The following is a 143,545-nucleotide window of genomic DNA, read 5'->3' as shown; positions in this document are numbered from 1 at the left end:
TGATGATGGTTTTTTGTTTTCTTCAGTCATCAATCTTTGCCTGAGAAAGGCTTTGGAGAGAAGCAGCATTTTCTATATTTGCTGGCTCCCCGGTGATAAAGGAGAGAAGGCACAGAGTTCCTGTACTTCCTGTACACCTGGACATCCCAGTGCACCAGAGGACAAAAGACAGCACAGGCTGGATCACCTTCCTGTCTAGCTTTTATTCCCTCTGGCTCACACAGGGATCAGTGCAGAGAGGCAGCTGAATTCAGAGGACACAAGCAGAGCCTCTAAACTAGCGTTTACCTTTTCCTTGGGTTCAGTGCCTGTGATAATCTCTTTGGACATTGATATGGTTATGGATCACTTAGGGGTCCCCAAACTGTTGAAGACACATGAAAACACAAGTTCTCAACACAGTTCCTCAAAATGAGCTCCTTGTTCAGGAGCTAGTTCCTACCTTGGGATTCTTCCTCAACCAGTGCATGTTTTCAGTGGAGACACAGCAATGGTTACATGTGAGGCAGCCTGGCAGAGAAACTAAAAAAGAAAAACTACCCCCAAAAGCAGAGAAGATAAAGCAGAAGATGAAAAGAAATTTGGTTTCAAAGATAAAATCTTTAGAAGGCTTTTGGAAACACAGGTGAGGAGAGGAGACTATTTCGAGCTGACTAGAATATTTTTAGTGAGAAAATTAATTCAATATCCACAATTCTCTGTGTCTCCAACACACTGGGACGTTTCACATTAGCGTTTATGAACAGACATATTTTTTCTCCCTCACTGAAGCATTTTCCCTCTTCTATTTTCAGAGCCCTCTGGAGTGCTCAGATAACCCCCCTCTGTAAGTCAATCCCAGCAGGAGACTCTTTAATAAGACTCTTTTTAAGATAAAATATTTCTACAAAGGTGGAAATAATGCAATACCTACAGTCCTTTTCAAAAGAAGCAGAACAAGAGAATTTCGATGTGGAAAACTCCTTTTTGATCATTCCAGTCCCTTTCTCTTTGCTGCAGCACACAAGAGTGACAGAGGTATGTGATATATGATTATGGCAATAACTGAGACTCATCTGGAGGCCTCTGTTTCATTATTCTGTTCCACGCCATTCCCACTGACCCTGTAGTGTCCTTGGACCTACTCTGACCTGTCTGAGGGTCTTAATTTGGTTGCTAAAAGTCCTCAGGAAGAGCTGGAGCCCGTGCTACAGCTCCTCTGTGTGCCTTCCTGCACTTCTCAAAGGCAATGCCAAGGGGAAGGAACAGAGGAACCTGCTTTGTCTGCTCCAGTTTAACAGAAAATCCCCTCTCTTGGTGTCTCCTCACGTGTTTAAACGTACTCCTCTCTTGAGTGGGCCTGGATGCAATATAAAATCTCATTCTGGTAGGGGCTTTCATTTTATTCTGTGCCATGGAGAATTGTCCTTGTTCATGTAAGGCACTTGTGTCCTTGAGCCATTAATTTATTGGCCATGTTGGTCTTGAGCATGTTCTCTCCAGCCTTCAGAATTTATTTCTTTAAAAGCCAGGAAGAAACATTTTGACACCTTCCCTCAGCAGGTGCCAATTTCTGGCCTTTGAGTGATCTGAGCGCCCGGCTTGTGCTGGTGTGTGCCTGTGGAAACCAGGGATGCTGGGCTCTCCTGGGCCTGGTTCTGCTGCCCCTCTCTCTTCAGCTGTGCCTTACATGGAGCAGAAACCTCAGCCCCCTCCCTCAGATGAGCAATCTGTGTCAGACAGGAAACCTTCAGGCTTTCATGTCACTTCAGGGGCAGGAAAATCAACAGAACGAAAAGTGTTCAAGGTCTCATGTACTGTCCAGCAGCCTGAAGTGCCAGAAAACAGGAACTGGAAGTCTTTTCAGTTTATTCAACCCTGCTCTCTCTGCCCCATGCACCCACAGGATAACAGGGCAGTAGGACATATATTCTATATTGACTGTATATTCCATATTGACTATTCTGACTCTATTTCCAACGATGAAAGTTTTTAAACACAGCCACAACTTCAGAATATACTCGTTGTTTAGAGGAAAAAACAACCCACAAAACGTTGTGATGCTTACAACAAAGCAAAATAACTTTTTACACAACCAAATCATTTTGAGTTGATCTTGATACACTATTTGCATATGTATAAGAAATTTTGTCCTACCAGTGACATTCCTTTTATTGTTAATTCTTCAAAGAGCAGTACATAATGATTATAAAAAATGTAAACTATTCAACTTATCTTTTTTTCTTCCCTGCTGAACTGAACTGACACATTCCCAGGGAAGGTTTTAGTTTTGCAAAATCAGCATGTTCCACAGAATTTTTGCTCCATAGGGAAAAATTTATCTACCTGCATCCGGTAATTGTTCTATTTTTCACCTCAAAAAGACCTCAGTTGGATCAGGTCAGCTTTCCTATTCTGGTTTACATTTATTTCCAACAGGAAGCCATATCTGTCAACAACTGAGCATTCTGCTAGCAATTAGAATCCAATCCAACATGTGACAGCTTTTTCTAGCATGTTGCAAGAATGGAGGAAGGACATTTTGGATGAATTAGAGGTAGTAATATGAATGTGTGTCACACACTAGGAGTTGTTGATTTGCCATGACAATATCTCCATGGAGATGTCTAAAATATCGATTCCTAGTTAGTGTTTCCACTATTGATCAGAGACTCATTCAAGACCCCCAGATTTGGTGTTAATATGTGTGTTTTAGGGGCTCTGGGTTTCAGAGGAAGTACAGCCAGCTTGGATGCAATTTTCATAGATTCACAGAATATCCTGAGCTGGAAGGGACCCACAGGATCATCCAGTCCAGCTCCTGGCTCTGGCACCCCAGCAACCCCACCCTGGGCATCCCTGGCAGCGCTGTCCAAACGCTCCTGGAGCTCTGGCAGCCTCGGGGCCGTGCCCATTCCCTGGGGAGCCTGGGCAGTGCCCAGCACCCTCTGGGGGAAGAACCTTTCCCTGAGATCCAACCTGAGCCTGCCCTGGCACAGCTCCAGCCATTCCCTGGGGTCCTGCCACAGGTCCAGAGAGAAGAGATCCATGCCTTCTCTTCCCCTCAGGAAGAAGCTGTAGGCTGCAAAGAGGTCTCGACCACCCCAGTGTTTCTGTAATCTTTCCTTTCCATTTGTCTCAAATAAATTTTCATTGCGATTCTTTTACATGCTCAGGTGTCATTCTCTTTTTTTTTTCCCCTCTGCCTCTCTGATTTTGCTTTATTGCCAGTAATCCATCCACTCCAGGAGTTCTGCAATTTTGATTGACTCTAAGAAATTGAACGAGTGTCTTTTGTTGCACAATTTAATTCTGTTTGCTTTTGGAAAGGTTTTAGCATTATCTGCCAGCTGATCTTGGCTCGAGCAGAACAAAACACCCTGTGAGCTCCAGGGGGTCAGTGTTATGGCATGGGAAAGCTCCTCTCCAGAGCTCTCCTCCAGTGGGTAAAGTCTTGGGGCTGCACTGTGCTGTGTGCTCTGCACACAATCTGTGCAAGAAAACAATGAGCATTATCACTAATGAATTAATTTCTGTTTTTTCCCTTTCAGCACAGAATATATTTAACAGCTATAAAGCCAAAACAGCTGTAGGAGAATAACAGCAGAGTTCAGAATGGATTCTGGCCCTAAAAATGTCACCCAAAGCCTTCAGATTTGCAAAGCTCCCTGTTCACTCTCCATCAGGGATGGCCTGCAGTGCTACCACAAATTGCTCCAAGTCTCTGCAGCTCGGGATGGACTGAGCTCACTGTGAAATGACTTTCTGGGAAGCCTCTCCCTTGTTTATTGCAATTCCTTGTTTTCTGGAAGAGACTCCGGGATTGTTCTGGCTATTGTGAACGTGACCTCAGATGTCTTAGTTGTTATTTCTCTGCTTGGGAGGATTTAGCAGCATGGTCAAGGGATCACAAAGAATGTTCCCAGTTAGTGTGAAAGGTTCACCTGGCGCCTGTGTCAGTCAGTGAAGTTATTCCTTGAGTCAAAGTGCCCAGATAGAAATGGATAATAAAATTCATGACACAAGAACATAACTCAGAGAGAAAAATTGTCCTGTTGAAATAGTTAAGGTAAATGTATGATGGCTTCAGGCCACCAAAAAAAAAATATCCATAAAGCTCAAGCAAATTTGCAATCAGGAATCAACCCTGTTTCCCAAAAGGAGCTCAGTTTGGAACTTCTAACGATGAATCTCCAGGATTTGCTGAGCTTCTCCTTGCTAGGACAAAGAATTTAAACTATTTCAGGCCTGACTTCAGTCATTTACTACCAGGGCGTGCTTGGCAGGGGCCAGCTGAGGGAATCTTTATGGGATGGACTGAGGAGGAACAGCTCCCCGTTCCAGCCACAGCTGGAATGTTTCACAGCTGCTTTCCCATTTGGTGATATCTCCTTGGACTCTGGAGTCTTTCTGTGCTTCAGGAAGAATTCTTCACAATTATTTGCCCTTGCAGCTTTGCTGACTTGCCTGGTGGAAGGAGCAGGAGAAATGAGTGCCCTGATGTTCTGTGAGTGCCTCTGCAAGAGCACTGCTGCTTCTTCCAAGCATTTTCCCAGGCTGTCGGAGCGAGGCCCTGGTTCTGGGATCATTAATGACAGAGCTCTGCTCTGCTGATCTGCCAGAAACACCCACTGGACGTGGATCAGAAATCAGCTTGGGATGATGTTTCTGGTGAGGTGCTGAGTGCAGAACACAGCATTCACTCCCACTTTCCCTGCCTAGAAGAGGGCAGACAATTTCTGCCAGAGTAAAAATGCTGGAGCAGTAGCTGCAGGAGATGCCTCATTAGGACAGAGACTTCTGGTCCAACATAAACTTATCATTACTTTTTAATACATTCAAATAGGCAAGTTTGCTCACTCTGGATCAGTGCTCTGTGTGATGTGATTCTGTGTCATGACTTTTCTGTGCTGGCACAAGGAGCCCTTAAGCTGGATTTATTGTTTTGTTGAATCATGACCTCAGGGATTTGTGAGAGAAATGAACTTCAGCCAAGTGCTGGAGATTTTAAGGCAATTTACAAGTGGAAGCTCGGTCACACTGAAGTTAACAGCAAATCTCTGTATTCTTTTTTGGAACAAACCCACCTGATTGCTGAAATGTGAACTTTCTGTGGGAACATATGGACCAGGTTTGGTGGGGCTTGAATTTCTGGCCCGAGGCTCCAAGGAGAGGATATTCATTGTCTCAGAATGATGGAGAGGCCATCCCACCCTCACCTGGGAAGGGGGATGGAGCAGGCTCTCACCGGGATCCTGAGCATCCTAAACTTCCCCAGCCCCCTTCTCTGACAAAGCCACTCTGCAGCGTTGCTGCTCCACTGCTGCAGCTGCTGCTCCCACATTTACCCTGGTTCAAGCCCGAGGCAGGAAACACTAAAACGAGCCTTGTTTTGGAAAAGGTTTCTTTAATCCTCCTGTGTCTCCCACTGGTGTCCTTACAGCCAGTGACTAAGTAGTCAGAGCTGGATAAAAGCCACTTCTCCCATCTCTCCCCCGGCTTCTTTTCCAAGACATTTGGAAAGGCCCGAGATCCTTTCTACTGCAGAATGGAATATTTTGGAAGATGAAATATAATGTGGCTTATATAAAACTGCAGGATGCAGAACACAACCCCATTCAGATCCAATCAAACTTTCCCTGAACATTGACATCCCTTGGAAATTTTCCATCACCAAAGTTTCAGAATCACTAAACCAGCTGAGTTACTTTTTAATGTTACTTTGATTAAAATACTAATTTTCTTTCAACCAATAAATGATCTTAGCCAGAAAATAATTTGCATTAGTTGAGCATATGGGTTGACTCAAAGACAAGTTAATTACAGAACACAGTGCAGAGAACCTTTGCCTACTTGAAGGAGACTGCTACAAAAGTGAAAAATAAAGCAGGTGTTATCTCTTTTTCAATTAAATTGCCTGTTACAGGGGATGTACTTTATTCAACATGAAACGGAGTCTAGATGAAATGAGGAAGGAAAAGAGAAAATGAGATTGAGAAGAAAGAAAACCCATACTTAATAAAATTAAAAGGCTGAAGGAGAGAATGAGGGTTTTTTTCCTGTATTTTTCAAAAGGGCCCAGGGGCACTGTGGTAACACTGGGACATGCAAGATGGAAGAGAACAGGACTGAACTGTGCTCCACGCTCTGCTGGGTTAAGGGAATTTCTGCTGCAGTTGCTGCAACTAAGTCAGAGCTGGGCTCTGATTTATATCAAGAAAAGAAAGTTCTTAACTCAAACAATTCCTACCCAGATGCCACAGACTGCCCTGTAATTGTCCTTGGGAGCAGGACAAAGCCAAGGCCACAGCCTGACGGACCAAGCTGAGCCTTGCTTTCAGCTCAGGATGTCTTCATGCACAACATGTCATTTCAAAAGCTGGCTTTAAACACTGAGATGATACAATTCTGCTCTCTGTGATTCCTTCCAGGTTATATATGTGGATATTAATTATGTAAATAAATTTATCATTCATGCATTAACTACACATGGTCATGAATATGAACACTGGAGTCATGCCAGAGGCCAGGCAGTGGCTCTGCTGAATTTCAGAACAAGAACTTCTGGTCCCATGTCAGTCTGACAAGAGGCTCTCTGATAAGAGCAGAGAAGCCTTGCTGCAGATTAGAGCTACATGTTTCAGTTTGTTCCATTCAGAACTGGGAAGCATTTCCAGGCTTGACCTCACAGGTGTGAAAATGGAATTCTCCCAGAGAAGAAAAGATAAAAAATGCAGGATCACTTTTCCACAGCCAGGTGTGCAGTGCATGCTTGCATTGCCCGACCATTTTCAGGGTCATTCTCTTTAATCTCAGTGTACAATCCATCTCAAAAAACCTACAGGCCCTGAAACACTTTGTGTATGAATTCAGATCAATATAACGAATGCCAGGTTGTCATCTGTGTTTCCTGACATTGCTTGTGCAGGATAGAAGACTATAACATCAAAGTTATAATTATGTTATCAAAAGCCTTGGATTTAGTGAGTTAGTTGGGTACCTGCACTTTAATATCTTATTGATCATTCCTCATACAACCTTTTATTTATCCCATATCTGGAAAATGCACAGCACATGAACCAAACACCAGTTCACATTTGATCTCCCTCCAAAAGCTCTGTGTAGTTTGATTGATTTTTGAATATACCTTCAGCTCTAGGTCACACCAACTGTGGCAATGACAGCTCTTTAGAGTCATTTCAGTATTTCTCATAAAAAGGGATTAAGTCCCTGCTTCTTACATCAGTTTTACTGCCTGTGTGAAAGGTTTGGACATGTCAGGTATCAGCCAGCCCTGCTCTAAAGGTTAAAAAAGGAAAGTGTTCCTGTAAATATCTGGAGATTTATGGAGGCCTAGGAGTGCAGTGAATCTTTTTTTATACAGTGATTCAGTACACACTTTATGGTCCAGCCACTACAGACACAGCACTTTTAAAGCCTTTCCAAGGTACAGGCATTCCACGCATTTGGATTGTCCTGTGTTTGGTACCAGAGACGAGCTCCAAGAGGACAACTGCACACTAATTTCCACACGTTTTCATGGCTCTAAAAGATTGATATATAATCCTACAACCCAACTGATGGATGATATCTGTAGGTGCACTTTCCTACTTAAGCTCCACAAATCAGGAATGTCTTCATAATTAATTCTTTAGAAAGAAGAAACTGATGCAAAGATGTCGTTAAGGGCATAATTTAGTGTAATGAACCATCAATACGAGATAAAACCCAGCCTTGATCAGAAATTATTGCCAGTTTGCACCTGAGTCTAGATTTTCCTGGTGTCTGTATCAGCAAGGCAATGTTGGAACGGGTTTGGGGCAATCTGGGGAGATTTCTGTGGGGAAGGGCAGGTTGTGCCCTGCACCAAGGGGGCTCTTAGTCCGAGGGAGCTTTTATTGGCCTCAGGTCTAGTGGTGCTGAGGCACATCAGGTACTTCCAAAAGGACCTGACCTGTCCCACAAGGACAGAGGGAGACTTGAGGTGTGTAAAGCTTGAGGAGCCATGCGAGAAATTTATTACATTTTTTTTTCCAAATTCACCTTGCTCTAAATGAATTCTGAACAATCTAGCCAGCATATAAGGGCTCCGACCTAAAGCAGTGGGGTCCCTCACCCAAACAGTGCTCAGATGTTTGATATCAGAGAGTTGGCTCACTAAAAATCCATCCCAGAGCAGGTGACAAAACAGGGCTTTCCAAGCCAGTCTGGGGTCTAACTGGGATGTGCTGGCCAGGCAGACCCAAAGCCAGTGATGCCTGACTGGTGCCAGTGTCCACAGCAGTGTATAGGATGCTGGGGTGGATAAGATGCCTGCCCTACTTACATGCTCCCTTCACTGAATTGGGGAAGGTCTTGAGCAGCATCGAAGTTAAAGCAGAGCTGAGGAAACAGAGCACTTTAACCCGAATTTGACACATTATTAAATTCAAAAAGGATGGGAGAAAAACATCCTTGTGAAAGGGGACCATGAGAAGCCTTTTTTTTCCCCCACGACTTGCCAACCCTAAATTAGTATTCCATGCTCTCTGAAGGAGGGATGGTTTTTTTGTGCTGTACCACTTCAAAATGGCCCTTCAGAAAGTGCTTCTCAGCATGCAGGGAATAGCTGAAGGTCTTGAAAGAAGTGCATTCAAACCAGCACTTGGCACTTGCAAAGATTTTGGCTTTCTATGACCCCAGTCCTCCCATTCTTCTACAACTACTGTCCAAAAAGAAATATTTTCATCCAGCTGGCCTCCCGTGTAACAAAACAAGCCAGAATCTTTGTGAGAGGAACCGTGTTAATTCACAAACTGGGCGCTCCTCTGGGATTTGGGCACTCCCAGCTCTAATTTATTCCTGCATGTGACATTTATTCCCAGCACAGTGGCATTGGCTGCAGCAGGCCCAGCTCTGGCCAGGGCAATGTAGGCACCTGCCAAGAGAGCCACGAGCTGCTGCCCTGGTGGAAGGGCTCAAATGGTCACGGCAAGGGGCAGGAGGGAGAGAAGTTCTCTGCTACTGCAGCCCCACCATCCTGCTGGCAGTGGAGCCCTTTTCCCCAGGGGTGTCAGCTCAGCTCTTTGTGTAACTCCATCTTTCTTCTGCCCTTTCACCAGACAAGGGACTCCACACACAGACCATACTCACAGAGTGGATACCAGAAACCTTGGGAGGATACAAGTTCCAGCTCATTTCCATTGCTTTGATTTAGCTTGACATCAGGTCTTTAATTCCTCATAAGCTTTAAGTTCTTTTACAAAATTAAATCATTTACTTATCTGTTACTGATTGTTTTCTTATGTTCTTTCCCTGGGAGATTAAGTGAGATAGTATCTGCAAGCACTTTGAAGATGCAGAAGTGCTTATTACTGTGTTTGAAAAGTCAACAGAATCATAAAGTTACAGGGGAAATATATACATTAAAAAAGAATAAATCCCAGACACCACTCCTGACTCATCAACACACCTGGGTGCTGGGTCCTTCTGACCATGGGTCATGTGCTGCTCTTTATCCCACTGTACAAATCCCACTGACTGCCCAGGTGAGGACAAAAGGGGCATGATTTAATTCAGAATCCCAGTCTCATCCTAAAGATATCCTCTGGGATCCAAAGCTTGCTTTTGTCTGAGCAGAAAGGGAATTTTACATCACCAGTTTCTGGCCTTGCATATGTAGGCAGACAGCTCTGGTTTCACAACTTGAACATCCTGGGCTGCAAATTACAGCCTGATTCAGATGCTGCTTCATATGTGGCTCATCTGTGCCTTCTGCCAGCCCATGAATTGCTGGGATTTAGACAGGGCAGGGATCGGAGCTTCAATTTAATCTCTTAGTGCCTGGCAGTCAATGCCCCGAGGGAGTGGAAAGGAGGTGCAAAGTGAAGCCCTTCCAAATTCAGGTCAGGAAGAGTCATAAGGACACAGAGCACTCGACAGATGGATTTCCCTGTTCTCCAGTCCACAGTAATTGAAGAATTATTGTGCAATTAGTGACAAAATAATAGAGAGCAGAAAATGGGTTCAGGGTAGATGTTGACATTGGGGAGGGGATATTGAAGGCAGTGAAAAGGGGCACCACGATGTCCCTTGGTTTATGTCCCTGTATCTCCTGGACATAATCAATCTTGGGAGGAAGGAATAAACTCTGGAACAGGGCTTTTGCCTTCACTCAGCAGTTTTTGCAGCCAGGCCTTTGAGGGCTCCTGTAGTGTGAAACCTCTGTCACCTGCACCCACTGACCTCCCTGTGCATTTTAAAAACTTGTTTTCTTCTCAGTCTCCCTCTTTGCTTCTCCAGAGCTTCTCTTCTGTCTTGCCATCTTGGAAAGACTTCAGTCAAACCCATCAGAGAAAGATTTGGTTTTCATTGCTCACATGGGACGTGTCTTGCTGACCTTTTGGTGCATCTGTTAACCCTGGTCACTGTGACACTTCAATTTCTCCAAACAGAAAGCAGGAATGAAAAACCAAAGGGTTTTATCTGCACAGCTTCCACCTCTGAACTCAATAAAACAACAAACGTTTAAATTGAAGGAGTTAATAATTATCATAACCCTTTTTTAGACCTCAGAGAAGTTCAGAGAATACAGCAAAGGAACAGCAGCGTCTGCAGAACTGTGATTCAGATTTCTTGTCCCTCCTTTACAGAGCTCACAGAGATTTTCTTGGGTATTAGCTCTGTCCCTTGTGCTTTGTGCTTCACTGACACTGAACCAAGCCTGCTCAGCTAATGTTTTTACAACTCAAAAAACCTATTTTATCTGATTATTTTTCAGCCACTTGAAATTAGGGTTTGAAACTGCTCTCACAAAGAGCCATCTGAACTGATGAGAATGTGAAAAAATAGCTCAAGTGCCTATCAGAGAAATATCCTGACTGTCAGCTGCTTCTGGGGAAGATACAACTGCACTGAGCTACAAGAGGAAGCACCAAGAGCTCTTTAACCCCCTTGTTGCTTCTAAACAGGAAATTGTGTGAGCACGGTTTGAGGAACAAAGCGGGGAGAGCTGAGGTGGGAACTCTGCTAAAGCCCAGGGGGGGTGGGAGTGAGTCTGCATTTCAGCAGCTCGGAGGAAAACGCACGGAACGGGCTGTTCATTGATCCCAAACACCAGGACAGAACCAGCAATTCAGCACCTTATCTGTGTGCAACAAAAGGGGAAAGAAGGGGAAAGGTGTTGGCTTTAATTCTCCATCATTGGTAGGAATAAGGAAAAGAGTTCTGTTAATGTGCTATCTCTATGGTAACTCACTCTATTTGCTCACTGCTTCTTGCACTGCACAGCAAACACCTGTACCTTCTGTATGAACTCCAGCATCTGGGGATTTTATGGACTTCGGACACGAAAGACCAGAAGATGTGGGAAAAAAAAAAAAAAAATCGGAATTGTCTCATTTCAGATTTCTGTTTTCGAGCTAGACTGCCAAAAATCCTAAAAACTAACCAGGTTTTTATTGGTGGGAAAACAATGAATGGGAGAGAAATATTCCCTCCAGCGAAAATGCCTTTTGTGGGCAGGGGAAGGATTGTTTTTGTAGTGTGTACTAGAGCTGTGTGTCCTTTCTCTTTCACATGCCCACTGTGTCTCAGGCATGGATCTAAGGAGAAGGTGTAGATTTTCTTTCTCTGAATGATGATTCCTTCCTGGCACTATTCAAAGGCAGAGTGCCTTTGCACCCAGCTTGTCATATTCATATTTGAGTTTTTACTGGATCTTTTTGGAATTCATGGGACTCGTCTGGACTTCTGTAATCTCTAGATCTGGCCCCAAGGAGAAGGTTTTGATCTGGAGATATCTCAGCTCCTCAGCACTTCAGCTCTTTTTCCTGATGCAAGGGTGGTATTTCACACTCATTTCAGAGTGCAGAGGTGGAAGGAGAGGGTGATGCTAAAATCACAGATTAAAGCAATGATACAGATGGACAAAAGTTCTCCTATCCCACACTCAAGGGTGTCTGCCACACTGGCCTTTTGACCATGTTGTGGTTATTTGCTTCAGTATCCATGTCCCTCTCCTCTTTCTCAGTTCCTCTCAGAAACTGTTGCCTATCCCAGGCTGCCTAGGTCATTTCCAGTCTGTGCTAACACAGAAAAAGGGGCTCAGCATAGCATGAATCCTGGCAGATCAGGAGTCTTCTACCTCTAAAAATTTCCCAAGACAGAAACATAAAAGTAACCCAAAGAAAAAAGTGAAAAGAAGCAAAAAATGATTATGGTAAGAAACACTGAGTTCATGGCAGATTAATTTGCAAGGGGGTTTCCTACTTTTCTTTCCACTGAAATACAAGGAAATTAAAAAACCCCTAGTTAATCTGCTTAATTTACTCACACCCTGAAACAATTAATGAAACCATTCAGGAAGCCAGTCAAAAGTGATGTTATAATCTCTCCTTAATTCTCCTAACACCTCTGGAAAATATCACAGTGGGCTCTGCTCTGGGTTCAGGCACTCACAGAGTGGCTGCAGCAACACAGCACAGTAACACCAAATCCTCCCCAAAATCCCAGGAGTGCTTTATTCAAGCTACTGAGCTAACGACTGCAATCATTCTTGTGCTTATCCCAAAGAGTTTTAAGTGTATAATGTCCTTGTTTCAAGGAATTGGTGGCCCCAGTGGCTCCAGCATTTGTAATTCACGTTTTTGCTAGCAACAGAGGGAAGTTAATGCAATTTTAAAAGATTTTAGGTCAAGTTCATCCATGTTTAATGCATTGGGGAATGATCTGGCCCGTTCTGTGCATCTCAATTTGTTTGACTGCTTAAAACAGCAGCTGTGCCTGTGTGAAAGCAAAGAACAGGACTTACATAGTCAAACATATACAATTAGTGGATTTTACTGCACAGTGAAAATGCCACGGCTCCGTGGCTGTGCCCTGGTGTAAACCAGGGGGTTTCACTGTGAATGGCTGCAGCTCACTCTAGCTGGGACACTGAGAGGAGGCAGAGTGGGAAGGTCAGCATGGCTGGGGTGCTGATGACACTGGAATTTTGCCTGTTTCCTCTGGGCAGCAGCTTTGTGCTGTTTCCTGTTCCCAGTCCCAGGCTGTGTCCTTTCTACTCGTGGCTTCATCCTCTACTCATTTCTTTTACCCACTGACACTCCACCTTTCCACTTCCCGCTTTTTCATGCTCTGCTGACACATCCTCTAAGAGCAGCAGCTTTGCTCTTCCTTCCAGCCACCCTCCCACTTCCTGTCCCATCCTTCTTCAAATCTGGGGTTTTGGCCGCTGTTTCCCTTCTGAACCCTTCCTACATTCATTTCTTTGTTTCCCGAAATGTTGGTCCAGCTTTGCTGATTTCCAGCTCTTTCCTGACTGGTGAAGGGAGCCTGTCCAGGAATGTCCCAGGAGCTCAGATCATATGAAAAATGTGATAAATGACAGCTGGTGAAAGAGCCAGATAAAGCCCAAGCACCAGCTGAAGGATGAATAAAATGATTTTGGTAAGAACACAAACCAGATAGGTGACACAACAGGGAAGGGAACCATCTCACACTCAGAGCAGACTGAAATCAAGATGTGGGAGAAAGTCATTTAAATTTAGTTAATGTTGACTCAGCTGATGTCCCCAGGGGGATCCACTAGATCTGCCTTACAGTTTCCTTAGGCTGTTGCCTCATATTTGAGTCTTCATTAAAAAACAACCTTCAACCAACAACAAAAAACCCACCCGCTGCTTTCCCCCTCAAAAAAACTCCAGAGGGTTTATCTGAAGGGGCTCTTCAGTCTGTGCTCTGTATATTGGTGTGTGCTGAGCCTTCCTGGTGTGGTTCCAGGAACCACTGATATGCTTCAGGTACTGGCTGACCAGCTGGAACTGGGAGGAACAAGCTGGAAATGCTCAGCTGAAATCCTCATTACTGAGTGTTTGGCAGAATTATGAGCATTAATTCCTTGAAGCCAGTGATAAATGCCAAGGAAAGCTCAATTTCTAGGACTGCCTATTAAAGTGCCTCCAATGCCCACATCCCAGAGTGTGTATGAATGCCAAAATAGCTGGTTTAATTACTACATCTGATATATATCAACACAAATATTTTTAAATAGATGCTGTAAATTGTAAATGAAATGTACTAAATCCTCTCCCTCTTTACTGCTACCAAGGGCTTTCAAAGTGTACAAACCTCTCACAACGTGCCTCGGATGGGCTGTGTGTCCAGTGAGACACAGCTCACTCAGGTGAAACACAGAAGGCCTTCAGAGTGCACAAAGCAGCAATTGCTTGCTAAGGATATCAGCCCAAGAACAGCATCCATTTGAAACACCAAGGAGAATGTAGGTCAGGAGAACATAATTATCCAAGTTGGAGTTTGTCCAGGTTACCTGGATTACTACTGCTATAAAAAGCACAATGGCACCATCAGTGAGTGATTAGGAGCTGTGTTTAGCAAGGCTTTGGAAGCGCCTAATGTGAATTATTGTTCCATTCCAACCAACTTTTAGTATGAGCTGTGCATCCATTTCATTAAAATCTCCCCTTTATGCCATGGCATTCAGCTGCTGCTTCCTGGCCAGTCACAACAGTAAGTGTGACCTATTTTTTTCTAAAGTTTCAATGCAAAACAATTACACATCATCAAGGTCTTCTGCATTATATAAATTATAAAAAAAAGTACTAAATGTTAAAACACTGGCAGTTTGTCATCTCCTGTGTTTTATTTTCGGGTTCTTTGCGGTCTCAGCCCTGCAAGGAACCTCCAGACTGAACAAGATTAAGGACTCTCCTTCCTATGAGCCCTAAATTGGTATCTCCAGCTGTAAACCTACTAGAAAGGCAATCAGTTCCCCCAAACCTACTGCAAAATGCACCTGTGCAGCACAGTGTATTTCCTGGGCAGAGCTCACCTCTGTGCTGGTGCCAGCTCGGGCAGCCTGACCTGCTCCATCACAATCTGTCACGAGCCAACACCTCTCACTGCCTTCCCTGCACTTCGCTTCCAGAGAAATTAAAAATAAATCTCTCGTTCCCAGAACAATAGTTATTGCCAAAGGAAACAGAGGCAGACTGGGGCATGTTCAAGGTTGAGTAATTCCTGACAGTTTTCTGTTCTGTGCTGGCCTGTCCCTTGCAGACCTATTTGCTGTCTTTGCTGACTCACAAATCCTTCCCTGTGGCAGACTTAAAAGACTTTATTATAAATACACCAATAATCTGAGCTGTCACTACTGTGAGCTGCTAAGCTTCTGCTTGGGGCACGGGTAATAATGAGTTCTTATATTCCTTTATTTTCCATGAGGGAGAACTAAACTGCATGGATTTGTTATCAGAACTTTGCCCTGGGGGATTCTACAGCTACTTATTCCTGCTTCCACGTTCTGGGGAAGGATGGATTCCTTTGGTTATTTTGCTTGTGAGCAGAAAAAAAAAGAGCAGCTAATGCTCCCTCCTTTGTCTGTGTGAATTGTGGTATTCAGCAGGAGCTGCTGCAGTTCTTTATTCTGGAGGGCTCTGGTGCTCCACACAAGGGCTGAGGGAGAACATACCCATGGCTCCACAGCGCACTGAAAAGCAGAGCAGTCACGGACAGGGCTGTACAAGGTTCTGAGAGAGACCACGACTTCAGGAAGGAGGCTGTGACTGGAGCTTTGCCATAAGCAAGGAAAAGGGAAGCCGTGCTAAGCCTCCAGTGAGCACAAGTTCATTACCAGCTGTTCTGTCCACAAGGTTTTGCTGCCCACCCTCAGCATCTCTGTATGCACCTTCCAGCTCCTCAGCCTGGGGCTGCCAGAGTAGAATAGCTCCCCTACTCATATTTTTATTCTGTGATGTTAATCAAATAGGCTAATTATATATGCCAGGGTTGACATTGGCAGGAATCATGGAACTGGAACCACCTCCCACCCCCTCACACTCCCCTTCTGTTCAGAGCCAGCGTATTATTAATCCCCTAACACCAAATCACTTTCATTCTGTTCTTCCAGTCATGGCAACTGCATGTGCCAATTAGACTTTTGCCCCTAATTTGCATGCGTCCCTGAGTTTTGAACAGCATGCCATAGGAAAATGGGTCAAAATTCAATGAAAAAGTATTCTGCCACCACTGCTTCTACAAAACCTCTGCTTTCCTTGAGAAAATGTTGATTTTCATGTGTTGGCATGAAAAAAAACTCCCCCAAACATGAAGCACTTCAATGTAGTTAAATTATTCTGCCTTGGCTTTGTGCCCAGGAAATATTTTTGGGGTTTGTACATAGAGTTCTCTCGTGCATTTCCATTCAGAAGCGATAGGATTGATACTGTAATGATTGCTGGATTGCTGTGCTCTGAGAACATTTGCTGTGTTGTCTGCTGGATACAGAGAGGGGGTAATCACTTGTGAACTATTTCTGTGGGGGAGCCTTCATGCTGCACCAGCCATTTCAGACCCACTGCAGTTTATTCTGTGTCACAACCGTCTCTGGAGAGGCTGCAGCTGCTGCTATCAGACCTGGGATCAAAGCAAACAGGAGCTCTTCCCACAGTGGGCACCAAGGGCACTGCTGAACCAACCTCACTCTTCAACAAATGCACTCATAAAGCTCAATCATGTAAGACTCTGATCAAACACTGCACCTTCTGTCCTTAAAGCTCAGGCAATAATATAACCCCTCACAGTGCTTTTACTTTCTTTTAGCATTTAGCAATTCCTCACATTGCTCCTATTCACTTTTGGCCATGTTCATCTACTACTTCTTAAAAATAAAATTTAAAAAAACCAATACGTCTCTTCATTACATCAAGTAAGAGGCAATTAAAGCCAGATTTGTGTGAGAGCTCACTGAGACATGTTCTTTAGAGAACTGAAAGGGTCTTTTTGGTTCAATTTTCTCTATTTCCCATTTCAGGTGCTGTGATCCAGGAACTCCCCCCAGCCACAGAGCTCATTCCCCTTTCAGCCAAAAGATGCAAGTACAAATGTGTTGCTCTAAGTTGTGCACACCACATTGGTTTGTGTAAAATCTTAGCTGGATTTAGAGGGACTTGTTTCAGCAAATGGTCAGAATAAGTCAAGATAAATCAGAAGAATTTGTGTTCACACCTCTAAAGGTCCTCCAGCTTCTGCTTTCTGATAATCCTGTGGCAAATTCTAGGCAGGGAGCAGGATCATGAACTGCATAACCACAGAGCCACAGATAACATCCAGTGTGACTCAGAGCAAATGAAGAAATTTTTCCTCAGAAGCAGAGAAAATATCAGCTCTGTAGGAGCTCCTGCTCCACCTGGGGCAAGGACATGAAGGTCAGTGGGTGGAGCAGAATTGCTTTGCACATTTCAGTTTGGGAGAGTCAGACGGGCCTGAAATGCATTCAGCATCTAGAGAATGAAATATAATGAGAGATCCCCGGAGCTACTCTGCTTCATTGTGGGCACACCAAGGAATTCCACAGATCCCCTCCTGTTCATCACAAAGTTCATCTGATGGACAGAGCTTTGTGTACACATTATGAGCATAAGTAGGACAAGGACAGAAAAAAATAAAGGTCCCTTTATGCTACTATAAATAGATACCCAAGAAAGACCCAAGCAAGCAGCCAAAGAGACAAAACCAGCCCAAGAAGCAGCCAAATAAATCCCCATCCACAGAAGCTCACAGAGCTCTTCTCAGCTGAGGCTGGAGGTGTGCACGCAGCTAATTAGTACTTGCTTCTGCAACCAAATTAGTGACCTTTCAGAGCAGTACAGGGAATAGATGAGACTCCCCTACACTCCTCCTATAGGATTTAACAGAGCTCTTCTCCCAGGGCCCTGAAATTTTGGCACACAGAAAACGCACCAAAGCTTCTCTGGCTGCAGTAAGGGAGAGTTTTTCCAGGCAGAGCAATGCAAGACCAGCAGTTACAAACCTCACCCCACTGGGGTGTTCTGGAGCTGACAAGAGCCACCAGACCTCGTGGTTTCATTGCAAGGATCCTGCTGATCTGAGTCACTGGAAAACAAACACCTGATATTCCCACTGACTCCAAGAGCAGCTGCGTTTGCTTAGGCTCAGAAATCAGGGAACAAAGGGCTCCCAGTACACAAAGGGTCAATGATAAAGCTCATGCAGGCCCATCTGCTCAGAACTGATTTCTGTGATGGAGAAAATAAGAAAGAGGGAGAGAAAGGGAGAGAAAGGGAGAAAAGCCCTTAAAGCGTGAGCCTTTTGGGGTTTCAGCATGAATCCTTTGCAGTTTGTGACTGAGGTTGCCATAGCAATCCTGAGCCTGTCTGAACAAAGGTAGAGCTGAAGGCACATGCAAGTGGGCAGTGCTTGTGCCCTCTCTGCACACACTGCAATCAGCTCTGCTGGGCTGCCTGGGCACCTCCATCTGCTGAAACATCACTGAGCAAGTGCCTCACCACCAACTTTGGGGAAGGATTAGTACAATTAAAAGGCAAATTTTAATTTAGTATAACTAAAAAGTGTCTTTTGAAAACAAATTCTCGTTTCAAAGCCTGTTCCCAAGACTAAGGTACCTTCTGACTTTGGAGAGAACAGGGGCTGCTGGGCAAAGGCATAGAGTGGTGTCACGGGTTCGGTTTGTAACCAGGCAGAAACACCAATTTAGTGTAGTGGTTTGGTCCAAAATACTCATTACTGTTTATCTTCTGTGAGATAAGAATTAGGAGAAATGCAAAGCAGGCACCAAACTTGAAAGAATATAAAGAAGTTTATTAGCAGACCTAAAAGAAGGGAAAAAAAAATTATACCACACCTTCAGAACTCTCCTCCTCCCCCCACCTTCCTCCCTTCTCCCACTGACAATGTAAAAAGACAACCCTTGAGATGTTCAGTCTGTTACCACTGCCATAATAACCTTGTTCAGTCCATTTAGAAAGAGAAGTCTCTTCTTGCTCATGCTATGAAAACATTATCACAACGAGACAGCCGCCCACTTCCAAATATTGTTCAGTCCATTTAGGAAGAGGAGTCTCTCTGCCTGCGTGTGAGTCCTTTCCCCTGACTTGCAGCTTTTCCCGCAACTGCTTTCGAGGGTCCACTCTTGAAGTTTTTTGGGGTACAATTTTAAGGTTGAGCCATTCAGAAACAAAAACAGAGGCCCTTCTCCTTCCCTGGGAGCAAAGGGTCTTCCTCATCTTCATCGTTAGGACTATCTCTGGGAGCATCTCTAGGGACTGAGGTTTTCTCCTTTCCCGTTTGGAGCAAAAGTCCTCATCTGGTTCATCTCTCCCTGTCCAAACTTCTCATGAAATTACAGCTGCGGCAGCATCTGCCTATCTCGGCGCAGGTGCTTTTGCTTACGAGTTGAACACTCCACCCCCCATATCTTCATGAAATTACAACAGGATACTCTGATATATCACAGCTTCACAACAGACTTTCAGCTTTAAGCATCTCCTCTCTCTCTTCCCTCAGGTTTTCAGCTCTTCGCAGCACTAAAAGGATTAATCTCACCTCGGCCTTGCAGCTTTGCAGCTGGAATGTTGAATTTTTCTTATCGCAGTGGAGAGGGGGGAGAGCCGAGCCGCTCCGGCTGCCCACGGCAAGGCAGTGGGGGGGGTTCCATGGCTGGAACAGGTCCATGGCTCCAGGATGGCCGTGGCCCGGCCCAGCCTGGCCCAAGCAGGGCCTGGCCGGGCCCGCTGGCCCCCACACGGGGCCTGCAGCCACCTGTGCCAGCGCCGGAAACGAGAGAGAGCTTGGAGGGGGAGTTTGTCTATTCTTAAATGTGGATCACAGAGGTGTTCACAACTTTAAGTGGCTTAGAGAATTGTCCATATTCAAACTGGCCAGCTGATAGGTTCTATCAGCTCCCAGAGGAAACCGTAAGCACCCCTCAGCAAGGACATCCCCTCCGGGACTGTGCTTGCTAACCTATGACAAGTGGTCTGGCTGGGGAGATTGAAGGTACAGCAAATCTGGGATCTAGACCCTCACACAGCTAAATCAAGTAGAGTTTGAAGTTACTTTGGACAACAGGACTGAATTGTGGCTGAAGAGGGAAAATACTGAATTTTCCCTCCTTCCCCACAACACACCAAGGTTATTCTGCAAGCAGCTGAGAACCTGCACCCACTTGCTCACTGAAGCACAGCTGGAATCCCAAAGAGGACCTCGAGCTCCAGGGATAGATGTAGGGTGAGCACATAACCCTGCAGGCAGTTGCTGTGGAGTCAAAAGAAAGCCCGCCAAAAGATCCCGTAGCAACTTTTATCCTGCAGCTTTCAAGCAAACTGTTACAGCAGGGAGAAGGAGGGCATGGGAGGTGGGTGTAAAACCCCAGCATGCTACAGCTCCCTCCAGGACATTTGTGTTGTGCTCACATTTCTTGGCTCCTGGTTTCACTGTTATTTGTATGGCAGCTGGAGCCAGCAGTTTTGCCAGCCTTTCTGATCACTGGAGAAGGCACCAGCAGCCACAGTTCCAGCTCAGCACAGAGGAGAAGCAGCTGTCTGTGAAACCATCGGAGAACTTTGCAGTGCAGTGGCTTTTGGAGCATAAATTAGTTTCTGTTAATGGGCCAGGTTGGCAAACGAATTCAATTGTTTCCTTTTAAATAGGGTTTTTTGCATCCAGTTCAGACAGTGTGTTTGAAGTGGGGGTTCTCAACTCAATGCTTTTTGGAGAGGTGTCCAGAGAACACATTCCTGAAGAACACCTGGGAATTTGGTGACATTGTAGTATTTGTAAGATCTTGTGTAACCATAGCTCCAAGAACCAACTACTAAGCGTGATCCAGAACCATCTCTTTTACTGTGCCAGAAGTATCTGTCTGACTGTTTGGACAAGCCAAGTGAAAGAAAGGAACAGGATATATGGGGGAAAAACCACCAAGGAATCTAAAAGCACACCACATTTTTTTACAAAGCAAATTGTCAGCCTAACCAGTTCCACAGTTCAGGAGCTGGATGGTCGATTAGAGAGCTGCATGAGCTGGCATTGCTGCTAAGACAAAAACACATGCCCAGCTCTGCTCTTTGGCAAGTTACTGCATCTTTGACCCATCCCAAGCCATGACAGGCCCCCCAGAGGGTGAAATCCACAGCCCTCCTTCAGGCTTTGGTGCTCAGTTTGTGTAAGAGCAACAGGATCTTCTTGTGGGGTTTAGGTGTTAAAGAGGCAAGTTATGATTGCTGGGAGAACTCAGCGCAGCCCGGAATAGATTTTGTCTCTTTGCTCATCAAGTATTTGGGAAGGTTTTCTCTCAGTGAACATGGCAGGACTTTTCACGATGAGAGAAAGAGGACAGAGTTCACCTCCATTAGCCAAAAAACTCCATCATAATCTTGCTTGACAAGTCAGCACAGAGTGGCCATTCAGGAGAGGCTGCAAGAGAGCAAAGCTGAGTCCTTAAGGGCTGGACCCATGATCCTTGTGGGTCCCTTCCAGCTCAGAATATTCCATGACAATAGGGCTTCTATGGCTTTTGTGGATGGCAGGGTATGTTTTCTTCTATATACTTCCATTTCTATTCTGGTACCTTAGAGTTTACTCACTTTTGACTCAAAAGCCAAATAGTTGCTAAACCTCCACTTACAAGCATAGATTTTTAAGCCAAGATCTGGTTTAATGATGACTCTGGTATCATTATTTTTATAAATTTTTTTTTTTTTTTTGAATAACCCCCAGGATTCAGTTTGCTCTGTGTTGCTGCATCCTCTAGAAGGGCAGTGATCTTACACATTTTAGTGGTTTCTGCATTAAGCATCTGTGAAAAAACAGAAAACTCCAGCTGAGCAAATTGCTGGGTGTTGTTGGGGCTGTGCTCGGGGCTCTGGTCATGTACTTGACTGAAGAAAAAAGAATCCACCTCTCATGCAAGCCTTAACAAGGGACTCCTGTGCATGCCAGCTGTCAGGATGGGGAAAGCAGGGTAATTGGAGCGATTAAAAGCTCACAATGGTTACTGACTTGCTTCTGCATTTAAGGTGGAGTGAAACTGTCGTGTAACAGTGACACGGCTGCTCTGGGAAAGCCTGGGGAATCCTACCTGTCATCTCTGCAGCAGTATTTTAAATTCTGGAACCTTAACCCCACCAGTTGGCACCTACAGAAACACCTTCAAGAGATGCTGGGGAGCAGCAGCACGAAGGGTTGTGCTGACCCCCAAGCTGTGCTAAGGAGCTGTGTTTTAGAAAGGTCCTCCACTTGAATAGATGATGAAATAGTGGCAATTTTAGTGGCTAATGTGAGGTGAACGCAGGAGAGCCCTTATTTATTATTGCAAACAGTGCAGGAGCAGTGGTCAGGGAAGGAGAAATTTCCACATGTATTTGACAGGATTCAGTAAGATCTCAGAGACAAGGATCCAGAATCTCTGTAGAAATCAGGGCCATCTAAAGCAATGACATTACAGTTCATTTGAATTACTGAACCAGTGGGATTTTGCAAATTATTCTGCTGCTTTGCCCCTCAAAGAGTTGACCCAAACAATATCAGCGTGCAGGATATCTGAATATTATCTAAGGTTTCCAGAAAATATACCTTTCCTAAGCATAAAGGAGACCTTGAAGAAAAACGAACAGTGTTGTCCTCTATCTCCACAGGCTTTCTTGCCATGCACATTTCATGCTGGATAAAAATAGCCTTAAACCCTGGGTTAAGTAAGCTTCTTATATTGAAAAACCTGTTTCAAGTGGACAAAGGAGACAGAACTGAGACACCATAAAAAGGCCTTTGGTTTCAGTGTCTGCAACTTGGAACACCATCCTGGTATCATTTTCTGTGTCCAAGAGGGAACTGACCAACACTGACACGCTGATTGCAAAGGGCAGAGTGGAAACAGGGTGTGGGCTGTCTGCTTCCCCTTTCTGCATTTCTCTCTCGAGATCAGCCTAAGTTCCTTTTTGAGCCTAACTGGAAACTGTGTGAAAAATTATTCACAGGGAAAAGACAAAGATCCATCTTTGCCTGCATTTGATTCTGCATCTCTCATCAATACATCAGGAAAAGATGGTAAACTTATAAGCTGGTCAAGATCTTCACTAGAGAAGAATCAACTGCAATCAGGCCACTTCCATAGCCAGTAATTTTGAAACTCCCATTGGTACTAAAATATATCTAGAGACACACATGGTTTATTTCTGTTGTAATTATTTCTGAGTTACAGTTCAAAGGAAAGTTGAAGAAAGTCAGAGAACAGGATATGAGACTTCCTGGTGCATTTTTAAACTGCAGAGCATAAAGCACTAGAGCTCTGTAGATTACTCCAAAGGGAATGAGTAGGGAACTAAGGAAAGCAAGCCCATTGTCTTGCTAAATTTACTAATCAAGTGTCCATAAACAAAAAAAGGTGAAAAAAGAAGAGCTAAGCAAGATATTCAGAGACTTGATTCTATTGCCCAGTTCTGCTGGTCTGTTCCTCCTGGCTACAACATTTCAAGCAAACTTGGTCACTTTGCTGTGCCTCAGCTTCCCCTTAAACACCCCACACTCCCCCAAAATAAGAAGTCAGAAGGTTAATCATCTCTCATAATTAGCCACACTAAGATCACCTTGGAGGATTCTAGCTTGAGTCCTTAAAATTGATCTTGATAGGACTAGAAAGTAAAGCTTATTATTATAATTTCTTATTAATTACTACTATTCCCCTAAGAAGCCTTGCAGTCAAAACCAGAGTTTCTGCGAGACCTCCCGAGGCAGAAGCAGGACAAGTAGCTGGGTGACAGAGGGAGTTCATCAATATCCCACAGCAAGCCATTCCCACATCTGAATCCGTGCCTTTTGTGATGGAGACCAACTTAAAAGTGAAGTTTGTTGGATGTCTCACCACAATAACTTAATTCTAAAGCTCTGGAGGCCACGCTCCACCACCAGCTGTGAATAGTTCAAGGTCTAGAAAGGAGAAGAAAAGTTGGAAATTTTGGCCAGAATTATATCTACATTTTTGTGGTACTAATATACAGAACAAGCAAAAGTAGTTCACATTAGATCTTAAAAAGGAGCAGATATTGTACAGAGACATGAGAATAAGAATTTTGTCTTATTGGATCAAAAAAGAATTTACTTGGTGCAGAAACTGGTGTCAAAGCACTGCAGAAGGGGATCATTGCCCTCATACCAGCAGTTTATCACCTTCCAAGATCCTTCCTTTGAGGGAGCAATTCTGTGTGAGCAGTACCAAAGAAACTCCAAGCTGGATCCATAACCCATTGAGTCCAGCACTCAATGAACATCCCAGTGCCACACCCCAGACTGAGCATTCCTTACCAAACTCAGAGCAAAAGCCATCCCACAATAAATTCACACCATTCACTCCTGAGCAGAGATGCTCCCACACCCCACTCCCAGCATTTGGCATTGCAAATCAGGTCACAGCCCAGAAGAACAAGAAGCTCGATGGGAATAAGGAGGATGAGCATTTTACATGTACTCTCTTCCCAAACAAAAATTGTTTCTTTAAACAGCACTGCACCTTCCTACCAAGCAGCCTTTTCTAGACTGAACTCAGGGCTGTGCTCTCTCTTTGGGTGACTGGCCTCTTGCTCAGCAGTTAGCACAGATTTCAGAAGAGCTGCAAGATTTTTTCCCTGGGCAGGACAGAGAGGCCAGCCAATGTCACAAGCATGACCCTCAGAATGGATTGACATGGTTAAAGACTTCACATCACATCACCAGCTCAGGGTGGTATCACCCTTTTCTTCCTCATAGGTACCCAGGAGGCCACGATGTGAACCTGTCAGGAGCCTGATCTGGCTTTAAATATCAGGTGATTTTTAAGCTGATCAGTTCCCTGATCCACTTTGCTGTATAAGAAATTCCTTTGATAAAACTGAGGGCAGAACTGAAGTGGGGAAAAAACTTACTTGCAGTCTTCATTTATTTCAAAACATAGACATATATTAATCTGGATTACAACAGCTTTCTAGAAGAGATGGGCCATGCTTCTTCCCTACAAAAATCAGCAATGACACCGAGCAAGTGAAGCCATATAGCCAGGGACAAGCTGTACCTTTACATGCCTACAATTACTAAAATACACTTGGGAAAAACCAAGGAGTTTAAGGACATCTGTGTTAAAGGGGAAAATAAAGAGAATTTACAATTGGAGCATGATTATTGGGCTCAATGCAAGAGCTATTATGTGCAACTGTGTGGCTTCTATTGTGGAAAAGGCAGATTAAAGCATTATAATGTACCACTGGCTTCAGAAAATTAACTGTAGGGCAAATAGGAGGATGAAAGGATAAAAAAAGAGCATAAAATAGATTCAGCTGCTGTCACATTCAAGGTAACACAAACAGGTAACACAGGCAGTGTTTGCACACACCCCACCAGTGCTTTCCCAAAAACAGAGCTGTGACTTGTCTCCCTCAGACTAAACAGGAAACAAGAACTGGTTTAGACTGAGCCACATATTCACAGTAAAATGATTATTGGTGAACGTATTTTGTACCGGTTTCAAACCCCAGTATTAGACAGAGATTGCTCATCTAATTTCTTTTCTCACATATTAACAGGACTTTCGTGTAAGACTTTAAACACTGCTTTCTGTGGGGTTTTCACCTTGTAAAGCACACAGCACTGTGCTTTACAAGGAATTAGGATGATGTGTGCACTACAGCAATGAAAATACAGCAAAACAAAAGGAAAGGAAGCAGAAAATTTAGTACAGGAAAATACAGACTGAACACAAAATTCCTAGAAAACACATTCAGTACACCATTATTTAGCATTGAAATCACCAACCTTCCTACTTATTCCTATTGAACTGCATAATGTGAAAAACATTTTGACTTTTGCCTCCCCACTAAAAATTACAGGTGGTGGTTCTCGGCTTTGAAAATTTTAGCTCCGAAGTTGTCACAGACCTGTTCCCTTTTTACACAAGTGTTTTACTAGAGATAGGCAGACGAAGTTGGCTTCCAACCTTTATTTTCACCTTTGCATTTTGAACTGAGCCCATGCCAGGTGTTAGGTAGTTCTAGATGGTCTCCAGTCAGAAACCCTAAATACTGTGGTGTTTCAGAAGCTGCCACACTGGTAATTTATACATCTATTGCTCCTAATTAGTGCAGTTTACCAGCAAATCAGGATTTATTTATTCCAGAAATTATGAATAATTTCTAACAACAAATCCATCTGAGAATTTTGCAGTTTGCCAGCAAACAAAGGAAGTGGCAGAATTTCTCAAATTAATTTTAATGCATTATTTAGCAAAGCTTCTTATACAGTGAGGTAGGGAACAATTCTCCATTGACAGACAGAACTAGAGTAACAATCTAAACAGATATTTTCTTCTTTTGTTTCTACAAAGTAGCAAGGACAAGAAACATTTCATATTTGTATCCTTCATCATCTTTATCAACACTGTAACCCAAAGCAGACTCAGTATGTAACATATAATGAAATATTTACTGACATAGCATCCCATCACTGATCATACTTTTTTCTAATAAAGCTAAAAGTGGCTCTTACAAAATTAAGGATAAATTAAACCAAAACGTGTCTAAAATCTTTAAAAGCCCTTATCAGGGACGAGTTTTCTGGCAGAACATTTCCTTCAGCAGTCTCACCCCAAGGCCCATTCAAAGCCAATCAATCACTCCCCCTCCTCGTTATTTCCTTTTAAGCAATTGCTGGAAATAACCCCATCTGCTTTGAAAATCAAAGAGCAGCAGCTGGTGATCAGCCCTCTTTAGGGCAGCCTGTGGGACTTAAGGATATTGTCCTGAGCAACTCAGTCAAAATTAATTATAACCTGGATGGAATTAATTAGAGGCTATCTTTATTTCATCTCCATTGTTGTGCAGACAATTGTTTTGCTACTCCTCACATGACTTGGTCATTACAGTAAGATGAAACCACTTAAGATGAAATGTCCTGAATGGGTTTTGATTTAGATTTACAAGAGTGTGTTTGCAGAGGTGGGGGGAGAAGAGTGCTGTTTGTTAAATACATAGCAGATCTACACACAAACACACACAAAAGGTTTGTCAGCTCTTATTATGGCTCAGTCAGGGCATCAAAACAGAAAAGTTTTCGTTAATTGAAAAAATTAAAATACTAGCTAGGAACAAGTTATCTCAATCACAGAGAAATTGCGGTGGAATTCTGTTGTAAAATTCAGATTTTAGATTTGGGAAGCCTTCCCCTTGTACTTGAAGGTGTAAGAAGCTTCCTGGGATCTGTTACATATTACCAATAGTTCTATCTTTCACTGTGGGAGGGAGTTTCTAGCACTTTAATTCCAATCCAGATCAAATGGCTCTAATCAGTATTTTCTCAACCTTTTATCAAGGCAGGCAAGGGCCTGCTAGTGATGCAGATGCTTCCCAGATGGATTTCAGCTAAAAGGAAAGGATCTTATCAGGACTGAGAAGAGACAGTGGCAGATTTCTATTTGGTTAATAACCACTGTTCTTCATACTAACATCTTTGATTAGATTACAGGAATAAGATTCCCTGGTTTGATAATATAAAACCCACTTGAGAACAGCAAAAAACCCCCAAACCTTGCATTTAAGAGAAAGGAAACCATCCATCTATTTGTATTCTACTGAAGTAACTTCTCCCTAGATGCATAAAAAAGCTAAATTGTTCTAAAGTAGTGATGTCTGTTGCACATGGGCCTGTGGGAGGCTAGATGGAAGGTGACCCTCCCTTTGGACATGAGTGCTTCATGCTTCCAGGGGTAATAAATCACATATCCCTTGTTGGAGCTGGCCAATGCATGCCTGGCACTCCTGGGAATTAGGCTAAACTGACTCTGTGGCACAAAAGTGAAGGTGGAGCTGAGTGATTAATTTATGTGGTGCCTGCTACAAGGAAGACCCAGAAGCCCTGGGTTATAGGGGCGCTGTTTTTAGAGTGTGAAATCCTACAAAATTACCATGACTTTCACATGGATAATACATGAGGAGGCAGGGAGGCCCAGCCTCAGTCTGCCTCTTCTTACAAGCAGTGGTTCATGAGCGCGTTTTGGCTTCATCAGTCGTGTGACAACCTCAGGGGAAGGAAGGAAACAGCAAAGACAAAATGGTTCTTGATAGCAGCAAACTGTTCTAAAAGTGCTCAGCTTTCTGCTTTCTGAAAAACTCTCACACAGGAGCAACAGTGTTAAAAATCAACACGAAAACCATGAAACATTTTGGGACAGGTAACAGTCACAGGCAGAGGCATTTCAGTGGGAGCCCTCTCAGGCATCCTAGAGCAATCCAAGACTTTTCTGAGGTAATTCCAGTTAAAATGAACGCTCTGCATCCATCTCTGGTTCTATATTAGTGATTTTCACATGGAGGGACAGAGCTATGCCCCGCAGTAGGATTTTGGGTACTAAAATGTTCCAGTTATACAACACACACAAAATGTTCAGAAAATTTTAAACTGAAAAGGTTCACAACTCTCTTGTGGTTGTCACAGATATCCAAGATTAACTAAGTGTAGCAATAAATGAGGTAAAATAAAGATGCATCATTTCCTTAGACCCTAATAATCTGATTTGATTTCCAAACCAATTTTCCCATTTTTTTATCCTCTGGACAACAATTGCTGTTTACCAAGTTGCTTCCCAGAAACACTGCAATAAAATATTAAAACTACTGTGAGCAGGAAAAGGTCATCATGAACATTATGTTCAGTGGAGCACAGAAAACCTCAATTCATCCAAACAAAATGAATGCTATGTGTTTTTATAAAAGTTATGTCTTCCCATTATGTAATTGGTTTAATTAATAGGAATTTTAGTCTAAATCCAAACTGGCCACAAAAGATTCTTCATAAGGGAGCAAAAAAAAAAAAAAAAAAAAAAAAAATCTGTGATTTATTTATGTATGCAAAATCCTAAATATTTCACACACCATTGTTTAAAGGATCTTTCTGTGATACCAGTCTCATTTTAATCTTAACAGCCTAAGAGACTATTTACAGTTCCTCCTGCTCTAGAAGAGGATTTAAAAACCTTGTGTCCCAACCAGCCACACTATAATTTCCCACATTTAATTAGAAAATAGATGAGATCAGTTCATTTGAGCTGGTACTTGAAGTAAGCAATTAAGTGCTTCACTTAATAGGAGTGTGTGCTGTAAATCTGGCCTTTCATTACATGTACAGTTCCCCACACAATAGGTTTCTAGTACCAGACAGAAGCTTGCAGGCATTACTTTAATAAAAACACACTATTTAGGAATATTGTGATGTATTTCCAGTGCCCCTGAGGGACTTAGACTAATACAGCCTATTATCTGTCCTTATTACATAGAACTAAGTATGCAATTAATTGGCAATCTGTAGTGGATTATGGAAACATTCCAGATGGATGGGGGTTTATCACAGCATTTTGCTGCAGCAGATACTGTAATTTCCTAAGTTTGGGCCACTGACTTTACAAGAATTTATTTCTTTGTCAGATAGGTCTTGTGATCAAGAACTTCCATTACCTTTTACAGCAGAGGCAAGAGCTCCAGACGTAGCACAAAGCACCCGTGAGATAACCCAGTATTGCTTCAGCAGACTGTCTGTGCTCAGACACAATGGGATGTGTGGGCTGCACCTCCCTCAAGAAATGAAAATGCAATCAATTGACTTAGTTAATATTTTGCTCTGTGGGAAAAACTCCATCAGACAGTCTGGAGCTCCATTAATCCGTGGCACTGCATGAGCTGTGGCAGCCTAAGCAGGAGAAAGCCCTTTGTGGTTTGCCTGCCCTCCTCAGCAATTTGGGGGTGAGGGGTAGTTGTTAACCTTTCCAGCATTGCCTTCCACTGCCACTGGGGATGGATAATGCAGGAGAAACCTGGGATGAGGTATCTGGAGCTGTCACAGATGGCTCCACTGTCACGGGGGCTGCAGCTGTTGGGAAGGAGAGCTCACCTGGAAGCTGAATCCAGACAACATCCAGAGGAGAGCAGCAGACTCAGCAATGCAGCACAGACCAGGCAGGGGTTTGGAACACGCCACTCTCCCAGGAAGTGTTCTTTAAGATATTCAAATGCGATGCTATTGTGCACAAACCTCGTCAGTGTGTTATTGACAAAAAGGAAATGTATGGAGAGCTTCTGCCCTTGATTCTTTCAGCTGCTTTGAAACCAGCAGAACATGAGCTCCTGTTCTGCTGCAGCAAACAGAGGTAGAGGCCATAGGAAAAAGCCCTCTCATTGTATCCCACTTTGGGGCAAATTCACACATTTCCCTTTCTGCAGTGCCAATAAGTATTGTTGTTCATTAGGCTACCTAGGCCTGTGTTGATAAAAAAGTCACCTTCAGATAGCACTCATGTTATACAGCAGCTCTTATTCCCTGTCTCACCACTTCTGTTTTCTCCCCTCAGCATAAGTGCCCAAGAAAGCTACTACAATGCATGGATGAGAATTATATTCTTGTTTGTCTGGGTATCAGTTCCTAAAAGTGAACAGCTCACTGCTTTTCCTATGCACTCAGCAATATCAAAATTCTTGTGAAGGTTTATAAATGCATATTTGCATAGACCACAGCTCAGCCAAGTAACCCAATCCTCATGTGAACTACATGCCCTGCTGTAGGAATTTTCACTTTAATGTGACTTAAGATATAAATCTGACTGTAAAATAAAATACATTTTAGTTCTTCCAGTTATACCTAAGCCTCCTGATTCCCCCTCCTCTTTGGCACTTGCCACTCTCATTTATTTTCAGACTGATAATTGCCCCCTTTACATTTCCACCAACAGACCCCCACACATCCAGTGAATCTCCAGATTGCTTTTGCCATGTGTTAGGATTAATAATTAATGAAGCCAACTGATTGTTCCAAGTGACCCATTATCATGTCAGGGCAGAGATGAACTAGAGAGAAGACAGGATTCATGTCTGAACCTCCAATTTCAATATCAAAGTTCAAAATCAAAACACCACCAGCAACATAAATCTATTTCTCTCAAGAGATCTTCTTTTTCAGAGGTGGCCAGAACAGCCCCCTAGCCTGGAAAGCAGATATTCCCATACTCAGGGCTTTTTAAACATAAACTACTTTTTCTCCAGTAAGTGGCATTTCTCAGGGCTTTTCTGACATTTAGGTATCATCCAGGTATTTAATGATAATCAAGAAGAGAAAAAGAGTAGGAAAAGGAAATGTACATTAGCGTGAAAGATTAAGGGGAATGAATATGTATAGCACACACACAAGAATAAAAAGCTGGTATACAATGGGATGCTGCAGAGCAGAGTGGGAGGGCTTCTGTTCATGAAGTGTTGATACAGTGGATTTAAATAAAATTGAATAAAATCCAATTTAAATGCTAGGATAAAAAGCCCTGAATGATCAGGCAGGGGACAGGATGGATTTCTGTCCCTCAGAGGTCAGATCAATGCCTGACCAACAGCAGCTGCAGATGGTCGACAGCAGAAGCCTGCAAAAATAAAAGATTAGATCAGGTCTGCTGATTCTTTTTAATCCCATTCTTTGCTGCTCCTGTAACACAATATTTATCTCTAGTAAAAAAAAAGTACTAATCACAGGTATCTTAACAGAGTTGGTATCTTATTAATTTTTATCATGTCTCAAACCATGTTAGCCTCTACATGCATAATACTAAAACAGTACTATTCAATTCTACAAGAATAATTGATACTTCAGCAAGAAGACAGCAAATTCACCTGCTGAGAAAAAGCAAACAAGCAAATAAATGACAGCTCATCAATTTATTTGAAGTCATGAGCAAAGCTTCACTGGAGATAGCACTGCACAGCTTATTAGCAGCCTGCTGCTAATGTAGGGCTCCCTGTTTTGAGATTATTTAAGGATGACTAACTCATGTTACATTTATTTCCTCTAAACTTGCTCTGGGCTACATGAAAAGCAGGAATCAATTATTTATTTGCATGACCATTCAGACAGCGCTACAAACAAAACTTGGGATTTCAATACAACACTTTTGTGGGGTGCAGTACCACATGAAGTAGTACCACAAGAAATGAAGACAAACCCAGAAAGGTAAAAAATAATTTTCCACTGCCCTGGGTTATAAAACCACTGAAGCGTTTTAAGCTTGAGAGCAATCTAGAGATGGAAATGTTGATATCTGAAAGGTTTAAAGTGCTGATGGAATTGCATAGGTTTCACTGCTTTCAGTCATGTCTGCTTTCTACACCACTGTTATAATTAGTATTTACAGAATTCAAGAGCTTTCTTAAGAGCCATCCTGCTGCCTGAGGATCAGTATTTTTTCAGCAGATGACTCACATTTTAATCCCCTGCATGTCACGGTAGGGCACAGAAAACGAGGGTGCTTATATTGCCTCTAGCTGGCTGCACAGCTGAAATGGTGCTGCTGTGACTTCATTGTCCCCAAGGGACTCGCTGTTTCAGCAGCATGGGGCAGCATGTTTTAGTCATGACAGAAGGCAAAACCTGTGCGTGGTTATTTAAGGCAATCACTGAATCACTTTTGTGTTGTGCCTGGTGTTGATTCACTCTTAACTGCTCTTGGCTTTCAGCAATAATCTCACTTTACCCTGAGATGTGTCACGGACTGCACAGGTGGGGACAGCGGAGTCACAGAGTAGCCTCTAACATAAATTACAGGCAGGTTACAATAGAGAGGATAAAACATCCTAAATGAGATACTCCTGCCTTCTGTCTTAATGGAGAACACACTTGGATTTCTGCTTCAAATAGGGGCTGGAATCTCCAGCATTTGGATTAAACACTGGGAGCAATCCCACGCCAGTTGAAGGAATGGGTAGATGATTTATCAAGCTGCTGCCAGCTCAAATGCAAATGAGATTATAATGCCATAATACAATACCTTAAACTCTGTGGCCTTTTACCCACATAAATTAAGAAAACTCTGCAGTAAGTAAAAGAGAGAGGTTTCATCTGAAACCTGGACAGCGCATTTGAAGGTACTTATTACACAAAAGGATGTAGGCACATTGTGCTTCTTCTCTGCAGGGAGAAGGAACCAGGGATTTTCTGAGGAGTTCGCAAAAAACGACTTTTTATCATTTTAGAAAAGCAATTACTAAACCACTTAAGCAATGGAGTATCAGCAGCTGTCTATCTTAATTTTTCCTGAAAATGTTAAAAGTGGAAAATCCACTAGGAAGCTCCTTGCAGAGCAGCTGTGGAGTATTTACAGTGCCTTTACTACCCATGGTCTCAAATGCACCGTTCCACATTGAAGGAATATGCTTTACCCATGAATGATCTGTGAAACAGACAGTCTTAGCAGTTCAGTACTGAAAATGGGATGTCTTGAGGGGAAAAAAATAGAGCTAGTGAGAGTGTATTTCAAATAATAAAGTGCATTCAGTACTAATTAATCTGTAAAGTGTCAATATGAACAGACTGGCTGGATCCTCTTTGTCTGGTTATTTTGCTGTGTGCCAACACAGAGCTATTCAGGGATACTAGAGCAGTTTGTTAAGTACATGACAGGGTGGTATGTGACTAAAATTTCCTGGAATTACATATGCACTTGACTTTTCACGTACAAAAATCTGACTCAAGCCCGTGCTAGGTTAGCAGTGCATTCTTCTTGTGCATTTCTCACTCGTGTTTCAAAAAACTGGCTGAAGTTTCTGGTTTCAGGTCTATAGATTTTCCTCCAGGACAACCATTTTGTTTGCCCATTGCACTGTTACTGGAAGGGGACAGCAACTCTTCCCCACCCAAGATGAAGTAAGGGGAAGAAATAGCCTCAAAAATCAGACCTGTTGTCATGGAAACCAGAACAAGGATTTTTTTTCGAGGCCAAAATGGATGCATTTGTAAATCAGAGTCAAGGGAAATCCTACCCTTTTATAAAAATATGTTAAGTGGAAAACGTCTCTATCATAGGAAGTCAGATATTTACTAGCTCAACAAATGCTGCAGTGTAAAGCAGTATGTGAGTAATTATTTTGTCTATAATACAACATGATCTCATCAGCACCAGTGGTTCATGCATTTGAGAGAAAGGCAGTAGTAGCCATAGAAACAGCCTGCTCTTCCTGAGTGGCAGAAGGTATCGTGTGACATCCACTTTTGGTGGTGGCCTCACACTCTGCCAGAATTGTGGCTGCTTTTGAGTGTGAGGGGGTTTTTGATGCACCTCAAGCCACTGGAACCAGTTTTATTCTGTGCAGCTCCACTGCTTGGCATCAGCTCTGAGAGGAGGTACCTAAAAGAGAGAGATCCTTTCTGCAGGATGGGAATAAAAGGTGGCTCCAGGCAGGGGTGCTTGTAAAAACAATGCTGTTACTTTTCTTCCCTGTGTTGTTAGAAAGCATGCTGCTACAGCACTGGAGTAAAACCAGGGCCATTGGACCCTGTACTCTTTCAATATTTGTGTGGAGAGATGTACGAGTGAACAACAAATCTGCCTGAGGCCACAGAGCAAGACAAGGACAGACCTTGGGGAAAAAAAAAAAAAAAAGTTTTTTTTTTCATTTTTCAATCCCAACCATTCACACTGAGCATTTCACCACTTCACCTTCTTTTCCCCAGCACCTTGAATCTCCCCTTCCCCACATCAGCTGCCAGCACAGAGCCCTACCTAAAGGCAAAGCTTGGCTTGGACTGATCTCCTGTGACATATTTTCTGTTTACTGCTGGAAATCGCTGCTTTAAACTGCAACTTGAGCCTTGTCTGGGGACACATGCTCTGAGTCACCTCCAGTAGCAGATGATTTACAGGCAGCCCTTCAAAGCTGTCCCAGCTCACTGTAATTATCTTGATCTCACTGGTACCTTAGTATAAAAGCACAGGTTGTCCTCTTTGTTTGCAGTGCCTAATTGGGCCCAAGCTGTAACGAGCCAGAGTGACCTTTAACAGCTCTTTGTACCGGGGAGAAGAGCTGGATTTGCAGTTTAAGACTGCTTGTTGTTAATGATGGTTTCACTCTCCTGTGATAAAGTACAACTTGAAAACAGAAAACGCAGAGAAAGCTGCTGTGTTCTGCTCTGGAGAGCATCTGTGGGAGACACAGCTGCCACACATGTTTTATGAAGGTACTGGACTACCTGCACATGGAATAAACACTGAGATGGAAGCAGTTTATTGCCCTAACTTCCTCCCAACAGCTCATGGCTCCAGCAGGTAGAACAGCTGGATCACACAGGAAACTGCTCCAGAACCAGGCTTTTATAGCCCAAATTGTATAAAGAAACCCCAACCGGTAACAGATTGGAGTAATTTGGCAATGCTGAGATGTACAAGGACATGACTGCATACTATATACAGTATATACACACATACACCCCTGGGAAAGGCATGAGGCAGGAACAGCTTCCTCTCTCACAATTTAATCTGGTGTTTCACCTTTTCCTGGATGTGGGAGCAGAGATCCCAGCACTGAGAAGTCAGTAACAACTGAGTGCTCCCACAACCTGCTCTGGTTTTGCTTTGGGCGATAACCATCCCTTTGTGGGCACTTGGTTACTCAGTCAAAGGTAAGCCAAAGACTTTGGACTCTGAGAGGCACACTCCACACCTGGACAGAAATACGGGAAGCAGTCAAAAGGATGAGCTACGATGGAAAATAAATTGTACTGCACAAAAAAAGAATGAATAGATCAAATCCAGCCCAGGTGGAAGGGAAGAAGCTGTGTGGGAAAAGGAGCAGCACGTTACAAAGCAGTGCAATGCCACTTGCACAAACCCCTGAAACTCCAAGCAATTTATTAGTTTACTCAATGGCTCTTGACATTACAAGCCATGATCATGTTCCCATCACTTATTTTCAAAACTTAAGAGTTTTCCATACAACAGAGGACAAAACACTGGTTTCTTGTTACATGGTGGGCGTCAATACTGCACACTGCCAAGAAACACAGCTGCCCTGCTGAAAAAGACTTCCTTCACCACTAACTACAAATCTAAGATGTTTCAAGGGGTTTTCTCCCACTGCTTGGAGGAGGAAGAGTCTGCATGCATAAAAGAGGTGAACAAGGGTGAAAATGAGTTCAGGAATGTTACCAGGATTTTCCCATCCCTTACTCAAACACGTTTTTGTTTGCCAGACAGAGTGCTCTAAAATTGTTTTATGTTTGTCACTGTGTTTCCACCTTATTGTTTCTGATGGCGGTAGTACTTCCAGGGTTTGGGGTTGTTAGACCAAACATTCTGACCCCAAGGATACAATTGTGATAACACCCGGCAAGGTGATCCAGGCTCACAAACAGTTCAAAAAGTCTGGGCCACAGTGCTACTGTGTGTAGGGTTGCCCACATAACAATTGAGACAGATGGAATTAGGCTGTGTTCTGAGGAAATGAGACCTTCTGTTTCCATCTGGAGCAAAAGGATCCTCTGCTTTCCATCCTGCAGTACTATATTTGGAAACAGCTACAGTTACGTATTTTCAGACTCTATGCAAAACTTCCTTATTAGAACAAATTCTAAAATTCCTTCATAGAAAGAAGCCTTTAAATGAAACAACACAAAATTAAACCAACCAACCAAACAAAAAAAGAAGCAAAACCAAAGACTGTTGATATTCAGTGAGAGACAGAATTCTGCCATTTGACTCCTTTACTGAGTTACAGGCTTGCCACTACAGTTTTCACTAAATACAGATTACAAACCTTTGCAAACAAAACAGACGATTTGGGTAATGCAGTAAGTAATCTGGAATTTAATTCAAAGTAAGCCTGGGCTAAGCAGAAAATAAACAAAAGGGGCTGTGTAGGGTTTCTCAGCATCAGAGGTTGCATATTTGGTGGAAAAGGTTCTTTTGTTAAGGATTGTTTGCCTTGTTAAATTGGCTCTGGTTTGTATGAATATTATAGCAGATGGTTTCTTAAAGTAAAAGATCTCTTAACTCCAACCTGGGCCATAAGCCTTGTTATGAAAGAAGTGTATATCAAACTACACCAAAGAATGTTAAAAATGGCCAACATGAGCATCCCCCAACTGGGAAATGCCAGAGCTCAGGACAGTTTGTCATCCAGTCTATCCCTGACTGAACCAGGAACTCTCTCTCTCAGTTTCAGCAAGTACAGAGCAGCACAAACCTGACATCTGGGGCACCCCCACAACACAACCTGCAGAAGTGGAGGGGACCTCAGCCCCGCACCCTGGCTAAACTCCCTCTGCCAAGTGAATCCCCTTCAGTCAGAAGTAGATGGATATTCCAGTTTGATGCACAATCCTATTTGGCAGTGGCAGGAACAATCACAGCTGTAAGTCCAGCAGGAGAGCTGTGCTGCTCACGCTGTGTCTTGTGAACATCTGACCCAATCGATGTCTTTTCATATTTCAGCTGCCCAGCACCTCCTACGTTCTTTAGCTGAAAGACAGCTGACTTGGAAAAGACACTGGAATAAGCTTTTTCTTTATGTAAATTCCTCCTAAGAACAAAGTAAGTCCTAGTTCCTCATTTTTGCTTGTGAAATTACATATGGAGTTAGTCTAGCCGGTAATTCGCAGTCTTTTCATAAAGACAATCTCAACAACAAAAGATTAATGTCTTCCTCTAATTCACCCAAAGTGGAAGCAAGAAAATTATCTCTTCTCACTCCAGACAGCTTGTTTTTAATTTCTTTGAGTTTTGTGGCATCCAGAAGTCAGCATGGTTAACACCTCATATCTTCATTAGTGCTCCAAACATGAGCTCTAGAATATTTTTCTACATAAATTACCCCACATTTTGCCTATTGATTTAATAATTCCTCATAGTTCTTCCCATGAAAAAACACTGAATCAGAATCAAAGGATCAAACAGATCCCTGGATCCAACCCCCACTCAAAATGCTACAGTATTTCAAGGAAGGTGAGGCCAGGGCAGTCTAGGAGAGTTTCATATTTATATTCTCCCTTCACTGTGGGTCATACATTTTTTGCAGTCACCTAGATCTAGTCCAGAGCACACATTAATGTTTATGATCTATATATACAAGACATGCTACAATTTAATTTAGTAAAGTCAGGCATTGCAGTTTTGCTGTAGATATGGTGGCTGCATCTTGGCAACAACATATTTCCTCTCAGTTAACAGGCTATGACAGGAGGCTTTTATCCCACCTGTAAGTACATTTTCTAAGATAACCGCATATTCTAATCTCTACCCATAATCACAGAATCAGAGAATGGTTTGGAGGTGACCTTAAACATCATCTAGTTCCAACCCCCAATAATCAGAGTCATCTGTTCACTGCACCCTTTCTTTCTCCTTTTATAGAAGAGTTGGTTACCAGCAGGCAGAGGGGTCTGTAAAGGGAAGTACAAAGACTTGCAAAACCCAGAACTTCCTTTGTGACTACCTAAGGACTCAGTTCGGGTGAGAATCACTCTTTCTTTTACCCTTATAAGGCAATCCCACAGAAACCCGAAGGCAAATCAGGTGAGAAGCTGTGAAAGTACAGCTCCTACAACAGCCAGTTACAGGCAGAGCTGAACAACACGGATATAAAAGGGCATCAGGGGGTAGCTTTGGACTCTACCTTTTAAAGTCAAAGGAACTTCGTGCTGAGGTCACCCTACAGATGACCAGTGGGCTGAGCCTACAACTAGGTTCATCAAATAACATTATTGCAGGATTTCACTGTGATTGCAGATGGCTTGTGAAACTTCATGTCTCCATCAAAACAGGAAACACAGAGCCTAATGGCATTAAAAAGAGGTGAAATTACTTTTGTGTTCACTAGACCCTAGAACATGGATGAGGGTCTTTTATAATTTAACTCTTTTAACTCAAATGTGACCTCTTTTGCAAGGGCCAGAGCTGTGCAATATAATGCAACTGAAATGCTGAGCAATAACTGGGAAGTGAAAAGCATCAGACGTGTTTCCTCCATGTGACTTAGAGCAGTGCTTATCTACACTCCAGGCTGCAAGAGGGGTGAAACCTAATGGCTTATTTTGAACTAGAGTCCCAATCTCCCCTTCCCAGAAGGTGAATATACCCCCAAAATATCCTGCTGAAAAGTGCATCCGGTGTGATATCATCATTTTTGGAGTTCTCAGATGCCTGTGGCTGAGAGGGCTGGTGTTCTGCTCATTGCATGTGTGAATGCAGCTAATTATAAGCTCTTTGGAACAGAAATCCTGTCTCTGTCTGCACAGTCTGGCACAGCAGGGTCCCTTTCTCAGCTGGCCTCCAGTAAGAACTCAGTTCGAGGTATGAATCATATCAAAGGTGAATCAGAGAGTTTCTGAGTCACTGACACCAGAGGGTAACAACCTTAACACATGTATACAAGACTAATGAGCTGCAAAATTTCTCTGTTCCAGCTCAAGAGAGGAGAAAAAATAATTTTAAAGAAACTAAAAGATAACTGAGTTAAAACAGATGTACTTGATATAAACACACAGATGTTTAGCTCATCATTGACATTCTATTTTGTTATCTTGAAATAATTTATTTTAACTGAAGGAGACTTACCTGAATGGAGAGACTTGAACTGAAATGAGGATTATCTGGAATTAAGATCATCTAGATTTTCTGTGGTCTCGGTAAACTAATAAAACCAAACATACTCCATTTTATTCAAGTCTAAGGTATATAGTCTTTTAAATAAAATAGTTTGGGGGTTTGTGGTTTCGTTTTTTTTCACTCTGCAGTCAAACACACGTCTATCGCCAGTTCACAAAATTAGCCACAATTGTTTATAGAACCTTCTTGTGTTTTCTTCCTCTCTTTTATACACCAGTATATTCTTGAATGTCCTTAAAAGGCATCTTAGTGTATTCTCTCATTCTTACTGGCAGAAACAAAGCAGTGGAGACACTTAACCAGCTCTGCTGAGTATCTGAAAATACACATGAGGAAGTGACGACTCATTTAAGGAGAGCTGTGAATTGCTGCCCTTTTGCACCAGGTTTCTAGCTTGACTTTTTACACTCTGGGTGCAAAAGAAAAGGCGTTGAAAGGGTGTTTAGCCTCTGACCTGGAAATTCCCCTACAGCAGGAGCGTAATCTGTGTGATTTAGTGTGAGTACCTTGAGGCTTTAAGAGCTGGTTACCCTACAGTTCACAGCCCAATGTCACAGGCAAGTGACAAAACGCCATCCAGGAGCAGGAAGCTCGGGTTAGATTGATGGGCAGGGCAAATAAACCCACAGTCCACAGTCACCTCTGTCACAAACGGGCAAGAAATGAACAAAAGAGAATAAATTCGAGCTAAGCCAGGCCAGGTACCTTGCAGTAGCTTTTGGCTGATTCTGAGCTCAGTAGTTGGAGAAAAGAGGTCATGAAATCATCATTTGTTTGTGAAGATGATACTGGTCAATCAGACTTAGCTGCCAGTCTTAGTGCAAGGTCAGTTAGACTAGAATCTCTAGTCTTGTATTTCCAGACTGAACAGAGATCCTACAGAAAGAGATAAAATATGAAACACAACCCATAAAACAAACAAATTTAAAAATCCAATTGCATGTGAAGCAATACATCACCAGAAACACTAACCTTTACAAATAAATTAAAGAAGAAAAAGTTAGCTTGAATGAAAGCACTTTGTTTTTCTCATTCTGTATGTTTTTCTTTTTTCCTTAGGCATCAACAGGAAATTTATTAACGCTGATGGAAATCAAACAAACACACAGTAGACTTTTTCCAGGACCTGCTCATGTAGCCCAGGGAGGGACCTCCACCGAGAACCGAGTTTTGTCCTCACGGCCATTGCGCAGAGTTAATGGGAAAGGGATGAATTAATTTGTACACAAGCTTTTACCTCTAACACACAGCGTGCAAACGGGGGAATCCAAACGCGCTGTGAGCGGTGTTGAAGCCCGCAGTGTGGGCTCCGCAGCGAACTTCCTAAACGTGCGATGCCATCGTGTGGGCAAAGACGCCTCCAGCAGTTTCCAGAGGAACCTCGATGAATTTCATTGAATCCTACAATGTTTTGAGTTGTTTTGAGTGAAAATGGTCATCTCGACCCTGCTACGGGCAGGGACACCTTCCACTAGCCCAGGCTGTGTTCACGTCACACGAACACCACATTAATTCCTTCATTTTTACTTGCTATGTCCTGACCCGCTGATACGAGCTGGGTAACTCCTGTGCCTCTAGCGGTGACCAGAGCGAATCTGAAACAGTATCCACCCTGGAATTCGGGTCAGTGTGTTTTTTTCAATCTGAGCTGGCAATAAGAAGAATATTCTACAGGTTTTTATGAAATTTTGCACCCATGAAGGTAAAAAAAAAAACAACAAAAAACCACCCCACAATTAAAACGCGTGCTTTAACTTTATCAAGATTTTCACTAATTCCTGCAAAAGAGCAAAACCTGTGCCATGGTTAGTACAGACAGAATTACAGAATCACAGAAGGGTTGGGTTAGAAGGGACCATAAAGATCATCTCATTCCAGCCCCTGCCACGGGCAGGGACACCTTTCACCATCCCAGGCTGCTCCAAGCCCCATCCATACTGGCCTTGAAAACTTCCAGGGATGAGGGCATTAATAACTTCTCTGAGCAACTTATTTATTTTTTTCCTAAATTCTCCTTCTTTCGTACATTTCTGCTTTTTGTTGAAAACACACTGATCAGACTATTAATAAAAGTAAAATGCCAAAGCTGCTAACCTGTTCCATGGTACCTGGGTGCAGGAACACTCACAACATCAGGTTTGTGGGAATTTGTCCATCTCTCCCCATCTGGAAGGAGGAGGAGGCTTCACACCGAGCTTGGAGTGCAAGAAAATCAACCAGAGTGAGACAAAGCACGGACAAACAAGGTGTCACTGCTATGAAGGCAAAGGCCTTAGTGTGTTACAAGAACCCAACCCTGTGCCTGAAAGAACAAGGGGAGTAATGTAAATGAGATGGAAAGTTGTCAACCTGAAAAAATGTGAGTTCTGGGAACAGAGTTTTGCAACCACTGAGATTAAAATTTTTCTCCCAAGTATTCACATGTCTGACTGAAGGCATGGCCAGTCCCTGTGACTTTGCACTTGTCCCTCAGCCCGTGTACAGCCTTTTTACCTCTCAGCCTCAAACCAGCCTGATTTTGCCAGTCACGAGATAGAAACGGAACCTTTTCATTGAGAAATTGTTGCGCTTTCCCTCCACTCCCCACTGCCATTGAAATTCACCAGAGCCTGAGTGTTTACCCTGAGAGTGACCTCTGTGTGTGTGTATTTATCACACACGCACACACAGCTTTTTCCTTCCCAAAGGCCACAACCTGCTTCCAGCACAGATCAGGGCCAGCAACACCTCCTCTCACAGACCTTCCCAGGACGCTTTTGGGGATGCTTTTTAAAATGCTTCAGCAAGGGGCACCCGGCAGCTCAGCCCTGACAGGGGCTGCTGGGGGTGGTCGCTGTGTCCCAGCTATAGCTCTGAATTTTTACTCTTTTTGAAACACGTTTTAGGGCCAGGGAGGCTGACGGAAAAGGGATGCCTAAGGAAGAAGGGTCTCCTCAGGGAGGAGGGTTCCCTAAAGGAGAGTCTCTCTAGGAAGAAGGGTCTCCCTGGGGTCTCCTCAGGGAGGACGGTCCCCTCAAAAAGGAGACTTTCCTCAGGGCGCAGGGTTCCCTCAAAAAGGAGAGAAGGGCTCGCTCAAAAATGGGGCTTTCCTCAGGGAGGAGGGTTCCCTCGAAAGGAGGGTTTCCTCAGGGAGAAGGGTTCCTTTAGGGAGACCGATCTACTCAAAGCTGAGGAACCTCTCCGGGAGGGGGATGGCCGCGCTCTCGCAGGTCTCCGGAGCTCTCAAGCTGCCTCCCCACCGCCTTCCACTGCGGGCTGCGGCACCGCCCGCCTCTCCCCTTCGGATCGCGGCGGCAACACTGCCGGCCCTCGCCTTCCCGGCTTCCCTCCATCCCCTCCCTTGCCTCCCTCCCTCCGCCCGTCCCTCCCCGCGGCCGAGGGCCGGCCCCGCGCTCCGCCCCGGCCGGGCGGGCGGAGGTGCCGGATGGCGCCGGCCGGGCCCGGGCTGGTGGCACAGCGCGGGGCCCATCGGGGGCGGAGAGGGGCCGGGCCCGCCCTGCCGGTAAGCGAGGGGCGGGCGGGGGGCTCGCCTCAGCCTCAGCCTCGGCCTGAGCCTCGTCACCGGCTGCGGAGCGATGGGCTGGGCTGAGCTGGGCTGAGCTGAGCTGGGCACACCGGGAATAAACCGTCCAAGGACCCCCTTTCTCCAGCGTTTCGCTGCTTAAATTAACAATATCTCCACGGTCTGTCTTCTAGGTTACAGTGGTTTCCATTCACCCCTCGGTGTTTTCTCGACGACCGACATCTTCCTCAGGCAGACAAGGCTTTAGGCCTGAAGGTGAAGCAGCCACAACTCGGCCTCTTATTTACGGTAAACAAAGTTACCGACAGAAGCACTGCATTAGGCTCAGCAGTACGCCCTTCGGAGGAGGCGGCTGAAGGGCTGCGTGATGGGCTCGTCTGCAAAAGAGAGGTGTCAGGAAGGACATGGAATTCGCAGAAAAAAACCCTACAAAACAATCTTTTTATTGCTCATCTCATCTTTTTCTTATTGTCACCCCAGCCTTGCGTTTCCCCCAGACATATGGGAATGCTGATGGTAGTGGTGGCTGTCACTGTGGTCATGGTGGAATTTGGGATTTCAGGCCTTGTTAGGTCTGCGCTGTGCTGCTCCAGGGAGAAAACCAGAGCCCAGACAACACTAAAAATCAAATCTGTGTAATGCAGGTGACTCCTGGGACATTGAGAGAAATAGTTGTACCACTAAATGTATAAAACAGAGAAACCCCAAACCAACCCCCCTATCGCCAACCTTAATTCTGTGGGTACCAACTCCCAATGATTGATTTATTGGTTTCATATGAATCTGTGTGTTTTAATGGGTCTTGAGTTGTGTTCCTAAATGTTTTTGTGACTTTGTTTCAAATGATTTTAGTATTATGTCCTTAGAAAAAAACACTCTCATGTAATTTTCAGAGACTTTGCAGTGATGTGTTTTAGTGCCACATCATATTGGCAAACTTAGCTGTAGTCCATTAATGCACCAGAAAGATGCAGCATAGTCTGTCATAACTAATCCATTATCAGGCTTTTCCCTTCATGTTAGGGATGTATTTCAGCTGTCAAACTCATGGTCACTTTGTATAAACTAATTTAACCATTAGGTCATATTGGTTTTTCCATTTGATAGAGACGTGACAGGTTTGCATTGGTGGCCAGGGTGGTTTTAGCAAAGAGCTGTCAGACTGTTAGCTTTTAAAGCACAGTTACTGTTCAGATGTTCTCCAAGTTTGTGAAATCTGGGTGAATACAGAGACAAAACAGTAGTTTTAATAGTTTCCTGTAAGGCTATTAATTTGCTCTTCTTGTAAAGCTTGCACTGGTATGTTAGTCTGTTTGATGTGTCTTTCATGGCCCTTGTGATATCTTTCTGTGTTTAATGTTTCTTTTGATTCTTTTTTCTTTGCTTCAGGTTGAAAAGATGGGGAATGCAGAAAGCAATGCTTATCAGAATCACCTTTCCAGATTTCTTCCTGAGGAGCAGTCTGACATTGATGGACTATTCAATACCTTATCAGGACTGAGTAGCTCAGCTGGAGCAAAAAATGCCAAAGCTGCAAAGAAAACTGTGACTCTGGCAACACTACAGGCAAGGCAATCTGTTATTCATGATATATCTGGGATGTAGTGTGTTGAACAGAATTCCAGAAAGAAGCTATAAAGATGTGGCAATAGTTATTTTTCAAGGATTGCTCATCTCAATTTAATTTTTCATAATTTGGGGCAGGATGGATATTTAACTTTTGCTTGCTGTTTAACATGAGTACTGACTTTCAGGTTTGCATTAATTTCTTAAATTGCATTTTTGGGTCCATTTGCAGCTTTCCTGATTCTGAAGTAAGTTGGGGTGTATGGAAATATTTTTACAGAGACCTGAAAAATGGAAAGAATATTTTTCCCCCTGGAGTCTGTAGTGGGGGATCATTTACAGATTGTCTTGAGAAGCTGTCACAAAGTCAGTTTTTATTTGGTTATGCCTGTCTCCCTCAACACATCACTGTCTCTAATCTCTTCATTTGTACTAAAAGCAGAGAATTCAATTTGACTTGATTAAGCTGTGGCTCCCTGTTTTAGCTAATTAACATGCATTATGCTTCTGATTAACTTTGCATTCATTTTCTAATCAAGAGAAAAATGATTCATTGGAATCCTTAATACCTTCTGCTAGTCAGGAACTAAGTGGCCCAATGAATGTAGTGGTAAAGTGCAGTTTGATATGTATTACACAAATAATGGAGTCAAATTAAAACTCATTGAAAGCAGCAGGTTATTTTAAGGTGTTCAGCAATGCCTGTGCATACAGACCAGCTTCAGCCTTCCTGCAGCCTGGCTGTTCATGAGCTGTCACCAGTTTTTGGAGCACCAATTTTGGAAATGATGCTCCCGCTGCCTGGTTTTTCAGCATTAATTCATCCAATGTCCTTGGTGCCTGTTATTTGTTTGGGACCTGGAAGAAGTTCTCTTTCTAGCTTTGCCCTAGATCACTGTGATCTCTGATGAACATTTGCCTTTTCCCTTCCTGGCTTTTTGTTTACCAGCTTAAATTAAAATCTTTTTGAAGACTTCCTGTAGGTGCAGGGAGAGTGGCAATGCCATTTCTGCCTTGTAGGTAACAGTGCTCATGCCTGGGCTGGACGGAGATGTGACAGATTTGATCCAGCAGCAGTCTGGTAACACTGGTGAGGCCCCAAGCATCACCTCCTGTGCTCAGCTTAGGTTACACATCTTCTGGGCCAGGGCAGGCTGCACTGCATAACTTGGGAAGCAGCTGGAGCAGGAACCTCCAGATTATTTCTTGAAGCCATTTAAAACAAGAGTTCTGAACTATCAGAGATGTGAGTTAGAGGGTTATTAAAGATTCCTTTTTTACACACCTCCTTTTTTTGCACCCCGGGTCCACTCTTTGGAATAGCTAGAAGCACAATGGAACAGCGCAGTGAAGTGGTGGGATTAGGTAGGTAATTCAGCAGTGTGATGTAAAAAAAACCTTGAGTATAATCTTTTAGTAGTGTTCCCTCCTGCCTCTCCCACTTTAGGCTCATGTAGGATTTTTAGAAAGCCTCTCAAAGTCAGCTGTACCCCCTGTGACCGTCCCTCCCTCCCTGTGGAGCACTCTGATGTGAAAGGCTGTGGCTGCTGTTTCTGCTCCTGCTGGAATCAATGGGAGTTGTACCACTGACGTCAGTGAAAGCAGCACAGAGCTCGGGATATTGGATCTCTTGTGCCCAGCAACAGCCATTAACAGCAAATAGGAGCAGCCCAGGTGGCTTCCACAGGAGTGGCATTGAGCCAGGGAATCAGTAATAGCAGCTCCCCTGAGTGGAGCAGGGCTTTTAGGCATGTGGGGCTCCACTGATTTCAGCACAGTCCCCACTGAGCTACACCCCGTGTGCAAGAGTCAGGTCAGGTCTTCAGCACGTTGTGCACAGTGCTGTGCACAGTGAGGACACTGGGTAATCATGTCCTCCTGCATGCATGTATTTGAGATGATTTATTTTTAAACAGTGTAATTATCTTGAACACTCTGAAAGTTGAATCCAAAGTCAGATCTTTCCCACAGAGCTGTGATGAATGATGATGTATTCCAGCTAGATTTCAATTCAAAGGGCCAAGCATGCAATTCAGATGAATAAGTGCTGATTTTGACTCTCTCCTAACATCAGGGATGCTTTTTAAAAATCAGGTGATCTGTGCTTCAATTAGTTGCTATGCAGAGAGAAATTTCCCAGGATTGTTTCTACATGTGCATGTAGGGTTAAACACTGCCTTGAGGCCAAAACTGAGATATGGAAAACACTACTTTCCTTTTAAGTGACCTCCACTATCAAAAGCAGAGTTAAAACACAATTTGGAATGTTGTACTGGCAGAGTTGGCAACCTTTGCACCAGAGTTATCACCTAGAAACCCTTTGCTTATACGCTATTAAGACTTTACAGTATTGCTTTTCTGAAGTCCATGGCGTTTCTAGAAAAACAGTATCAACCTAAATCACTAAAAAAATCACTATAAAAACAGAGATTTTTAGTTTTTCTCTTGGCAAAGCAGCTCTTTGACAAAAGTTTATTGCTCATACTATATTCTGTATGTCAGCACAGATTACCTGAAATACATCAGTTATTCTTCATTTGTAAAATGTGCTGTTTGCTGTTTCTCTCACTGCAGGCACACACCCGGGAGCCCCTGCCAGAGCCAATGACTCTTCGTTTGTACAATGGAATGAAAAGCATTGACCTGCCTGGCAAATCATCTGGGCTGAGTGAACAGATTTCGAAGGAGCAGTTTGTAATTTTTATGTCCAACCTCTTAAAAGGGAATGCAGATGAGAAGATTAGCATAATAATGAGAATGATCTCCGGGACAGGAGGGCCTCTGAAGGGCAAACAAATCCAAGAGGTAAATGAGCAGTTAAATGTGTGTTGGGGGGACAGTAAGAGAGCAGGGCAATAGTTAAGAGCCAGCAAGGGCTGTGGTGTGACTGGTGCTTCTGAGAACTGAGCAAAATGCTTTCTAGAGCTTTAGTTACAGGATCAGCTATGTAGCTTGCAAGGTGACAGAGTGAGATATCACAGAACAGTAATTCACCAGCAGCTCCTACACTGCAAAACGTGACCCTCCCCTCCCTCTTTCATTCCCTATTTTATGGAGGTGCTTTGTGAAGTAACATGTATCAAACGTCTTGAAAAAGGATCCTTTTCAAGACCTATGACACTGAAATAGCATTTCTGTAGTTCCTGACTTGTCATGGCAAGAGATGTTTCTGCCTTTGGGATTACAGCGTCAGTACTGTTTGACTTTATCTTCAGACAGTCGTTTGAAGCTCTTGGAAATTTCATTTAAGAAATACCAAAATGGTGATGTTTTAAAGTTCACAGAGGATCTGATCACATCTGTAGTCCACGTACTGAGCTACAGGAAGGAGCTGAAAGGTTGGAGTTTGGAGAATACGAGGGATTCTTCAAGTGGAGTTAAAGCTTTGGCTTCTGAGCTGCTCTCGGAATTGAAGCTTCCAGGTAAGCAGCCCTGATTCAGCATATCCCAGAGCTTGTGTAATCAGTGATCTCATGAGAATTTCTCTCTTTAGGTCACATCTTTGAATTCAAAGGGTGAGACCAAAATTTCGAGCCTAGTGCTTAGAAAATGACATGGGAATTTTATTTATTTTACCTTACCATCTTTCTCCCCTAAATTCAGGTGAGATTTGGTTTGAAGTCCCAGTTTGTTGTGGAACATGTCTATTTTACAAATACCTGACTTGCAAGTGACAGGCATGGGCATCTAAATATCTTTTATTTAAATAAAATTTTTCATATATTTATGGCTATGTCCTTTTATAAAGCATAAGTCTATCTTTGTACTGCTGTAATAACAGATTTTGGTGTCTTGCAAAGAACATTTCATGAGTTGTAGCTTGGAGTCCATGCTTCTAAATCATGACAGCCCAGCCAAAGAATGCCACAGGTAAATGGTTGTCAGTTTTATTGTTGCATTTGCTTAATGTAGTTGACACTTTACTGTTGCTGGCTCCTTTCATGTGTGGTTTTCTGTTCATTACAACAATGGAATATTGTGTTTACACTTAAAAATCACCTGATTATTTTCGAGACCGTGACACTTACTGCTGTCCCTGTGTGTCTTGTTCTTTAGATGGGACAAAACCTGTGGGTTCTCAGCTGCTGGAGACAAATTTTGATCAAAGTGTCATTGAGGACTGGGTGTACCGAGTTCCCCAGATCTCAGTTTTCCTCAGTGTTGTCATCAGGCAAGGCCTCCACGTCCTGCACTCCCTCCCAGACCAAACCAACGACATCCTCAACCTGGTTCCCCACTGCAAAGGCATCAAAGGAAGAGGAGTTGCCAGTCTCTTTGACATCCCAGCCATCATCTACATCAACTCCCACCTGCCTGCAGAGCTGCAGCACAAGTGGCAGCTTTTATTTTCCTCCAGGCTGCATGGGGAAAGCTTCTCACAGTTGTGTGCCCATATAGTGAACAAAGGCCCTTGCATAGTGATCCTAAGGGACGTGGATGGTTTCCTCTTTGGTGGGTTTGCATCTCACTCCTGGGAGGTGAAGCCACAGTTTCAAGGTAATACTCACTTTTCTTTTTTTAGTATCTCTGGTAAACATTCCCTGGTTTTTGTACAGGCACAAGAATCCTGTCCCCTTCGTGGATACTGTCTTTTTAATGAGCAACAGTGTTTTTTACACTTCCAAGTGAGTTTTTCTGTGGCAAAAATAACACTAATTTTCAAAGAATATAAAACACACGCAAAGTTACTCTTAGCATGGCAGTCAGGCGAGTTGCTGATTAATATTTATAGTTTGTTATTTGATAAGGCTTTTAAAATTGCAGGACTTATTGATCACAGAACAAGTTTTCAGGGAAATCTATCAAGCCCTGTAGCTACTTAGATGGAAAATTAAACGAAAATGAAGGAAATAGAGCACAGATGATGAATTAGTGTCTAAATAAATTTGCCCACAGGATGGCAGTCCTCCATCAGGAACACCTGAGCCTCCTCTTGCCATTTGTGCAGTGTCTTTGTTCCCCTTCTGAAATCCAGCAGCCAGAGGATTCTTTGGACAAGCTAAACTTCTTGTTCCCTTAAAACTTAGGTGAGGAGAGAGAGGGTTTTTTAAGGACTCTTTGTAAAGAATGTTTGTGATGGATTTGTGAAGAAAAAAAAGCGGGCTTTGGGTATTTGATGTTGCTGGGAATCCTCACTTTGGCTACATTAGAAACTCAACTCATGTCCTGAACGAGTATTTGAAAATGACCACTTCAGACAGTATAATGTTATTTTACACTGACTACACATCCCTTTCCTTGTATTCTTCCCTGATAGAGAAACATGTAAAGCATACAGGGCAAGCACAGCTCAGGTGCCTCTGAATACCAAACTGGGCATGGTGAAAATTGCTCTAAATCATCAACTCTAAACTGATTTATGTATCAGTGTAGTCAGAACTGGGGGTGTCTGCACTCACACCAATTTGTACAGATCTGTCAGTTGGCCAGTTTTAGGTGATATAGTGCAATCTGGGCTAGGTGACACAGTGACATAATGTCCTGGTGATGCCTCTGACTCTGCCCTTGATCACAGCCTGTAATTGCATTGATTCCTGTGGCTACACAGAGTTCATTGAGAATAAAAACCAGATCTAAATCTTGATGGGAGATCTACTGGCTTTCTGAGATGGTAGCTGCTTTCTTTGAATTATTCAGCTTCAATTATGTTTTCTATTCTATTTGTAGACAAGTTCTTGCTTGCCCACTTGTCTGACCTGAGGTGCTTCTCTGTTTGCAGGTGACAACAGATGCTTTCTGTTTTCAGTTTGTTTTCTATTCTATTTGTAGGCAAGTTCTTGCTTGCCCACTTGTCTGACCTGAGGTGCTTCTCTGTTTGCAGGTGACAACAGATGCTTTCTGTTTTCAGTTTTCCCCACTCTGGCTGTATACACGTACACAGGGTACAATGACCACTACATGTATTTAAACCATGGCCAACAGACTATGCCAAATGGACTTGTAAGTATTCAGAAATGATGATTTGGAAATTGGATTTGTGGCTGGTGTTTGGAAGGGTTTTGTGGTTTTTTGGGGTTTTTTTTGGAGAGCAGATTTGTTTCACTTGTTATTCTCTGAGGAAATTTGCATCCCTGAAGCAGCACAAAACAGTGATCTGTGTAACTGAGGATTCTTCCACTGGCTGCTCTCCCTGCCATGCCAGCTGCTTTTGGAATTATGGAGGAGAAGGCCCAGCAGAATTAGAGTGCAGACATTGCAAGTAGCTGCTGCTGCTGCTGTGTGATGACAGGGGCAGGAGCTCCTCTTACTCAAGTTCACAGATGAGCTCTCCAGATGCAGAGGAGTTTCTATAGAGCTACAACACACCACCTGTCTTGAAAATGCTTTACAGTTTTGGAGCATTATGTGCCCATAACTTTGGGAATTGCAGCAGGCTGGAATTAATTTGCTCTAGAGAAAGTGAACAACATCAAATGACATTACTGGTTTCTGTAGATACTTTCCTAAATGGAAAAGAGGCAGCAAACCCAAGCACTGCCCCTCTGTTTGGAATGGAACTGTTAGTCAATAAACAGAAGCCAGGAGCTAAATTTCTGGCACAGCTCACAGATATTTGTATTCTGTAAAGCTTAGAGGTAGGCCAGTATCACTCAGGTAAATTCTTACTTGTATTCAGGAATAACAGATGTGGGTGCAGAGGCCCAGCTTCACTCAGAATCCCCTTCTTTCACCTACTCACAGAAGTGTGGCATAAATACTGAGCACAGCAGCTTGTTCTTAGGTTTCCTAACTTTCCCAGTCTGTTTTCCCTGTGCAGGATGTGTTTGATCTGCTGGTTTTCTTCCCAGGGTATGGGTGGACAGCGTGGCTACTTCGGGCTCTGGATAGACAGTGACTATGGGAAGGGCCACAGCAAAGCCAAACCTCGGTGCACCACCTACAACAGCCCCCAGCTGTCAGCTAAAGAGGATTTTACACTGGATGCCATGGAAGTTTGGGCAGTGGGAGATGCCCCTGAGAGTGCAGGGGTAGGTGAAATTGTGAATTGAACCTGTGAAATTGTGTCCTGGTTGGAACAGAAGATGTGAATGCAAAGCTCACAGTTGTTGTTTTCTGTTTAAACACTGTCTCTCCATGGTAGTGAATAACATTTTCTTTAACTGGCCCTGTGGTGCCATGAGTTTTGTAGCAAGCAGATAGCAAATCAGTAGTGGAATTATTGAGGGTGCCAACAAGAAGGAGTATCAGGAGCCATGAGGTGATCAAGTCAGAGTAGCACTACTTTTTTCTGAATTTCAAAAGGCCTTTTTGATATTGAGGAATGGTCTCTGGGAGGAACCTCCTTGGAGGGGCTCAGTAAAACCCAGTGTTTCTAAAACAGACGGCACTGGAAACTCTCAAGGAAAGTTTAATCTGTAATTCGTGAAGAGACCCAAAAGATTTCTTTATCAGTAACTTTAAATTTACTATTGTTTTACAATAAATTTGTGTGAATAGGTTTATGCCAGTCTTTCTGCACTTGGTTTATTTTTGGAAATGAGTAGGAGCCCTCTCTCCAGTCTCCTCTATCCCTGCAATTTATTCTCTTACTAAACTGTCTGGTCTGTACAGTTTGGTGGGGTTTTAAAATTTATTTATTTTTCACTTCTTTTCATACTAAATTCATGTGCCCTGACTTCGCTGGACACATAGTTCTAAATAGAAACAGAGCAAACTGTTTACAGAAAATGGTGAATTGTAACTGGATCTCTTCTTTAAAAACTTTAGCACTTCAGACTGAGGTGAGATTATCCAGGATGTCCTGGCTGGCTTGTAACCTGAATAAGCTTGAAATAGTTCACTGTCATCCTAGGAAAAGTTTATGGCCATTTTGTGTAGCTGCAGCAGTAAAAATCATTTGATGTATCCCAGTGAGTTTTGGAATTGGAAATACATCTCCATTGTGCCAAGCTTGCAGACCACATCACTTACGGACTTTAGAGTGTGTCCCTTCCCTGTAGCCTGGTATGGACATTTTAAATTGACTGTATTTTATTTTGTTTTGAAGAGAAAAGGCAAGAAGAGTATCCTGGATGTGGATCCTCAGGCTCAGGCCTTGTTAGAAATGGCTGGAAAAAGTCGTCAGAGCGAAGGTCTGCGGGAACCCATTGAAGAGGATGAAGAAGATGATGATGATGAGAACTAAAGGAGCCACAGTAACATGAAAAACCTTTACTTTTATTTGCTTCCAAGTGTTAATGTTCCTTGGACAAGATTTTTTTCCCTTTTTCCCCCCCCCTTAAATGTACCTAATTGTCTGGGACAAAGCTTGACCCTTGTACTTGTGTAATATTTAGGTCTAATGCACTGTTCTGCCTGAAGGGTTTTGTTTGGGGAGGACAGAAAAAGTAACTAGGGACATAATCATTAGGCATGGCTAAGGTCTAGCTGGATATGAATCTGCTTGCATTCCCCATAGATCATGTCTGCACACTAAATGAAAAGCAGCAGCAGTTACTGACAGTATGGCTTTCTGTCTTGGAGAGTTGATATGTACATAGTTACATATTTATAAAGCCTGTTCAAGGCACTGATTAAAGCTCTTATACCTCAACTGCACATATTTATTTGCATGCAATGGAATGAGTCAGCAAAGCTTACAGACTCTAATGATGTCCTACATTGGTGAACATAGCATAGTCCACATGATGCCATATGAAGGGTGCTATTAATTTGCATTGCTTCAGTTAAAGCATTAAATTTCAAGCTTTCTAAGTCAGATTTTCAGCAGGTGACTCCATATTCTGTAAGATGTCCAGAACAGTTATACAGCAACAAATTTTATACTACTACACTACCCTTGGTCCAATTCACTTCACCTCTTTCTGGAGAAACTTGTCTGTAGGTTTTTAAACTTGGAACAGAATCACTGGAGCCATATTTAACCTAAAAATGGGCCATACCTCCAGCAGGAATTTTCTAGAGAAGGTACATTCTTTAGTAGCCTCATGAGACTGGAATGAAAGATCAGGCTTTTAAAAAGGTTGAGTAAGAAGCAGCCACATTTAATTGAGAATAGGATCTGTGGATACCTTGTGAAAGAAATAAAAATCAGGGTTATGTGTGTAAAATGTTTAAAGAAGATTGCTGTACACTTTATTTCCACATAATTAATCATTACTCTATTATAGAAAAATATCCCCAGAATGTGAAATGCAGTTGTTGGGGTTTGTGCTCTGTTTTGTGGCTGTTCACCAGTCAGCACCAGTTTTGTCAGGTCTCTTATACTCAGGACTTTTTCTATTTGAATTAGTTCCCATCTCTCAGTAACTATTAGTTTGACCTTGCTAATTCTATGTGTAATTAATTTGTCAAAAATAACCCTGATTTCTACCAGGGGCTGTAATTTCTAACTCAGCAAAAAGTTTGGTTATTGGTGTCTCTGGTTGTCAGTGTTTCCTCCGTTTTCTGAGGAAAAGAACTGTGTCAAACCCCCTTTGTCCTGGCATGAGTTTGTCTTCTTTGCAGCTTACAGCAAAACTGTTGTAACAATAGAATTCTGCAATTCCTGATAATGTGGCCTTCCTTCATGTTCTTTCCCTTGGTGTTTTCTTGTATGTGATTTTTTTCCCCCCACCTGTTGTGAGGGAGCCGGATTTGAATATTCTGAACAATCTGCACTTGTGCCTTAATGTAGATCTCGTTTCTAAAAATTGTATTAAACAACATGAATTTAGCCTTGAAAGGAGAGCATGAAGAAATCACTCCAGCCAGGCATCCTAGGACTCAGCTGTGTGTTTTGTGGAGTACCTGAACTAATGCTTGGGGCATTTCTATACTGTTTGTTCCAGTACAGAGAGTGCTGTGAGGGGCCTGGCATAGTGTCCTTTTTATCCTGTATTTGCTTAGAGAAACCAGATAGTCTCCCAAATTTGTAAAAAAAATACAGCATCAGAACGATTGCACTGATACTTTTGTATAGTTTTCTTCTCTCTATATATTAATAATGTTAAATTGTGCAATGTAAGGAGTAGCAAGTAAGTACATGATGCTGTCTGTAGGTGTGGTGATAGCAGCTTTTGTTTGAACATTCTCAGACTCCCACTCTGAGTCTCAGAGGTCTTTTTCACTTAACAGTGACTAAGCCTATTTAAATACTCCCAAGTGGATGGCATACAGGGTGAGACAGTTGAATTTCTGCAGTCAACCATAAAATAAATAGCTAGACTTTACTTTCCTTCCATGACAAGGTAGAAGCTTGCTTTTGAGAACTGAAAGTATCTGCAAGGGTTAAAAAAAAAAAGTGAATTGTACAAAGCTACTCTCCACCAAAAATATTTCAGTGGCCAGGTTTTGATTTTTAATGAGTATCAGTATAGCTGTTTCTTTCTAGTCTATGATTTCAAAATGTACTCCTGTTTAAACATCATCTTGTGACTATCAGCATAGCATTCTGACCTCTGAAATTGTAGATTTTTGACAAGTTTGTGTCTGAGACTCTTCAGTTTGAAGGTGTTAAGCTGGGGCAAGAAGAAAACTGACACTATAGTACTTCAGCAAATGTCTCAGCAAAGCATTATTTACTAGGACACCCACTGATGCAAGCAGCAGATGGGATTACTCAAAATTGCTCTTTAAATGTAAAAGATGGGCTTGGGATAGACTCAATTTTTCTTTTAACCTGAAGATTAAGAAATCTGGGCTTCATGCTCATACACCTAAAAATGTCCAGAAGGCTTTTGTCAGCAGTGGGCTTTGCTATTATCTGAACAGCTCAGTCTCTTTTGTGCAATTCTTGACCCAACTGCAAAGCTCAACATCCCTGCTCTGTTCCTGACTCATCTTTATGCTCAGGCTCTTGTGAAAGCGAGTCCCTTTCCCATTAAATCCATCCACTGCTGTGCACTGGGTCTGATCAGCCTTCCCTTTTTCTCCTGTCAGTCACACAGGTACAAAAACTGACAGCTGAGGGTTGGCACTTCAGCTGCCTGCTCTGTTTGACAGCTCCCCACAGTTTCCTTGAAAGTCTCGCTGAATCAAGGCTGGATATCTGGGAATCCACAAACGCTATAAGTTGAAGGAAAAGAAATGCCTGAAGGCAGGTCTTTCCCACTCCTCTAATTTAACATAAAAGGATGTGTCTAAATCATGAGTCTCACTCAGATGCTTGTCAGTAACATTTTAAAATGTAGATTTTATTAATAAAAACGCTTTTGATTTAAATAAATAAAATTTCAGTTAGGCACAATAGATGTTTCTGTACAGGTGTGAAACTTCTTTTGTCTGGGACTAGCACAGCCTTCTGGACATACAGATTGGTGCTATAAAATTATACCTGTTCTTGGTGTAAAACAGGAGCCACTCTGGAGGTTTCTGCAAACAGCTCACCTGGAGTGGGCAGAAGAGTCTCTGGTGTGAGGACTGTTGGTACAGATGCACTTGAGTACCTTCAGAAAGGATGTGTGGCATCACAAAACCATGGATTTGGATTATCCAGCATCACAGCTCTGCTCCAAGTGTATTTTAGAGAATCTGAGTCAGTTGTGACATCCCTTTGTGTGCTTTGGGTGGCAGCAGCGCTGTTCACAGAGTTTGACGAGCTCGGATACGATGAACACTGAGGAAGCCAGGCCAGTGAGGAACAGCAGGTCTGGGAGAGGAGGGAGTGCAGGTGAGCTCAGCTGGGCAAGAATCCCAGCCCAGGGCTTTTCTGCAGCTGGGAATTGTGCTGATGAACCTCTGGCTGCCCTTCCCAGTTGAGAATTAGGGACACCACTACAACAGACAAGTAACACCCACAGCTGGGATAGTCCCCTTGGAGGGTGGAAACAGGAATCCTTTGGGATCCCTGCCCCCTGCTTGTGACAACAGCCTAATGTAGACATAACACGGTGTGCTGGGGTGGAATTTGCTGATTCAAATTAAAATCTGTGGTGCATTTCAGCTGGGAAACTGCTCTTTCCAGAGGGGGTGTCAGCATAATGATCTGGGAAATATCATCATACAGAGCTCCTGGAAAGTCTTGGCATGTCTGCATTTACTTGCATTTATGTGCAGTAAATCAGAATTCAGAATCTAAGCTGGGATAATATTAAATACTGCTACTATTTGGGTACAGCTCTCTAAATACCCAGGTATAGGAGCTGTTGATTGGTTTCCCCTACCAGTGATGTGTTGGGAGCTAACAGAGCAATGGCATCTGCTTTCTAAAGTCACTTTAAGGAAAAAACAAACAAACAAACCATTATTGATTTTGCAACTTACCTAAAACTCCCAAATTCTCTGTCTGGAAGATCTTCTGTAGTGGAGGGATGTAGATAACAGCCAGCTGTCCCAAAAAGGACCCAAGCACGGAATACAAGAACATGCGGTTTCGGAAAAAGCCGATTTCAAATATCAACTTTGTCTAGAGCAGGGAAAAAAAAAATTAAAAGTAACTTTTCCCAATCTCTGTTGGAGCTAAATGTCACCCTGATACTTTACATTTCAACTCCATTACTTTTTAAGTTACATAAACACTAACTTAGAGCTGTATAATTGAAAGTGTAGTTGTACTTGAACTGTAAAGGATAATTTTATCTATATAAAAAGTTGATTAAAATCATACTGCTTTAAATTACAAAACTCCTTACTAGGCAAAATGCTGGTATTCTAATGTTTATGTTTGTGATTTGAGACAAGAAATTACTGCTGACAGAGCAATCTCACCTGAGAGCGACATGTCAGGGCGTTGAAGAGGTCAAAAAACACAAAACAGGTGAAAGTCATCGTTGTGGTTCGAGGAGTTATGCCCCCTTTTGGAATCTGGAAGCATACAAAAATTCAGAGGTTAGTTTAACCTTACAAAAATATGCCAATTCAATAGAAGAATTAAATGTTCCCTTTAATGAGCCCAGTCAAATCAAAGGGCAGTAAAACAAAGGAGTAAATCTAGTTCTAGCTGTTATAGGTAGCATTCATTTCTCTCTGCTCATTTTAGAGTTGATGATCTTATCAACCCTATTTTAAATTCTTAAACTGATGTGGACTTTGAGTAAAGAACGTTCTAAACTAAATTACTGAAACTTAAAGTAATAATTTACCAACAGCAATCCATTGTACTTGGCATTTTCTGCTGGGAAAATGGAAAGCTAGAGGGGAAAGTCCCTTAAAGTATTGATGACACATCAAGTAATAGGTTTCCCATTCTAGATTGGAAGCTCCAAATTAGAGGTAACAGAGGGAGGCAGGAGCAGAGCTAGGAGCTGACCCTGCTTTCTCAGCCCTCTGCCCACACTGATCCTTCCTGACAGGATGGATTCCAGAAATCCTTCTCATGTCCTTCAGAAACTCTTGTGCTCCATCCGCCCTGATGGAAACAAGATCTGAGTGCAGATCTCCCTCACCTCCTTCCAGAAGACAAAGAGGGTTCCACTGATGATGATGATTGCTGACATGAAGATTTTCAGGATCAGCGATTTGCTGAGTATGGTGTCTGTGATGCACCGGGGGGGCTGCTTGATGGTGTCCCTATCAACAGGTTCAACCCCCAAGCTGCCTCCAAGAGAAGCAGAGGGATGTGTTAATGAATGCAGGGTGTCCCCAAATGGACATCCTGAGAAACCAGGATGGAGCTGGAGGATGCAATTCTTTGGAACACAGCATGAATATTCAAGCAAGGTGACACAAGGCCCAAATCTGTCCATGACACTGCTGCCAAAGGCCTTTTCTGCATATTGAGCTGCTAAAATAACATTACATCATCATACCAGTATCCCACCTGAGAGTGAGAGCTAACTGTGAGAGCATGCATAATGTGGAAGCAGTAATTATAGTTAGCTGTTATTGTAATTAGCACTTGCATGAGGTTCCTAAGTCTTGTGATTTTGGGGCATATACCCACTATTCCCTGCTCATTCTACCAGCAGGTGATGCTCTCAGGATAACAGGCCATTCCTGGTTAAAAAATGGAATAGTTAAGTGATTCTACCATAAAGCAGGAAAATACAGAAAACCCCAAGTAAATGCGAAGTGCTTTCTGAAAGACCAGAAGGGAACAAAAGTGCAACTTATCCAACCACTGATGATGATTGATGAGGAATCACAACACTTTATGAGCCAAATTCACACATGCAAAAGCCAAGATTATTTTGCTCATTTAACTCTTCCATACCTCTGTGCTGGCGGCCCATCCATGATGATGTTGATCCATAAGATCTGCATGGCATTGAGTGGATTTGGTAGGTTGAGCACTGTTGAGAGGGTAATTAGGCTCAAAGCTGAAATACTCCTGCAAAGCACAGAAGAACATTATTCTGCAGGGCCTCACCCCAAAGGTGCTTTCACAGGAGCTGAAGCAAACAGGAACTTACGTGCTCAACTGGAACCGGACAAAATTTTTTATGTTGTAAAATATTCCCTTTCCCTCTTCTATTGCATTCCTGGAAGGGAGAGGGGAGTTAAGTAAAGAGCACTCACACTGTTTTACGTTGAGCTCCCTCTGACACTCAAAACACAATTTGTCTTTTGTAGCCCTTATTTCAGTAGAAGTTCAGAGCCCAGCTCAGGAGGAGGCCATCAATGCAGCTTCTCACTTACAATTCCTTTATCAACGAGTAGATCTGAAAACCTGGGCCAGGTTTTGGTTCATAGAGCAGGCCTGGACCTATTTATAGACTCACTGTACGTACTCTGCCCACTCTCTCTGTTATTGTGAGCCAACAGAACATTGCAAATTATGTTTTTCCTCTGAGCTTCCTGGATGAGGCAGAGTACGAGGTAGAATCATGAAGGATCATCAAGTCCAGCTTTTGACTAAAAAAATCTCTGATCTACCCAGACTTCCAGGTACTCTCAGATCCCCAGTTAGCTGCAGCAATGAGGAGCCAGGGCTTTCCGGTTAGAGGTGGCTTGGTCAGCACCACTTGGAAGGAAAGTCACTGCCATGTATGCAACTAAAAACGAGTCAGAGCCACACTGGGGCTCTCCACTTCCATGCCCTGCATCCTGCCTCATTCCCAGGGCTCCTCACGCAATAGGCTTGCTGCAGGGGACAGCCAGAAAGTAGCTGAAGAGCAAGAAAGTCACTAAACCTACATCACTTTTGAGAAGTCATCGTCCACGAGGATCATGTTGGCAGCCTCTTTGCTGACGTCTGTCCCCGCTTGTCCCATCGCGATCCCGATATCCGCGGATTTCAGGGCCACGGCGTCGTTGACACCGTCTCCTGTCATTGACACCACAGCACCAGCCCTCTGCAAGGCCTGTGGGAGGGGAGAGGTCAGAGGCTCTCAAGCCGGAAGACAAACAAGTCCTGTTGGCAATTTCAGAGTCTGTACTATTTGCTTTGCTCTTTTTGTATTGAAAGATCAGAAGTGCTGTTTGGCTCTGAGGGTAAAACAAACTCGGCACCACACCAAGGACAAAACTCAGAGCAAGAATTAGGAGATTGTTTTTTCAGGAGTGTAGGGAATCTCACAACTCCAGCAGAAGTTAGAAGAGGGGAGTAAAACCCTCAGAAATCATTCTCCTGATGTTATACTTGCTAATACCTCACTAGTGTTTTTCAAATGCCCAGGCCAGGCTTGCAAGAGAAATCATAAAATCAAAGAATCATGGAATATCCTGAGTTGGAAAGGACCCACAAGGATCACCAAGTCCAATTCCACAGCTAATACCTTCAGAGAAATAGTGCCAGTGCTCTAGCTGAGGTTTTACAGTCCTTTAGTTTGAGCTGATCCTGCTGGGGAAGACCAGGTCATGTAGAGAGCTGAGGCTCCCTCCCCCTTGTTTTTGTGAGGCACACAAGGAATTTTAGAGGCTCTTAGTACCTTTATTATTTTTAGTTTGTGCTTTGGACTTGTTCTGAAGAAAATGGAAACCTGAAAACAAAAAAAGGACAAAATAATAATCTCATATTAGATGGGAGCTATTGGAAATAGGCCTTCTTTATGTAACCAAAGCCATTACATTTTGGACAGTGGAGGAGAGCTCTGCCTCTGCCAGCTGGTCCAGCTCTTCCCCAGACATGGCTTTCAGCTTCCCATTGCAGAGACCAATATTCTGTCCTGCAAAGAAAAGAGATACTCACACTCTAAATATGAGTGGGTTCTATAATCCCAGCAATGCCACCTGGGTCTTTTAAGAGTCTTACACTGAGGTTTTGCCATTTCTGGTGCTAAAATAGCGGAATTAATTTACTGGAATTTGGCCCAGAGTTCATAGCTGCTCTATACTGCATTTAATATTTCAATAGAAAAGCAAAAACTCAGTGACCTTTAAAGCCTCTACTGCACACACAAAAACGATGAGAAAGCTGATTATTAAGGGATATAACATTTGACTGATGTGACAGACACACCACAGACCCCCAGGAAAGCAGCAGTTTGGTACCTATAGCCACAGCCGTTTCCAGGGCGTCTCCAGTGACCATCTTTACTGACACACCAGACTCAAACAGGACCTGAACAGCTTCTCTCACTCCAGCCCTTGGGGGATCAATTATTCCAACCAGACCTAGAAATGTTAGCTTGCCAAGTTCTGGACCTGAAGCCAAAGCAAGTACTAGTAATAGAGGAGAAAAAAAGAAGACAAGAGTAAATTGTTAATGATGTATTTCCATGCTTTAAAAGGAATATTTAGAGAAGATATTAAATTGCCTGTTTTCCAGCAGAAAAAGTCATTAAAAACAGATCTTTATTCATTAAAATCAGATCTGGTACAGACACAAAAATCCAGTCCACTTAAATAATAGTTTCTCTGAATGAGAGCATTTCTGTTTGACGTGTTTCTCTTAGGATTTCTTTCTTTCTAATTTTAAGCTGTCTACCACGTCTTCCCTAAATGCAGATGGATTAAATCTGGGCAGTGCTATGTTAAACCAGACACTACTAAACTACTAAGTTAAACAACAGCATTCCTGCAAAAACTTACACTTTTTTTAAAACCTAAAAATGTGAAATGTAAATTCAGTTCAACCAGTGAAGCTCCTATCATGTAAACATCCAGCTCTGAACATTTTGTCTCTGTTCTTGGAGCACTGCTCATTATCCTTCAATCATTCTTAAATCACTCCGGGATATTTTGCCAGGGGTTCATGTCAGTGTTGCTTTGATGGTGGAATCATAAACTGCAGCAGCTGCCTGAGTTAATCACTTCCCTTCAGAGCAGTGATTTGCCATTGCCACGAGGGCAGATCATTTGGATATTGTAAATCAAGCGCTGCACAGGAGCTCCTAACCACAAAGCACGGGGTGGGAGAATATGTACATTAACTGCCCCATCCCTCAGATCCGGCTGCCAAGGCTTGTTGTCAACTCCTTGCCACCTAGGAATGGTGCCCATGTTACTGTGGGAACACCTGAGATGTTTCTGAGGGGATGTTTCTGGTGATGAAGGAGGTGACAAGTGTGTAAAACTCCTGTGGGCTGTGCATGACAGGCAGTTGGGATCAGATCGACAGATTTGGGCCTAACAAAGGATTGAACCAAGCTTCAAACAGGAATCTCAACACCCAAATCCACATTTGGAACTCCTCTCAAACAGGCTTTTGTTGTTCTCTTCTCCAAAAGCAAAACTTGGCAGAGCAGTGCTTAGATCGGGCCCAGCACAAAGCTCTCCAGTGCATCACCCAGACCGTATCCCAGACAATCACAGCACTCCATGGAAGAGAAACATTCACATTTCCAGTGCTTATTTTCAATTCCTTTCAAACTCACTAATTTGAACCCAGCAAAGAAAAAAAAAAGATCAGCCAGCAGACCTAAGATACGGCTCTTGGCACTGTGACAAGTGTTGGGAAAATATCACAAAAGTGATGCTAAGAACTGATGGCTTTAAACTGAAAGAGGGGAGATTTAGATTGGAGATTAGGAAGAAATTGTTCTCTGTGAGGGTGGGGAGGCCCTGGCACAGGGTGCCCAGAGCAGCTGTGGCTGCCCCTGGATCCCTGGCAGTGCCCAAGGCCAGGCTGGATGGGGCTTGGAGCAATCTGGGATAGTGGAAGGTGTCCCTGCCCATGGCAGGGGTGGGATGAGATGAGCTTTAATGTCCCTTCAACCCAAGCAGTTCTGGGATTCTGTGATCACTGAGCCTCTGACCATCCTAACCATGACAGAGCAGGAAAGTTTTAGGCCAGATAACCTGTAAGCTTAAGGGACACAGACAGTAAGGACCAACCTCGAAGTCCTGAGGAGCCCAGTCGCTTTTCCTCCTGCTGGTAGAGGGCTTTCTGCTGGGGCGTGAGTGCCAACGAGATGCCACCGCTGTTGTACAGAGAGCAGTACTGGATAACTTCTTCAAAGGCTCCTTTCATGAAGTAAATATCTTCCTGATCCTTTAAAGCAAGGAGAGAATACACTTTATAAAAAAAAAAAAGAGCACAGTTTAAATGAATAGGTCTGTAATTGTAGGTAGAGAAGATTCTGTTTCCTCTTTTACCTGTTTCAAGAGATGCCCAGGAGCATCCATGTATTATGGATAGGATGGGATATTTTTGCTCTGCTCATTTTTCATGTTCAGCCCTCACAGACAGCATGGTAATGAAAAGGTTGGTGAGTTTTTAAACCAGAGCACAGTATCAGCCAAAATGAGCTCCCTAACCCAGTAAGGGATGAATGACCAAACACTGAATCCCTCTCTCCCTGTCAGTTCTCTCTGAAAAGCTTTTGTTTTCCTGCTCAAACCACTGTATGGAAAGTATTCCCTCCTCCCATTCAAACAGTTTTGCAAGCTAAAATTCCACCCAAGCCGGGAATGTTGAGGTTTGTTCCGCTTTCTCCCAACATAGTTAACTCCTGCAAACATTATTTGCTGAAGAGATACCATTTCATGCCCATTGTTGAGGTGCACAATTAGAAACATGAAACCAGCCCCTGCCTCTGTTTGCTTTACCTGATTTTTCAGTGTGCATTTCACAGCCATCCACTTCTGCTCGGAGCTGAATGGAATTTCCTTCTTTCTTACATAAATGTCCTTTATGTCAGCTAATTCCATCTGAAGCAAGGTAAAACAAAAAGAGCACTGTAAGGCTGGACGTTGCCAAAGCTTGGATATATTTTCCATATCACAAGGATTGACTGTTGACCGTGTCCTTCCAGGCTGTCAGATCCCACAGAGCTCAAGAGAAAACACGAGCAGAGAAAAATTCATATCTCAAACTCAAAATCTTTTGCTTTAGGTGCCTGCTATGGGATAAATTAAACTGGAGTTTGAAGCTTGACCCCTGTTAAATTTTGCAGGAATTAGGGACCTGACATGCCTTTTGGTGAGAGGAACACATCCATTCCCCAAACCTATGGCAAAGCAATGGGATGAGCAGATTTCTGGGTTTCTTTTCTGGGTTATTGCCCAGCAACTCTACTTGAAAGAAGAAAGGAAATAGCAAACAGCTGAATGGTCAGTTGTGGATGTGGTTTTGAATTATTTCCTGATGAATTACACTCAAAAAGCAATTCACAACAAAACCTTTCAGTCCAAATCAATACACTCTTGCTCCAGCAGCATGTGTGATTGTTGCAAGTGAAGTGGGAGAGACTGGAAGCTACTTCTGATCACCTTCTTCCCCAGCTCCCACCAAAACAAAAATTTAAAAATAAATATAAGAAAGACAACCTCCCTCATATTCTGCTATTGCACAGCTACTGAATGCCAGAGCAGGAAGAAGGTCTTAATTCAGCATTTAGGGAAATGGAATGCCATTGCTTGAAAAAAGAAATTTAAAAAATCATGATTGCAGTGCTAGAGTTAGTTACAAGCTTTAAAAGCAGGAGGTAAGACCAGATGTTTGGAGGTGCATCATTTCATCAGGGACCTCCTGTGCTCTACAGCCCACCCGAGGGTGAGGCCTCAGGCTGGGTGACACTGCTGAGGTGATACCTTGAGGTGCTTTACAGCTCTGCCTGGCAGTGTGAATGCAATATTCATAAAACCATCTTGTTTTACATAATCATTACTAGGAAAAAAGTGAAATCTAGCAGATGACCCAAAATGAGGGTGACCCTCTGCCATGCAATCTGGCCTGGCCTGTTCCTGCTCATTTTTAACTCTTGCTTTCCTCCCGGGCTCTTAATTGGCATGTGCAGGAAATATAAAATGAGCTGTCCAGTCTGAGCCCAAAAGAAATGCATAGCCCAGCCTAACTGCAGGATTAACCAAGCCAAAAGAGGATTGCTGTCAGCACAGAAGCTCAAGGAAAGAGTCCATGACTAAAGGCTGACTGGGAGAGGCAACATCTATGACCTTGGGCAGAGGAGACAAGGAAAGATTAAACCAGTCTGGGGAGCTTAAAGCAGTCTTACTCTGCTGCCAGACCTAACAAATCCAGCTGTTATTTATTTACTTATTTTAATTTCAGGAAAATTTTACACTCTAAGGACCTTACCTTCATTGCCAGGGCAATGAGAGCTCCTTCTGTGGGTTGTCCTATCACACAGTTTTTCCTGATAACGGCGTTATTGACTACACAGCCGGCCTAGAGAAAGGGACAGCTTTACATGGTATATTTTTTTTCATTACTGAAGTCACAGCTTTTTCATCTCTTTAAATGAAATGATGAAAGATTGGGGAATGAAAGGAACCACATCCCAAAAGTTTTGAGAAAAGATTTCCCCACGGCAGCATCTCTTGAGATCAGTTCTTGTGTTTTCTAAAGCCACTTAATCCATAAGATGCACCAATATTCTGGTAAAATATTATGCTTTGGATAAATTAACATCAAGAAAACATGAGATACATCTAATGAGCTTGATATATCATGAAAATGAAAGCTCAGTCTCTCCTACTGTTGTTTCTAATGTGCAGTAGGAATAAAATGGGACCTAATCTCCATTTGAGATTCCAGCTCAAATCATTTCACCACCCAAACATTCACTCCAGCCTCCAGCTGAATGTTAAAAATTTTATGTAAAGCTCACACAAACCCAGAGGACATCACAATACATTTATAAATGGACTGTGTAGCTGGCTAATGTCTACAATCTGTGCACGTTAAAAACCTGACTGTGGTAAAATGTATTGGTCTCTCCTCTGGCAGAACTGTATTTTTATCCAGAATATCATTGCCTCCTGAAGCTGATGGCTCTGGTCTCTCTGCATGTCTTATGATCACTGCCTTTCACCCATAAGCTTCAGGAATTACATCACACTCAGTCTTTCCATGAAAATGTTTTAGCAAGACAGTCCATTTTAGAATTACAAAAGTGGGTTTTCTTCACACTAATTATCCAAAGTCATTTGTGCATCTGAAAATTGACTGTAACTAGGATATGCTGGTTCATAATTTATACTTACCTCCACGAGTTTCCCAATAGAGATGTTGGAAAATTCTTTAAGAATCTCCTTGGATGGCAGAAGATAAACATTTCCTTCTCCATTGTAGCCCACCCCGCTGACCTGAGAGAGGGAGAGAAAGATGGGAAATTTCCTCTGTACCAGTCAGGAGTGGGCTGCAGATGTGTGCAGGGGGCTGCACTCAAGAAAATTCTCACTTTTAAGGAGTGCAGGGATTCTTCTTTCTGTCTGAAAGCAATGCTTAAAGAAAAGGCTGCAGACAGTGACAATATCACACTAAAATGGCTTTATAGGGACAAAAGGAGTCAATTTGTCTTATAGGGAGTTTGTTTGCCGTGATTCCACAAGTCCCCTGCAGCTCAGGGGAGAGCTGCAGCCCTTTGGCAGCAGTGCAAGGGGTTTGTTCAAGCCCTGCCCTCCTCATGACTGTCCTGTCTCTCCTCTGCCACACATTTTGCATTTTCCCCTCACTTTGCACAGAGAGGAATGAACCAAGCAGAGAATGAAGCTGCTCCTATAATAAATATTCCTACAGCCAGGTGGACCAGCAAGGGTCAGTGGCAGGTTTCAGCACTTACAGTAATTACAGCTGATGCCAATGGACATTTCTGTGGTACCTGAGTGGTTTTTGTACCCTCAGCCTCACCTCTGCCTGCCCCAGGGCTGCAAAAATCCCTTCACTTGAAGGGAATGTGCAGGAAACTGCTTGGTTTGGGGCTGGCCAGCCTTCCTCATTTGGGTCCAACTGAACCAAAGGCAAATTCAGTGGTGCTGAATTCCCTCAGGAAAGCCTGGATTCCTGCCTCATCCATACCTCTGCCTGGCAGCCGTCCGAGGTCACGAGCCGGGTCACTGTCATCTCGTTGGCAGTCAGAGTGCCCGTCTTATCTGAGCAGATGACATTGCAGCAACCTGGGGTGTGGCATTGAAGTAAAACCTTATAAAATGAAGGCCTTGTTGCCTTTATAAAATCATGGCTCAGGCACGTTAAACAGCAGAAGGAGAAAACAGCCACATATCTGCACCTGTTATTTTTCTGACTGCTTATGCTATAGGTAGCCAATGGTATGTTGTAGTCAGTAATAGCCAAAGAGTCTGTTGTAGTAGTTTAGCAGCCAGTGAATCTGTAACATGAATGATAACATACAAGAAGTGTACAAAAGAGGCTGCTTTGTTTAATAAATGGCTTTTTGGCCCTTGAAAGAGGCACTGTCCGTGTGTGTCGTGACTGCCCCAACAGCGACACTGAGGCAGGAATGGTTTTAATCAGAACTGATCAATAATGCAGCCCAGCAGTGAGAGTGAGAAGAGGGAGAGCAAGTTTCACTGATGTGGTTTAAACTGCACCGGTGAAAGGGAGAAAAGATCAAGAAATGGATGAGCTGCCTAAGAAGGAAGGAAAGGATTTGAGTGCACATTGGGGCATCGGGAGCATAATTTGGGTGTGAGATGTGGTAGGAGCCATCCAAAGAGGGTCACATTGTCTTGGTCAGTGTTTCTGGGATGCAATATCACAGAACAGCTGCTCTATTCCAAAAAGACAGCCCCAATTCCCACTCTGCCAGTTAAGCCTTGCTTCTCTAAACCAGAACAGCAGCCCTTCCCTGCCTCACCAAGGGACTGGGAGAGGAGGTGGGTTAAAGACTGCTACAAAAAATACTCCAAGATCAACACCTAAGAGCAGAAACTGCCCCTTTGCTCTGCCTTGTGCCAACCCTGATCCAATAAGGCACATTTTTCCAGAGTCCATTTACAAAGTGCTGCAAAAGGGTGAATTAGCTGAGCCACCGCATTCCAGATAGTTTCCACTCCCAAGAAGGAGGGAAATTACTTTAATATGAAACAAGAATAAGGCTCCAGCTTCCTTCTGAGTCTGAATATCTTCCTGGCTGTGGAGGTGATCACAGTGCTCAGGCACAGACCCCCACAAGCATGATGACTTCTAGGTAAAGACCTGGAGAGAAAATAAAGCGGATTGGGCTGTAATTAAATGAAGCACACTTTGGAAGGATTAGCAGAGAGCAAAGCTGTGATCTCCAACACCCCGTTTTTAGTTACTGATAATTAAAGAAGAAGGATTGTTTTTCTCCTCTTCAGAAGTTTAACAGACAGTTTTGGCTGTGCCTTCTCTGCACCTGCAGGTCTGCCTCTGTGGGCGCAGCCCTCCCAGAACGAATTCCCTCACAAGGGAAAAGCTGTTTCAGATGTCCTGGGTCAGGGCAGACACAATAAAATCAGGGTGATAAGATTCCTTAACTGCAGAACAAACACAGGCAGCTCAAACAATAGCAGTGTTTCCCAAAAGGACAGGTTTTAGCTGCAGGATCTGGCCATGCAGCAGATTTTGGGAACTGCAGAGACCTGGCTTGGTATTTATTGTGCATTTAATGAGTGGTGCTAAATAGGCACTGTGTCTCCTCCTTCATAGCCCTGCTACCCTGACCCAGGTCAGAGCAGCAAAGCCTGCAGCACAGCCACCTGGGAGTAAGGGACAATTTGAAGATAAGGGGAGGTGGAAGAACAATTCCATCCCAGTTCGTTCTGCCCTGCAGCTGTGAGGATGTGCTGGATGCCTTCTCCATCCTCTCTGTCCCTCTCTCCGTGACTTTTTGGGTGTCAGGGAGTTGGCCACCACCCAGCCTGCAGAAGGATAAATGGCTTTATTTATGTTGCCAAGCTTGACTTGAGGGGCTGGGAGGTTTTTTAGCCAGACGCTGAAGAAGTGGACAGGACAGATCTGCAGGAGGATCCCAGAGCACGGAGAGGAAAGAGAAACAAAGATTTTAACCCAATACGTGTCTGCAGAGGGGCTCTGCTCCCCCTGGGCTGGACCATTCCAAGCACGTGCCTGTGTTCATACCACAAAATAAGGAAAAGGGTGAGAAATACAGGGTAAAAAATATATTTAATTCTGAGTGGGTTGCTTTGTCCTGGTAAGACTGTTCCAAATTTATTTCTCTGGATCTGACCAAAGCTCTCAAGGCCAGCCCAGACTTTGGAGCTCAGATTTTGGAGCCTGGCAGGTGACCAAGCCATGTGGCCCCTTTGCAGCCTTACCTAAGGTCTCTACAATGGGCAGCTTCTTCACAATCACCTTTTTCTTGGCCATGCGCAGCACTCCCAGCACCAGGGTGACGGTGACCACGATGGGAAGGCCCTCAGGGATGGCAGCCACAGCCAGGCTGGGGACAGCAGAGACACAACAGCCTCAACACAGGGCCCAAACCACAAGCACGGACCCAAAGGTGCCAAAGGGACATTCCCAGGGCTGAGTTTTCCTAAGGGGCTCAATGGGATAATCACTGGGGCTGCTGGCACACTGCAAATACAAAAGCAGGACATTTACCCAGCCCTTCGACCTTTTTCTGGATGGTTGTGACAGAGCAGTTATTTTTCTTCTTTACATTGCCAAAGAGCATTAATTTCTGGCTAAGCAGGGACTTAGAGGCTGGATTTAATTTCATTTATTTAACTTTCTGAGGATGGGAGTTGAATATTCCCTGGCACCAGGGCTCACACGTTAGCCACTGGCTCCTGGCCACATGCAGCCCCTCACCTCCTCTCTTACCTCACTGTGGGGGGACAGAACCAGCTCCCCAGATGTCTCCACCATCAATCAGAGCAACACCAAAACCTGCAACACCTGATATGCTGGAAAAATCCAGCCACAGTCTGTATATTTGATATTCCTTGGGAAACTCTGAATGCTTCCAGATAGGTGCAAAATGTAATCACGGACGGCTTGCTAAACCATAAACTGCCCCCCCAAACTCAGGATTAACCACTTTTCTTTGCCACCACATCCCCCTGGGAGACAGGAAGGTGGCACTGAACCAGTTTGGCTTCTCTGTTGTCTCCCCACCTGGGATTTTTTTTTTGTTTCCATAGAACACTTTTTTTTTTTTTTTTTTAAGAATTGATTTTAGAGCCATGACAACACCAAAGTAACAGGTTTTATGGGCACTACTGAAAACACATTTTTTATTATGTTTGATTAAGAAGCTGTGCATGCTTTTTTATGCTGTGTGAGATGTGCATTCCTTTCTTTAGATGTAAATCCAGTAGGAACAGCAGAGAGCAATATTTGTTGTTGGTGCACTCCCACTAAATACATAGCACAGATAGGAAAGGGCATTCGCAGCAGGATGAGGTGGAGATGCTAAGGAAGATTTTCCAGATACCAGTTTACAAAATTAAACAAACCCTCAAGCTTGGTTTTGTTCTCCTCCACTCTGTTTAAACTTCACATTAATTTCAGCAGTGCAAGAGAAATATGTATTTATGAAATTTTTATGTATTTACTCAAGCTCTCCTTTGTTTTGAATGGGAAGTTCCTTGGGACATTTCATTAGAAATCAAAGAGAAGAAGTCCAGTCCTCACCTGACTCCAATGGTGAACATGCTGAGGAGACGCTTCCCTTGCAACCAGCCAATGAGCATTATCAAACCTGGAGGGGGGAAATGAGCTGGTTAAAAAAAGTACTTCAGAAACCTCTGACCTGTTTTAGCTGTTGTTGCAGAGCTAAAAATGCAATGAGGCACCCAGGTCTCTCATTCAGTGGTGTCTCTGCTCGAACCCCCAAGGTCCAGGTGACCCACACCCACAAGTGCTTTTGGGAAAGCAGCCCTGGAGCACGGAGGGGTTCCACAGCCAACCACGCTGGTGTGAGCATTGCATCCCACTCACCAATTATCCCAAAGGAGAACAGCGTGAGCTGCTTCCCCAGCTTGTCCATGCTCTTCTGCAGAGGTGTCTTGGGAGTCTGGAAAAATTAGAGGTTACTGGGTTTTCTTTGGTTGTTGTGTGTGATGAGAAGATGATGGCCAGCCCAGAACAAGTGACCCACACAGTCCTGGTTATCAATACATGGTCCCTGCAGTTGCCTTGTGCTTTTCCCACCCTCAGCCCCTCAACAGGGTCTGTTGGGCACAGCCTGTCCTGTCCTTCTCTGTCAGACACTTTGGTGTCCCTCAGTCACACGGGCATCTTGTGGCAGAAGCAGAACTGAACCCAGAGCACTGAACCATTGGGACTGCTCCTGCTCACAAACTTGTATCCAGGACATCCAGCATTTCCCCAGACATGGGCTGTGTTACCTCCTCAGCCTGCATCATCTTGAACACCTCACCAAACTGGGAATTTTCACCTGTGCCAATAACCACACCCTGGAAAAAGGAAAAAGAGAGATGAAGGTGAGAAAATATAGAGAATCCCAGACTGGTTTGGGTTGGAAGGGACTCTAAAGCCCATCCAGTCCCACCCCTGCCATGGGCAGGGACACCTTCCACTGTCCCAGATTGCTCCAAGCCCTGTCTAACCTGGCCTTGGGCACTGCCAGGGATCCAGGGGCAGCCACAGCTTCTCTGGGCACCCTGTGCCAGGGCCTCAGTACCCTCACAGGGAAGGATTCCTTCCTAGTATCCCATCAAACCTGCCCTCTGTCATTCCCCCTTTTCCTGTCATTCCATGCTCACACTGAAAGAATCTGCAACCAGTGCCCAGGAAAAGACCACTGATGTCAGGACTCACTTTTCCCTTCCCGTACCGCACCAGGGTCCCCATGAAAACCACATTGCTCAGCGTGGTTATGTCCCCAGCTTCCAGCAGCACACTGTCAGTCTTGTTGCAAGGCTCAGCTTCTCCAGTAAAACTGGATTCATCCACCAGCAGATCTGTAACCTAATTAAAAAGATGCATTTCTGGCACTGTTAAGGAATTTCCCAGCCAGGCTTGTTTACAGCTGTATTTACCTCTATGAGCCTGAGGTCTGCAGGAACCCTGTCACCCACAGACAGGTAGATGATATCTCCAGGCACCAGCTCTCGTGCTAGAAGGTGCTGCAGTTTTCCTTCCCTTAGGCTGCATGAGGCAAATGGAAAAAAGAAGAAAGGGAACCAGGCTGTGAGGTTTTTATTCGTTCTGCAGGCTCGGGAATGTGGCTGGCAAGAAAGCAAGGAGCCTTGCCCCAAAGAGCTTCCAATGTAAATAAGAACAGAAAAATCTTCATAGCAATGAGCAGAGGATTATGTTCAGTTTGGGCTCAGTTTTAATTTGTAAACAGAATTTAATTTGCAAACAGATGGGCAGGTTATGGATGATTTATATTTCATAAGTGACTTAAAGATTATTTATACAGTAGAGAGGAGCAACAAGGAGTCATGCTTTCATGCCTTAAATAATGAGTTGCAGATTCTTGAACCTAAAAAGAGGCTTTTTAAAGCTAGAATTACCCCTGGCATTCCACTATTGCATTCAGAGTGGAGCCTTCCAGGCAGCTGGATGCTTCTGGTGTCATATCATAAATAAATAAAGTGCCAGCAGTGGGGTTTGTAAGCTCCAGGGTGAACTTTGGACCAGTGGAAAACCCCACACCTCTTTGGCAGGGCAAGGCTTCCCTGAGCCTCACAACTTATTTCTGTCGGCTGTGACAAAACTGATTTGCAAAGACATAAACAGGCAAAATGTTTCCTGTAGTTTTGAGCACTGATAACAAACATCAAAGCCATGGAAAGCGGTGTTTGGTGCACCCTAAAGCTGCTCTGTGGGCTGTGACCTGGCTGTGCCCGTGCCCGACACGTGGGTACAGCAGCAGGTAGGACAGGAGCCCCAGCCCAACTGCACTCAGGTGCTGCTTTGTGCCCATTTCTCGGGGGGAAAAACTACCCTAAAGCAAAAAAATATATACATGGGTGAGCTTTTTCCTGCCTGGGGAGACAGTGGCGTGCAGGATATGCTGCAGGGATGTGGAGCTTTTCTGGGAGCCTCCTGTCTCTCAGCATTTACTTAATTCCACTGGGTGCCTACTTCTTATTTCTAGTTTTTCTAATTTTTTTCCTAATAATTACAAAAAAAACGTCTAATAATTTCTGATCATTACTGATTATTTCATCCCCCTTCCCTGTGACCTGTGGCTGCACCCACTCACGGTGCCACCCCTCCAGAGACCAGGTCCTCATTACGTGCACAACAGCCCGAAATAATTTTCTTTTCCCGTTGGTCCTGCCCTCTTAGCCCCACTCCCTGCTAAGCCCCTGCTGCAGGGAGGTCTCACCAGTTGCACTCGGGGGGCACCAGCTTGTTGAGTTCTTCCAGGGATTTTTCCGAGCGATATTCCTTTTAAACAAGGAGGGAAAAGAAAGCCAAATTACAGGAGAGGTCTCTTTGCTGACAGCCATGGCTGCGGGGCAGAGCTCTGGAAAACCCACCTGGATGAAGGCCACAGTGACCACGATGAGCACAGCCTGTGGGCAGAGAGGGGTTACAGGTGTGGGCACAGAGAGACGGGGTGGGATGCAGGACAGGGGACACCACCATGGGGATATGGGGGACAAGGGGCACCCACCGTGGGGATGGAGGACAGGGGACACCCACCACAGTGATATGGGGGACAAGGGGCACCCACCATGGGGATATGGGGGACAAGGGACACCCACCGTGGGGGTATGGGACAGGTGACACCTACCATGGTGATGCTCGCGGCATCCTCGTACTCCTTGGTGATGACACTCACCAAAGCTGAGGCCAGCAGCAGGAGGATGAGGGGGTTTTTGAACTGAGAGCACAAGAAAAATATGGGATGAGAGGTGCTGAAGCCGAGCTGGCTGCAGACCCCATCAGGAAGGGTCCCTGTCTGGTTTGGCTGCAGGGACCCTCCTTGCATCGTGGTCAGGCTTCTGCAGTTCCTGCTCCACAGGTGATGGGTGTGGGTCCAGCAGGACCAGGCTCACCCCAAAACACATGGACTCCCTCCCTTTCCCCCTTTTTGTCTGCCTTTGCAGACACACAGCACAGAGCTGATTCCAAAAGCTTCTTGATGCACAGCAAGTACAAACAAAAACTTTATTGTCATCTTAGAATCTGAAACCAGAAATCCTCTTTCTTCTTCTTTTTCATTTTTTCTTTAATTAATCTGCTCAAGTCTTCACTGGACCGAGGGCTGTGGGAGTCAGGTGCTCACTTGTTTCACTTTTAAACAGAGACTTTAAGGCCGCTTTTCCTACCTGAGAAAATTACAGCTCTGTTTAGCTGATGTGGGAATTGATGGAAAGGAATTAAATAGATAAAGATAAATCTGCCTGCTTTGTGCAACAGATGTGTGGTGATGCTCAGCAGGAAAGCCAGGATTTAAATTTATTCCTTGCTGAAGCCAAAGGTGAAAGTCCCTCCATTCCTCTTTAGAAAACCGAGGCAAAGGGGGATGTTTGCAAAAACAGCAGCTGGAAAAAGCCACAGCAAGGGGCTGCTGAGGGATGATGCTCAAGTGCAGGGTGTGAATGGTGCAAGACCAGAGGCACCAAAAGGTTGCAGGAGGATCGGAGATGCACCGAAGGATCCCTCTGGTGTCCCTGTGGGAGAAACTGGTTCTGAAGGCTGAGCAGAAAAAACACCATCTCACTTTTTATCAGGAATAAAAGAATCCTTGGAGAGACTTAGTGATGATTACCAAAAGCTAAAGAATATCAAGGGATAAACCATGAAATAAAAATGAAGTCTTTCAAAGCAACTCAGATCCTCGTGATTCAACTAAGCAGGAGGAAAACCAGTCAAATCACAGGTTGGAAATGAAAAATAAAAACAAACAAAAGGCCCTTCTTGTCCGGTTAAAAGCTCTCAAAGAGAGCTGAAAGATGCATTAAATACTGATGAGAAATAGTTAATAAAAGCAAAACCCAAGGGTAACTCATCTGGGGAAAGGGAAGAGAGCAAATATCACTTTCTGCCTGGCTTTCTGGGGGCAGCTGGTGTGAAATTGTGGATGTCAACAGCACATGGCACCATGTATGAACGTATCTGTCACTGCTGTATCACTGATAGAGACCCCAAAACTCCCCTGAGCTCCACAGCTGCCCCTTTTCTGGAGGGATAGCCAAAATCAGAGCATCTTCCTGCTACCACCGGCTCTCCTCAAACCTTTCACGATTTTACCACTTGCCTTAAAGGGAAGAAATACCCAGCAACCAGGCCCCTGATCTACAGCATTTGATTTGTGGGCTGTGTGGAGATAAACAGGTTCATTTCTGTTTGAAGATGTTATCTGCACCCTCAGTGAGCTGCAAAGGAACCTCACAATGGTTTTCCCAGGAGAAGGAGCAGTTCCTGTGTCCAGGGCACAGCCTGTTCCAAGGCTCAGTCTCTGGAATTACAAATCCTGAATATTTCAATGCAGACACACGCTCAGAGCAACCCAGCCAGGTTTTGTTTCTGCCAAGAAATGAGGATCTGTGCAGAAAATCCTTACCTGGTCCAGATATTTCTTCCATATTGGCTCGGTGTTCTCTACTGAAAATTCATTCCAGCCGTGTTTTGATCGGCGCTGGAGCACGGAAAACTCAGAGAGTCCAGTTTGTAAGTCAACCTAGAGGGAAAAAAACCCCAAACCCAACCCAAAGATTACATATTACAGTTACAGAAAACTTATTAAGGCAAATTTATATTAAACCCCTATAAGCAGACTGGGCAAGATCTTCATGGCTCAGTCTCCCGTGAAAAAATAAATCTGCCCGTTGTTTTTCTGTTAAAATATGTATTTTTGTTAAACTATAAAATTTTACCATCAACCACCACAGAAAGCCATAGAGCGAGCACAAGTTAATTTAAAAAAATGTGTATTTCCAAAAGGGAGAAATCATATCATGGATGACAAATTAGAAATCTAAAATAGTAAAGGAAAGAACTAATTTCTGGTTGCACTGTGTATTTAAAGAGAAAATAAAAATAAACACACCCTGACAAAATTCAAGGGAGAACAAAATGAGAAGGGATAAAATCTATTCTGCCTGGATTTAAAAAATAGTGAGGTCAGAAATTAAAATACAGCCAAGCACTAAAGCTTTCCCTGATGGTGGGGACCCTCAAGCCCAGAAAGGAGAGGATTCATCCCACAAAAAGGCAGCGGGATTGGGCACTCCAGGAGTTTGCAAGTCAATTACAGACTGATTTTGCTGCTCAGGCCCTTCCCACAGGCAGATCCCACATTCCCAAAGACCTGCACAAACCCTTACGTTTAGAGCTCTTGCCAAGTCCTCCTTGTGGCATTTACAGGCGTCCTTCGGGGGCAGGACCGCCAGCTCCTTCTCCTGCTCGATTATCTTCAGCTCGCACTCCTCACGGGGCTGGGTAAACAAGACGAGGCAATCGTTAGGCGAGAGCACAGATAATTAAAGCTTTTCAGCACCTCCCGGCTTCTTCCCTTAATCCCATTCCCTTCCCTCCCCTTGCCAGCTGCGTGCCAGCCACTACACCACTTCCCAAATCTCAGCGCTTTAATACCAGCTCTAAGCAATCCTGATCCCAGCCTCAAAGCCCGGCTGTTCTCGTAGGGGGAGAGAGGTCGTGAGGAGCTGGGGAGCCAAAAAAGAGGAGCTCACGGTGCTGATCAGGAGAGGTTCAAGCTGTGCTGTTTGAGGTGTCCCATGCCAGTGTCTCACAGCCCAGACTCGATGCTCAGAGCAAGGAAAACACTTTCCCCTTATTAAAAACATAATAAACGAGCTGAAAACATGAGCTAGAAATGTGAGCCAGAGGGAGAAGCAAAATCTCCTCTCCCACCTCCAGGGTTGCTTTGCTCCACCACTGACTCTGCAGCTGCCTCCAAGCAGGATAAAGCCTTCCTGCCCCATCCAGGCAGCCCCAGCCCTCAGCATCCCAACCTCTGCCTTTCAATTTCCTTCATTTTCTTCTCTAAAATGCACTTCCCAGAGCAGCAGCATTCCCAAAATCTCTGCCAGGCCCAGGCTGTGACCACTACTGCAGGCTGAGTACAGAGAGGGAGAAATCTCACCCCTCCCAAGGGACAGGAGTTCCATTCCCTTTTCCCTTCATTCATAAAGCACAGGAGTTTGTGTTCATTAAGGAACCCCCAGAGAGCGTGGCAGGAATTCGGCTCCAGCTCCCCACTCCCAGCACCCTGGAATGTTTGCTGTGGGATGCACTCAGGTCTGGCTCATCCTCCTGCACTGGTATTTGGGGAATTGGCCCTGCCATGAATATTCAGGAGCTTTCTAGGAACATCCAGTGCTTTGCAATTTAAAGCCTGAGATAAATGCAGGAATCATAAACACAGAAAACGTCCTTGGCTGTTCTCTCATGGAGCTGGTTTCAGTCTTGGGGCTTCTGGAGAGCTCGGAGCATCTCTAAGCCCTGCTCCTGGAGCAGGCTTTAGCCATATCCATCTGTGGCAGCCCTCTTTTATGGCCATTTCCTGACCCACAGCTCAGCTGCCAACACCCCCCTGCTCCCAGTGGGAAAGCACAGGAGTCTGTGAGCGCTTGCTCTGGGCAGGGCTCATTTAGAGCTGTTTTGTCCCAGGAACAACCTGCCTTTCCAATCCCCCAGCAATTTGCCCAAGATCTCCATGGATTTTCGTGCTCCCACGTTTCCCCCAAGCCGGTGACCACATTTTCCTTGAAGAAGCTGCAGTGCTGCTCCCCTTTTTGAGCCATCCTAGCACCGAACATCACCCTTATTTCCACATCTCCTTAACAGACCTTTCTAGAAGGGACAAAAATACCCCTTCCACATTTAAAACTCATGATTTATGTCCCTGTTTGTGTGCCCTGGTTGTACAAATGCATCAGTTCCCTGTTACTTTGTTGACATCCAGACACTGAAATCCCAAGAGCCACTTATGGAGACGGAAGGGTTTGGTGGGAAGAAAACACAGGGATAGACACATCCCTGCATTCATTCCCATCCTGATTAATGTGGCCTCTCCAGGCTCCTCTGTGCTGCAGCTGGCACACACAGGTATCAAGGTACAGCTCTGCCCTGGAGGAGTTTAAATTTTAATGAAAGCAGCTGGAGGGAAGGAAGGGACCTGGACACGAGGATAACATGCCTCAAGTCCCCAAGGACACCAGGGGAAGCAGGGCCCAGCTCTATCAGCAATATTTACCTTCACAAAGGTGTGGAGGAAATAAATGACAAAGGCCTGGGATGTGCCTGAGCCATCTGTGGTTTCTCTGGAAATGCTGGCAGCTCCCTGCTCCTGCCAGCCAGGGCCTGTGGCAGGAGCAGCTTTATTGGGATGAGTTGTGCTGCTGAGCCTACGCCTGTCAGGGATTGCCCCTCATGAACGTGGCACAGCTTTCCCACCAGTTCTGTTTTGCAGAACAACCCCTGCAATGCACAGGTTGGAAATACATCGGTGGGGCCCCATCTCCCTCCTGCCCTGGATGTGCTGCCAGTGCAGAGCCCCTGTGACCCCAATCCCACCCCACCCCAGGGATGTTGGGCACCAGGCAGTGTCCTGTGCCAATCTCCTCATAAACAAACCTCTCCTTGAGCATTACTGGCTTTTGTGTTTACCTTGCAAAGCAGATGTGGGTTATCCACAATATCCATTTACATTTATAACCTTTATCCTTTCGGCACAAGAGCACAGACTCCATGCAGCAGGGCAGGAAGGAGTCACAAAAGGGTAATTATCAGTTTATCTATTGCTTTGCAAGATCAGGAGATACTGGAGGCTGTAAAGAGCAGCTGGTGTGGCTGGGAGCCACCTTGGAGGTACCTGAGCATCCTTCATCCTAAAACAATCCCTCAGTTGTCCCACTGAGCAGCCCATGTGGAAGAAAGGGAGCATGGGGCTTTCTGCAGAGCACACAGCCCTTTTTGTGTACTCTGGCAAACAGCCCAAAATACCAGTTCTCGGGATTTTCCCCCACCTCTGCCTCTGCTGAGGCTTTGCATATCCTTTTCCCTGTCTTAGGTTACTTTGGACCAGATAATGGACTGCAATCCAGAGTGGGCTGGGTTATTTAGTCTACATGAAGCCCTTCCAAACATTAAACTTTATCCCTGCCAAAAATATGATAAATAAATCAAACCATTCTCTCCAAAGAGACTTTTACATTTCTTTTTTCAGGTGGACATGGAAGGAAAAAGACCCATGTTCCAGGGGTGCAGGCAGAATCCAGAATCCAGCCTTGAGCAACCCTCAGCCCTCCAGCTGAGGGGCTGCCTTGCTGGCCTTCCCTATCCAAGCTCCTTTCCCACCCACCACGCTGGTTTCAGCACCTCCCACACAGCTTCTCACTCCCCTGTTGCACATCTATCACAGAATTCCAATATTTTTTACATGAAACAAAGCTCTGGTCCCCCTGCTTGCAGATAGAAACTCCAAAATAGTCCCCTTCATTGTTCAAAAGGCCAGAGGTTTTCCAGTAAGGCTGATTTGAAGCACCCACCTCAAGAATCCTGCCCTGGACTGTGCCTGCTGGGGGTGACCATGGTCAGAGGGAAAGGGGGATGTAAAGAAGCAGTGCCCAGGCTTTTCTCCCTCTGTCACACACACAAGGATGTGTGACTGTGCACGTGCACTCACTCTGGGATGCTCAGAAGAAAAATCTCTAGTTGTTCTTCAGATTTCTGCAGGAAACACACAATTCCCGTAAACTATAAATCAGCCCCACAAAAATTCCCCTGGTTCTGGATGGGGCACTGCAGCAAAGGAGTTAAACCATGCCCAGCAGAGTCTGGACACAGGCTGGGCATGGGCTTTGATGTGCCAGGTGACTGTCCTGCCATCTCCAGGTAACACCACGGCCACAGGTGAACTGGCCATCACCCCACTGGGGTACCAGCACTGGGGCTTTCCTTCACAGCCCAATGTGGGCATTTATCCTGGCTGCAGTCCCATCAGATCGCCTGGACTCACACCCTCACACCTTTAAGACCGAGCACAACGCTTTGACCAAAATATTTAAGATCTACAAGGTTCTATTTTCAAGCAAAGAAGCAAAATGCCATCAAGTAGGGGGAAGATGAGTCATTTACCAGCCTACACCATACCCTGAGAATAAGTTCTTGATTTGCCAAGTTCCCATTTTCATTTTACACTGCTATCTGCTTCCTACCCTGTGCCAAAGCTCTCCTCACCTCACTCTCCTGTTACACACACCACTCTCTGCATAGACCTGAGCTAAAATTCAAGAGGGGTTTAGATTTGGAAGTAAATACCTGTCACTATTTATTTTGGCACAGCATAAATGGTGCAGCCTAAGAACAAGCCAGAATAATTGCCCGTGGCCTCCTGCCTACGTGCAATCAGAAATCTCAGCTTCCCACCAAGCCAGGTTACAGAGACCTTCTGTAACCTCATCAAGATCTTCTTTTCCTGGGATTTTGAGCTCTGTGTGAGCAGTGCAGAGCAGCATCACCCGATGCAGTGCACAGGGGAAGAGTTCAGTGTCTTATTTTCTTCTCCCTGTGACACTGACCCGCCCCACACCGGACAGACAAGACTCAGAAAGGGGATTATCTGAAATAATATCTGGGAAAGGCCTCAGTCAGTCAGGAAAAGCACATGAATCTCTCCAAGTGTGTGGATGGAGCTCGTTGGGATGGGAGTAAGGGCTAACCCCATGTGCCAGAGGAATTAGACAAATGGGGTTCACGTGGCAGAGCACCCAACCAATCTGCCATGTGGCAGAAAAAATGGGGCTTGAGCCATGGAAACCTTGTGCTGAGCAAATAGCCAGATAATCCCAGACCAGAAGATTTTGTGGCAAAAACCCAAGGAGAACAACAAATGTGTCATCCAAAGCACCACTGGCCACCCTTTGGTCCACCTGCACCGAGGACAGGCAGTGCAAGCAGGGAGGGGACGTCAGTGCAGCATTTTTCAGGACAGGAAAGCAGTATTTCCAGGTGGACTCTGCAGGTCTGAGCCCAAACCCTCCTTGGCCACTGGTTACCAGCCCTGACTGCAGCAACAGCTCAGAGCACAGCCCGAGGGGCACAGCCCCTCTGCCAGTGACCAGCACTGGTGGCAGGGGTCCCCTGGGGACAGGGGGAACCCTGCTTTCCATTTCCCCTGTTGTGCCCACTCTCCAGAGAGCTCCCACGGCCGCGCTCCAGGGCTCTCCCATGCGCTTCCTTAGTTTGGAAGCTCCTCAGAGCAGGGAACAAAGTTTCTGGGCAGGACTGAGGCCTCAGCTCCGTGCCCTTGGATCATTGCATAGAAACAAGGCTCCCCATCACTCCCGGCCCCTGGCAAACACCATCCACCTCATCCCCCTGCTGCCGGGAGCCGCTCGGCTCGCCCGGAGAGGGGACAGAGCAGCCACAGCGCTCTCGAGTTACCGGTGGGACAAAGCAGGCGGAGTAGACAAAAGTAACCCCAATCACACAAACTATTTCAGCAGGTCCAGGCAAGAGGCACAGGCAATCCTCACCTCCTCTTCCGGCTCGCTGCTTCCCAGGGGCTGATATTTCTGCACGAAGCGGAGGAGAGACCTTTTCTGGAAGAGTTTGGTGAAACTTCCTTCGCCCATCTTCGCTGCGCCGCGCTGGGGAGCGCCCCGGGGGCCAGCGGGATGGGACCACCGGCCGCTGGCAGGGCTGGCTCCGCTTCCCCGGGAGCTCGGGGCTACCTGCAGGGAGAGGCACCTGTCCCTGCCGCCAAGTCACGCCTTCCTTCGGCTGCCGGAGCCGGAGAGAGGGAGGTGCGCGCCCTCCGAGCCTCCCCGCGGGAGCTGCTCCCGTGAAACCCGGCCGGGAAGGCTGGCTGTGTGTGACAGGGACACGAGGGAACCGGCTCGATGTGCGTGAGCGGCACCTGAAGAGCAGGTTGGGCTTTTCCTCCGCCCTCCGAAGGATTGCTGCGGGAGGAGCGCCGGACGGGCAGATAGGGAAGGTGTTTCGCCAGGGCTGTGAGCGCAGGGGCACGACAGGTTACACGCACCGCCGAGCCTGTTTGTAAACTTCCAGGCTGGGATAGTCCTCCTTAGGAAATGCTCCAGTCAGCACAACGCCGGGATTTATAGGTGTTTACATCAGGGAGAGGGCATGGATGTGCGATGTGGGGATTTGTAATGGTCGTTCACCAAAACCACAGCGCTTCCTTCGCCCTTTCGTGGTGGATCCCAGCGCACAGCTAAGGCTGGACTTCGGTGCCCAGAGCTGGACTTCAATAATGCCTGTGGGTCCCTTCCAGCTCGGGACATTCTCCGGTTCTGTGATTCCAAGATTGATAAAGTTCACTGGTTACATCACTCCCGGAGATTTATGGCTGCCTGTCAGGGAGCATCACGCTCTGGTTTGCCCCACGAGACCTACATCCTCCCCCAGGCACCATGACTGCGGGATCCACTTATGCTTACATTGCCCCTGAGGTGCAAGCTGTGAGATTAAGATCCTCCTTTGACAGTAAAAACTGCATCGAGGGAATAAAAGTAATTCCCAGCCAGAGGAAAATAGATGTGCAGTTTTCTGCAGGAGAAGAGTTTTCTCCAGGGATATCCAGGTGACAGCTCTGGAGCAGTGGGGGTGGTGACACCTGGGCCATGATGAGGCCAAGCCCCCAGACCTCTGTGACAGCCCGTGCTACCCAAAACCTGGCCAGCCCTCACCAAACTGCTGCTTTTCCACGGAGCACTTCAGTCTAGCCTGTTTGCATCCCCCAGGTCCCGCCAGCTCCAGGAAAAGCTGAGGAGCCCTTGGAACACCCCACGCAGCCACACTCGGGTCCCACCGAGGTGCTGTGGAGGGAGGGGCTTTTCCCAGACCGAGGGGAAAACAAAGCAGTTGGGAAACACGCTGCAAGGAGCCGGGATCTTGTAAAACACAGCTGGGGCTTCCCGGCTCCCTCGGTTGAGCAACGCTTTCGCAAGGATCCCACATGGATGCGTCAGGCAGATGGAGGAAGTTCCTGCATCGCCGAAACAGCGCTCCTTCCCGTGGGAAAGGATCCAGGGATTATGCTGGCCTCTGATTTTCGGGAATCACACATCCAGGCCCTGTCCAGGGTTTAGGTAAGGTGCTTAGCCAGGGTTTGGAGCAGATACAGAGGGATTTGGGCTTTATCATACGGGAATCAGGAGGTGAAACCTCTCTGAGCTCATTTATGCTCTTGAACTGGTCCCCGCCTTGTGCAGCTGTTCCAAGGACCTGGAGCATGTCCAGCTGGCTCTGCCAGCTCCTGACAAGGCACAGCAGCACTGCCTGGCAGGGAACCCCTTCTCCTGCCCACCTGAGCGTGCTTGTAGTCACCACAGTTTTAGGATCACTCCAAATCCTCGTGTTTCTGCCAGAAAAGTGGTGGAAAACATCTTCCCTCTCTAGGCAGGTAGGGAGAAAATTTCCCTTTGGTTTTGCTCTTGCTTTTCTCATCCCCAAATCCTCACTCATCATCCATGAAGCTGCTGCCCACAAGGAGCATCCCGGGGCTGTGCTGTGCACAGTGTGTCCATGGCCTGGGCAGCCCCAGCGTGGCTCTCATTAGCCACTGTGGCTAATTGAGCAACAGGCTGATGCTTTCCTTATTTGACATCACCCCCTTGGCACAAACCTGCTGCTTGTAGAGACACATGGAGCTCCAAGTCCAAAATCCAGAATCCACACGACGGCCAAGAGGCCACACCCTGGGTTAGGGCGGGGGAACAATGCACTGAGTGGGACTGACAGAAATTCCAAGACAAACAGGACATGGAAAAGGAGAAAAACGAGTTGATGAGCACAACAATGCACTGTAACAATCGGTGCATGGTGGTTCATTATCCAGCAAACTGGCAGCTGGGGAGGAACAGCGTGGTTTGGGCTCAGGACCACATCCCTCTCTCTCATCTTTATGTTCCCTCTGTTCTGTTATGGGAAATAGTATTTGATGAAATGGAATAAATGCAGGGGAAAAAAAAAAGTTGCTGTTTGCCACTCACTCTGAGAAATTGCTGAACAGCCTCAAGTTTCATTTTCTTGCTGCTGTTGATTTCTGCATGTTAGGAAATGTAATGAAAAATTAATGTATTTTGCTATCCCATGGCTCAGAAAACGCTGGGAATAAACTGAATCAAGACTATAATGTTAAGAAAACAACACTAATACAAGTTGTATTTCTTCACTCTATCATTTTCACACTACAAAAACATAACACGCAGCCCAATTACAGTGCCCTTACAGTATTTCCTATTTAATTGGATAATAAAGCTCCAGTTCTAAGCAGATTATTTGGAAAACCTTTTTTTTTGTCTTTTAAATAGACGATATCTGTTGTGAAGACACACACAGCAAAAGAGCCATTCTCTGAGACCCCCTGAGCCCAAAAATATGATGCTGCTGTGAGGGAAGGGTGCTGCTTTCAGCTCAAAACTCACAGCTCCTTCACCTGCTCCCCTGCCAGAACCGGGGCTTGTTGCGCTTTTGTTCCTCTTGTGCCACCTTGAGGGAAAAAAACTCTGCTGCATGGGTGGAATGGAGTTTGCTGCTACCCAAAACTCCCAACACTTCACTTTTGGGTTGGGATTTTCCTGGGCAGGACTTCTGCTGCTCCTGGTTGTGCAAGCAAAGAACGGAGTTTAGAGCCACGCTTCTTTTCCATCTTGTCCCATAAAGGTTGAGTAAAATTCTTAGCTCTGACCCCAGGTGTGTAATGGGGAAGGAAGGGGGAATTTAATTAAAGATTTTGGTTTCTTTTTGCACAGTTTCCAGTGCTTCAATTGGGAGATCACCTGGTGGGGGCTCAGGCTGGGTGGAACGAGTCCCAGCATCCACATCTCTGTCTGGGAAACTCTCTAAAGGTCTTTTTTGTTTTGCATGTTTTGTTTTGTACATTTTTTTTTGTTTTGCAAGGTTCTCTTGTTGTTCTTGCTATTTTGTCTGCATGGAAAAGCAACAAGGACAAAATAATGGGAAGAAATAGGGCTTACCTCTGCAGACTCACCAGAAAAAGGTTTTTTTAAAAATTTATCTTCAAAGGATCCTGAATGATGCTGTGAATCTTTTTGCCACAGGGAGACAATCAATGCTCATCTGACCTCACCTCCAGAGGGAAATCCAGCCCAGTGTGAGGTGCGAGAAGAAAATAACCCCCCTGAATGAACCAATCCCTGCTGTGTCACGAGCAAAGAGAAACCTTCAGCCTGCAAAAACCCTTTTATGGGTTGTACAAACCTCGTGGGCTTCTTCACTGCTCATCAAACTATGGAAACCTTCCTGAAGGTGACCAAGACACTCCTGCACCACCGAGCTCTGAACCAGGCATGTCAGAAGTACAGCAATTATTTTATATTATTCTGGTTATTCTGGGAGTAGGTATAGACTTCCTGAAGATTTATTTTGTGAGTCCTTCTGTTGATCCAGCTGTTGGTTTCTGGGAAGCACTGACAGCACTTCAGTGTCACCTCCAGATGCTGCCTCAGGTCATGCTGTGCTTTTTCCACAGAGATCACTACCAAGCTACAGTAGCAGAAACCATATTTGCTTGCACTGGCATGGAAACGAGCTGAAATGAAACCATAACTCGGTGGTGTTCACCAGACAAATCATTCTCTTGCCAGCCAAGGTTCCTGGTTCCCATCACCCTTCCCAGCAGGAGACAGGAGTTATGTGCACACCCCCTGTGCTCTCCCCATCCAAACAGGCCATTGCCATGAGAGGTCCAAGTGATCCCAAGGACAACTTCACTGACTCAGTGAGGAGCTGCCCTGGCACATGATGCTGGCTGGGGTCATCTCAACCCCCTCCAAACCCTTCCAAAGTGACAGCCCCCGCTGCTGTCCCTCCGTGGCTCAGCTCCAGGAGTTTCTCTCCCTGTTCTGGTTTCAGGGCAGGAGGGAGGCAGGGAAGGAGGACTCCTGCCCGCTCCTGACGAGCAGGTAGAGCAGGACTGCTGTGGGTGGGGCAGGTGGGATGGTGGAGCCTGGCAACGGCCCAACCTCTCTGCTCTGCCAGCTCTGTCCTGCAGTGGGCACAGCCCAGCTCTGGCCTTTGCCTTGGTTGGTTTCTTCACCCTCTGAGCCTCCTGCAGAGCTGCCTGAGCAGCTGCTGGTGCAGCCCAAAGCACCTGAACTGGCAGCAACAGTGCCTGGTCGAACAAAGGGTCACCTTCTCCAGAGGCACCACCCCCAGCCTCCCCACAGTGCTGTCCACCAGCTCCTCTGTGGGCAGTGGAAATGCAGGGCCAAGAACTGAGGGTCTGACCCCCTCTGGAAGGGGGCAGGGGTGGTGGATGTGTTTTGGGGTCTGTCACCTCCTTTCCAGTGGACAAAATGACTTTTGTCTCCCTGTGCCTGTGTTAGGTGAGTTCTCCCAACAACTAAAAATTTAAAAGATTTGTCCTTTTTTCCATAATCCAGAGCTGAAGGTACATCAACAAGACACAAGTGAAACAAGTGAAAAATAGACTGGTTGCTTTTTATTGAGCACCAAAGCAGAACCTGAACGTGTCTGTGCACCTGGGGCTTCCCAGATCCTCGGGGATGGGGGAGGCCATGGCATTGTCAGCACTCAGTGACACAAGGGAAGGTGATCATAGCACCAAACATGCTGCAAAGTGTTAATGGAAGTATTAAATAAAACAACCTACACCAGTCATTTCCGACTGTGCTGCACCAGGTAAAGCACCTGTCTTTGGAGAGAAGATCTGAGGACAACTCACCTGCTCTGTGTTTTCATTTCAGTGTCTGAGGGATGCCACTGCTGAAAACACAGCTCTTTGACAAGTCCCTTCTGTGGCTTTTGTTTCTGAGTTTGACAATTAATAACTTGAATTAGCTTGAAAAAAAAACCTCCTGAACATTTTAGCACCATGAAAGAAGAGTGATGGCTTTGATAACAGCCAGTAAACAGAAATTCATCATCAAATGATTAATTTGCCAATTTTCTTTTTTTAGAAATTCTTTTTGCAAGCAAAAAATTCCTGTACTGTCCCAGCCAGGTGGACAGGTACGTGTTTCTGCAGCCACAAAAAACCCAGACACTGAAGTGAATGTGTCCACTCAAGCACATTTTGGGCTGCTTTGAGAGATTACGTTGAGATTTTAAGTTTTTTAATCTTTCAAATTTGTGAATGCTCAACACCAGTTCTTCAACTATCTCCTCACAAGGTTTTAGGTACTGGATTCTTTAGTTTAAAACAGAACAGTTTGGCATTTACTCTTCAGGGCTCAGCAGTGATCATTGAAGGGCTTTGCTCATTTAATCAGAATTTGATTTTTTTCTGCAGAAAGTTAGGCTGAACAAAATCAATCCATTTCACTGAAATCAATTCACTTCACTGAGCAGCACTGATGAGCGAGGATAGTGGCAAGTTTCTGCTCTAAACAGAGATTGGAACTATAAAATACAGATTCGGGGCTGGATAAGCTGGTCCAGTGAAGGGTGATGAGCTTTAAACCCCCTCCCAACCTAAACCAGCCCACAATTCTCTGATCCTGTGGCTCCTGTGTCTGAGCAGGAATTCAGATCTCGTTGCAGGAAGCTGTGCAGGATAAAATTCTACAAACAGCTCTGTCCAAACGTGGTGTTGCATTTAACGCCTTGCACTTTGAAAAAACAAAAGGCATGAAAAAGTGGGTTCAACAAATGAAGATATTTAGGAAAATGTGGAGCCCTTCAGCTGTTCCTTTGCTCTGTAAAGCACCCAGGACTGTGCTTAGAATAGGAAACAGAAGAGCAGTTTGGCACCTTCCATCTCTCCAGCTGCAAACGTCACGTGCAAAGTATCAAGAGGTTCATAGGTGTCCTGGATTTGGCTTAAACCATTTAGTGAGTGGAAAAAAAGAGAATCCTGTATTTTGTGAGTGGAAGCAGGCACTTGCACTTGTGAAGTGGGTATTCATATTTATATGCAGTGCTACTACTGTGCAAATTAAAATGCTAATTTCATGCATGCAGATGGGGATGTGGACTAAACCATGGAGCAAATGTGGCTTTTCTGCCAAACAATTCTGGCTGATTTGTCACAATAAATGCAACTGTCCCTTCAGGACTGCCACAGGAAAGGAAAACCTTAATAGAAAATGTGTTTTCCATTGTATAATGCTAAACAGCTAAAAGAAGCTGTGAGGCCCAAATACAAATAACCAGACCTTAAGGATTTATGGAAGCCAACACAAAGCTACAGGAGTCCTGAGGAGCAGTGGCCCATCTGCCAGACAATCCTTGTCATCACACACATTTATCCTGGATTTGCTTTTCTAATACATTTAACAAATTATCCAGACTTCAGGCCTCTTGCTGAGGTTTTGCAGGTACAAAAACACAGATTTTTTTGAGTATTAACTGTGCTGGCTAAAAACAGCACATTACAAAGCCTGGCATGCATTTGTGACTCTGCTTGGATGTTGCAGGAAGGAATCTGTTCCATTATTAACTCTGAATCTGCAGCTCACCAGACTGAGAAAAGGAAAGTAACCTAAAAACATTTATAAAGCTGGTTCTGCTCCTAGCTTAGACTTCCTCAAATTCTTAGGACTTCAGGTTTAGCCATTTAGAGTGGATGTCAAGCCTGGTAAAACCTGGATGTAAACAGGCAAAGAGACTTGCAGGTTTCTTTGAATTTTAAGCTGATGAAAAGGCTTCTTTAAAGGAGTTGTTCAAGACAGGCAGGCACTGGCTTTGATCCAGAGAACCTCTTTAGTCTCACCTATTTTAAAGCACCTTAGATATGACATTTAGGTAGAATTCTGGCGTCACTTTGGTAACACTGGGTTGTGTTCATGGGCCTGAAATCTGAATTGGTCACACAACAAGCATGTAAAGGGCAGGCTCTGTGTCAGCAGCCTGACTGTGGCACTGTGGCTCACTGGGGTCCCTTGGAGGTGTTTGCATTTCACTCGGAGAAGGGCAGCTGATAACCAGGGTGGTTTCCTTCAGGGGATCACACTTCTCCCCCTCCTGATGGGGTTAAAATCTGGACTCATCCTGTTCCTTGGATAATGAAATTTTTTTGTCAGTGATGGGCAGGGATCAGGGGGATGCTGGAGATGTGCTTGTGGAGATGTGGGACCGGAAAGCTGCTGGGTAAAGCATTCCTTGACAGAGTGGTCCAGCTGGGTGAAAACCAAACAGAAAAAGAAAAAAAAAAGAGGAATTAAAATATTTATCCTTCCTGGGATGTTTGCACAGAACTTGTCCTTAAGTAGCTGTGTAATCTCAACAGCCAGCCTGACGTAGGTACAGAAAGACACTGAACTGCTTTGTTTTCATAACTCCCAGCTAAGCCCAAGTTAATTTTAAAGTGAAGCCGAAAGTGTTGAGAAAACCATCTTGGGACAGAACTTCTGGTATAATACATATTTTCATTCTTGCCTAATGCAAGGCTGATAAAATGGATGGAGCTTTTGCTGTTGGCTTGCCTCTGGCCAGATAAATGTGCCTTTGCTCACATGAGAGGGTCCCAGTGCTCAGCACAACTGTTCACACACATAAAATTGTCCCATAAAACCCCCCGTGTGCTGAAGTATTTGCAAGACTGACCCCTTTTTGCAGTCAATAATTTAAATAAACAGCTTTTTAATTTGCCTGGCAGGACCAGTTACACCTGCGTTAGGAAAAGCCCCCAAAAAGTCTTAAAGCACATCAAGTTTTGCAGCATTTATTTTTCATCCTAAAAGTCACTCCGTCCTCTAAATACCCACAAGGCAAAGGTTCTTGGAAGAAATCAGGTGTGTCTGATGGAATGAGAGTGCTTCATGCACCTGTGGAGGGTTTTAAGTGCTGTCCTTACTCCAGCATTTTGCTTAGAGGAAATATCACCCTCAGACAATTGTTTCTCTGAATAATCGAATTCTAAGCACCAGCTCTTTCCACCCAGCTTTCCCTTTATTCACAGGGCTCTTACCCAGGCAGACCTTCAATTAGCCTAAATGCTTCTGCTGGTCTTTCACGTAGCCGACCACATTGTTGGAATTGCTCCCTGTAAAACAAAGATCAGCAAAGTCAGGTTTTAGGCTAGGCTGGGGCAAACGGTTTCTCAAGGTTCTCTCAGCAGTGCAGTTTTATTGGTCCCATTATTCAGCAGTTCTCTTGGAGAGCTGGGATAGCCCACACTGGAATAGAGGAAAGGGAATCCTTTAATGGTTTTATCAGCCAAACTGGCCAGATTTGGCTGTTTATGTATTTGATACCAAAGATATCTAGTTCTCTAGTTGTACCTGAATGTCACTTCCAGTCTGATCCAGATCCAAGAGGGAGAAGCCAGGAGCTTTGAAGCTGTGAGGAAAGGTCTGGGAGATGCTCCTGCTTTCTTTGAGACCTGGATTTGTGAGAGGGACCTGACACCTCTCAGGGAACATCGAGGGACTGGTTCACTGGGCTCCAGCCATCCCTTATCTCTTACCACAGTACAAGACCCTGCTTTTGACAGAGCTCTGTGTTCAGCTGCAAGGAGTCCTGGGCCAAGAGCAAAGCTCCAAAAATATGCTTAAAAATAACAAAAGATTATTGGACTGGGTGGTTCCCCTGGAAGAAGGCTGCACCATTTAACTCATTCTGTCACAGCTGAAAATTCTGATTCTCAGGAGTCCACAGTCAGGACATTGCATATCTTAAAATAACATCATCTGACCAAGGCATAGAGAGCTGGGGCTAAAGAATCTCTTTTTTCTGTGTACAAACCTTCATTTCATAAGGAGCAAATTGCAGGAATGATAAAGCTTAATAATGAAATCGAACACTTCAGCTTACCAAAATATTCCTTGTAATACTTATGCCTCAGGTTGTGTCCATCTGGAAAAGAAGGTACGTGGTGAGTCAGCCTTCATTTTCTGTGTTAAGCCCTGACCTTTGGTGCACAGCACAGAGAAATTAGAGATACGGACACAATAACCTCACAATGAGGAAAATAAAAGTCCTCTGTAGCTGAAGTAATTTGGGCTGCTATAAACCTCTTATAAACTGCTGAGACTACTGAGCTCTGTGGACACAACTCACTTGCCATAAGAGTGGGGATTGCCACTAGCATTTTATAATCTTTTCAGTAGCTACAAGTCAAGGAATCAGAGGGCTTTTCCAAATGAAATAAAATTTGGGTAACATTTCAGACCATCTATTAGTATTTTACATAATTCAAGTTCCAGCTAGGTTGTTCTGATTGCCATTCATATAATTATTTCAGCCCTTAGAAATACTTCATGTCTAAGACCCCCACAGTTTTACATTACACTGGTTACTATGAATGTTATTAAATAAAAAGTTATAAAAGAGATGATCCAAAAACCCTGGAAAAACTCTTAATCTGTTGTGGAAGCAGCTCAGAGATCTAGTTTGATGCTTCCCCTGGTTTTTACAGTGACCACATGGCAAAACTGATGTCTCATGTCTCTACACTGAGGTGATTGTAGCCCAGTGCCAATGTACATATCTTACTACTCAATGAATATCTAAACATGCTATGAGCTCTCCTGAAAAATACCTTGGCTTCTATAAGTTCCTTTATTGGGCAAATGTGTCAGCAGAATAAAGGCAACAAAGTTTTGGATGCAGAAAGCAAAGTCAGAAGACAAAACCGGACTTTACAACTCAGATTTCTTATTGAAGTGTGCAGTAACACAGAAATATTTCTAATTTTTGTGCAGGTCACCACCTGCTCAGCTGACACAGCCCCACTGGCACAGAGTGTCCTGCTCCCTTCCTTTCTGGCTCTGCCCTGCACACATCAGCATGCACGAAGAGAGGGAGGGAGGTGGGAGCCCACTGACCTGGGTTTCCCCGGAGCTTGATGCACTGGCCCCTGTTGGGGATGCCCTCGGCCACGTTGCCCGGGTTGATGATGTGGCACTCGTAGCCCGTGGGGCAGTGCAGGGGCTCGTCCCCATCCTCAGTGGTGCTGCAGGCCTCGGCTGCAAGAGAAGCCTGGGGGTCACCAACCACCCTGAACATGACCACACAGCCCCTGCTCCTGGGCAGGACCCCAGACTCCTTCCCATCGAGGGCAGCACGGGGCTGGCCCCTCCGGACCGCCCTGTGCGGGTGGGTGATCCCAGTCACACCTCACACGGAGCCTGACCTGTGTCCTGGCACAGCTCAGCCCCAATCCCTGCACAACACCCTCCCCACAGCCTGATGTGCAGGGTCTGCGTGAGCCTGGGGTTGGAGACCACCCACCGCTGCCCACCCTGCTGCTGGTGACCCCTCCATGCAGCTATCCCCTCCAAGCAGGGGTCAGTGTGTCCCAGCCAGGGCTCTGGCTGGCTGAGGAGTTGCGAACGTGAGCAGGAAGCTGGCAGTGTCCTGCTCTGCTCTCTGCTCCACACCCATGGACCTGCTGCTGAATCCAACCCTCAGCTGTGACTCACTGCGGGGTCAGGCAGTGCCACCCCTGTCCCATACAGAGGTTTCACCACTTTGACCCGGGACAGGCAGCAAGGGCAGCACAGAGTGGGAAGGTAAAGCAGGACTCAGGCAGTGTTTGTGGCCATTAAATGTACAGACTCCACAGGGCTGCTCCACCCTCTCATTTGCAGGATTTTAATTTCGAGGACCTCTGCTGTAATTCTCATGCCGTGACTGATGGTTCTCACCTCCCTAATTACTCCCTCAAGCTGAGATGAAGGTGTTCAGATAAGGAACAAATAATAAAAGCATGACAAGGATGGATGAGGAGGAACCTATTTTATCTTATTTCTAGCTGTGCAGCTCCAATGAGCTGGAGGCAGAATTTTCTCTTCAAGAACTTGGAGTTTCCATAATACATGAAAGTCAAGGCTCAGCAAGTCTGATATCATCTGTGTAAGACCAAAGAGGGGAATTTATTTGTACTTCCCATATCTGACTAAAGCTGATCAAAAGCTGGGTTAACATTTCCATGAAAAACCCAAAAACTTCAGGTGTCCATACATCTGGGAATGTCTCATAGAAGAAAACTTCTCTTCCCACCCCCCCCTCCCCCCTTATTTCAATTCTAGGTATTGGAAAAAATTAATTAAAACCCCTTTCCCTGTGGAATGAACCTGAGAAACACAACCTCATTATCAGTCTACAAAATTAGATGCTCCAGGTTCACGTGAGCTTGACACAACTCTGCAGAAGTTTGCCAGGGCTCCTGTCCAAGGCACCCTTCAGATCCAGGAGCCACAGCCCCAGCCCAAGGCATCTGGGTGATGAGGCTGCTCTGGATTAAAGGATCTCCCATTCCAAGTCCACCTACGGTCTATCAGGAAGCTGGCAGAAAACGTGTACAATGACAAAGCCTTTATCTAAAACAAAGATATATCTGTAATTCTTTGAAGAATGGGTACAAGCCCAGTTCCCTGCAGCATTCCTAGTGTTCTGCTGGATAATCCATCCATAAAAAGTAATTTATTTACTGCACCAGAAACCAGCCCCCAGCACCACATGGACTTATTCCCATGGAAACTCCAGACAAACACCAACAGCCCCAGCAGCCCAACATCCTGGGCAAGCTCTGTATATGAGGGATTTATTCTCCAAGGCTTTTGTGTGATTATGGACGTTGCAAAGAAGACAGAGAAATGTCCTGTACCTTGTAAGACTTCCTCTGAGCCATCCAAAAGCCACCCATTGCCTCCCAGCCAGCGGGGTTTGGGCTGAACCAGCCAGTCCAGGACTGCAGAAGACAGAAACGAGAGATCACAGTGTCAAAATGCAGCAGCCACGGGGCACAGAACTATGGAAAAGTCATGGATTTCTTCTAGGGGCCTGTGAGGAGGCTGCCTGATGTTTGGATCTGATTTTGACTTATATTTGTGCTTTTGTTGTCCCAGTGCCAAGGGAGAGGTGGAAGTTACCCAGGGCCACAAGAACTTGGTGTCCTAAAGGCCCAAGCAGCTGCTGCTCCACATTCTCATTCCCATGGCAGGGAATGATGGGGTGGCTGCCTCACTTCTGTCAGCACTAATTCAGGCTGGAATTGCTTCTTTTCCTGATATAGAAACACAGGCTCACAGAATGGTTTGGGTTGGAAAGGACCTTAAATCTCATCTCATTCCACCCCTGCCATAGGCAGGGACACCTTCCACTGTCCCAGGTTGCTCCAAGCCCCGTCCAACCTGTCCTTGGACACTGCCAGGGACGGGGCACAGAAAATGCCCTCCCAGGAAACGAACTGGCCTAGACTGACTTCTACAGTTTGACCCCGTGGAAATTTTGCAACACCAGCTGGCCTTGGACACCTTTTTAACTCATCATCCCCCGAGAAACCAGAAGGGTGGAACTGAGCTCCATCCCCAACTCGCACTCAAGCCTCCCACCCCACACCCGACGCACATGGGGATCACCACCACCACCACCACCACCACCGCCCCCACCTCTGCAAGCTCCTCTCTCTCCCAGTTTGCCCACTGCTCCCGCTGTACCTGGCGGGGGCTGCACGGACTCGAGGCAGGCGTAGATGCAGCCGTTGTAGCAGCAGCGCTTGTGGCGCTCGCACTCGGAGTCGGAGCGGCAGCTGGGCACCTCGCAGGCGCGCTCGGGGAGGCTCTGCGGCGGCGGCGGGCACCGGTCGTTCTTCTGGTAGTGGGAGCTGTGAGAATGAAGAGGGTACTCATAATCCTTGCAAAGAGAAGAAAAGGAAATCAGGTTTGGCGTAAGGTGAGGACCAAACATCCCGCCAGCTGAAGCAGGAAAAGGGGTTTCGAAGCGGTTTTTTGAGGATTCGTCAGAGAGGTGGGTTAACTGTCCAGCTCTCCCAGAGCTGTATGATCCCCCCAGTGAAGTGCTTTGGGAACAGCAACCAATCACTAAATGAGTGCGTGGAACTCGTTTTATAATTGAGATTATTGCAGTGAAAATTAGGAGATTGAAAATAAGCCTTTAAAGTCTTGTATATTTGTCTGGGAAACAGAGAGAAAGACTCCAGGCATCCTCATGATGAGGACACCAAAACACTTTGGTAGGGAAGCAGGAAATGAGGGCACTGTGTTGTTTTGGGACATAGAACAAATGCCCCTGGTAGCACCTCTCTCCTCAGTGGGCTCCTTCCACCTCCATCACCTTGTCTGGACCAGAATTTATAGGGGAGCCTTTCACCACCCTGTGGAGCTCTGGGTTGTTAAATTAGAGACCATTTCTAAAACATGGGACATTCTGGGTGGGTGAGATCTGTGAGAGTGATGCCAGCTTCATCCCAAAGGAAATGAGGCCATGTTTGAGTGACACAGAAAGGAGAGCTGCTCATTGCACACTGACGGGACAAGGGAGTTGTAAAGTGGGTTAACAGGCACAGGGTTTTAGCAGGAATATCTATGAGGCACCACTCAGATATTTTTCACACTGGGAATGTTTTAGCAAGAAGCCAAATCCCTGCAGCAGAGAGGTGAATCACCCCAGCCCACTCCTTTCTCACCTGTGGCTCAACCACTCGCTCACCTCTGGGCTCCAGCTCAGCTCCCCAGGGCAGCAGAAAGTGCTCAGGGCACTCAGGTCTCAGATTTATTAACAACCATTTACAAGCTCTAATAAAATCAAAAGATGGAATCTGGATTTGCACTTTTACAAGAGCTCAGCATCAAGCCAGGGCTGTGAGGTGAGCGCTGCCATGGCCTCACGAGCAGGCTGCTAAGAGTCATAAATACAAATAAATGTGTATAAATATACATGTGGCCCAATCACTGGTGTGTTCAAATATCAGTGATGAGAAACTGGGGGTGTTATTCCAAGGAAAAACGTGGTGCAACTGTCCCCCAGGGGTTTCTAGGAAATTTCACCACCAGGCTATGGGGAAATTTGAGATGAGATTAATATCCCTCTGTACCTACATCCTGCTCCATCCTTATTGCTGAAACCCCCAATAGCTCCTTTGGAGCATCTGTGCCTTTGACAGCAGCCTGTTCCCACATGGATTCTCCCAAAAACCAAGGAGAGGCCATTGCACAGAGATGGAGTGTCAGAGAGACAGAGAATTTCTGATATTTTCACTAATGACAGTCTCCTGCCCTGTTCCCAATACCAGCAAAAAATTTCCTCTTTTTCCTTAAAAACCCTTCTGTGACATTGTTTTCCCCTGAATTGATAGGCTGTTTAAACCACTAAAAAGGTTTGGAAAAACCCAATTTTGATGATGTTTTCCATGCTGAAGCTGCAAGCTCTCATATTAGCCCACTCCTCAAAAGCTGCAAACACTCTAAAAAATTTGAAACATCCTTTAAACTTGAAGATATTGAAAAAAACCCTTTTATATTTTTGGGTGTTGTTGGATAAAATATGTTTCTCTTTAAATAGAGAAAAATTTCAGACCAGGCATAATTTTGGGATATAAGGCAGCGCTGAACAATAAATCTGTGCAGTTCCAAACATTGAATAGGTCTCCTTGTTGGAGGGAGTGTTCATCCTGGAAGGCCACAGTCTACTGTTCTATTTGAAAGGTCATCTGCAGACAGAAATGTGACCAAAATAATACTGGCAAATAATGGATACATGAAAAAATGGCCAAACAATTACTGCAGAGATGATTCAGAAACCCAGAAGCCAAAATTGCAATGAACAGCTGGCTCCATAAATGAAATTTCCGCTGGGGAACAATGTAACTGTTGCAGCCAAATAACTTTGTACCTCCTGACTTCCCTGCCCTTTTCTCTGCTCACCTACTGCTCAGAACTAATTTCTTTCAAAATAAGAATATTTTGCTTATTTGGTCTAATAAAACCGTTGCTCCTTGTTTCTGTGTGCATTAAACAGGATTCCCTCAATCCCCAAAATAACCTGCTTAAGGATGTCCCCAGGTTTGGGTTACAAGGTTTTTTAGAAGCTCTCCCAGGATTCACAGTTTGGCTCTGATTTATTATTTTTACAAATTGTGACAACAGTCAAAATTTCCTTAAGAACATTTTTCAATGCAAGACTTGAATTATTACATCAGAGAGACTTATTAAATCATTTAATGACAATATCTGCCTTGGAGATAGCCAGAAACAAACTAAGGGGGAAAGTTCAGAGTTCAGCTGAAGAACCCTGGAAGTCTACAAGGATGAGGAACAACCTGAATGGAATCACTCAGTCTCAGCCACAATTTCAACAGCAACTGAGGGATGCAGTCTTCCTCCCCAAAATCCCAGATCTGTCCTGTTATTTGTGCTTGGAACTGGTCCCTGAGCTTGTGTCAAAGCAGAGTTCTCTGCTAATTCATTTTCTGCATGGAGCTCCTCGAGGTGACACAAGAGGTTTATTTCAGCCTCCCACCACCAGCTCTGGCCCTGGCAGCTGTTCCCAAACACTGGCCATAAAGCACCTTTCCTCTGAAAAAAAAATACACAGGCAGGGAGAATTTAGAATCCCCCAATATTTCCATCAAAGACCTGGAGAATCACACGTCATTGGTGATCAAAGTGGCAAACACCAGACTGAAGGCAGGTTAAGCAATCTGAAGGACAAGACCAAAGCAATGGGAATAATCTTCTCCTGTTGTTGGCTCTGGGATTGTCATTTTGGTTCTGCTGTTTGCAGGACGAAGAATGCTGCAGGATTGGGATGGGCTCCAAGAAGATGCACAATAGTGATTAAAAGGCTGGAAAGCAGGGAGCACTGAAAAAGGGCTCTGTGTGTGCAGGTTCCAAAGGGGAGGCTGAGGCTGCTCTGCTCACAGGTTATTCTCAGGATATGGGGGCCAGAAATCTCATTGTGCTGACCTGGGGCACAAAGAGGGTACCCCAGTGCTGATTTATGGCAGCTGGCTGGAGGGTAAATAAACTGTTGGAAGAGCATTACAGCAGCTGTGAGGAATTCTTCATCTCTGGAAAACTTTAAAAGAAGGCTGGGATTTTTCTGAAACACTTGCTGCAGCTGACACTGGAATGAAATCCAGGCTGGCCCGGTTCTTCCCAACAGACATGATGGGTGTTTTTGTAATGAACTGAAGCCCGCTCCCAGGTGGCTCCCTCACTCTGCCCTTTGGGAACAGTCCCTGGCGTGTGGGGGCTGCACACCACCAGCTGCAAATCACTGAACTTGACAAGTGTCCCTCTGGCTGTAAAATACCTGGATTTGTTAAATCCAGAAGCCAAGCATCCCACTGTGACTGCCAGGTTTTTCTCCACGCTGCAATCCCCCTTTCTCCCTTCCCCATTCCCACTTGACCCCTCCTTGCCAACCAACACCCTTCCTCAGGGTGAATGAAAATCCCCTGGCCAGACCACAAGCCAGCTCCTCATCCTCACACCTTCCTGTCATTCTGCACCCAGCATTTTTCTGGATACGCTTCTCCTGCTGTATCCTCAGATTTTCTGGACTCAGACCACACAGCCCTCGCTCAGCTCCCTCCCCCGTGTCCTTCGGGGCTCCCACAGGGATGTCTGTGGCCCATGTCCCATAAGCACCTCCACGTGCCATCCCTCCCTCCAGGTGACTCACAGATCGGCTGCTCTACCCCCAGACTCTGATATTCCAACTGCAGGGAACACTCAGCATTTGGTAGGAGAGAAAACACCCCTCTGAGAAACCAGAGGGGCTGCCAGAACGCGCTCCTGGTGGAGAAGAGGATGGAGAGCAGACGCTTTCCCCCTGACAAGGCTTTGAAGAGGAGAAAGAAAAGCATTTTCTGTTTTTCCTGGATCAGTGTTTCTGTCAATATGAGCGATTCTAGCTGAGCTTGCCAGATCAGTAGCACCTGGATGCCAGGAAAAACAGTGCTTTGAAGAAGTACAGGTTGAAAGAAGAGGATATGTCCTCAGGGGAGCCGGCTCTTCGCCTGGGCAGGGCTCGTTATCTGAAGATCAACATGTAAATTCCTGTTCTGCTCCCGTCCTATCTCTCTGGGTCATTCACCTAATAGTTCCTATTAAATTTGAGCTTCACTTTGAAACATGGCAGAAGAACATCCATATAAATGCACTTTCCAGTCAGTGATTTTGCAGGAAATGCAGCTCTTTTATCACCATTTTCCAATTAAAGTGCAAATCAGAGTATTCCCTGTCCCAAAAGAGGCTAGAATTAAGAAAATGTCTTACAAAATCCTGAGGTGCCTTTCAAATATCAGCACAATGTTTTCTGCAAAATTTCAAGGAGACAAGACAGAATTGGAGCTCACTCATCGGGGCAAGGGATGTGTGTCACAATTCTGAGTCAGCAATTGCACAAACCAAATGTTAGCCATGCACAAACATCACTCTAAAAGTCATGGGCATAAAAGCATCCTTTTTGAATTAAAAGCTGCAGGAAACAGATGGAGGAATCTGCATGTGACACCAAGGTGCTGTTTATGCACTAGCAGCAGCTGGAAGATGCAATCAGACCTGAACATAAGAAATTAGGCTGGTAGGGGCTTGCACCCAGGCAATTCAAGGGCAGAACCCTTGGGGCAGTTCTAAGGGGACTTTGATGGATCAAGTAAAAATTTCAAATTTATAACTTTTCTTCTTTTTAAACAACAAGTCCTAAAAGTCAAGCTATCAAATAATTTTCCTTTTTTCATTTCCATTTCCTCCATGGCCATCTCTAGCAGTTGTTTGGCCCAGACACACCAGGACAAGACCCAGCACCATCCCCTCCACTCCCAGTAAGTTGTTGCTGCCCCAGTTCCAGCTCCAGCACTCGTGCTCCGAGTGGATTTGGAAGCGGTGGCTGTGCTCAGTGCCCTGTGGAGCCTGCAGGCTGCCAAAAGCAGGCAGGCACAGATGGTGCCACCGAGTGTCTGCCAGGGCGTGGGCAGCAGCTCTGCTCGCAGGGAATGTGCCAGGCACGGCACAGCCACGGGAACGGATTTCTGGGATCGCCACCCTTCGAGGTGTTGGGCACTGGGGGTCTGAGGTCTCTGCGCTCCAGGGATTTACAGGACCCTGGGCAATGCCACCGCACCTTATCTCGGGGAGCTGGACACATTTCACCCAAAGTTACCCCAAAAGGCAGCACAGGAGCTGGCCAGGGAACCCTCCCTGCTCCAAGCCATAAATCCCATTATCTTCTTCCCACCAAACCTATCCCCGGACCTGCAGCTTTGCATCCCCCTTCTCTCCGGTCACTTTTGCCTTGCTGCCCTGGGGAGTTTCCAGGAAAAGCCGTTCCAAAGCCCTCTCCCTGCTCCGAGCGCGCTTCCCAAGCTTCCCCCTGCAGCAGCTAGGTGGCAAAAGTTCCGTGCAGCCTGGGAAAACTTAAGGAATCCTGTTAGAAAGAGACAGCCACCGATCCAAACACTCCTGATCCCAAAATGCGTAAGGAAACTCCCCTTTCGCGGCGAGCATCCCCAGCTCCCCCCAAAATCCTCCCCCAAAATCCCCCCACCCTCACTCACATCGTATTTCTCCGTCATTTTCAGCAGAGCACGCTTCCAGAGAGTCCTGGCACAGCCCGGGTCCGGCAGCAGGACCGAGACACACAAGGCTGCAGCGAAGATCTTTTTACAGAAATGCATCTCTGGCAGCAGCCTGGGATCCATATTTCCAGGGAGAGATGAAATAAGGAGCGCGGCTCTCGGGATCCAGGCGGTTCCGAGGCTTGGCAAGGAGAGAGGGAGATGTGGAGGGAGGGAGAGTGAGGGCTGAGCGCTCGGAGAGCCGCTTTTCCCTGCGCAGCTTCTGGGAAGGGAAAAGCGGGGCGGAAAAAAAAAAAAAGAAAAAAGAAAAAAAGAAAGAAAAAGTAAAAGGAGCCCAGAGGCAGAAGCCGGGAGCTGCTGTTGAACTTCTTTAAGTTAGATCAGGTTCTCGGCTCACATGTTCACACAAAGCACGCGCTCTGCTTGAATGATGGACGGGAAGATTACTTGGAAAGATTATTTTTAGACCTTTGTTCCCAACATCTGGCATCCTCCGAGAGCCCCATTCAAAGCCAAAGCGTGGGATCAGATGACAGCTGCCGCAGGGGGAAATGAAGGTCTTGGAGGGGTGGGCTCGGCAGATTTTTGCAAACAGTTCACCCAAACTTCGCAAGAGACTGGGCTCTCCCTTTGTGTGCTTCCCACTGTGCCCCCGGCTGTGGGTTTGCATCACGTTTTGACAAAGTGATAACTTCACCTGAAGCTCACTCGAAGGAAATGATTTAATGACATGATAAACATTCAGGGCTTTAATTAAACCAAGGTGACGTTGGTGTTCCGAAAATGATTTTGAAGGAGAGGGAAGACGTGACCATTAGGAAAAAATAAATTCGGGTGTGGAATAGGGAAGGAAGGTGGTTCAGAAATTACACAAGCACAGATAAAGCAAGGAAGGGGACATGAGTCAGGCTGTGCATGACAATGGGAGGGACAGAAGGAGTGGATGTGGGGTTTTGGACATCCCCATGGACATCCAGTGCCTGAAGGATGGGAATGGACTCGTGAAGTCAGGCTGAAAGCAGCCCAGCATCCTACCTGGGATGGAGACAGAGGCAGGTGCTGAAGCAGAACCATGAGAGCGAGGCAGCTGTTACATACCCGTGTGTAAATATGTGTGACTGCAGGTATGGGACTTTAGAGACATCAGGAGTGCTGCTCAGGGCCTGCTGAGCCAAATGTGGGGGCTGTCTATTTTATAATTCCCCCTGAATTTCTCCTCCAGAAGCTTGTCCAGCCTTCCCTTGAATGAAGGAAGAAACAGAACTACAAAACTTATTGAGATACAGACATTAAGCCCTGTTTGCCTTTGCTTTACCCCAGCTGCAGCCCTGCTGAGCAGAGAGGAGCCTTGCTGGATGCATTGGATTAATTTTATATCTACTCTAAAATGGGTCTGCAGAGGAGTGTTATACCCTGTGGACAATCACAGAAAAAGATCTTCCAATTATTCCTTATACCTGAAAGCTGTGGAAATTCACTTTGATCCATGCCCAAGTGTCAATAGCTGCACACAAGTGGGAGCCAAAGGATTTCATCTTGAAGCTTGCCAGGATATGATGATGGGAACCTGAAAAAAGAGCAAGGTGTGCCTCAAAAGCTCTGTATGTAAGGGAAAGAATTTGATTTGTTTAGAGTTAAGGTTCCTAAAGGTTTTCTAGCAGTAACTGTGCTTTGGGCAGTTCTCTCTATATCTCTACTGCTATGAAAAACTTCCTAGTAACAAAACCTGTTCAATTCATGCCAGGGAATTTAGTTGGGAAGTAAAGCCAGGGATTACTCTTATGGGGGGAAAGAGAGGGGTGGGGAAAAGGAATGAAGAGTTAAACTGGAGAGGGCCACCTCCCTCACAGCCACAGAGGTACAAGGTCCCAGTGGGATAGCACAAGTGCCTGGCCTCTGCATGGCCTGGGGGTTCCCAAAGGAGCTCTGCCAGCAGGAGTTTGAGAGGGAATCCCTGTGGAGATGCACTGACCCTGCATGGCTGTGTTTGTGCAATCCCATCCCTGCTTGATCCACAGAGTCATCCCTTAAGGTGCAAGCGGGGTTTTGGGGGCTGACAGGGTTTGAGGTGGCCCCATGGTACAGTTGTTTCAGGCACAGAAGGGGACAGGGAGGGAGCATTTGGGCCGGAGAGCATTTTGTGCCACAGAGGCTTCAGCCTCCACCTGGCTGCTGAGAAGTCTGTCCCAGCAGGGAGCACAGCTCCAGGTCCCTGTCACCTGCTCTGCATCATTTCGCCAGCTCTCCTCTCCCCCAGCGTTGCAGTCATGCACTTCAAGCAGAATTTATCCCAGTTTTCCTTCAAACAGGTCATTTTCCTCAGGCTTCTCTCTTCATTTAACGAAACTGTGGACAGCTCACATCCACAGCTCAGCCCGTGGAAAAGTGACTCCCTAAGGACTGAAGTGTCACCTTTGGATGCTGGCAGAGCTCAGCACCTGCAGGTCACTGTCACCTCCACCCAGATCTCCTCCAAGCACCACCTGAAATCGGCAGCTGTGCCGCAATTAGTGAAAGGCACACTCAGACACCTTCATTACATCCAGAGAGGAATGAATCACTGCCATAACACCGCGACCTGATCCACCTGTGACTTGATTTTTTACTGCTCAGAGGGCTTTGTCTGACACCACAGGATTCTCCAGTTCCTTTCACAAACACACCTCCCCAGTTTGTTGCAATTTTAATACCTGCACCTTGATACAGGCACATCCAGGAGCTCCCATCCATGCCCCGTCTCCTGTGCTCTGAGGTGACAAATCACATGGCTGGTTGCACAGAACAAACAAGATTTTTCCTTGGAGTATTCCTCCTTAATTTATGTCTTTGTGCTGATATTTCCCTTGTCTGTGCTCTTGCTGAAACCCAAACCTGAAACAACTGCTCACGGTAAATCTCCCCAATTTAATTCCGTTTTTTGTTGTTTCATATAATTTCAATCTGGACTTGGAGCAACTAATTAATTCTAGAGATTAATGGCTACTTCAGACACCATTTACTGGCCTTTATTTTTGCAGATACACAGCTTTGACATTTATCTGGGAAAAACCAGGGTCTGTGCCTTACAGTCCATGGATTGTGCATCGAAGAAGTGAGAATTCTGCGAGACTCAACTTCAACAGCTGGTCATGGTCTTCACATAAAAATGCAAATTGATGTTATAACACTTATGGAACTGTAACTCATCCTGCACACAACTATTTCATGAATTCTTCCTGCCACCCATCTCCATTCCTCACATGCTTCTACCTCCAGTCTGTGTTGGAATCTAAGCAAGGGATCGTATATTTTTTATAGGGTTAGCAAAAACTTCTCTGGCAATATTGGGAAGAATATTTTTCTCACCTTTTCTGGATATTCATCTTCTTGGCAGTCCCTGCTGGGCTGTGTTGTCACAGGACAACTCCAGGACATCATTTATGCCACCCATATCCACATTATCCTCCCATTTGGAGCTCAGTGAAACCTAAAACAGGAGCGACCTCAGTCGCCCACTTATGGAGAACACTGCAGAGCAGTTCCTGCCTTACCAAGTTCACTTTTGAATGGCCCATTCAGACATAAAAGAAGAGGAACAGCCTTGACCTTCTTGTTTAACATCTGCAGGTTTATGGCTCCAACTATTAGTGCAAAGCACTCTTGTGAAGAAATTTCGGGCATCAGGCACAAGTCCTTATGATCACAGCCACTGGTGATAATTAGAAGTTTAAAATTTACTGGTAAGCAGGTTTCTGAGTAGTGTAATGCAATTGCCAGGTATTTGATGATGTGTGATGATTTAAAAGCAGTTATCACAAGAACAAAAGAAATAACTGCCATTTTCTCTTAAACTGCATCTTATCCACACACAACAGTAGGGCTAAAGTCGTTCACTGCAAGTGGAGCAATTCCCTCTGGTGATGGCTGCATCCATAGGGGTGCATGGCTATCCTATGCCCAGGGCAATAAGTGATGCTGGTAGAAGGCATAATTGAATTATTGCAATATCTTGGCAGGATTTGGCTCCTGTTTCTGTGAAACCATGGGCTTCAGCAGGCCAGCAGTTAAAATAATTTTCTAGCATGTGCTTGTCCAGGGAATCCACGGAACATCACTAAGCCAAGATTTCTCTGCCTCAAAATTTGTGGTGCAGTTCCTCACACCAAATTCCCGCTGCCTTCAAGGATTCTGAGTGAGATTGCTCCATACATCACCACTGAGCAAAGAGTCGCCCTCTGTGCATGAATGTCTGTGAATTTCCATCCCACAAATGGTTTCAATAAGGCAAATTCTGCAGTACCATAAATTGCTGTCAGATGATAGTGCAAGAACATGGGCGAGACTTGAGCACCTCCTCGGGGCCTGTGAAACCCTCAGCATCATTTGTTACAGCCAGGAAGATGTATCTGAATGAAAGGACAGGCATTTTATCAGTTTAGGGCAATAAAACAATTTTTGGAACCAGGATTCATGCTGCCTGGTTGGGATGCCTCAAGTAGTGGTTTTCAAAAGCGTTCTCAGGGAGGTTGTGAGTGAAAGTCATGGGGCAGCCAAGGAAAAATTTCATTCTCTAGCCAAAAACAAGGTAGGTCAGCCTAAGTCAAGACTTGCTTTTTCCCAGAGGAAACATCTGACTCTTAAAGAAAGATTATATCAAAGAAAGGGTTTCCTCAGAGCACAGCACTTCAGCAGCACGAGGTGACTCATTTTAGCTGGATATAATCACAGCACCCCCATGCCAGGGGCCGCTGCAATTCCTTATCTGGGGGCTGTTTCCTTGCCAGCTCTGCACAGGTTCTGTTGCCAGCAGCAAAGGGCAACGATTTCCTGGGGGTTATTAGAGATTGCTGATGTGACCTGGTCCAGTGGGAAGGTTACAGATGCTTTGTGTCCCTCTAAAAACTAATTTAATGCTCCTCCCTGCTACCCTGGCTGCCTCATGAAGGCTCAGCCCTGGGGCTCGTCTGTCCCACTTCTACTCACTCAGGAAATCAGACAAAAACAAGTAAACCCAGAGTGGTTTTGTTGTGAATGTGAACACAGAGAAACCATCGCCCTGGTTCAGCTTCCCGCAGCTGAACCTGCCACATGAAAAGCAAGGAAAGCCCCAGGGAGTGCTGGGCTTCCCAGCAATGATGGTGTCCCTGTGTGGTCACTCCTCCAACCTCTGCTTTGTGTAAGACATCCTAAAACAGCAATATTACAATAGTTACTTTCTTCCTTGCCTAATCCAGCAATTGGGATTGCTCCCTGAATGGATTAACAGGAAAAGGAATCCCTTATGTGTGCCAGTCCAGGTGGGTGAATATGAAATCAGCAAATAAAAGAACCTGCAGCACCTCTGGAGGGGTGACCCTGCATGCAGATGATTCACCCCCTCACCCACGGGCTTATTTTATGGCCAGCTCTACAGGAAGACACCAAATCTGGGGTTTCAATATGGATTCATTCCTTCCCTGAGCAGGAAAAACTGCGCCAGATGTTTGCTACCAGCAAGCTCCACTGGGAATTTATAGAGTGAAATAAAAGATCAAAAGCAATTCAAAACACAGACAGGTGATTCCCTTTAAGCATCTGGCCCCAAGCCCTCGCAAAGCCTGGCAGAGGTCAGTGTTAAGTGGCCCCTGAGCATTTGGAAAGGCCTGTAAAGAAGAATATAAAGCCTCTGCTTTTAACCAGCTTTGCTGGATATGAGGTATAAATGAAGCAGATGAATGTTATTAGGGAAGCACTCGCGTGAGTGCTGCGTCCCACTGACAAAATTACCAGGAAGCCTCCAAATACACGATCCAAAGGTCCTATTAATTACGAGGCAGAATGGTTCTCGGTGTGAGGGAGAGGCTCCTCTTTGGGGTGCAGCCGTGCTGCCCTGTGCCCTGGGGACACCGCTGGGAATCCCAAACAATTCCTCTGGGCGGGACTGCCCCAGCTGCGGTTCTTGCCCGCTCGCTCCCTGTGCCAGCTCCCTCCGGGGCGTGCTCGTCCCAAAGTCCTTTGTCTCCAAAGAGGCTTCTGCGAGCTGTTGGTGTCCCTGCAGGAGAGGGGTCCGAGGGGCTGGGGGGCAGCGGGATCCTTTCCCTCTCAGGCCAGTGGGAGTTGCTGCATGTTTTGGGAGGGGAGGATGTGCAGTGAAGCTCTCAGACTGGGACTGCTGAGAGGAACAAAGTGACAGACTGGAAACCTCAGAGAAATCTCCCTGGCGGACAGATTCAGCCTAAAATTAAAGGCACGGGAAGTTTGTCTGTGGATCCACATGGATTTCACAGCAAATCCTCAGCCTTTACCGGGCTCTGCATTCAGCCATGCTGAGTTCCCTGGGGGTAGCAGGAGTGCAGTCAGGGCCCCCAGCCCAACAAGAGCTGAGCTGTATTCTGGGGGTTCCCAAATAGTGTGGGACACGGGGTATCTTTCTTGGATCATGGCAAAGTCAGAGCCAGGGACCACATGCAGGCATGTCAACACGGACCCCAATAAAACCACCCAAAAGGCCCATGCCACTGCAAATTCCTAATTTCACACATGACTCTGATACAGGGGTTATCTGGTGGCTGATGCCCTGCACTGACCCACAAGGACTTGGCCAGGGCCAAGCAGTTTGGTTTTGGGGTGGCACCTCTCCGGGTTGAAGCTCTGCCTGCCTGTAGCCCCTGAGACAGACGGTTTCCCATAACAAATGTCCTGCCTACATCCAGAAATAGCAAATTCATAGCTCAAGGGCCTGTCAGAGACATGTGCAAAACCTGCACAAGGCAGAGGAAGGGCCAGATGTGGATCAACATCTTGCTTGTGTAGGATTTCCTTTATGGAACCTTTAACCTCCACGTCCCACACCCTATTACCAGTGAACTCCCTCACGCTGCCGCTGCTCCTCTGAGGCAGCACTTTGGCAAGGACATTAAATGATATCCCAGGCCCAGCCACAAGGCAAATGTCTCTGGAGCTCTGAAACAGCTACAGCTGCTTACGTCAGTCCCGAGGATGTCAGATCTGTCCAGAATAGCTGCTGGTGTCACCTCGAGTTGTGCTTCCACCTCAGCACAGCCCCAGGACCCTGCAGGAGTCAGGGCTGAGCAGGGATCTGGCCAGGCAGGGAGCATCCCTGCAGCTCATCAGGGAGTTTAAGACTTGCAGCCAGTAATGTTGCTGCAGAATTCCTTAAAAGGGTTCCAAGGATCTTGGAGCCCGAGTAGCTTTTGCTGGATCATGCCATTGCTCTGAAGGAGTTTGCTATGAGAAGGCAGAGAGTCTTTCTTCTCTTCTCTTATCCAAAGTGCAGGGTTGAACAGGCCATTGAAAATCCCACTCGCCTTTGACCTCTTGATAAAGGCCTTATGTAAAGCTGGCTGGAGATAGACAGCAGTATTTTGAGCTGTTGCAGACTGGGCTTTATCTGGGAGAGTTCCCTTTCATGTCCTTCAGCAGCCTATCTGGAAGTCAGTGCATGTGTTTCCATCACCCACCTGGCCTGATGGGGACATCCAGGCGCTCTCCTATCCCAAATCTTTGCTAAGTGGGCTGAATCTCATTCACCACTGGCTCCTGGTGCCCAGACAGAGCTCAGGCTCTGGCTTCCATCCTTGCATTGTTTTGAATCCTCTCTTGGCTTGGGCGTTAGTTATAATGAGATCCCATTTCAAAGTCAGAAGTCAAGAGATGCCAAGCTGGCATTGTAAAGCAAAAACATCCTGTAAGAAAATTCCCAAAACTGCTTGCTGACATCCACACCTGCCTTTGGGCAGACAGACAGATTTTGCAAGTGTCAGAGTGGCAGGAAAACACAAGAGAGCTCAGGTAATTTTATTTTTTTTGGATGTATGTAGCCCTAATTAAGAGGATGAATCTTATATATTGGCCAATTTCTTTCCTCAGCTCAGCAAGGGACTTCTTTCAGCAGTCAGACATAGCTTAATTTTTTTGAAGGTGCTGGAAGAAGTATAATAGAAGGGGTTTCCTCCCCTTGTGTCTCTGTGTGAGGTCCTGAGCAGCACGGTTCAGTATTCCAGCTGAATTCCTTCTGAATTGTTCAGCGGGCTGAGACAGACACATGGAGAGCTTCCACCTTTTATCTCAGCACAGAACTTTCCATCTGAATAGCATGTCTTTAGTGGGAGGGTTGTTGTCCTCCGGTGGGCCACTCGTTTTTCAGATGGCAGTAACTTGCATTTTGCCACAGATGTTGCCTATTACAGCTTTTCCCAGTCCTGACATAAAGGGGAACCTGCAGCTTCTCCGAGTGCTTGGCATTCCCTGCCTCCTTCTGCTCTCTAAACCACCTGGGCAGGACAGAGAGGGCAGAACAGAGAAGGATAAGCACCTGTGGGACAGTGAGGGCAGGGGAAATGGGGACACCTCAGTTACAAAGTCCGTGCTTTGATTACTGCACGGGGACTTCAGCATTTGGAGCGCCGACTTGAGCAGCAAAACAATCTGGATGTTGTTAGCTGAGAACAAAGTAAAAAATCCCTAAACACCCTGTTAGCACCAGGCAGAGATTAAGAGCAGCACTCAAACCACGCTGTATTTCAGACCTGGGTTCTGTCCTTGCTTCGAGCTGAGTGTGACTGCAGAGGACAATCAAACCTCTGACTCTCAGGGGAGCACGGCCCCAGCTTGGCAGGGCACAGCTGCTTTTGCCGTTCCCCTTGTGAATTTTATATGCTGGAAAATGTTTACTTCACTTTTGGTTCAATGTTCTCGTTAAACATCATGTACTATATAGCTATGCTGTATAGTGTTATGCTTATGTTATATGAAGATAAGTATTTTTATATATCTACATGGTTGTATTTGTTTACATATCCATAAACTTAAATCTCGAGCACGTTTCTTGTTTGTTTGCACCTCTCTAGCCTGTGCCTCAAAAAGTAATGGAGGAATATCAGAGAATCCCAGACTGCTTTGGGTTGAAAGAGACCTTAAAACCCATCCAGTCCCACCCTCCTGCCATGGGCAGGGACACCTTCCACTGTCCCAGGCTGCTCCAAGCCCCGTCCAGCCTGGCCTGGGACACTGCCAGGGATCCAGGGGCAGCCACAGCTTCTCTGGGCAGCTGTGCCAGGGCCTCAGCTCCCTTACAGGGAAAAACTTATTCCTAATATCCAGTCTAATCATCAAATCTCTCTGCTTGGTATGTTACAGCTCTTCCTAATACTGGCTACTTAATACCTGCAGAGCGGCTCCAGGGCTTGCCAGAATTTGAGCTCAGATTTACTCTCACATTTTGCATCACTCGGCAACTCTTTTTTTGCTTCTCTAGGGTTCATTTATCTAAGTTTTGTGGTGCCCGGAAATGCTGGACGTGTTCTATTGTCAGTTATTTCTACAGAACCAGCAGTTGTATATTTTGTCCAGCCTGAATCCTGGCAACATCAGGTCTCTGAGACTTGTATTTAATTATTAGGAGTAGGAGAACAGCCTAAAAGTATCTGAGTGCACTGGTCCCATGGGCTGTTTTCTTAGCACGTCTCCATAGGATGGGATAAACATTTGCAGTTGATTTGGCCCAAGTTCCAGGTCCCTTTCAACTCTACCTGTTTTTCAAAGTCATCAGCCTGTTCTTGAGTGTAACCAGCCCTAAGAAATCACCTTTTTTTTGCCTAGTCTTCCTGAAGTAGGTGCATTATTTCATCATCCATGTTTTCTGCATTCTGAGAGTGTCAGTGGGAGGAAGTGAATAGCTGGGCATTCAAACACTTTTTCACAATATCTGTCTTCTCTTTAAAGTCTTGAATTTGGGGTTTTTTCCCAACTTACAGCCAGCAAGCTCTTTGGCAAGAGAAAGCTCAGATGAGGCTTGGTTCCTTAATTACATTATTGGCAGACTGTGGCATTCCTTTGTTACTTTCTTGATCTAATTCCCCCAAAGAGCTGCAAAAAGGAGAATGGTGGATTAATTTAATCATAGCTTCTTGTGTGGTTAAATAGCAGCTCCTTTATTGTCCACCCATACCTTTGGGTGCTCTGAACTTCATCTCCTCCACGAAGGGTGAAAGGCTCTTCCTCTGGACGTTTTTTCCCTTTGGACTTTGTTCAGAGGAGTGATGCAGACTAAGGTCCATGTGTTGGGAATTCAGTAGCTGGAGTAGAGGATTCAAAGCCTTTCTTATTCCATCAAGTCCTTCAGGGACAAAATGACAAGGCTGATTTAGCTGATGGCTGAGTGACCCCTCCCACAGCTCCCTGGAGCAGCTGCAGGCGCAGGAAGGGTCCTTGTTAGAAGGATTCCCAAAATGTCAAAACCCAGGGTCGGAGCAATGAGTCTGCTGGAGGTTTTTGGGGCACTGAGCCCCACATCCATATTTTGCCTGTGTGGAGGGAAAATCCTTCTCATGACAAGGTAATGGAGACAGATGGTGTACGACCTCTTTCATCTGGGGCTTCGTGTCTGCAGAGCTGGCTGTTATTACAAACTTTCTGTCTCAATTAACTCAACACTTCTGCCGGAGAACCCCAGGACATGCTGTTTGCAGCAGGGCAGATTTACTTTTCTGTGCAGACTCAAGCAGCTGTTTCAGACAGTGACTGAAAAGTTATGGCATTTACAGCTGAGCTTTTCCAGACTCTCCACTGAAACGGAATTGCGGAAATGTGAGTTGCGTCTCTTCATCCCTGGATCTGTGTCTGTCAGATGGGAGGCCTGTCTTTGTCTCAGGGGATGAAATCCCACTTCCCCTTTGGAGAAATCCTATCTAGTCCCATCTACATTCCCATTCCTCCAGATCTTTCCTTTGGGAGCTTGCTGCCAGCCACAAATCCGAGGCAGCCTTTCCAAATCAAAGCAATATTTACTTTGGACTTGAGGGTGAGTAACAATTAGCACTCTCTGCAGAGCTATTGATTGGACAATTACCAGCTGGATCACTGGGTAGTTTGCTTCTAGAAACTTCGAGCTCTCCCCCTCTTTCAAACATCTTCACAACAATTCCTTGAGCAGAGGACCCTTCATTCTCCATAGTCAGCTCTGTGTGACTGTTGAAAAATCAAGCTGCAAATCTGGGCTGTAGTAAGTCCTTCCCAACTAATTTCTTAGGATTCTTAGCTGAGCTGCCTCAAAGAGAGATTTTCTTTGAAGCTTTAGTCTAGAATTCCCACGGAGGAAGTTTTTCACACCTAAACTGGCATATTTAAACATCTCAACCATCAGCTTATGTACAGTAATTGTGAATTACTGCAAAGCAACACCTCACTCAAAGTATCAAGGAAAACAGATTTAAACATTATTTGAGTGAATAGAAGGGATCTTAAATTAAGGGAAGATGAGGACTAATAAACTAGCAGTCTATGCTATAGGAAGGCAGCATTATATCCAGGAGAAAACATTGGAATTTAGGTCAGAAATTCCATAACTTACACACAGGTCACACATGACCTGGCACAGCAGCCCAGCTCCTACAGTTTTCCTCTCTCTCTCTGAGGAAGAAAACGTGCTGCTCTCCCCCTCCACACCAATTTAGGTTTATAATTGTGTGTAACATGGTCTGATTCTGATTTCTTTGTAAGTAATTATCTGCTGAGAGATCAGAAGAGATAATAACTGAGAATAAAGCAACTCCCTTCACGTGAATAATTGCACCACCAGCCCATTAGTGAGAGCCACAGCCAGAAACTTCCAGGCTGCTGCTGGGACCAATGCAAAGTCTCAGGAATGCATAAGCAAACGCATTAGACACAATGCATCTACTGGAGCAGCGATTCATTCAACAAAGCAGCTCCTGGAAACATGGAAAAACATGTTGAGCACAGGAATAACTCATGGCTGTCCCCCCCCAAAGGGGAGCAGTTATTGTAAATCGGCACTACTTATACAGTGAGCACCTGAAAATAGATACTTTGGGTGGAAATACTAATTCTTCATAAATATACTTTTGACAGGTATATCATAAATGACAGTAAATTTCATCAGTTTCCAAATTTTCAGAGAAAGAAAATAAAAATTCCGCGGGCTTGCCTGGAATGGGAATTCCGAACGGAAAGGCTGAGGTTGTGCCCACCAGTGTCACCCAGGGGCGTTTTGGCCTGTTTCACCTTCCTCTCATTCTGTACCTTCTTCTTCATTCTATCCCTTCCTCCTCTCATGCTGACGGGGTTTATATTTCCACACTCAGTGCAGAACGGATGTAGAGAATAATTCCTGGTTTCTCTGGCACATGAGCAGCATATTTCTGATAGAGGGCTTTTAAGTGAGTTCCTTCCAGATCAGAGCTTTGGGGCCACCATGAAAAGAGGGACTTGCTGACCTGAGGTGGGAGAGTGCCCCGGTGCAAGCCCAGAAGCCGAGGGGTTACTGACAAAGCCACGGAGACCTGAAAAGGGCCCCAGGAACCTCACGGAGCTGTAGATCCACAAGGAATCTTGGCCTTAGCCCCGCATATCTCGGGACATGAGTAATGTCTCCAGCACTGCTGCTGCTCTGGTCTAACAGATGCCAGCCTAACTGGCTGGATCGTTACTCTTTCCACCATGGGATTGATCCAGCTGCCACTGGAGCCAGCTGGAGCCTGTCCACGGAGCAAAGAGGGGCTGGATCAGCCCCGCTGCCGCCGCTGTTTGTCCTTGTCCCGCTCCCTCCCGCCGTGCCACAGGCACTGGGAGCCCGAGGGACTCGAGGGCAAACCCTGGAATCCACAGCCATTCCTCAGAGGGGATGGAACTCCTATTTAAGGAAAGAAGCAAAGCTCAGAGAAGGTTTTACGACGAGGTCTGGAATGAGGCAAGGGAAAATAACATGAGCGATTCAAATCCCAGCAGATGAGTTTGATGTTTCAGTCAGCCTTGAGATTTGATGGGTGGCACTGCCAAGGTGCGCCCCAGAATGCGTCCCTGGGAAGAGGCTTCATCTGCTGTCATCACAAGGATCAGTGTAACACTGGCGAGGGCTCATTGCAGAGCCAGGCTTTGCTGCTCCAGCTACGGTAAAACCTGAGCACAATGAAGGTCCCCAGCCCGAAGCACAGCTAACAGTTGGAATTGCAATTATCCTGCCTGCCTCAGGCTGCAAGCCCTGACCCTTGGTAGGGTCATGGACTGGTAGAAAGGGCACAGTGAAAGGCTGGGAAAGTGCTGATGGTTGAGAGCAGAGCAGTGCTGACAGCAGATGAGTGTTTCCAAGAGGCAGGGATGAGCAGGGCTTGTGTTTACAGCCTCTGAGGGCTCCTCTGGGTCAGGGTGCTCCAAAATGTAACACAATCCCACCCCATCCCACCCCGGACAGGGAATCAGGGTTTACAAAGGACGAGTGGACTTCTGGTTTTGATAAAAACCAGCCTTCCTCAGAGGGCTCTACATCAATCTGTCTGTGCTTGGCCTCCCTCTCTGTACGTGGGGAATATTTTGGGATTGATTCCCACTTATGAGTGGCTGTCCCTGCTGTTTGGGTGTATGTTGCAGAAAACAGAGCAAACAAAGCAAAACCCTGACCCTGTAGAGTAGGAGTGTGGGGGTTATAAAGTCAGACAGCTGACAACAGGCAGAGAAGAACCTGAAACTGTTTCTAATTCACTTCTTCAAGGTATGTCCCTCCTTCTTTGAATTTCGCCACTTAATGGCAGCTTATCCCCTCCACTGGGATAAGCTGCTCTGGGACCGTTGTATTTTGGGATGAAATCCTGTTCCCATTTCAAGTGAAATTGCTCTTAATTCTCATAGCCCAGGGATTGCAGCATCTGTGCTGAAATCTGTGGGTTTCACACTCTGCAGGGGGGCGAATATTGGCTTCAGACACAGTTTTCATTGAGGATTTTATGGAAGGAGACATTCCAGTTGTTCAAAGGCTGCATTAAAAAATGCTGATTCTGCAAGGTTTTTAATTCGGAGCCAGATTTAAGGTAATAATTACCCTTTCCCCATGTCAGAATCAGAAATATGAAAAGTAGTTGTCAAAAAATTATTTATTAAAACCTGAGAAGTGAGGTGAGGGGGTTAAGGAGCTCTGGAAAACAGAAATCCCTAAGGAGCATGTCTGGTTGTTTTTTTCTGAAGGGGAAAGTTGCTTTGTTTGAGCCTTTTAAGTGTCTGCTGATAGAGGTGAAGCAAAGCCCCACCCCTGAGGATGAAAACGGAACTGGGATTCCATCTCAGGGCAGTGGAGACACCAAGTGCCTTTTGTTTTGGAGGAGCTGACCCCTAGGGATTCAAAAGTCAAATACTTGACTCCAAAGAACAAACACAAAAATATTTTGGAGTTTTTTTTTGTTGTTTTTTGTTTGTTTGTTTTTTTTTTTTAATTACTGAAAATATAAAAAACAGATATAAAGATGCAGATTCACGTGGCTTTCTTGGTAAGGTGACACAGGAGTCACTCTACTGATGTTCTGCACAAACCTCTGATGCCTCCACCTCAGTGCCAACACTTCCAGGGAGCTGCCTCAAAATATGGAGGAGTGAGAGAAAATACCTTCCCTGCCTCCACAGGGTGATGTGATCAACTCCAAGGCTTTTCATCCTTCACTCCCTCCTTTTTCTAACAATTTGCTTTTTCCTTCTGCTTTTTGGTCATCCTTTCTCCTCCCTGTTGGAGAAAAACCAGCTTTCTTATTTTTATTTTCATGGCTCCTGGGATGCTCGAATTACTGATGTATCAGGGTGGACCTGGATGTGCCAGCTGGGAGAATTCTGAAGGCAGCAGTTCCTTCCTTGGGTGCTGATTCTGCAAAGACACATCGGTGATACGGAGCAGTTGGAAATGCACCAAACTTACCCAGGCAGAGGACACAAGTTTGGAGGCTGCTTCTTTTAAGGAATGATCCAATGTTCATTCCCCCTGGATTGCAAGTTAAAATATCTTTTGAGGAAAGAAAAATCAGTAGTTCTTATTTTTGCTAGGATTTTTTTTGTGTAGGAGTATAATAGGAATATAATTACCTTAAATCAGGACCATGAAGGAAACAGATGCTTATTTCTTTCAGAGATTAGAAAACCTTGCAGACTGCCCAATAGGAAACAGAATAGAAAGCAGGCAAATATATCTCATAAGCATCAGGCAAATTACAACATTGCTCAGGAAATAAGTAGATTTTATGACTGATAGAAAAAAAAGTGCCTTTTTTTTTTTTAAATGCAGGTTGTAGCAATATTTCATTCATTTTGAAGTTATCAGCCTCTCTAGCAGTTGTATTTTGGCCAGCTGCACTTCCTAGATCTGCCTGATGGTTTGAAAGAGGAGGAAAAAGGGTATTTCCTGAAAATACATGGAGCACATCTATAGCACAACACCAGCAGCTTTCCTTGAACTGCCATTTGGGGGTTTCTGAGTTCAGGATTTTTCAGGAGCTGCTGATCATCACTTGCATGAGCCTCAAAGCCCACGTCCCTGTGAGGACCTGGGGCTGCTCCCCAGCCCAGATCAGCCCCAAAAGCAGCATTTTTGCTGTCAGAGTTGACTGACTGCCCTAAGATCAGCCTAGCAGCCTTAAAGCATCCTCTGGCCTCTGCTGAGGAGAGATTTTCCGGTTCATTAAAGCCCTGATGCATTAATGGTCTGTGCGTGATTTCAGGGACTGGTGTGCAGGGCCCCTGCAGTTCGTGCCTGGAGCTTGTTAGTGTGATTTTCTAAAGATTAGCAAGCATTGATTCCACTGGGAAGCCTTGGGGAAATGCCCTTAATCTCCCCTGACTGCGGGGTCCCCGCTGGGCTCCCACTGCTGCCGGGGATGTGACTCTGAGGGAAAGTTTTTCCCTTTATAAAACTGCACCAGCTGCAATCGAGAACCATTAGCTAATGGCAGCTTCATGGAGGCAGACACTTCATTTTTACGTCGCCCAGGTTGTTGGAACCCCCAAGGGCTCCCACAAAAGATAGATACTGACTCAATTCTGGCTTCAGTTTCACCACTGTAACTCCTGTTAAGCTCAACAAGCTGGGGCAGGGATGCTTTAGATAGAATTTTACCTGCTGGAAGGACACTGTATATATTTTAAGACAGAAGAGCGGTGTATATGTGCGAGTTGTTATACACTGGGAAAAGAAAACTAACCAGAATAATTCAATTTCCTAGACAAAAGGTGGAAAGTACTAAAATTAAGTAGTAAGTAATTCAATTTTCTGGTTACAAAACAGAACATTCTTGGTAGAATTAATGAATGAATGCCGAGTTTCTGGGCCAGTGTTTACAAATCAAATCTCACAGTACACAGGTGGCAAGGGACAATAAAAAGTCTAATTCTAGATTAGGGTCACCAAGAAGGAGCTTGGAAGCTGGTTTATATTTTGAATAACTTTTTGCCTATTGTGTGTAAGCCTGGGAGTTAGGGATGGGAACACTGCTTTCAGTCCCCTGTTCTGAATGCAGAATGACCTCCAGTGATTTTCAGTTTGACGTTGTGTAAAGGCAAGCAGAGCCTTATCCCAGGGAAAGTATGATCAGCTGTACGTCAGCAACGGCCCAAACAGGGAAACAGGGAAACTTAGAAAGAGAAAAGCAAAGTGCCTAAAGATAGACAAATTGTCTGGATAGTCCAGACATTGTTTCCTTATCTCTGACTAAGCTGGGGAAGTAGATTTGTTGGTCTTGACAAGGAAGCCCTTTGTACATTGTGGGAGCAGGAGAGCCTGGGGGACGAGAACAATGGGCTTCCTTCGACACCGGGATTGATTACCTTCAGGAAGTGCATGTGGATTGCTCAGTGATTGAATTCCAGTATTGCTTTCTCAGGATCATCTAATTATATTACAGACTCTATCCTGGTCCTTTAAATGGCCACAATCTCTTTTACCACAGTAATGAAATAACCACTGCTTAAAATAATGGTATTTTTGTAACAGGCTTTGCAGCCAGTGTGCTCTGACAGAGAAGGGAACTACAGGGATGTGTTGCAACATCCATGCAGGCAGGTGCTGTGGATCTGTCCCTTCAGTTCCATGCTCCAGAGCTGCCTAAACTATGTTGGCAGGAATCTGTGGGAGGGAGAGAGCTCTGTGCTGTTCCCACCATTCCCAGCCAGCAGTGAAATGGTTTCTAAGAGATAAGAAGGAAGAAACAGCAGGGCAGTGCTGGGTTCCTGTTGCATCAGCAGTTCCACTTTCCATTCAGAGGTAGAGGAGACATCACTGGTACAACACCTTTGGTAGTGAGGTCAGAGGTGGTAGCTCACAGGGAGCTCAGTGCTCCTTCAATTGCTTCACAAACAATCCAAACCTGTCTGGACCTGCCAGCAAAACACCAGGCTCACTGTTCCCCTCACAACCCAGCAAACTCCAGGCTTCTTTCTTAAGCAATCTGGTTTAGGAAAGTTTGCCCTTTCCGTTTTCATCACAATATTTATTTTCAGGGAGATGCCAGCTTGCCCCCACAGCTATGGCATTCATGGAAGACCTTGAATAGGGGAACTCTGCATTGCCCAAGAACTGCTCTCAGCTTGGATCTGACACAAACAGGCCCTTGTGAAGAACAAAGGAGATTCATGGCTGTTTGCTTACAAACTTTTAAAAGCACAACTATAATTTATGGGAGATTTCCCCTTCCGGTCACCAGAGCCAGAGCTGGAGGAAAGCTCTGTGCTGCTTGCTGTCGTTATGTGCACACAGCCCTTGGATGCTGAGCTACCAAAGACATTTCCTTGTGCAGATGTTGGGGTTTTTTTGTGCTGAAAATGATGAATTCCAGAGATCACAAAAGCTAGAAAACTGTCAGCAAAGAGCTTGTGGTTCAGGGGAAGGAAAGGCAGCTGCTGGGAGCACCTCTCCCTGCAGGGCCCCTGCCGTGACCTCCACCTCTGGCAGGGAATCAGTGAGGAAGAATGGTATGTCAGAGCAGGAGGGAGCTCCCACATGGAGGTCAGTGAGAGCAGAGATGGCAGAGATGTTTGGGAATGAGCAGTGCTCCCAGAGTGCTAAAAGTTTGTGAATAAAGGCCGTCGTGGTTTACAAAAGATGCTTTAGTGAAAAGAGAACTCAAAGTGCCAGAAATGACTCCCTGCCATTGCTACCTTGATATTTCACTATCTAATTAAATCAATTCTTTTTCTGATTTGTTCAAAAACGGTTTGTGACTTTTACAGCCTAGTTCTGTGACAGAGGAGACAGACCCACGAATAAATAATTTCTCCTTTCCAACTGACCTTTTGCTACCGTGGATTAAAATCTCCACTTTATTTACAAACATCAGCTCACTGAATGAGCTGTTGAGGGCTGCAACTGTTGATCGATGCTAAGGTCATTTGAAACATCAAAGCAAAGGCTATTTATGAGCAAGCATGGAAAAAACATGGCAAGTTGCCTCTCTTCCTTCCTGGCTGTGTGCAGCAGCCATGGCTCCATCTGTTGTGAGAGTATTTTAGAAGCACAGGCTGCAACTTTTATGGGCTGAAGATTAAATATCCAGTGTGGCCTCAGTGGCAGCAAACACAAATCTCCTGATTCCTCAGAGCTTCAAGTGGCACTGAGTCCTGTGCAGGGGATAAATGTGGCAGTGCAGATGCAGGAGAGAAGGAGGAAGAGGAGGAGGTTGCACCTGGGGTTGGAAGCATCAGGCTGGGATCGATGTCGAAGGCTCTGTGTCAACGTTACCTACTGGGCTGTCCCACCCCAGCAATTAAAGTCACTCCCATAAACAGTCAAAATGGCTTTATCAGGATCAGCAAAATGATATAAAATCCTTGCTCGTTCCTAAGTTTATGTGAGCAGGGAGATCCCTTTATCCCCTCAGCTCTAGGACTTAAATCAGAGATGTCCCCTTGACATTCACTTCCTCAGCTTTTCCAAGCTGCAGATCCCACAAATAACACCAGCCAGGATTCTCCCCCCACCAGGTTGGATTTCTCTCAGTCCTATTTGAATCAAAATGTGGTTTGTTGTTTTTCATCTAATTTTGCTTTTTGTTCTTCTATTTTCTTTTCCTGGCAGATTGAGAAGATTAAAAGGAGTAATTCATTTTTCAGATAAAGTATTTCCCTGAACTTCCCTGGTCAAGAATTGGGATGTTTGCAATAGATTTCAGGTTCACACAAGCAACTGCTCTCTGTTTTTCTTGCAAAAGCCCCAAATTAAACACACAAATCAAGAGTATCAGTAGCTTAGAATCTTGTCAGAAACCATAAATAACATGCAGTTTATTCCAAGGAAGCATATTTTGGAAAATACTTTCGCCTTTCAAAAAGCCTACAGAGTGGTGCAAAAGGAGAGGAAAACTGGGTACAGCTTCCTCTTGTTCCCACTCCTTTCATTATATTTTACCTTGACATTTGTAATTTACCAGATAAATGATTTGCACCAAAATGGGAATATTTCCATTGCTGTGGCAGGATGTTCATCCAGAAGAATACTTGTGAGGCTTGTTCCTTCTGTGTTTGGCTACTGACCTCAGAGGGCTATTTTCCACTGTGCATGACACTCAAATATAGCTCCCAGGATGTATTGGGCTAAATATAGCCACCCAAAAAAGGCATTTGTATTAAAAAGTACCAATATATCAATTTCCCCGGGCATGACAACCTTTCAGCTTTGTTTGGCGGTTGAGAAGAAGTGAGAACACTGCGCTGCTGTTTTCACTTAGAGAAGGGAGCTGAACCTGGAGTTGGTTCAGACTCTTTACCTCTCTCAAAGTTGTTTTTTGTGGTAAAGCTGCTGCCTGGAACCCAGGGTAGATGTCAGATCCCCAAAATGGGCCTTCTCCAGTTACTGCTGGGAAAAGCTGACTGTTTTCTTTGCAAGCACAAGTCCCACATAATTTCAGCCTTTGGTAACCTTTTCCCTCAGGCCCTTGCGCTTTGCTACACCTCAGGTTCTTGGGTGCACGCTTTCCCTTGAACGTGGGCTGAGAAAGAGCAAATGAGCCTGTAACCTTGTGGAGACAAAGAGGAAACACTCAGACCCATAATTTCTCACAACTTCCTCAAAAACTCTTGGCTTGTCTTTCAAACTTAAGTCCTACCTTAGGCCCTTACATCTCCATCACACCCCAAACTCCAAGGCCTCCACCTCTCCACCTGAGGACTGTCGGCTTTTTTCACTTTTCTAAAGCCGTCTTCCAAAAAACCCCAAATTCCAAGCCCAGAACACGTCAGTAATCTTCAGGTAAAGGTCACTGGCAAGTGTGTAGAAGCAGAGGATTTTGGCTGCATGAGGCTTTAAGCACCTTCAATGAGTTAAGTCCCATTGAAGGAGGCCTCATGTGCTTAAACTTCTAGATGGGCTGTAGGGTTTTGCTGGTTTGGGATCTTGGACCACAAAGCACACAAAAGGAGATCTGCCAGGCTTCAGATGAACCACAAGGGCAAATTTAATCTGCTTAGAAATGTGCAGCTGACTTGATACAGATTTTCTGGTGCACAGATCAAAGACAGCGCTGCACACTGGGCTGGCCTGAGCCCCCATGTGTGAAATAGATGGAGAAAAATGAGCAAATGTAAGGAAACTGTGAATGGGGCTTCCATGTATGATAGATCCCCTACATTTGGTTATGTAGGGGATTATTACCCTGCCTGTTGGCTGGGAGCAAGGAGATGGGAATGCAGGAATTTTGTTGCTGTCCTGTGACTGCTTCAGACAAACCTCCAAAACTGCTCCAACTACTGGCCTGAGTAGTTTGGTGCCAGCTTCTTTCCCCTCCTTGGAGAAAATTCATTCTTTGAGCCTTCTGGGAGAAATGGTTTGGCAGAAATGATTCCAGACTGGAGAGGACGGGATGAGTTTTATATTTACAGCACCATGGCCTATACGGTATAGAGCAATTCAAAGGGTTTTGGGGATTAGGGAACAAGTTGTGTGGCTTTCTGAGGTTGCTGTTGAAATTAAAAAGGAAAAATAAAGCTGGTTTTGAGGCTTCTGATGTGTTAGGAGTGTCTCTGCTGCGCTGCAGTGCTCCTGGCACAGAGGGGTCACAGCCAGAGCTCTCCGTGTACCCCTGGCTGACACAGCCTGAGCTGCAGAATGCTTCCATCAGCCTCCCTCCTTGTCCCAGAGGAGACAGGGAAAACTTTGTGCCTCTCTGGGCCACTTGATCTGAGGAATAAAATAACAGATTTTGTGGGAGAATTTAAGTGGCAAAATAGAAATGTTCTCAGAGCAAAGATGTGAAGATTCGTTGTTTCTGTGAGCTGCCATAAACCAGGGCTCTGCAGCCTTCCCCAGACAGGACCTTGACAGCAATCAATAACTAGAAAAATGAAGCCAATTGTTGGCAGCAGGATTTAATATCTCTTTGATACGGTGCTTTATTTTATTTCTGTGCCTGGCTGTGTCATCTGCTGGGACAAGATCTGGGAGGAGTGAAACAAAATCCAATTTTTGTTGCACTTCCACAGAATGAGCAAGTTTGTTTTGCACCATGAGATGAGATTGTGCAGCCCACAGAATAACTGCTCTGTCCTCTCTTTGTCCCCCATCCCCAAATTCCTGAATTCCTCTAAAAGGTTAAATATAGCTCTGCTTTGACCTGGAAAACGAGATATGTCTAACGGATTTTTAAGGATTAACTTTTCCAAGGTGCATTATTTAACTCATTACTCCAGTGCTCAGCTGAACTGTCAGATTTGGGCTCTGTTGTGACACTTGGGATAATCTCCAATTAGACACAACAGATTCTTTTGGGAAGGCAGACAGAAGTCAGGCAGTGCCCAGCACTGGGGCTGTATGGGCAGACTGAGCAAAACAGTGCTCAGGGGTCCCCTGGCACAGTGCAGGGACAGACAGGGCTTTGCTGGGACAGAGATTTGTGATGTGAGCCAGCAGTGAAGTGGAGGAGTCAAATCCTTGGCACACTTGCCAATGTGAGGAGATGACAAGGCTGCTTATTCTGAGACTTTCAGAAATTTGTGCTACAGGTTTGTGGGGTTTTTGCTGTAATCCCAGCTCTCTCTCCTCCCCACAGCACACTGAGAGCTCTCCTTGTGGCACAAGTGGGACACAGAACAAGAAAGCCAACACTTATACAGCATCTGCTGTTGGAAGTACAGGACCTATTCATCTGACTAGCTTTAAACATGAGTTTTAACCTTAAAACAAGTATTATTTCCTAGTCTTGATCAAGTGCTGCAACAATATTAATCAATGCCCCAAGTCCTGATTGTGTAGACAACAGTTTCATCTGGAGTTCAGAAAGGTGATAAACAGTTATTTTCATGTTTTGTTTACAAACTCTCCCCTTCTCTCTCCAGGAAAAAGCGTGTTTAGAAAATACCTCTGATGACACGAGCACCGTTTATTGTTTGAGTTAAATGAATGTCATAGACTTAATTAGTTACACATTTCCCTAGCAGGAAATGGGAAGCCATTAGAGCTACTGCATTAAAATACCCCTCAGCTACTGCTTCTTTGCAGATGATTCCAATTGGGCTCATCTGCATTTCCCCAGGAGTGGCTTCAGCAGAGAGGCTTGAGGAGCAGCACAGGATGAACTTCACCACAGAGAAGTGATGCTGGCAGGTCCCCTGCCCTACCACGTGTGCCCACATCTGGAGCAAGAGCTCTGCACCCTCCCATCCTCACCCTCCCCTTACAACAAGGCAATAACCCTTTGGTCAGCTGGATCAGCTGTCCTGGCTGTGTCCCTGCCCAGCTCCCTGTGCCCCACCAGCCTCCTCACTGCTGGGGTGGCTAAGGAGTAGAAGAGGTCTTGGCTCTAAGCAAGCTCTGCTCAGCTTAACCAAAACATCCCTGAATTACCAACAGCTTCCAGCACAAATCCAAACCACAGCCAGATGCCACACGAAGGAAATGAACTCTGTCCCAGCCCAAACCAGGACACCTACGCTCCCTGACTCACCCTGTACCATCCTTCTCTCTCCAGGAGGAAAGCCACACCTATTTCTGTATGCAATTTCAGCCCTCTGGTGTCACCTGTCACCTACAGCTCAAAAATAACACCCATCCTTTCCCTTTGCAGTATTGTCTCCATAACCAGAACAAGCAAAGGAATAGAGAAGGCTCGAAGAGTGTGAGCTGACACAAAGGGTTTCAGCTCGCTCCAGTTCCCAGCAATCTGCTCTGAGGATAATGAGGAAGATGAACTGCTCATTTCAGTTCAGGCCACGTTGAAATGAGCTGAGCCGCTTAATTAATGAATATATTTAAAACAAGGAATAGAGGGATAAAAATCACTGAGAGGTGCAATTATTTTGACAGATGCTGTGAGTAAGGTCCTCATGGAAGGAGTGTCCTGAGCTAATTGTAATGAGGTGATTCCACAAACAGGCTCCTCTGGGGGACTCCTTTGCTTTTGGGTGGAATTGGTCCTTCACTGGGGCTTCATTCGGGGCCTTCTGAGACCTCATCAAAAGCTGAAAAATGTTGGTTTATAATATAATGTAGAAAATGGGGTGAGAGCAGCAACTGCAGTTGGGATTAGTGAGCTGAGACAGGATCTTGGCACCCTGGCCTTGAGCTCCTGGTTGTGTTGCTGTTGAACACGTGAGAGGCACATCCAGACAGGCACAAACATGGCCTAAACCATCCCAGGAATACCTTCATGATGTCATGGTCTGACAAATGGCCAAGAGCAAGGGCTTGTGAACCTTTTTGTCAAAGGTGCTCACTGAAATTCTTTAACTCTGCCCCTGCAGATTGAGAACAGCACATCTGGAGAGCCAAACTCCTCCTCAAACACTTATCTGTGATTTATGTCATATCTAGCTTTTAATCCTCCTCATAAGTCAAAACACAGGGCTTTCTCTTTTTTTCAGAGTACCCAAGGTAGTCACACAAAGTTCAGAATAAACCCTTGGACTCCCTGAATCCCAGCTGCTCTGAAATTCTTGCTTTAAACTCAAATCCAGGCTTGCTTCATGCAAATGTAAATCTCAAAGTTGTGGAGTCTTAGAAGTCAGGGCTCAAACTTTCTTAAGCAATTTGCCATTCAAGGACAAATATGGAGAGAAGTGTTCATTTCGAGTGAGGTCTGATTTTGTTTGGAAATTAAATCTATTTACACAAGCTCTTTGCATCTTAACAGCCATGGGTAAATCTCCTCTAACCCCACATGGCATTATCAGTTCTGTTTGAGAAGCTACTGAAAGCTGAAAACTCACATTTTCTAATTTCAGAGACTTGTTTGCTTTCTTATTTGATAGCATCCTTTCTCTTCTGACGCTTCATTTCTTCCATCTCCAGCTACGAATGACTCTTCCATTACTCCAGGACTATCAAATACTGCAAAAGATGAATTACATGGAAATAGATGTTTGGTGCTTTGTTAATGCTAGTCAGCAGTAACAATCCAAAAAGCATTATAAAGACTCTAAAAGCCACTCAGAAAAAGAGATAACATTCATTTAATTTATTTTAGTGATGCTGTTAGTGTCATCCTCAAATGTCACACAGCATTTTGCCTTCTTTTAAAGGCAGTTGAGGATCTGACTGCAATTCTAGTACCCATTCTGCCACAACTGTTGATTTAACTTGAAAGTGGGAGTGTTTTTATGGTGCAGAAAATGTCACAATAGAAACATCCAGAGTTGAAGGATCTGAAAGCACAGCATGGCACTGCAAACTGGAACTGGGGTGGGGGGTCAGATCAACTCTAGAATTACACAGGGAGATGCCTCTGCTGAGACATTTAAGAGTGATTTTGTAATTTTTTAAGAATTCAGCTGTCCCAGTTGAACTAAAGAGCTTTTTAAGTTAATATACTGCAATGTTCATGCATATAATGATTTTTTTAATAGGAGGAAGAAGATGGAGAGTCTCTGCTGACTGAATAGATGTCCATGACATGACTTGTGAAATATCTGGATACACAAACTGAGATCAAGGAGAACCTCTGCTTTGAAAGGTTAATTGACAACAAAGTACCACGGAGTGGAGACTGGGCCCTCAGCAGCACCTGGGTGCACAGGCACAACTCAGCTCTCCAGGTTGTTCTCCTGCAATTCTAGTGCGTGCAGCAGCCCCGAGTCCCCTGGGGCAGCCTCTCTTTTTCTGCCCTTGACAGCATTGGTTAATGCCAGCTCAGGGCTTTGCACTGCCTTTCCCATTCCACTGACAACCCCTGATCCAGGTCTGTCCCCACAGACAGAAACTGCATGTTCCACTGCAGAAAATGGGACAGATGAAAGGCAAAGGGCTATTTTATTTTTTAATGGTATACTGGTTCTTCTAAATGTATACCCTGATATTGAGGTACTGCCATTTTTACCACTGAGTGTCCATCTGGGAACAGAAGACACTGTACAGAGTCCTGTTAACTTCACCTGGATGTATGAACTGCTCAGGACAAAGGACTTTCACCCAGAAATCTCCCCTATGTTAAAAGAAACATCTTTCAGTGGTAGTCTGAAGAAGTGCAGCCGCTGTATTAACACAGCATCGTTAAAAACTACTTAGGATAAATTTCCACAAGAGCCCTTTCCTACAAAGCAGTCACAGCAGAAATGAGAGGACCGTGGTGCTTTGACTGTGCACTGAAGTTCCCCAGCTGAGTGTTTCAAGCACCTTCACCTTAAGCAATCTTTATTCAGAGATAAAAAGTCAGCACAAATGTAAAAATAATTATTGAATGGGTTTGTAATTAGCCAAACGAAGCACTACAGGTTAAGGGCACACACGCCCCTACAGCTGCTGATGTAAACAAGTACTCCACAATATTTAAACCATTTTCAGAAGAAAGTCATGGTGTGCACTAAACATGGGAAAAACTCTTCAGGAAGGGCTTGTACAAAACAAAATATTTATTTACTAATTTACTATTTACTCAGAGAAACCTGCTGGTGGGAGGTGTCTGACATCCAGCACCCCAAGGAAGCATACACACCGTGGTGCTGTGACAGAGACCTAATTATGTCCTTTTTCATCCACAATTAACCCTATAGATTAAACAGGAAGGTATCTAGCACAAAAGTGCTGCTGAAAGACAAAGGTAAAACACAGCCAGAAAAGTCTCCTTCCATTGCAGTGCTAGTGTGAGCAAAAAGGGAAATCAGAAAACCACATTTGAGCCTCTTTCTGTCTGCCCTGGTAGCCTGGCACATCAGGTGAGTAGTCACAAATGGGAAATTCAGTTTACACCAACAGGCAGGGATTTGGGCACACACTTTTTAACCCACACTGCAGTTTTAAAGCAAAGGTTTAGCAGCCTGGGGGAGAGGGAAATAAAAAGAAGTGGAAAATATATTGCTGTAGAAGTGAAGCATTTAGAGAACTTCTGTTGGAGGCAGTGTGGAAATAAACAAATTCTTGTAGACACTGCCCTCATGCTGCCTTTTAATTGAACTACATAGATCAAGGAGTGCCACGGGGAAGAGAAAAACAAACCAGTGAGGAATTTAAATGAGTTTTAGGAAGGAATTAGGAAAGTCACCATCAAGCCAGGCCCCAGCTGCACATATCACTGATCTGAGGATACACTGGATTTTCACATCTCCTGCTTGCAGCAGCTCTCCCAGACACTCGAGCAGATCAGCCCCCTCAAGCCACACCCCACACCTTCCCTCCTTTCTCCTGCATTATGGGTGTTCTTACAGATCCCTCCTGCACGAGCCCCCACCGCTGCCACCTCTGTGTGTGCGGATAACACCTCCACATGGAACTCCAGCCAGCCCTCCCCAGGATGCCTGGCTCCTACACGAATCCCTGAGTCCTTGTTTGGGACTGATAATCCTTCTAGACCCAAACACACACTCTTGAAAGACTCTGGCTTCAAAGGGGGCTGTGGGCCCCCAGGAAAAAAATCCTTTCGTTATAGGCGGGCACTTCTCAGGATTTTACCCATGATGAATGACCTAAAACCCAAATAAACCTCTTTACTTGCCCAGTGCATGAGGCCTGAGATGTAATTGGAGATCCCAGATGTTACCAGATAATATATAATTACAATGATCATCTTCTGATTAGACCAAAACCCAAAAAGCAACACTTGAGTGCCACTGAAGTCAGTGGGAGCTTTGCCAGCAACTCCAAGCTGGCACAATTTCACCCAACATTTCTTTCACAGTAGATTTAATTAGTGGTCGGTAATGAGGCACTCTTAAAATTCTCCACATCTGGGGAAAGAGAAACATGATTAGATTAGAGTGTACAGTTATAATTCACAAATAGGATTGGTAGAACTAGTTTTCCTCTGCTTTTTTTCTCCTTCTTCGCCAGGAATAACACAATTAAACTCAGCGTCTCCACACATAATTGAGTGAGGAATGACTGAAGTGAGGTGGTGGTGAGGAAAGCTGCTGCAGACTCCTGACATGGGGGCCTGATTTAGGGGTCCCATTTCAGATTGGAGGGAATTCTGATTAATTCACAGATGGTATTTCAGAGAAGGTTGCAAATTAACCACAAATCACCCCAGAACACGACATCAGATGAAAAACAAGCTGAGAGGAATTTGGGTAAAAAGTGAACCACCTCTTCCACCAGGTTAATGAACACAGGAGTGTTCATTCCTCAGTGCCATGTCCCAGCACTGCCTGCTTGGACCAAGGCATGGACTGGCTGAGCCCTGATGTGCACATTTGAGCTCTATATTCGTTTATCACAGCTCTGAGCTCCCACTGGGTTTGCTGGGCCTGCCAGACCTCCCCTCTGAGGACCTCCAGGCATTACAAACTGAAGAGAGAACAGCACCGCCCTTGTTTTCTGTCGCTGAGCTGCAGTGAAAATGTACAAACACACACCCAGGGGAGCTGTTCCATGGGAGATATAGCAGTGGTTGTTCCAGAAACAGGATTCTGGTGAGAATCCATGCAGGAATGTCCAAGGGCTGGGGGATGGATAAATAACAGCAGAGTGGGGTGGCATCATTGGTACGAAAGCTGCTCATGGGAGAAGCTCAACAAGAAGGTTGCACACATGGGGTGATGAGCAGAAGTTCAGAAACTACATTTCAGAAATGAAATGTCATTTTCATTTTCATACTTCTTGGACAAAACAAACAGAACAAGTTTGTTCATATTGGAAAATTCCATAGGAAGCTGTTTGTTGGATTTCCTAAGCAAAAATTTTCTTGGTCACATCAAACTCCTCCAATATTCCCAGTCAGAAAAGACCAAAGGCTGGAAGCTGAGCTCAATGTAACGCTGTGACATAAACCCAAGGCCAGACCCGAGCTGTAATAATGGCTGCAAATATGGATTTTATTTCCATTTGCTTCCCTGAGTAAGTGCTCCCTGGTTTTCATTAACATTTGGAAGAAATCATGCCGACTCCAAACTGATTAGGAGGGGAAGCCAGTAAATGTAACATGGATTATGGGATCACTGTCTGGATTAAGCTGGCCAGAGAATGGCTCCAACCTTCACTTTCACAAAGCACAAGGGTTTCCATTTGTGGATGCAAATGACTGGGCAGCATGGTTACAGCTATATTATTATATCCAGGATTCTTTGCTCTTTTCCTTCCCAGAGGATTACTCCTTTTGCTTGGACTAACAAGCAATAAAAATGAGCAGGCTGTAAAACCCAATGATCTGGATGGAATTACCTCCAACCTGCACATGTCCATGATCCTGGTCAGACCACGGCCAGAAGTTTGCTGCAGTCCCAGGAAGGACAGACACAGATTTCCACACTCACAGGATGAAGAGAGATGACTGTATAGGTAGTTTTCCTTAGTTAAAATGCACATTTTAATATTGTTCCTGCCCTTCAAGCCTCCTTTGTATGAAAAGGTGGGATTTGTTTCACTACAAGGCCTGGAAGTATTGAGTTTCTGGCCTGCCTTTGCTCAGATAGCACCAAAATGAGCAATTACATTCAGCAGAAATGTAAGATCAAATGTCATAAATAGCCTGGTGCCTTCATGCTGCTCTGGAGGGATCCCATTTTCATCCTCATCAAGGTATAATTGTGCACATCTACCAATGTCACATCCATGGGGACAAAGTCAACCTTGCATTTCACACACGAGCTGAGATGCTAAAGAAAACTTCTGTCACTGCTGGCTATTTAACACAAGCAGGCTCCCACTAAATTTACTTGAATCTGTTCTTGGCATCGGCTGGAATCTCATAAAACCTCAGAATAGTGGTTGACTTTGCAGAAGCCTCTCTCTGCTTAGGGAGTACTTACCAAGAGTAAGTTTGCAATGAAAAGACTCATCTCATTTCTCCAGAATGCTTGTGGAAATATGTGACCTTCAGGAAACAAGGTGATTCTTTGGGCTCCAAGGCTGAGGAGCAAATGTTATCTGAGTATTTCATGTTGTCACTAGAAAGAGGCACTCTGGTACAGAGCATTCCTTGAATTCCCGACTGAAATGGCAAATTTGGGGATTCAACCACAACAAATCATTCAGGGCAAACAGAAGCAGACTTCTGAGATAGCTTCCCCTCCTCCACACAAAGTTTATGCCTGTAAAAAACCAATACATATTCACAAACCTCAATGCATTCACTGGGGGAATGCTGCTGTATCACCTGGATGTGTTACAGCCTTTGCCAGAGCCCGGCTCACCCCGAGGAGCTGCACACATAACTGGAGTGATTTGATAACAGTATGTTATAGAACTGTGCTCTGTCACTGTCTGGCCAGGCTGGATCACCCCCAGGAAGTGAATCTCTGCAGAGCCTGTTAAAAATTAAGTGCTGCTGGGGTGCTGGCCTTTCCTCAGGCTCCAGGTCTAAGAACAAAGATGTTTCCCTCCAGCAGCAGGGCAGGGAGTCTGAAACTTGAACAATTGCTTCTTTTTTTCCTCAGGACTTTTCATTCCAGTGTAAGAGCTTGCCTCTCCTTCCAATTATTTTAACTCCTCAGAGAGCAATCACCTCTTCTAATGGAGGTGATGCCAAAACTCCTGGGAGCACCAGCATGGCCCAAAAGAATATAAATCCTTCTCCCACTTTCTCTCTTAATCTCCACTAAATCCCCTTACATTATGCTGAATTAGATGACAGGGAGGGCATTAATATTTCCTCAGATAAGAAATAAGCTGCCCTCAGTTAAACAACCCCTATTATTTATATCCATGTAAGCAACAACCACGAATTAGAAGTTGCTGGATTCCCTGGCTTTTTTACTTTCTTTTTTTTCTTCTGTTTTCTTTTTCTTTTTAAATATGGTGGCACACTTCAAAAAAAACAAAACCAAAACCAAAACCAAAACCAAACCAAAACAAAACAAAACAAAACAAACAAAAAAAAACAACCCAAAACTTGTGAACCTGGGGACAGAAGTTATTAAAGTAATGGGAAAAGCCTGATGGAACAAAGCTGATCCAGAACATGGATTGAGGAATATTATGTAACTATCAAATGGTTCCCAAAAGCAAGTGAATAGTGCCCTGAATCTGTGGACATGACATCACCGCCTCCTAAGAACTTAATTCCCACAGATCCATTGTATCTTATTATTATTTACAGGGGAAGCACTGAGTGAGATGGTCTCCAAAGCACATGCTGTGAGCAGCCATTAGGCTTAGGAAGTGCTGCTGCCTGTCAGGGCTTCAATAACTGGGTTTATGGGCTTCTATTTTATTATCTGTGCTCCAAGATGTGAATCTCCATTGAATCCACCCACGTCTGCATGGGGGAATTGGCTGCTGGAGATGGCTTGGCTTTTTTCAGCAGCACTCCCCTCTCAGGAGAGAGTTTCTGAAGCAAGGTGGAAAAGGATCTTGAAACATTTTGTCTGAGCCACAGATGGAAACATTAAGAACCTAATTAGAAAAGTACATTTACTTGAGCTGACAGGTTAATCTGAACTGTAACTATGGATGACACAGCCCCAGGTAAAAGAAAATTCATGTGGCAATTCAGCAGGAGCAGCTGATTAAAGAATTACAAAAAAACCCCCATGAATCTGAATTTCTGAGGTCCAGCTCTAATTTCTCAGCAGTTAGCTTAATGGCCAGCTGAAAGCTCAGTGCTCAAATGATTCAACAGAATATTCATTCACCATCAGTAAACATATAAACCAGGAATTAGGAGGAATTTGTGGTACCTATTGGAATTAGCAGGATCTGGGCCAGCTACCTGTAATCATTCCTTTGATGGATGAGACTTTCCCCCTTTGGCAGACAGCACATGCTGTAATTCTTCTGAATGTGCTTATTATTTTAAATTGTTTGTTCTATCATTGTCTCAGCAAATGAAGGGAAATGGGTTGTCAGGAGCACATACCTGTGGTTATCCAAACTGCATGTTCAGCCTCAAAAAGTGCATATTTTTCCTGTCCCTGAACAGAAATCTAGTCTTCCACTGAAATATTTGCCAAGTCTTCTCTTGCAAAACAGAAAAATTCTGCACATAAGATCAGAGAGGAGTCAGGAACAAGGAAAACAAGGGATTCCCAGTCAGGTTTTTGCACACTGTTATTTCTGTGGGGACTCCAGTGGGGAGTCCTGCTGACTTGTTTAATTCCCAACTATGAATTGCATCCACCCCTCTCAGCCCAGCCCAGGTATCCAGATTTCCTTCAAAGAAATGGACCTGCAAACTCCCGGCTACCCTGCAATTTCCATAAACTGGATGTAAATCCAGCTGCAAAGACTTCACAGCATCAGGCAGGGAGATCACGTTAATCATTTACATCTCCAGTGTTTAAGCCACACAAATCTCTGCAGGTCTGATTATGAGCTCAGCTCTCGCTCCAAGCACCACCAGCACAATGTCAGAGGAGCAGAGGGAAGGTGTCTTCCCTCTCCTGCTCCCAAATTCTCCCTCTCCCCTCCCTGGCCATGAATCCCTGGTTGCCCCAGCCCCGGAGGAGGTTCCTGTATGCTCAAGTGAAGAAATAGCCTGACAGACTGCTCCCCGTGTCTAATCCTGCAAATCAGCACCAATAATCATCTTAGCTCTCCAGGAGATCTATTTTTAATGAGTGCCACCCCCCAGCTGACTTTGGGCTCCCGATTCCAGATGTGAAGCCATTGGCTGCTGGCTAATACTGGACTTTCACTGGGACTCTGTAATCCCTCGGGATTATTCAGTGAGATGCTTCCCTCTTCTTTTTACATAACCAAGGGGACCTTTCTTATTTATGGCCAGAATGGAGTGGTTTCTAAATTCAGGCCACAAAAGCTGTTCTCTAAACTGACCCTCTGTACACTGATATTTATCCATTTATAAATACAATATACAGATCTCAGATAAATAGGCTCCTAATTCTAGGGTTTCCAGCATTTCAGTTATTGTTGCAATTAAATCTCAAATAATCTTTTTTTTTTTTTTTTTTTCACTAGGTTCAAATTTTCCCTGGGGGAAAATAAAATCCAGCTTTTCCCCATAGCCCAAACCTTATATAACTCTTCAGGATATGATTCATACTACAACTGCATCGGGTGACAACTGCATTTTGAAAGACACACACACAGACATTGATGTTGTCTGCCAGCACCTCAATTTTCTTTGAAACACATAAACTCTCACCGCCTTCCTTTGGCTGCAGGAAGAAATCTGTCAATGTTTTTAAAGTTCAATATGAAATACCTCCGCTGCCACAAGAACTGAGTGGGAAGATTTTTCCTGTTCCCTGAAGAGCTGTAAGATTTTGGAAGTGTTTCATGTTATGCATCAGGACAATCCATCAACACTTTGAAACTCCTCAAGGAAGAGAAATTCAGTTTTTTTGTCATCGGTTCTGTGCGGCCAAAAAGTTTCATTCCTGCAAACTGAAAACATTTTGTTCCTATGTGAAGCATCTCATTTTTGAGATGGAGAGATCTGAAATATTGAAATGAAAAAATGATCCCTTTCTAAGAACTCACCAATTTTCTTATTTTGATAATTATTAAAAATAAAATTTTAAAATTCCTTTAAAAATTTGTCATTTACCAAGAGCAAAATCTGATTAATTTCGGGTCAGAATTTCTCAGGGTGACTATTTGTTTAGGAATCAACAGGTTTGTGGACTCAGCTACCTGGATTAGAGTGTCCAAATTAAAATGGTCCATTGAGCATGAGCCAGAGAGAACTCCTGGACCTCGGTGTGGTGTTACCAGGGCAGGACCTGGGGGAGGACAGGGAGCAGTGGAGGGCAGCTGGCTGTGATATCTGGTTACTAAAACACACACACGTTTCTGCCCACAAGTCTTAAATATATTAAATATTTCTCATGGTTTAATTAAGGGAAATGCTGCCACATGATTTTGTTTTATGGAATTTGGAAGTTTACAGAGACAAAAGTTGTCTTCATTTTGACTGCAATCTTTTTAGTTCTTCTTTTTACTCTCTAAAATCTCAGTCCAAATAAAATGGGCTCTTTGCTTTACAACCATTCTAGAAGAAAACATGTTTTAAAAACACCCACTCAGTGGATGGTCAGAGGTGTAAACTCAGGGATTTCAGACCAGAGCATTAATGAAATATGAGTGAGTTTGACTCCTGTAATTGCAAACAAAAGCATTTCTGTGCTTTCTTGACTACACCTGTACTGCATCTTCCCATCACACATTCCTGCCCATCACACATTCCTGCCCATTCTCTCCTGCCCATTCTCTCCTGCCCATTCTCTCCTGCCCAGTGTCCCTGCAGTGACCCTCACGTTGTTGCTGCCAGCCCCAGAGAGGAGCCTGCAGCATCCTGCCCCTGCCCTGCCCCTCCAGAGCTGCTGTAAAAGCTTCAGAGCTGAGCCCACAGCAGCTGGAGCACATGAAAAGGCAGGGACTGCAAAAATGGGTTTCCAAGGAAACCAGAAACTCAAAAAAAAGTCATACTGCTTGATGGAAATATTTAATTGAGTGATTTAACAACTTTCCTTAGTTTTAATTTGTCTCAATAACATTATTATTTTTTTTTAATTTGACTCTTTGAATAGAAAAAACCCCCTTTTATCCACATTTTTAAAACTACATCACAGATAGTTCATAGGACTTGGGCAAAAATACAGCAAAGGTTGCTGGCAGGACTGGAGCTGGACCTTTGATGCCTTGACCTTCCAGACCAACACTTCAACCTCTCTTTAGATACTAAATTTAAATATGGTTTTTTGGAATCTAAGTTCTGTCGTTCAGTTCATAGGGTCAGGTTTTGTCATTAACATGTTTTAATGACTGCAGGGGATTTCAAACCCATGGCCTGGATGCACCACGTACCACAAAGCTAAATCCAGTTAAACTGCTCTCTGGGCTTTGTCCTTGATCATCTCCTCGTGACAGAGATGGAGTTTTTAACTCCTTTTTTTTAACCATTTGGGTGATTTTGAAAGATCAAGCAAAGCATTTTCCTGTGATTTTCATTCCATGTTGTTTGACCTAAGGCTGGAACAAACAGGTAAGAGATGCAGCAAAAGTGATGGTGTGCAGGCAGTGCCTGCTTGGGATGGCTGGAATCACACACAGCCTGTGAGGAGCTGTCTGAACCAGCTATCCCACACAGCATCCTTTGCTGCTTTACCACAATCCCTGATGGATGACTCGCTACACCACTATAATCTGATTTAAAATGAGGAATAGCCATAAACATCTGCTCCATCACCACCCAGCTTGGCTTTGCTGAACTCCTGGGTGTGCTGCAATGAAGGAGCCACCATCTGCTGCCAAGCTCTTGCCCTTTCCATCTTCTGTGCTCCTGCCAACCACCTCCAACACCCAAGAAAATCCGTGGAATGACTGGGAGGTAGAGCAGGAGCAAGCAGAGCCCAGGGGAAGATGTCCCATGGTGACACCCTGGAGTCACTCACAGCCACCCAGCGGGTCCCATGAGTGTGCTTGGGGAGGCTCTGCATGTGGAGCCAGCCCACAAACATCTGTGCCATTGGCCACATCTCCCCCTCCAGAGGATCGTGGTGATGTGGGGCAGGTTCAGAGGGGGCTGAGGGACTCACCTGAGCTAATGGGGGATGAGAGAACTCTCACTGGCAATCTGTACTAGGAAATAGGAAGAAGCACAGCCCCAGTTGTTGGAGATACTGGTGTGTTTATATCACCTTGCTTATTTTTATACTGTGAGAGATAAACTATAAGAGATCCAGCTTTTTTTGTCTGCTTCTGGCTATTCTGTTACAAATATAATGGATTTGGAGAATGAATAATATTTCCTGACCTTCCCAGTCAGGTTCCAACCCAGTGAAACTCATGGGTGAGAGCAGCAAAGAACAACACAGACCACTTTGGGGCTGTAAAAGGAGGACCTTTACCCTGACTGGCCAAAGATTTTCCCCAGTGTTTTGGTTCAGCCTCAGACATTCATTCTGGATCCTGGTGTTTTCTTTTTCCATCAAATTTTGTCAATAATAGACCTCAGAGTGTAATCAGGGGCATTTTGTTGTAAGAAAAGAAAAACAACCCAAAGGAAATCCTTGGCGAATTGTCTGTTAAAAACCCCCTGTTACCTATATACTGAATTAAAAATAAAATGTGTGCAGGATGGAAATAGAAAGGAATTGTTTGCTTGCCTTTGCTGTTTGGCTTCCATTTATTGGCTGTGTTGTGCAGAATATGATTATTATTCAGTCCCCCCCCACCACCAATATTTCACTCTCACAGACCCACGAGCCTGAGGATTTCAGCAGCCAGTTCTCACACACTCGTTTCAGCCTTAAAATCTCTCTGCTAACTCAATGTGCATAATCCAGTGACAGATTGGGCTCTTACTGTGGAGACAGAAGAAATAATCAAGTGCAGGGCAGAAAATCCCAGACACCCATCTGACTTCACTGCCAGGAAAAGCAGGTGGTTTCTTAAATTGCAGAGAACATGTCAACAAACAGCAATAATGCAGCGAACTGTGGCCCAGAATGGCCTGATCCCTGTGCCAACACAGGCCTTGGCTTGCCCAGCTCAGCTCTAATCTTTCAGCTCTGTGGTCAGAGAGTGAGGAAATGCAAAGGCAGCACAAGTCTTGCAGAGAGGTTTGGAGGTAGCAGAGATGTGTTTCATTTCTGTTTCATCTCTCACTGTGTGTTCCTGGGCTAGTTAAGTGGGATCAGTCATGGAAGGAAGGCTTTTTCCCTTCTCGTTTTTCAGAGGCTGATTCTTTTTAAATAAGTCTGGTTACAGCTCCCTGAGCTGTGGCACATCCAGGCCAGCAGCTGGGGAAGTTGACCCCCAACTCTTCCTTCCCACCGAGGAAGATGTGGGGATGGGACTCTGCTCCCTGCCACAAACTTTTAATTACAGTGAAACCCACACCGCAGCGTTTGCATGTTTCAAATGTCACCGTGCAGAAATCCTTCCTGTGTCAGCTAGCACAGAATCCCCACAGCCTGGGGAAGGCATCTGGCTCGTGGAGATGATTAAACACAGCCATGTGCAACGCAGCCTCCTGCTCAGGAGCGAGGGGCCACCCCCAGAGAAGCTGCCTCTCCTCCCAGTCATGCACAGAAGGGAACTGAGGCTGATCTCAGCTGATCTGAGATCAGCATTTCACCCCAAGACTGAAGTTTCATCTCTGCTGAAAGAGCTCTCCAGAGCTGAATGAAGTGAAACTCATCCCAGCTCACTGTTTTCCAGGTCTAGGGCTGGTCCATTTGTCCCTCATACATGGACACAAGAGGCAGTTTTCCCCCAGACAGACATTGAGCCCTTAGAGCCAGCAAACTGGACTTTGCCAGGGAATTTCCTTCTCTTCCAGGCAAGCGAGTGCAGGAACAGATGAGCAGATCCCCCTGCTGTTCCCTTTCCCAAACAAACGGGCATTTGTCACCTTGGCCAGCCCTGCTTTCCATCACTTCTCCAAGTGACAAGGCATCTGTCCCGAGCCTCCAGGTGTTTGGAGGGGAGGAACGAAATAAAAAGACAACAAATCTTCAGTGCAAAGATACAGATGCAGATACTGGTGTGATCCTTAAACCTGGAGAGAAATTCCTCGGGGAATGAGGGAGGTCAGTGCCTGTGCAGCAGATCCTTGGCACCTCACAGACACTCTTCCCTAAAGAAATAAATTGAAAATTCATTTTCTTCTGACCTCCACTGGCTTGGTGCTAACATCCACCTTCCTCCCCACGCCCTGCCTGTGTTTTGACTCCTGTTTTGGGATGTTGCCTTGTTGCACCTGCATGGCTGTAGGTTTTTGCAGCCCTAGGCAGACGTCAGTAGATCAGTCCTTTGTTTCTATCCCTGATATTTAAGAACTTTTTAAAAATTTTAATTGGTTTATTTAGCATAATGACACAGAACTGCTTTTTCAGCTAAGAAATAACAAATATTTTAACAGATTTTGTCTCCTTTGTCTTATTTTTTGTTCCCTGATCAACACTAATTTGCTCTGTGCTTTATGGAAAAAAATGTTGTAGAGAGTTTCTGCATCCCTTAGACACTTCCAATCTTCTTTTTTCTTTCCCCTTAATTTTTCTTTACCCCATGTGATTTGTTTTTCCTCCTCCTCTTCTCATTTTATTCTGTTTTCTTTGATTTTCTGTCTTCTTTATCTCCCTTGTCTTGAGCTGCAGGTGCCCTGCAATACCCCCAGCTGCTTTTGCTTTTCAAATCCATGCAGCTGCAGCCAGGGAAAAAAGCAGGAGGGATGAGAACCCTGCAGTTGTGTGCTGGTAAGCACGAGGGAAGCCAGGAGTTAGAGGTGGGCAATCTGTGGGGGACAGGATCCTCGAGAAACACACTGTGAATGGAATTTGAAACTCTGCTAAAAATTACAACCAGAGCAACTGAGGGGGCTGAGGGTGAAAACTTCCATTTTATTTCCATGCCTCTTGCACTCTTCCCTCCTTTAAGATCTTTCAAATTGGGTTAAATCATGTGATCCTCAGACAGGCACCATTCCCTCTGACTGTTATTAAGCATCCTGCTCTCACACCTCCCGAAGATACACCAGGCCCTCTCTGTTTATTCCAAACTCACACACCAGATGGACACACAGCTCTCCAAAGAGCTTCACTCCAACACCCACCCTCCAGGTTGGTTTTTTTTTTTTTTTTTGAGGCAACCCCAGTAATGAAAATAAATGCCTGGGGCCTGACAGAAAGCAGGCGTTTGATTACATTAACAGCCAGTTTTCCAGCCAAAAGTGATAACAAATTAAATAGCCATCTGAGATGGGGAGTAATAAACCCAGGAATGCTGGCACAAATTGCCATCTGTGTGTTGCTCACTGAGGGCTCAGTCTCCAGAGGAACCTGGATGCAGCAAAGCGTGGGACTGAGTGAGGGGCTGGTTCCAAACCGTGGAGCAGCAGCAAAGCCCAAAAAAAAAACCCCATAAAATGGGCACTAAGCCTGTATTTAACTACTTTGTTACAATAGAGGCAGAAAATCCACTTGAGGTTTTAAAATATATGTGAACATTTAATATATAGGTGAACAAACTCACCCTTAAGTGAAGCAAGTGATGAGTCACTTCCAATTTGCTCTGCTAGGAATAATGTCCTGCAGTAGATACAGACAGCCTGTATTACTTCACAACACTTAATATTTAAACCTGAAGCAATCAAATGATGGCAATTCAGAGAAGAGATTGCACATCCATTTGTAACGTGATGATTTTAGCAGCCCCCACAGGCAATGTTTCCCCTAAAGGGTGAATTTGTGTCTCCAAGGTTCACAAGCTCCCGTGTAAAGGTTTGCTCTGCACAGCAAAGTGGGTGAAGAAATATCAGTTCTGACACATAAAATCCCACTTTTTGAGGTCTCACAGCTCACTGTCCAGGTGTTCAAGATCTTTGAGCAAGAGGTAGATTTGTGTGAAAATATTTCACCTCAAAACATTGCTGCAAAATAAAGGAAAAAGCCAGAACTTGCCAGGTCCACAGGTGCAGAGCACCTGCCCAGGCTGTGAGCAGCATTTTCCTCGTACAGAGTATTTGCTTTTAGGTTTCACAGCACCAACACACAATTTAAGCCAAGTAGCCAATCTTTTCAATTTCATTTCCCACTCACTGGCGGTTTCCCCTCGTCCTTTCAGGTCAAGCAAGGTTGGTGGTTCCAAGAGTTTTCGCCCATAGGAAATAAAAATAATAATAAAAAATAAATTCAATATTAAGACTTCATCACTACCATGAAAAGATTAAAAATTTAATCTAAACATACCTCTCAGAACCAAGCAGGAGGTACAAGTGAGAGAACACCATCATTTTTTTATAAACAATATTTGCAAAGATTAATTTGTGATTTAGCTGCAGGTGTTGGCAATACTGTTGTTAAGCACCTGTTCCATCCCTGTGAAATCCTGTTGGCTTGTTTGACTTAAATTTTAGTACATGAAAAACCGTGTTCCTAAACAAGAGCTGCTGGAAGGAGACTTCACAGCAAGGCTGAATTTTAAACTAATTGGTCTCCAAACTTCTCCATCAAAATTCCCTGCTCTGACACAAACACCGTGTCAGAAAGATACTGACACAAATTCTGTATCAGAAAGAAAAGCAATTGTAGGAGATTTTGGTTGTTTCAAAATTGCAAAAATCTTCTGATAGTTTCAATACTGAAAAAAATGTTCTTTGTATTGTTAGAGAGTTCCTTCTACTTTTAAAACAAAGGTGTTTTTTAGGGAAGATGCCTTGGGAGAGCACAAATATGAGGCTGAACAGCCCTGCAGATGCTGCAATCCCTGGGAAGCCGTGATGGGACGGGGACTGAGCTGATTCCTCACTGCCTGTGTTTACTGTGTTTACTGAGGCTGCAATTAACGCAGGGTTATTAATCATGCCCTGCTCTCACCACTCCTGCCTTCTGACTCTGCACCTGCATTAAGAGCACCTTGTCCAAGAGCCGTGTCCCTGCTGGGCCTCCAGGTGAAGCCTCAGCTTGATGGCTCTTGAGGTGCTTCACGGGGAGTCCTCAGCAGCTGCCTGCTCCCACTCTCCTCACCAGGGAACAACTTCTCCTCTTCACTCTGAGCAGGCATTTCCATGTCTTCCAACATCCATGTCTGTTCCAGCCAAGGGACAGCTGATCCCAGGGCTAGCAGCTGAATTTGCACGTCACAGAAACCATGAAATGTTCCTTTGATTCCTGGCCTGGGCCAAAGTGCTCACCAATAAACCCACACAGAATGCAGGGCTGTCTTATGCATGGGAATATCTTTGGGATACCCCTGTGCCAATTGACACTCTAGTGCTAAGATATAATTACAGTACTGTCATTCTAAAGGCTTAGACAATGTGCCCCGTTTGTCTGTGCATAACTGAGTTCATCCAGTTTGAATTTCCTAATTTTCTGCACTCTTGTCTGTCTTCTGCTCCTTCCCCACATGCTTTGTGGTGTCATTAAGAAAACAAACTAGTAAGAGCTCCTAACTGATGTCATCCTCTCTGGCCTTATTACATTTTTCTGAGTAGATTTAGATGAGATATTAGGAAAACAATCCTCCCTGGGAGGGTAGGCAGGCCCTGGCACAGGGTGCCCAGAGAAGCTGTGGCTGCCCCTGGATCCCTGGCAGTGTCCAAGGCCAGGCTGGATGGGGCTTGGAGCAGCCTGGGATAGTGGAAGGTGTCCCTGCCCATGGCAGGGGGTGGAATGGGATGGGCTTAAGGTCCTTTCCAACCCAAACCATTCCATGATTCTGTGAATACTGGTCCTGCAATTTCTCATGATCCCATGGGGAAGGCACTCAGCCCAATTTAATTTTTCCTGTGCTGCTGCATTTGATTTTTTTTTTTTTTAATAGATGGACACCAGTTCCAGATGTCTCTAAAAATTTGAGCATGTGAATAATTCAGTTCTCCCAAGTATCAGCACTGTGCAGGCAGAACAGATGGCCATTCCCACAGCCTTGGATGTACATTCTCCTGATGTGTGAGATGGAAACTGCAGGGCAGGAAAAACAAGGTATTGGACTTTTCTATTAATTTTATGGGGTGACTGACATTTTGCTGGAAGCCAGGCTATTTCTAGTTGCCATGTCTGCTGCTGCTTATACCTAAATTGGAGGTGAAGTTGTGGAAAGATGTGGAAACTGTCATGATGCCGCAGACAACAGCAGGATGAAAGTCCCTGGTCTGGACAGAGACAGATGATGATAGAATCACATATTTTTAATTTAGTATCGAAGGACATTTCTATCAGCACCTGCAATCAGTGGACACATTCTGCTCTGTGACATAATAACCAATTATTACAGCAATTCTCTACAAAGAAGTGAGATTATACGAGTAGAAACAAATGATAATAAATATGTAAAGAGATATTATGGACTTCTTGCATCTAAATGCGTAGATAGATAACCATATAAAGAAATAATATCTAGACAGGCAATCAGCTGTCAAGGTTTTAGTGCCTTGGTTCCTCTCATTAAATACAAGCCTCCCAACTTTCATATTGAAATTATTTGTTATTTCATTGAAATAAAAACAACAGGAAAATAAATTGTGCCCTGCATTACCTTTGGGGTTTAGCACCTTTGACCCATGACAGGCTTTTTCTAAAACCTTTCAACATGTCTGCAGAAAGAAAACCTGAAATCATGGCTGCATTGGTTTATTCCATGATTAAGTAAAAATATCTCCATTTGCAGCAGAGTTCTCCATTCTCTGATATATTACTCACATTTGGATAATTTACATATTCTAAACATTCCTACCTGGCATGTTAGCCTAATTTCCTTTAATAATCTATCAGGACTAAAACGTGTGCTAATTCACCTTGGTGCTGAGTGATGTCTACACGAGTTATTTGCACAAACTCTGGTTCTTAATTTCTGAAGCCTTCTGCTGTTTTTAACTCATTCACTCTAAAAATTGGGCACTTTAATGGAAAGCTTCAGCAGTTAAGTTCCTCTGCTGAAATTCCAGTAAGGAGGACCCTAAATCTTGCCCCAGGGCTCACATTAAAGTGATGTTGACATGTGAAGGAGTGAATGTTGCTTGATGTTTTCTCCCACACACAACGCTCGCTCGGCAGGAATATGCAGGGCTGTGTCTTTGAGGCTGGGAGAGTGAGAGGTAAGAGCAGCCCTGAGAGTGCTTCCAGATCCAGCCACAATGCACATTCTCAATAGGCCTGAGGTCAGTTCATTTGATAAAGATCATTTCCAATCCAGGCGTGTTCCTGCCAGCGATTCTGTGTTCGGGAGTAATTTACCTCTCCTGCCAACCACAGGAGCACATTGTGCCAGGCAGCCCCTGCTCTGCAGGCTCAGCATAATTCTGGGGTGCTTCAACTGTTGCAAATTCCTTTAGGGTCTGATCCTTCCCTCAGCTGACATCAAAATTTCCATTAGCCCTGACAGAGCAGGACAAGGCTCTGGTTTTTGGCCCCAGTCTGCGAGGGGCTGCACAACTGCACGCGTTCCCATCTTTGCCATCTGAATTATTTTGGCCACCTTTAGCCCAAGGGTGTAAAGAATGTTACAGAGAGTCTCTTGAAACAAGCAGAGAGCAATAAAGGTGGTGGGAGAGCTGGAAAACATCACTTATAAGGCATTCTAGACACAAAAATTTATTAAGCTGTAACTACAGGGGGTGCTTTTCCTGACTGCTCTGCTCCTGGCAGTTATCCATAGCCACTGGATCAGGGTAAGAAAATGGCAGAAGGGAGTCAGAAAACTCAAAAAAACCCCAACAACTTCTTGTTCGTCTCTTGCTAAAGAGAGTTCAGCACTGGCAGCACAGGAATGGATCCTTTTGTGGGCATGGGATGCTCTCAGTTATCCATTGTGGCAAGGGAGAGGGAATGGCCAGCAAGGGGAGTAACTTAGACAAGTACCTGTTAGGAATGAGACAAAAGTGTTTTAATCCTGCTTTAGGAGCAGGTATGTGTGGCCTCTGGAAATTATTCCCATCTCTACTTTTTAATGCTCTGTGTTGAGTGCAGCTGGAAGATTTCTGCAGCTCCTCCAGGCACAGAGGTTCTGTGACTGCTCAAAGGCAGCAGAGTTTCTCCCAAGGAGAGTCTCTCCCAGCCACAGGGAATAAATGGGTTGTGTCAGCTATTCCCATGTTCCTTAAGCAAGTAATTAATGAAAAGTCAAGCTTTAAGTACCTCCTCCCTCAGTTTCATAACAAAAATATTGGTGATGAACTGTCAGGTACTCAGAGGTCTGTGGGGTAGTCTAAAACCAAAATGCTTTACAATTAGAATTTTCTCCTGCTTACTCCAACCCACAAATAATTTTCAGTCCCACTGCTGTTAATAAACCCTCACAGTCACACTGCTCTCCATCCTCATGAAAACAACCACAACACATGCACGTTTCCCAGCACATGCCAGTGTGTAGCTTATGATGTGGCTACTTTCCAGGCTGCTGGCATTTCAAAATTCATCCCATACTCCTCATTCTGTCCATCTGAGGTGCTTATGTTAGGCTGAAATTAAAATCTAGATATTTTCATTTTGCTCCATTTGTCATTTACTTTACAAGGACGTCTAAAGAAGGAGGGGGAACAAAGAAACTATTGTTTTTTTAATGTGGAGCACATCACAGGAGCAATGTACTCCTGACCTGATCTACCTGCCTTTTTTTTTTCCTATTTTACAATTTCATTGCTTAATATTGATACAATATTTGAATAGACACAACAAAATCCACTGGGAGATTTCCAACAGTGAGAAAACTCATCAAAGTCACAGCGAGAGGAGTGAATGCTTTGGGTGGCCACAAGCCACGAAATTGGTGGAATCAGGTTTGTGACCGTGTCACACAGATCAGAAGAGGTGCTGCAGGTCCCTTGGGTTATAAAGCATTCTGGTATTTATATATATTTATATACACACCGAGGACTAGAGGAGGTGTTTCGTGGTTCTGGTGATAGAACAAGCTGAAGTTTCTCAGCTGGTGTTTCAGAATTGAGAGTTATTAAGGACAGAGCAGAATGGGTGCATAAAATAGCCTTAAAGCTGGGAGACACCCCTATAGCCTGTACTGTAAGTGCCTAAACTCCAGGTCGCTGAGAGAACACCATGTGTTTGAGAGGAAATTGTTGCTCAATCCTCTCTGAGAAGCCTGTTGAGAGGTAAGAAAGTGGCATCACCAGGTATCAGAGGCAATTATACTTCTTGGAATAGCTGGAGTCACACAACTCCTTTCAAAACCCGCAGCAAGCATTGCCTGGGGATAAACTGAACTGCAAAGGAGTGCCCAGGCACCTTCATTATCCCCTGTCACAGGAACAAAAGCTCTGCCATTTAATTATGGCAGGGAACTGCCAGGTGGACGTGTCAGACAAGGGAAAGGCAAGGATCAGTTTCCTTTTGCTTAATGAGCACTCTGTTGGCAGCCTCAGGTGTGCAGGAAGCCGGTCTGGAGATCAGCCCCACGCACAATTCGGGGCAGCAGAAGCCAGCAGTAACCTGAGACACCTCCCTGCCCTGCAAACTGCCTGCAGCTGGGCAGGGTTAGTCCTCAACGGAGCATTTCTTGTTCCCTGATTACATTGCTCAGGTTTGCTTGTAAATCTGCTTTTCCCTTTACAGATGTTTTGTAAGTGCACAATAACGGTTCCAAATAGAAGCCCTTCCTCTGATTTCAAACAAAAG

The 143,545-nt window shown here is 44.9% G+C and overlaps 3 protein-coding genes across 4 annotated transcripts; 1 reads left to right on the top strand and 2 right to left on the bottom strand.

Annotated features, from left to right (window-relative positions):
- The first annotated feature begins 42,601 nt into the window (after window positions 1–42,601).
- Window positions 42,602–55,475, top strand: MEAK7 (MTOR associated protein, eak-7 homolog). Of its 2 annotated transcripts, none has more exons than XM_082290008.1 (9): window positions 42,602–42,719; window positions 42,914–43,028; window positions 44,130–44,306; window positions 46,881–47,111; window positions 47,584–47,728; window positions 48,363–48,803; window positions 50,128–50,246; window positions 51,095–51,274; window positions 52,294–55,475. In XM_082290008.1, the coding sequence occupies exons 3-9, from the start codon at window positions 44,139–44,141 to the stop codon at window positions 52,429–52,431; spliced, it is 1,422 nt and encodes a 473-aa protein (XP_082146134.1). In that variant the 5' UTR covers window positions 42,602–42,719; window positions 42,914–43,028; window positions 44,130–44,138; the 3' UTR covers window positions 52,432–55,475. The 2 variants fall into 2 exon arrangements, with proteins under 2 accessions (XP_082146134.1, XP_082146133.1); XM_082290007.1 differs by having other exon boundaries at window positions 42,690–42,719; window positions 42,914–42,995.
- Window positions 55,476–55,762: 287 nt separating this feature from the next.
- Window positions 55,763–80,768, bottom strand: ATP2C2 (ATPase secretory pathway Ca2+ transporting 2; the record flags this gene model as incomplete). The annotated part of the gene is made up of 27 exons (XM_082289888.1): window positions 55,763–55,875; window positions 56,490–56,631; window positions 56,934–57,029; window positions 57,611–57,758; window positions 58,378–58,494; window positions 58,577–58,645; window positions 59,301–59,467; window positions 60,035–60,085; window positions 60,174–60,271; window positions 60,597–60,767; window positions 62,382–62,538; window positions 63,096–63,197; window positions 64,585–64,674; window positions 65,493–65,594; window positions 66,307–66,404; window positions 68,550–68,674; window positions 69,874–69,940; window positions 70,180–70,255; window positions 70,590–70,658; window positions 71,023–71,172; window positions 71,244–71,352; window positions 72,545–72,606; window positions 72,699–72,734; window positions 72,956–73,045; window positions 74,732–74,848; window positions 75,495–75,605; window positions 80,670–80,768. 27 exons carry the CDS (start codon window positions 80,766–80,768, stop codon window positions 55,763–55,765), a joined length of 2,832 nt encoding a protein of 943 aa, XP_082146014.1.
- A 4,834-nt stretch (window positions 80,769–85,602) lies between these two features.
- Window positions 85,603–99,665, bottom strand: WFDC1 (WAP four-disulfide core domain 1). Its single transcript, XM_082290067.1, has 7 exons — window positions 99,392–99,665; window positions 93,528–93,723; window positions 92,696–92,779; window positions 90,912–91,052; window positions 89,899–89,940; window positions 89,054–89,128; window positions 85,603–88,262 (listed from the first exon to the last, which is right to left on the bottom strand). Exons 1-6 carry the CDS (start codon window positions 99,533–99,535, stop codon window positions 89,070–89,072), a joined length of 666 nt encoding a protein of 221 aa, XP_082146193.1. The 5' UTR covers window positions 99,536–99,665; the 3' UTR covers window positions 85,603–88,262; window positions 89,054–89,069.
- Between the last annotated feature and the right edge of the window lie 43,880 nt (window positions 99,666–143,545).

Source organism: Coloeus monedula (assembly GCF_965178545.1).
Source record: "Coloeus monedula genome assembly, chromosome: 13".
NCBI lineage: Eukaryota > Metazoa > Chordata > Aves > Passeriformes > Corvidae > Coloeus > Coloeus monedula.
Note: the sequence above shows the minus strand (reverse complement) of the source record. Positions and strands in the feature narration are given on the sequence as shown.

Bases quoted from the DNA above. Each gene is read 5' to 3' on its own strand.
- MEAK7 (XM_082290008.1), top strand. From the start codon at position 44,139: ATGGGGAATGCAGAAAGCAATGCTTATCAGAATCACCTTTCCAGATTT. The intron at 44,307-46,880 runs GCAAGGCAATCT...CTCTCACTGCAG, and splicing joins TGACTCTGGCAACACTACAG to GCACACACCCGGGAGCCCCT. The intron at 47,112-47,583 runs GTAAATGAGCAG...GATGTTTTAAAG, and splicing joins AGGGCAAACAAATCCAAGAG to TTCACAGAGGATCTGATCAC.
- WFDC1 (XM_082290067.1), bottom strand. From the start codon at position 99,535: ATGGATCCCAGGCTGCTGCCAGAGATGCATTTCTGTAAAAAGATCTTC. The intron at 92,780-93,527 runs GTACAGCGGGAG...TGTCTTCTGCAG, and splicing joins GTCCGTGCAGCCCCCGCCAG to TCCTGGACTGGCTGGTTCAG. The intron at 89,941-90,911 runs GTCAGTGGGCTC...CTTCTTTTCCAG, and splicing joins CAAGCTCCGGGGAAACCCAG to ATGGACACAACCTGAGGCAT.